Below are 144,179 nucleotides of genomic sequence, written 5' to 3'. Positions count from 1 at the left end.
GGGACATTGGAGCAGGAAGAGGGAGATGGTTTGGGAGTGGAGGAAGAGGGAGTGGTGGTAGGAGGTGTCCGTCTGCTGTGTTTGGGTGCAGGTGCATGTGCTGGATCATGTTGTGAGGTGGATGGCTGTTGGGTGTCTGAGTGCTTACATTTGTGTACTTTGGGAAGAGGGGGAAAAGACATAGTGGGAGAGGACACAGAGGACATGTTCACGAATGTGGGGGTCGTGACTACCAGTGAGGGGTGTGTTCTGATAGGTGTGCTGGTGATGGTGGTAATGGATGAGGAAGTGGTGCATGTAGGTGTGTGTGTAAACGCAACTGGGAGGGAGGTGGAGGACGAGGAGGAGGGGGACACAGTGGAGGCCCTGGATGTTGGTATGTCTGATTCTGGATGCTGTTTGTGTGAGTGCCTGTGGGATGTAGTGTGGTGCTTGTGTTTGCCATGTCCACTCTTGTGTGTTGCCCTAGGTGCCTGCTCATCTGCCTGTGTGCTTCGGATAGGTTGGGGTTGTGGGAAATGGGATTGGGTGGAGGAAGTTGGAGGGGGGAGGGTGGAAACAGGGACAATGGCTGCAATCAGTGAGGAGGCCAGAGCCTGGATTGATCTCCGTTTGGCCGCCAAACCATTGTGAATGCCCTCCAGAAATGCATTGGACTGTTGTTTTGGGCTGCCAGCCCCTGGATGGCATTCACAATGGTTGACAGAGATGGATCGCAGGAGGTCAATAGCCTCCTCACTCAGGGCAGCAGGGCTAACTGAGGCAGGGTCTGAGGTGCCTGGGGCGAAGGAGATGCCTACACTCCTGGGTGTGCGGGCACGGGCAACTCGCTGAGGAGTTGCTGGGAGGGCGGTGCTGGTACGGGGGTGGCGGTTTTACCTGTAGCTGGGAAGGGCACAGATGTGTCCACCACCACCAGGGAGCTTCCATCGGAGGAGGAATCCGTGTCCAAACTGTCCCCTCCAGTCTCCGCCGTGGTGCTCCCCTCACCCTCCATCCCACTGGTGCCCTAACCATATGTGGATTCGGCCTCCTGGGTCCTGTGGGATGCAGCTCCCTCCATCGCCGGTGCCTCTGTTCCTCCGCCAGATGATGCTAATGCACATAAGGACAGGTTGACAAAACAAAAATGGGGGGAGAGACAAACAATACATATGGTCAATGGTGCCAAAAACACCACTGTTGGCGTACACAACACACTCACACACAGGGAACAGCCCTACGCATTAGGCAATGAACTACCAGTCACAATGCTAGTCACCAGCCCATGGATAGGGACATCTAACATAAATTCCAGCACCTGAGACCCACAGACCCCTGCCCAGTAGTGGATGCCTACTAGTTTGATTGGAGGACTTTCACACCAGAATCCTGCACAACACGCGACCTACTCTGCAATGCCAGGCCTGGCATAGGGGCACCCACAGGGCCCACACACCCACCCGGATACCACCCCACCAGGCATCAGTTGTAAATTAGGGCACTGTACTCACCCCCTTGTGGCTGCTGTGATGCCCCCAGTTGCCCATCTAGCTCTGGATAGGCCAATGCCAGTATGCGGGCAATCAGGGGGTTCAGGGTTCGACGGGCACCCCTTCCTCATTGGGAGGCCATCCCCAGATGCGCCTCCGCCGTCTTCCATGCCCAGCATCTCAGGTCCTCCCACCGTTTCCGACAGTGGGTGCTCCACCTGTCGAAGACCCCCAGGGTCCGTATGTCCTTGGTGATGGCACACCATATACCCTTCTTTTGATGGGCGCTGACCTGCAGGGAAATAGACACAGGGAAAGGTATTAGTCTGACCGTCCTGCCTGTTTCACTCATGGCCCACCATTTCCCCTTCCCATCCTCATTAGCACTGACATGGCCCACCATACATGCTCTATGCTGCCCAGGGTCCATCCACCAACCCCCCCTACATGAGGCCTTCACACACAGCACTCCATGCACTCAAGCCCCATGCATCGTACTCACAGTGTACTGTTCGTCTGGAGGCCCATACAGCAGTCGGTTTTGGGGTAGGACCCCATCCACCAGTCGCTCCAACTCTGCCGAGGTGAAGGCAGGGGCCCTTTTCCCAGTAACACGAGCCACGGTCGGTTCCAGACACAGGTCACAGCGGCACCTGCAGTGTAGGTCCTCTCCTGTTGAAGGTCAGGTAGCAAGTGAGTGCACAGATAGAAAATGGCGGTCATGTCTGCGGCGGTGCGTACTGTCACCGCCGGCGTACATCACCATTGGCCACTGGACGCCACAGGGCTCAATGATAACCAATGAGGAGTTGCATGGCTGTTCTCGAACGCCTCCCGCAACGGCATGCAGCGTCAGCGGAATTACCTGATTTCCACCTGTCCCTCCATACAGGACAGGTGGACCCCATTTCAGGGGGGTGCAGGCCATGGATCCTAACTGCGTCACATTACGCAAATGTACTATTTGGACATCTCCAACAAAATAATGTTACAATCTCAATATATATTGAACTCTTGTGGTTGGAATGTAGTGATAATGACCAGCTGCTCACTCTTTTGCCCCATAGATTGCAACCGCTATGGATGAATAGGAGATGGAGACATCCCCCAGTGTACAGACCCCTGGTAGACTTGGCAACAATGGGGGACAGGCACATTATCCTCACCTACAGACTTGACAGGGCCATAATCACATAGCTGTGTGCCCAATTGGAGCCTGACCTAATATCTGCTATCCTTCACCCCACCAGTTCCCCCCTCTTGTGCAAGACCTATCAGTGCTCCATTTCCTGGCAAGTGGCTCTTTCCAAGTGACAGTGGGCTAGGCAGCAGGAATGTCACAGCCAATGTTCTCAATAGTGCTGACCAGAGTGTTGTCTGCCCTGATTAAACACATGTGCCGCTACATCATTTTCCCCCAGGTGGAGGATTTGGCCACAGTGAAAGCTGACTTCTATGAAATGGGACATATCCCCAACATCATTGGGGCAATATTAAAACACATATTGCATTTGTCCCCCCTGACAAAATGAACAGGGGGGACAAAATGAACAGGTGTTCAGAAATCGAAAGAGTTTTCACTCCATGAATGTCCAGATGGTGTGCCTGGCGGAACAGTACATCTCCCACGTCAATGCAAAGTATCCTGGATCTGTGCATGATGCCTTTATTCTGAGGATTAGCAGCATCCCTAATGTGACGGCCAAACTCCAGAGGCACAGGGTGTGGCTAATAGGTGAACCCTGGCTCCCACCCAGTGGATGTTGGTGTATGGGTATGGTGTGGACTCAAAGGGTGAGTGAGTGTCTAACACTTGTCCCTCGATATTTGCAGGTGACTCTGGGTACGCCAACATCTCATGGCTACTGACCCCTGTGAGGAATGCCAGAACAAGGGCAGAGGAACGTTACAATGAGGTACGTAGGCAAACACGTAGGATTATAGAGGATTATAGAGAGGACCTTCAGCCTCCTGAAGGCCAGGTATCGTTGCCTCCATCTAACAGGTGGATCCCTGTGCCCCCCACCCATGAAAGTCTGCCAGATCACCGTGGCATGCTGTATGTTACACAACCTTGCCTTGCGTCGCCAGGTGCCTTTTCTGCAGGAGGAGGAGGCTGGAGATGGCCGTGTGGAAGAAGTGGATCCTGTGGACAGTGAAGATGAGGAGGCAGAGGATGAGGACAACAGAAGTGCAATTATACATCAATACTTCCAATGACACACAGGTAAGACAGTGTTAATACACATATAATTGACATTTTGATGTGTGACATTGTCACTGGCAGGCTGTGTATTCCTACTTCTATGCCCACTCACTGTACCCTTTGGCATCTCTTTTTGCAGATGTTGGTGCCCCACTATTGTTCCTGGTGTGTTCAGTGTAGCCAACTACAGGTCTTTCCAATGTAAACATTACTCTACAGTTGAATTGCAATGTTTGAACCTGGTTAAACAAATACATTTTGAAAACATTTGACATACACCATAATTGTATTTTATCAAAGTGTGTTTATTGTAGTGCTCTGAAGAAGAGGGGGTAGTGGCATGGGCTGGGGGTGATGATGGAGAAAAGTCCAGGTTAGAGTCCAGTCTATTTGTATCACAGGTGATTTGTCCAAGGGGGCATAGGAAGGGGAGCAATGGCAGTTCAAAGTGGATAGAGTGACAAAGTGGGAAACAAGGATGACTATCATCTCCTCGCGGGGTCTTGGCAATAGTCTCTGGCTTCTGCCTGGATCGCAGGGAACATTTGTGGGGTGATAGTCCTTCTGTAGGGGGAGGGGTGCTGGTGGCCTGTTGGTCCTGTGGTGGGGACTCCTGTCCACTAGTGGCAGCGGAGATGGAGGGCTGTTCAGTGGTTTGGCTAGTACCAGGGGCCCGGTGGTGTGCCCCTGCCTCCCTCATACTGTTGGCCATGTCTGCCAGCACCCCAGCAAAGGAGACAAGGGTGGTGTTGATGGCCTTCAAGTCCTTCCTGATCGCCAGGTACTGTCCCTCCTGCAGCCGCATGTTCTCCTGCAAATTGTCCAGAATCTGGCCCAGAATATCCTGGGAATGTTGATATGCTCCCAGGATCACAGTGAATGCCTCCTGGAGGGTTGGTTCCCTGGATCTGTCCTACCCCTGTCGCACAGCAGTCCTGCCAGCTTCTCTCTTGTCCTGTGCCTCTGTGCCTTGAACAGTGTGCCCACTGCCACTAACCGCAGATCCCTGATTGTTCTGTGTTTGTGGGGTGGCCTGGGGTCCCTGTAGTGGTGGACACACTGCTGATTGACGTGTCCTGGGGACAGAGGTATGGGCCCGCTGGGTGGGTGCTGTGGTGGTGTTTCCTGAAGGGGGGAGGCTCTGTGGTGGTGTGAGAGTGTGCCTGGGAAACTGACTGTCCGGAGGTCCCAGATGGGCCAGGTTGGTCATCCAGATCCAGGCGACCAGAGCTGCTGTCATCACTGTGGACCTCTTCTGTGGGGGGACTGGATGTTTCTGGCACCTCTTCGCCAGTGACATTGGCTGGGTTACCTGTGGGGATGTAAATGTAGTGTTATTGTTTCTGTGTGTGACATATTGTGCATAGGTGTGTTGCCCTCTTTGGTTGGATTTGCCCTGGCAGCTTTTCCTTGTGTGAGTTGTTATTTGGTGGGCTAGATGATTCTCTCTAGTGTGCATGCTGTGGTGATAGGTGTCCATGCAGGTCTGTGAGGGGTGTCCATGCATTGGTGTTGCATGCAGGGCTTGGCATTGGGATGAGTGGGTTGTGATAGTGGGGTATGTGGGAGGTGGTGGAGTGATGAGATTGAGGGTGGGGTTAGTGATGGCATGGAGGTAGGGGGGTGGTAGCAATAGGGAATTGACTTACCAGAGTACAGTCCTCCTGCTACTCCTGCCAGGCCCTCAGGATGCATGATTGCCAAGACTTGCTCCTCCCATGTTGTTAGTTGTGAGGGAGGAGGTGGGGGTCTACCACCAGTCCTCTGTACAGCGAGTTGATGTCTTGCTGCTATGGAACGTACCTTCCCCAGTAGGTTGTTCCACCTCTTCCTGATGTCATCCCTTGTTCTGGGGTGCTGTCCCACGGCATTGACCCTGTCCACCATCCTCTGCCATAGCTCCATCTTCCTAGCAATGGATATCTGCTGCACCTGTGATCCAAACAGCTGTGGCTCTTCCCAGATGATTTCCTCCACCATGAACCTTAGCTCCTCCTCAGAGAACCTGGGGTGTCATTGTGGTGTTATGAGTGTGGTGTGAGTGGTGTGGGTGAGGGTGTGTAGGGTGATGTGTTGGGGTATCTGTTATGAGGTGCGTGGGTGGTGTGTAGATGATGGTGGTATGTGGCTCTGGTTGTGTGGGTGCTCATGCTGTCTCCCTCTCTGTTGTTAATGGTTTGTAGTGGTAAAGGGTTGTGAGTAATCTGGGTGTGTGTTTTATAGTGGTGTGGGTGTGTGGGTGTGGTGTGCGTATAGGTGTCAGTTGTGTGTAGTTTGATTTTTCCAATATGGTGCTGTTTTGTTTGTGTGTGTGTATTTTGAGTGCGGCGGTATGTACCACCAATGGTTTACCGCCATTGAATGTGCGCTGTGGTGATTCGTGGGTCATAATGCTGTGGGCGTTGTTCTGTTAGCGTAACAGTGTGGGTTTGGATACCATCAGTTTATCACTGTCCTTTGGGCTGGCGGACTTCTGTGTGTGGCTGCATAGTGATGGATTGGTATGTGTGTGTCATAATATGGTTGGCGGATGTCCGCGGCGGCGGTGGTATGTTGGTGGCAGTCGGCATGGCAGTAAGTGGGATTTACCGGCAAAATGTTGTACTCATATTCCCAACACTTCTATTAGCATGCACAAACAGATACACACCTTTTAGGAGAGTTTAAAAGGTTACCTTTGATACACAGTGGCCCTGATCTAAGCCCAATGTCATCTGTGCATGGCTGGGGGAAGCCTTCGGACCTTCGGTTATGAAAATATTTGAATTATTTACTGCAGTTTTTCTAACTGGGGTGTCACGTAGCTGTTAGACTAATATTGATCATCATCCAACGCACTTTCAAAAATGAAGATACTGTCAAAACTTTTACAATTGATAAATTGATATATATTTAAGGATGCCGAGAAAACCAAGAGCAAGGAGATAAAAATTAGACTGTTAATTATTTTATTGTTGTAAGATGGATTGGAAGGGGCGGTGGTTGTGAAAACCAAGGGGGTCATTACAACCCTGGCGGACGGTGTTAAAGCTGCGGAAATTCCGCAAACAGGCCGGCGGGTCAAAAAAGGGAATTATGACCGTGGAGGAAACCGCCAACATAGACAGCTACTTTAACACTCCGACCACCACGGCGGTACAGACAAGCAGCACGCGGTCACCGCCAACAGACAGGCGGAAGACAATGTACCGCTCACAGTATTACAACCCGCCAATCTGCCACCTTTTCTGGGGTGGATTCACTGTGGATAAAAACACGGCGGAAACAGCTTTTGCAATGGGAAAATGCTCACCTTAACACACGCCACGAGGAAGGAGGCCACCATGGAGCCCGAACTCCAAATACTCCCTGCGCTTGTCTGCCTGCTCTTCTACGACGAACATCAGCAACGTAGGCGCCGAAGACAACGGTGAGTACTGTACCTACGACATGGGGGAGGCAAAAGTCAGGGGGGCACACACGCAACACCCCCACCCCCAACCCGACCCTCACCCACTACAACACACACACCAATGCATTTCCAAACAGCACAGTAATAACCCACAACCCCCCCGGAAGAATGCAAAGACAAAAGGAAATCAGTCCAAACATTGTAATGTATTAAAATAGAGTAAACAAATATATACAGATACATATAAATCATACATCATGAGTAGTACTGCAGGTTTGCACATATCAATGTCTGTGGACCACTGGGCCCAAAATGCATGGGCGAGGCCCACACTAGATACCTGTCCACAAACGAAGAGAACGCTGCAGGGGCATCAGATAGAAATACAACAGGCACCTCAGGGGGAAGGGAAGGGGGTGGCACCTCAGCTGGATGACAGCACCACGCCAGATCCACGACGGGCTCCATGCCCATTTATGTATCCTGGGGAGTGCAAAGCCACAGTCTCTCAAGTCTCTCCAGTGCGTGGGTTGCTCACTGCTTTATCCTGGGGAGTGCAAAGCCACAGTCTCTCAAGTCTCTCCAGTGGGTGGTTTGCCCACTGCTTTATCCTGGGGAGTACAAAGTCACAGTCTCTCAAGCCTCTCCAGTGGGTGGTTTGCCCACTGCTTTATCCTGTCAAGTGAAAAGCCACAGTCTCTCAAGTCTCTCCAGTGGGTGGTTTGCCCACTGATCAATCCTGGGGAGTGCACAGCCACAGTCTCTCAAGTCTCTCCAGTGGGTGGTTTGCCCACTGCTTTATCCTGGGGAGTGCAAAGCCACAGTCTCTCAAGTCTCTCCAGTGGGTGGTTTGCCCACTGCTTTATCCTGGGGAGTGCAAAGCCACAGTCTCTCAAATCTCTCCAGTGGGTGGTTTGCCCACTGATCAATCCTGGGGAGTGCAAAGCCACAGTCTCTCAAGTCTCTCCAGTGGGTGGTTTGCCCACTGCTTTATCCTGGGGAGTGCAAAGCCACAGTCTCTCAAGTCTCTCCAGTGGGTGGTTTGCCCACTGCTTTATCCTGGGGAGTGCAAAGCCACAGTCTCACAAGTCTCTACAGTGGGTGGTTTACCCACTGTACCATCCTGGGGAGTGCAAAGCCACAGTCTCACAAGTGGATGCAGGTCACCACTGGTTATGGAGGGGGACTGGTGCCCAGAGTGCTTCATCCTGTAAAGGACAGACAGAGTGAATGCAGGTGTCCACTGGTTCTGGAGGCGGACTGGTGCCCAGAGTGCATCACGCTCCCCGTGACGGTCCCAGTTCCGTCACTGTCCCAGCTGCACATGGGCTAACGATACTTGATTTGGCGGTCTTTGCCCTGTTCAGCGGTCTTCACCATGGCGGTGCTTTGCCCTGTTCAGCGGTGCTTGCCTTTGCTGTCTCTGGCCTGTTCAGCAGTGCTTTGCCCTGTTCAGCAGGCTTCACCATGGCAGTGCTTTGCCCTGTTCAGCGGTGCTTGCCTTTGCTGTCTCTGGCCTGTTCAGCGGTGCTTTGCCCTGTTCAGTGGTCTTCACCATGGCGGTCTTTGCCCTGTTCAGTGGTGCTTTGCCATGGCGGTCTCTGGCCTGTTCAGCGGTGCTTTGCCATGGCGGTCTCTGGCCTGTTAAGCGGTGCTTTTCCCTGTTCAGCGGTCTTCACCATGGCGGTGCTTTGCCCTGTTCAGCGGTGCTTTGCCATGGCAGTCTCTGGCCTGTTTAACGGTGCTTTGCCCTGTTCAGCGGTCTTCACCATGGCAGTGCTTTGCCCTGTTCAGCGGTGCTTGCCTTTGCTGTCTCTGACCTGTTCAGCGGCGTGTGGCATTACGGTCCCTCAGTGCCCAGCGGGGCTGTGGCTGCCGGGGCCCTCCAGGTCACTGACTCTGGCGGTGGTCTCCGGACCAGTGACGATACTGCTGCCCTCCAGGGCACTGACTCTGGCGGTGGTCTCCAGACCAGTGACGATACTGCTGCCCTCCAGGGCACTGACTCTGGCTGTGGTCTCCGGACCAGTGACGACAGTGCTGGCGGTGGCGTCCCGGCCGTCGGGGAGGATGGCGGCCTTCTCCGCCGTGCTGCTCTTATCAGACTTTGGAGACTTCTTCTTCCCCTTCACCACCTTGGTAGGCGTCACAGCTGACTCGGCACTCCCCCCGGGACCCTTGTGAGCTGTTTTGCCTGCAGGAGTCTTCACCCTTTCCCATCGGCCACTTTCCAACTTAAGGTGCTTAACAGGGGGTGGACTGGCTGTGCTTTGGCTCCGTGTCACACTGGCTGTACTGATGGCCGGTGCACTCCACATGCACCACTGGTACAGGACTTTTTTTGGCTGAGGTGCTACTACGGGATCTATGAATTAGAGAGGTGGGGGTGGTGGTAAAGATGTCAACGTTGCTGAGGAAGCGTTTCTGACGAACACTGGGATGGGTAGCTGGAGGGGGTCTGGGAGTGGAGGAAGAGAAGGTGGTTGTAGGAGGTGTTACTTTAGGTGATTTGGGTGCAGGTGCAGGTACTAGAGGCTGTCATGAGGTGGATAGATGTTGGGTGTGTGGGTGCCCGCGTTTGTGTACTTTGGGAGGGGGCGTCACAGACACACTGGGAGTGGACACAGGGGACGTGTAAATGGTAGTGGGGGTGGTGAGTGCAGGTGAGCGGGGTGTAGTGCTGGGTGTTCTGGTGCGAGTCTTAGTGCCTGTAGATGTAGTGCATGCAGGTGAGAGTGTAGACGACACTGGGAGGGAGGAGGGAAATGATGAGGAGGGGGACACAGTGGAGGCAGTGGATGTTGCTGTGTCTGTATGTGGGTGATGCTTGTGTGAGTGCCTGTGGGTTGTGTGGTGCTTATGTTTGCCTGAGCTACTTTTGGGTGTTGAGGTGTGTGCATGCATGTCTAATGGTGTGCTTGGGATAGGCTGGGGTACAGGGGATTGGGTCTGGGTGGAGGAAGTTGGAGGGGGGAGGCTAGACACAGGGACAATGGCTGCCATCAGTGCTGAGGCCAGATATTGCAGGGTTCGATGAAGGGCAGCCTGACCAGAATGAATGCCCTCCAGGAATGCATAACCGTGTTGCAACTCCCTTTCTACACCCTGGATGGCATTCACAATGGTAGACTGCCCAACAGTGAGTGACCTGAGGAGGTCAATGGCCTCCTCACTGAGGGCAGCAGGGGTGACATGGGCAGGGGCTGAGGTGCCTGGGGCGAAGGTGATGCCCACCCTCCTGGGTGAGCGGGCACGGAGCGAAGGCTGAGGGGCTGCTGGGACGGCGGTGCTGGTAGGGGGGTGGCGGCTGTACCTGTAGAAGTGGGGGCACAGATGGTGCCACTACCACAAGGGAGCTCCCATCGGCGGACGAGTCCGTGTCACTGTTTGGTGATCCGGTGACCGACGTGAAGCTCCCTTTGCCCTCTGTCCCACTGGTGTATTCAGAGTCTGTGGTGTGGCCCTCCATGGCGATGTGGGATGCAGCTCCCTCGTGCTCTGGTGCCACTGTACCTCTGCCTGATGATGCTGATGCACAAAAGAAAAGGGAGAGCACAAAAAGGGGGGGGGGACAGAAGAAAGACAGGTTGAGTGCATGGCTTACTGTTGGCGGACAATACAGACACAGCAGCCCCCTGCACTACGCCGTGCTCATGGCCTCTACAGATGCAATTCCTGGGATCTGGCCTACATGTCTATGGTGGACATCTGCACACATAGATGACACAGGGGCATTAATACCTGTACTTGGCACTCTACAGAGGTGGGGTGCCACATGGCCTGCTTTACGGAGGGGCCTAGCCTACGTAACTTGCCCTGGCCTGGGGAAACCCACAGCCCACCTCACCCACCCAGACCCCTCCACTGCGCGCAAAGTCCGCTGAATGATGTTGTACTCACCCCCTTGTGTCTGCTGTGATGCTCTCAAGCGCCCATCCAACTCAGGGTAGGCCACCGCCAGGATCCGGAACATCAGGGGGGTCATGGTGCGACGGGCACCCCTCCCACGTTGGGAGGCCATCCCCAGCTGAGCCTCCGCCGTCTTCTTGCTCCAGCGGCGAATGTACTCCCATCTTTTATGGCAGTGGGTGCCCCGTCTCTGGTGGACCCCCCGGGTCCGGATGTCCTAGGTGATGGCACACCAAATGTCCTTCTTCTGGTGGGCGCTGACCTACATGACATGTACAGGGGAAGAAGAGAAGTCATTACCAACTGCACCGTCAATGTGAGTGGCCCCCATCCCTACCCTTGCCATGTGGCACATGCATTCACAGTCCTTCATGGTCGCTGAACTCTGCCTCCTTCCTACTGACATCCAGCCCTCTCCACTCAGCATAGCCCATACAATGTGCTCCCTGTGTACTTACCTGTTGGTCTGGAGAACCGTAGAGTAGCATGTACTGGGGGAGGACCCCATCGACTAGCTTCTCCAAGTCCTGAGCAGTGAAGGCAGGGGCCCTTTCTCCAGACGCAGCAGCCATTGTCTCTTCCAGACCGAGGTCACAGCAGCACTTGCAGTGTAGGTCCTCTCCTGTCGAAGATCAGGTATCAAGTGATTGAACAGATAGAAAATGGCAGTCACGTCCGCGGCGGTGACGTCCGCGGTGGTGCATATCATCACCGCCGGCGCACTTCATCATTGGCTCCTGGGACCCATAGGGTCCAATGTTAACCAATGCAGCATTGCTCCGCGGTCTACGACCTCCTACCACGATGGTGTACAACGCCAGCGCAGTTACCTCACATCCCATTGTCCCACTTTACACGTCAGCCAGCTGCCATTTCAGGGGCCCACATGGCTTCATTTACTACTGCGTCACACATACCTAGGCCTACACTTCACACACATACAGGAAGAGTTATGTATTTGGTGTCGTCTTCGGTGTAGCTGTGGGTACATACCTGGGAATTTGTTGACTCTGTGATCGCTGTTGTCCTTCTTAGGCACCGCCAGCTGGGACATTTGAGGAGATGGTGGAATCCTCCGGTGTACAGACCGCTGGTGGACCTGTTAACAATGGAGGAGCGACATTTGATCATCACCTACAGGTTTGACCGTGCCACAATCCAGGAACTGTGTACCCAGTTGGAGCCAGACCTGATGTCACCAATCCGCCATCCCACAGGAATACCCCCTGAAGTGCAGGTGCTATCAGTGCTCCATTTCCTTGCAAGTGGATAATTTCAAACAACAGTGGCCATGGCATCAGGGATGTCCCAGCCTATGTTTTCCAACGTGTTGTCCAGATTGTTGTCTGCCCTGCTGAAACACGTAAGAAGCTACATCGTTTTCCCTCAGGTGGAGGATTTGGCTACTGTTAAAGGTGACTTCAATGCCCTGGGACATATCCCCAACATCATAGGTGCTATTGATGGCACCCATGTAGCTCTGTCCCCCCCCCCCCCACAGGAGTGAACAGGTGTACAGGAACCAGAAGAGTTATCATTCGATGAATGTACAGATTGTATGTTTGTCAGACCAGTACATCTTGCAGGTAAATGCTATGTTCCCTGACTCAGTGCATGACACCTACATCCTGCGGAATAGCATCATCCCGTATGTGATGGGTCAACTCCAGAGGCACCGTGTGTGGCTATTAGGGGACTCTGGTTACCCCAACCTGTCCTGGCTATTGACTCCAGTGAGGAATCCCAGGACCAGGGCAGAGGAACGCTACAATGAGGCCCATGGGAGGACTAGGAGGGTGATCGAACGCACCTTCGGCCTCCTGAAGGCCAGGTTCAGGTGCCTCCATATGACAGGTGGTTCCCTATTCTACTTACCAAGGAAGGTGTGCCAGATCATCATTGCCTGCTCAATGCTTCACAATCTTGCTTTGCGACGCCAGGTGCCTTTTCTGCAGGAGGATGGTCCAGATGACAGTGTTGTGGCAGCTGTGGAGCCTGTGGAGCCTGTGGACAATGATGAGGAGGAAGCTGAGGAAGAAGACATAGACAACAGGGAGTCAGTCATACAGCAATATTTCCAGTGACACACAGGTGAGAACAATTTTTTTACTATTACATTCACTTTCACAATTCTACCTCTATGCTGTCTGTCAATTATGAGCAGTATTTGTTAACTGAGTTGTACATTTCCATTACGGTTTCACAGGTGTGGTTACCAACGTGTGTCATCTGCTTGCATCCTTCATGGACATGTGATGTGTGACATAGGTATGTTGGCATTACATTAGAAAACGCATTTTGTCACTGTCATTGCTAATACACATTTTCAAAATCACAGACTGACTCCAGATTGTTTTGTGGTTCAAGGGTGTTTATTGAAGAGCTAATTATTGGAGGGGGTGGCAAAATGGTGAGGGGTGATGGTGGAGGAATGTCCATGGCAGAGTCCAGTCTATTAGTCTCACAGGTTCTTTGCCCATATGGGCATGGGAAGTGGAGCTGGGGCAGTTCCAATGTGGAGAGGGTAACAAAGTGGGACAGTGGGAGGACAATCAGGGTGGTCTCATTTCCTGGCGGGGTTCTTGCCATCTTGCTATGTCCTGTTCCTGGATCTCAGGGACCGCTTGCGGGGTGGTTCTCCGTCTGCAGGGGGTGGGGTGATGGTGTGGTGGTCCTATGGCGGGCGTCCTGTCCACTAGCGCTGGTGGAGGTGGTGGGCAGTTCATCATCCAGGCTATTGTCAGGGGCCCCTTGGAGTGCCACGGTGTCCCTCAAGGTCTATTGTATGTCCTTCAGTACCCCTACGATGGTGCCCTGAGCTGATGATTCTGAGCTCCTCCCTGAACCCCAAATACTGTTCGTCCTGCAGGTGCTGGGTCTCCTGAAACTTGGCCAGGACCGTAGCCATCGTCTCCTGGGAGTGGTGGTAGGCTCCCATGATGGAGGAGAGGGCCTTGTGGAAGGTGGGTTCCCTTGGCCTGTCCGCCCCCTGTCGCACAGCTGCCCTCCCAGTTCCCCTGTGTTCCTGTGACTCCGTCCCCTGGACCGTGTGCCCACTACCACTGCCCCCAGGTCCCTGTTGTTGTTGGGGTGGTGGGTTACCCTGGGTTCCCTGTAGTGGTGGACACACCGCTGATTTACGTGTCCTGGGGACTGGGGTATGGGCCCGCTGGGTGGGTGCTGTGCTGGTGTTACCAGAGGGGGAAAGGTCTGTGTTGGGCTGTGCCTGTGCAAGGGGAACTGACTGTCCTGAGGCCCACGATGGTCCGGGCTGGTCATCTTGATCCAGTTGGCCAGAGCTGCTGTCGTCACTGTGGGCCTCTTCTGTGGGTGGAGTGGAGATGTCTGGACCCTCCTGTGTGGTGACGTTACGTAGTGGTCCTGCAGGGGTATAAGAGCATGATTATTGCATGTGTGTGTGTCATGGTGTGCAATGGGTGGGTGTGCGTGTACCCCAGTGCAAGCATTCCTGTGTGGGGGCTTGTATGATGATGGTTGGGGGGATGTTATGGGTATGTGCAGTGAGCATGCTTTAGTGCTGGGTGTCAATGCTTAGTTGTGTCATGCAGGGCTTGGTGTTGGGATGAGTGGTTTGTGTTATTAGTACATTAGTGAGGAGTTGTAGTGATAGGGGAGGGGGTGGGGGTGGGGGGGTGTGATAGCATGCAGGTAGGGTGGGGGATATGATAGTTAAGATTTGACCAGTGTCCATTCCTCCACCGACTCCTCCGAGGCTCTCTGGATGCATGATGGTCAAGACCTGCTCCTCCCATGATGTTAGTTGTGGGGGAGGAGGTGGGGGTCCGCCGCCAGTCCGCTGAATCGCGATGTTGTGCCTGGAGACCACTGAACGCACCTTCCCCCGTAGGTCGTTCCACCTCTTCGGATGTCCTCCCGATTTCTTGGATGCTGTCCCACAGCGTTGACCCTGTCGACGATTCTCCCCCATAGCTCCATCTTCCTGGCTATGGAGGTATGCTGCACCTGTGCTCCAAATGGCTGTGGCTCTACCCGTAGGATTTCCTCCATCATGACCCTGAGCTCCTCCTCGGAAATCCTGGGGTGTCTTTGGCGTGACATGGGGTGGTGTAGGTGATGTATGGGGTGGTGTATGTGTTGATGAGTGTGGTGATGTGTGGTGGTGTGGGGTGTTTTGAACGTGGATGTTGTATGGGTGATGGTGTTGTGTGCCTCTGTGTGGTGGTGTTGTCTATTGCTGTAGTGTCTCTCTGGCCTTGGTCTCTAATTTTTGGTCGTCGGGGTTTGTGGGTGATGTGGGTGTGTGTTTCATATAGTATTGATTGTGTGGGAGTGGTGTTTGCATGTGTATCAGGTGTGTGTATTTTGAAATGTCCAATGTGGTGGTGTTTTGGAGATGTGTGTGTATTTTGAGCGCGGCAGTGTGTACCGCCAATGGAATACCGCGGTTGACAGACCACTGCGTGGATTCGTGGGTCGTAATAGCATGGGTGTGTTTCTGTTGGCGTGACGGTGGAGGTTTTGTTTTCGCCAGTTTATCACTGACCTTTGGTGTGGCGGACTTGTGTGGGTGTCTGAATTTCGGCGGATTCCGAGATGTGGGTCATAATAGCTGTGGCGGAATTCCGCAGCCGCAGCGGTGTATTGGCGGTCTTCTGCACGGCGGTAAGCGCCTTTTACCGCCAATGTTGTAATGACCCCCCAAGTCTTATTTATATTATACTCATATATTCCTATGCATTACAGTATTGTCATTTACATTTATGACCAACAATGTGCCAATGTTTGTAATCACTAATAGATTTAATTTTGCAGTGGTTTGGAACATCCAGTAGATTTGAACATGCTTTCTAATTTTTATGGTTCCCATAGATGTAAAAGCCATGTCATTCAAGGTGGTATATTTACACATTTTGAAGAAGCGCAGCCTTGCTTTCAAATCTGGCAAGTGGAAGTGGAACTTTAGGAGAATAATGGGCCTAGTATTGTATTTATGAATGATATCTTCTCCTCAAGGATGACCTGTGCTTCCTTGGAATGAAGATCATGCCATCCTTCCACCTGCTCATTAGATACATTTTCACTGAGAGTAACATGTTTCTATAACCTGGTGAATTTATATAGACTTGCACTGTGGAAAAAACAAATATAAATTGTTCTAAACATCCACGTATTTTAGCTTTATGTTCCAACTTACCTTTTCAAATGAGAGCCCTGGCCAGTTTAAATGACTTTGATTCTTTTTCTGTGGTGCAAGCTATTTTGTGTTAAATACTAATTGGACTTTAGGTTTTATTACAACATGTTTTGTAATATTTGTAGCAAGAACAAATTGCCACCAAGCACGGACAAATTAGGTGACCAAAATCCATTTTGTGATCTCCAGATAATTACAAAGAGTAAATACAATTCAAGTGCTTTCTACTCATGAATTATAGCCACCTAACACAACTGGATTGGCGTAGACTACAGGCAACAGGAAAAGACAAAGACTCACGATTTCATTTACTGCCTGTTAGGTTGATTTATGTGTCCAGATTAGAAATGACTTTTTCCCACGGTTGCTTAGAGATGGGTAGTAACAAGACAAAAAATTGGCAGAAGCTCTGTCTTTACACCTATTGATTCTCCTACTTGAATTATAGCACTGAGGAATGTTGTTTTCCTGTCAGTGGAATCACCATTGCATGGACCTTACTCCACTGAAAAAGGCATCTGAAGAGCTATCCTATATACAGTGTCTCATTGTTGTCAATTCGGTCTAGGAACACAATGTCAGTAATGGCAGTCCAGGACAGAAAAGGTTCACAAATGTACCCCACACCCTAATAGAAAACTTCTAGTGCATGGGAGACATTAGTTTTTTTATAGAAAGACCACCTCACAGACTTTGAGTTCTGTCTTCAGAAAAAATGAAGGTGAGTGTAGGTCCTCCATTCTATGTCTTTTCAATGATCTATGCAAAATAATCTTCATTCGATGTGTAAGTCCTGATACTCCTTTATATCTTATGATATGAGCCACCTATCTATCATTATAATTGTCAAGCACCTGCAATACCTTTGTGCCTGGTTGCATTGTGAAGCTAGGATGGGTGGAAGTCAAAGCATAATTCTTTTAAGGGGGCATGGCCCCTCAGTATGCCCAAACAGTAAAACTGTGCTCTATATGTGCTTTATTTCCCAAATACTGCTTGTACTACTAAATAATAACCCCCAGAATAATGTGGTGCAAGGTTATCAAGGATTGAGTATTGAGTTCTATGTGAAGGAATATGCAATTTTTTTAAGGTACATATGAAAACACACTAAATCAACTTTTAATCCTAGCAATCAGGTGTCATTTAAAGTCGGAAGGTATTAAGTTGTAAAGGAGGCTGACTTGCAACTTAGTCTATTGTCTAAATTGTTCAAGCGTTGTGCAATGCAAAGCTTATCAAGTTCTGGAAAAAACGAATGAGCTGGCCTCAGTCTAGATCCCTCCCTCTCATATTTCTTACCTCAGGTGGTGGAAGTCCAGCCTCCAAACTCAAAATGTATTTGCGGGATGATGTCCTACCTGACACATTCTGCCCAGAAGGATAAACCTTACATCACGTAGATTTAGGAAAATTAGTCTGCTTCATAAAGTGCAAAGTTTCCGAATTCTGACCAACTTTGTAAGTGAAGTTTTAGTTTAACTCACCACTAATTTATAATAATTTGGAGCACATCCATCAAGAACATTTTGGAAAGCTAGTAGAGAACAGTGTGTTTTAAACACTTTAGGGATGTAACAATGCAGAAAACTAAATAGAATATAAATGTCATTTTACAGGACAAGTTGGGAAGGTTCCCCACTGAATTTCACTATAAGGTTGTGAACAATGATGGATAGCTCCAGTACATTTCTTCAAACGCATCAGTCAAACTGTCAGGAATTGAAGCAGACTCTGAGTTACAGTCAGGTTGTGTGGAAGGCGTTGTACAAACAGGGACCTTTGTTAGTCATCAATCAGCAAGACTTGTAAGCATGGTAAGGTATAGGTGATTGAGTAAGCCCAGGATGAGTCCATTTGAGACCAGTGACCTGGCTGAGGACACTTGATCCATCCCCAGTTAGAGGAGCTATAGGTGGGCAGGCAGGACTACTTTCTCTAAGGATCTGAGTGGTGGTTTCATGGTTTGCATCTAGGATGCTGATCTCCAATAACATCTCTATTTTATGCTACTTTCATTGTACCTCCCACTTGGATTCTACAATCATCCAGTTGCAGAATTATGGACCCCCAAGGTGGCACCCTCTAAGGAGCTATACATTGACTGGATGAGCATACCCATTTCTGAGTGGTGAAAGTAGAAAAACCAGAAGACTGCAATGTGTACTAGAAATGGTAATTGTTTGCAGACGGATTGTTAAAAATTACTACAGGTGCAGATAAAAGTCTAGCTTCATGTTATGAAACAGTAAAGAGACTGCCATATTTAAATGTACACTAGAAAGCCAAATTACGTCCTTAGTCAAACTTGGACTTCTCAGTAAGTAGGCTGTACATTTCAGCGGTTGTACCAGCAAATGTAGGCATGGCTGATATACTTTAAAAGAAAGGGCATCAGCACATCTCAACAGGAGCACATAGTAACAAGTAACAAGGGGGTGACAATGTTAAGCAATTTGCAGTAAGAATCACATAACAATAATTAAATGATATCAGGATTTAAAGATCACTATGCAAGACAATTTTGGAATCTTACACTAAGATTCCTTATAGAAAATAAAGTGCAAAATTGTGCTTTGAAATCACATTGGACCAGGTGGAATGAGCAAAACTTCATAAGATATAAATTCCACTTAAAATCTCCAATCACCATTTCACTATGTGAATCTATTTCTCATTTCCTCTCTTAGGTTCTTACTTTCTCTATTCTCTCCCAAACTCCAAACATCTGCCCTACTTCTTCTCTCTCACAGTTTTCACGACTATCTCTTTCTGTTTGTGGCTACATCTATCTTCCCCTCCCTGTCTCTAATGTTCTCTTGGTTTTTTCTATTTACTCTCCTTTCTTCCTCCCAATCTGTCCTTTTCTGGAACTTCTTCTCTCTATCTTTTCTTCTGCTTTCTTTGCACTTGTCAATATTTTTTTATTCTCTCTCTCTCCAGCCCTCTTCCCCATTGAACACGTGTGGCACCTGAAATTATCTCTTGGCTTTGCATCACCATTAGCAGCACCTTCCACCTTTCCTTGACCACTGTGATTTTTGTTCTTCATCAGTCCGAGAAGCCTACTATCCTGGGGGCCTCCTGTAACTGCAGTAACCCTCTCTGATCATGGAAAAAAAGGTTAGTGCAACATGGCCATCATATCACAGCAGCTTGTTGTCAATTCCTGTTTGACAAGACATCAAGCTGCATGGATTTGGCATTTTATACTGCTTTAGGGCATACAACAACCCTGTTGACATCAACCACACTATGTTCACAGTGCAATGGACTTAAACAGGTCATCTAAAGTGCTGGAAAGGAAAATGTTTCTGGTAAAAACACCAGAAACACTTTCTAATCCATAATCAAAGTCAGCTTGTGGATAAATGCTTTCCATCAGTTAGATTGTTTGTTTAGCTGTATTATGCAGCACACTATGTGCACTGATGTTACACAGAAAAAAAAGTGAAAACAGACCTTGCTTGTGGAAGTTGTGGGAATCCACAAGTGTCCTACTACACAACATTCCTATACTTCTCCTGATACAAAAAGTACCTCATTGCGTGAAAGGAAAGGCTCCCTACAGCCCCTAAGACACAAGGAAATATCAAGCCATTGCCTTGAAAATTGACTAGTTCAGCAATGTGAGTAGCTGTGGTAGTTAGGCCAAGGCTCGGTCGGCACCCAGGGAAAACTGCCAGGCCTAGACATTTCTGAAAAAAGTACTTCAGGTAGTCTGGGATAGTGCCACTTGCGTGGATCCAAATACCTTTTCTTTCCCAGAATGCCCTGCAAAAAACAAACTTTGGCTAAATCACAGATGATCCTAATATTTCTGTGAAGAAAATTTCCAGACTCCATAAGGATCCATAAAATTCCTGCCACCGAGCGTTCCCACACTTCTCCTAATAAAAATTCTACCCCCAAATGGTCACCAAATATTATGCATTTAGCACACACTAATCATGTAGGATCTCATAATAGCAATGTGTTTGCTTGGACCATAAATCAGATAAAGATAAAGCAGAATTTCAAAGGAGTCAAAGCATTTCAAAAGCAGATTCATACTGCACAGACCTTAAACTACAATATACAAAAATCAGAAGATGTTAGCTGATATTCTGAAGAGATGTCAAGAGTGATCAAATATAAAGCAAATGCTTTCAGCCTCAAATGCCCTGATTATGGCTTCCACAATATCTGGTTCAAGAAGATGAATCATCAGTATGTTGACTCTGGTAGGCTCATCTAGATAATATACCATGCTTTTAAAGACAGTCTGTTATGTTAGCTCTTTGTGACAAGGCAGGCTATATTGGGTCATTTTAGATGTGTACTACTGATAGTTAGGTATTTGCAGCCCTCTGCGGTAGGCACATTTGTGTATTAAACTATCTGGCTCTTACAACAAATAATGATCTGCAGAGTGGATACATTATCTCTCTAGGCTAAGTTGCACATTAGGCCAGGGTAGGCTGAAACAATGTCAGTCAAATTTAGGTTGTACCTAGGGGTTGGTGGTGAACTCCCCTCCCCTCGTGGAGTTTGCAGAGTTTTTTCCACTCAGAGCTCTGAAAAACTAAGCAGAGTGGAGTTTTTCCTTGTTCGGGCTTGCTAACTATAAGTTGGTGAGCGGGAGTAAGGAAAATCTTACTACAGACCACCTCTCAGCAAGATATCTCAACGCGGGTCGCAGATGTCGCCACTGCTCATGTTGAGAAACTTTAGATTTGTGTTAAGAAAGCTGCTGCTCGAGTAGAAAATCCAGTGCTGATACCACCTTTCAAATCAGCTCATCACTCGCAACGCTGTTGTGTCCCAAAAGGATCCATTATATCCCCTCTATTACTCAACATCTGCCTGGCCTCCTTACCCAACCTGATTAAATAATTCAACCTCACCTATTACAACTATGCAGATGACACCCAAATCATTTTTTTAAATGGATGGTCTGGAGGACCTCTACAATTTAAAATTTGATGACTGCTTTCGGGACCTAAACACATGGATGATGAATAGCCACGGAAACTTAAATAACGAAAAGGTAGCGATTATGACCTGTTGACAATGACAAAAGTACCGGTCTACTGCCGTATGACCTAAGAAACATGAGGACCCTCCAACAATACCAAGAGAAGTCAAAAACCATAGGGGGTCCATGGACTCAGACCTATATTTTATATCACATGTTAACAATTTAAAACAGAGTGCCTTCTATACAACGAAAGCATTATGTTGCATCCTCCCATATCTTGGATGCCAACATAAAGTGCTAGCCATCCTCACACTTGTAATCTCCAACCTTGACAATGCCAACAGTCTATACTATGGCACACCTGCATTCATCATATGCAAAATCAACTCACCCAAAGTGCTGCTGCAAGATTTCTTCTCAGCTTTCACCCAAGAGAACATGTCGTTCTAGTTTTACATTCACTCCATTGGCTACCTACACGTAGAATGGCAATGTTCAAGGCATTTTGCATTGTTCACAGAGTCTCTGAGGAAACAGTCAGCTGTACCTACTGTTAAGTTTCAGCAATAGAAAACAAATCCTGACACTGTGCTCCAGGCTTGCACCACTTACCATACCACCTTACCATAAGAAATCTGTAGGAGGCACTGCTTTCTGACTTCATTTGCCTTCCAAACTCCCACACCTCTATACTTTGCCAGCTGCAGTGGCGTAACGAAACTTGAGGTGCCTCCCCTGTACAGTACATGGAGGAGCCTCCCTCCAGACTAACTCAGGAGCACTCAGGCCAGAGTATTGTGCTGAGGGGTCCCCTTGGTGCTTGGGCCACACTGCACTGTGGGGGCTGTGGGGACCTTTGCTATGCCACTGGCCAGATGCCTTGGAATTTTTGGGGGGCATAGATTATTATAGGCTGGACCAGCCCTCAAATGCCCCCCAATAGCCACGGCCCTGAGTCAAAGTGAAAATGCTTCACCACAATGCAAATATTACAATAGACCTTACACCTTTGATCACATAATCCTTAGCTGACCACCTTCCTACAGTTAATTACAGAAACTGGCCTTCCTTACGAGTTTGGCTGGAGGAAAAGGCTGCCTAGCAAATTCCAGCGGTCAGGTCAGTGCTGTGACATTCCTGCGGTCCCTATTATGAGTTTCCCACTGGCCCAGCGGCAAACAGCCCACAACATTGACGCCGGCTCATAATCGAGCTGTCGGCAATGTTGCGGTGCGTATGGTGCAACAGCACCCATCGCTCTTTTCACTGTCTGCCAAGCAGACAGTGAAAAGCGAGACAGGGCTGTCCATGGGGCCCCCTGCACCCCATCTGCACCATCTTTTACATGGTGGTGCAACCGCCATGTAAAAGCTAACGGAGAGGGGAGTCATAATCCCCAGGGTGGTGCTGCATGCAGCGCTGCCCTGGCGGATTAGGACCGGTAGCACCGCCAGTCCCTCCAGTGGAGGGAAACTAGCAGTGCTTGCGGTCCGACTGTGGCCGAACCACCACAGTCATAATGTGGCGGTCTGACTGCAACCAAAGTGGTTGAACCACCGCTTTGGCGGCTGTCAGACTGCCACTGCGAGTCTAGCAGTCCTAGGACATCCAGACTCATAATGAGGGCCACTGTCTCTATTACTGACCTTTTCTAACCACATATCATTCTTTTCTAGTGTCTGGGTCTAATAAGTTCAATGGAAGCAAACCGAGACGATGCATTCAGAACTGGAAGCAGTGGCCTTAATCACCTGGAGGGAAGTGGTCACAATACATAGCCCTGGCACCTCAGTTCATGTGACTTCAATTAAATTTATTTATTTATCCAGTTTTCATGATACCTTCTTGGGCATATTACATATTAAAATAAAAAAAAAACCCTAAACTCTGAAAAGGCTGGGGAGAAAAGTTGTTAAATGAACGGTTTGCGGGACCTCTAAGATTAGGAAACAGTGCATTAAATCATTAAATTGACTAAAGGGTAGCAAGCGTGAAGAAAGGGGTGTCAACGATTACAAACAGTACTTTATTTAATGTAATGCTCAATTAACTTTTCAGTTTCAAAGCATGGAAAGGGCTATGTTGTAGTGCTCAGGTATCTGGAAACGTTTTTTCAAGCCAGCCACGCAGCCCATGTTCTAATCCCGGTCCCCCTACTTGAGCAATTTACATTATATGATCTCGAAAAAAATCACCTGTGAAATTATAAAGTGCTATGAAACAGACTGTACTCTAGTTATAAATGATGTGTACAGTTGCACTATTTATATTATAATCAACCACAGAGCTGAGTGCATGCAGATTTGTATGTCTGCTTAAAACATGCTTTAAAAAACAAGCATTTGCAATGCAATGAGTCTCGAGTTGGAGCTATTAGCATTGTAAATTCCCAACTGGGCTTTTCTTGCCACATAAATTGAAAATGAAAAGTAAAACAGTTTACATAAGCAAGCCTATTCAAAGCGCCATGCCAGCCATGAGCGCGAAGGAAAGGCACAAAAAGAAAAATAAATACGATCACAGTCAAATGTATCGGCAATCATGCAATTATCCATGTAACAGGGGCAGTCTGCAAGGCAGTAATAAAACCACCCCAAGGAGGGAAAAATGTAAAGCATTTACCAATGATAACAAAGGATTTTTGAAAGGCAAGCCTACGAACGAGTGAAAGTGATGGGCGTGCGGTGGGCAAAGTTGAAATCCCACAATACTTACAACATGTCAAAGCGCATGCACGCTCAACCTAAAAAAACATTGCAGCACAGCAGGGTAGACAAGAACAGCCACTTGGGGAAATCAGTACATTATACAAGGGGGCTAGACACGATTTATGGCTTAAGAAAACGTTCCCTACAATGTAGCCTACGCTATAAATGACTGCTTCCCATCCCATCACAACTGTGCATGTAATCCTTTCAGTTCCAGTTTTACACAGCAGAGGATGTCAGGAATAATTCACCATTGTTGTGCATTCACACACTTAGGGGCATATTTATACTCCGTTTGCGCCGGAATTGCGTCGTTTTTTTTGACGCAATTCCAACGCAAAACTAACTCCATATTTATACTTTGGCGTTAGACGCGTCTAGCGCCAAAGTCCATGGAGTTTGCGTCATTTTTTAGCGTGGACACCTACTTTGCGTTAATGATATGCAAGGTAGGCGTTCACGTCTAAAAAATTGACTCCGAGGCATGTGCGCCGTATTTACACTCCCGGGCAAAATTCACGCCCGGGAGTGGGCGGGTCAAAAAAAATGACGTACGGCCGCTTTTGCGCCGTTTTTTAGCGCCTGCAAAAGGCAGGCGTTAAGGGACCTGTGGGCTCTGAAGGAGCCCAGAGGTGCCCTCCCATGCCCCCAGGGACACCCCCTGTCACCCTTGCCCACCCCAGGAGGACACCCAAGGCTGGAGGGACCCATCCCAGGGACATTAAGGTAGGTTCAGGTAAGTATATATATATTTTTTTTTTTATGTGGCATAGGGGGGCCTGATTTGTGCCCCCCTACATGCCACTATGCCCAATGGCCATGCCCAGGGGACATAAGTCCCCTGGGCATGGCCATTGGGCAAGGGGGCATGACTCCTGTCTTTGCTAAGACAGGAGTCATTTCTATGGGGGTTGGGAGTCGAAAAAAATGGCGCAAATCGGGTTGAGGTGAAAAATTTGCCTCAACCTGACTTGCCCCATTTTTTAACGCCCAAGCCCCATATCCCCCTATGCCGGCGCTGCCTGGTGTACGTCGTTTTTTTCCACGCACACCAGGCAGCGCCGGCGGCTAACGCCGGCTAACGTCATTGATTAAATACGGCGCCCGCATGGTGCTTCAGAATGGCGTTAGCCGGCGCTAATTTTTTTGACACAAAACTGCGTTAGCGCAGTTTTGCGTCAAAAAGTATAAATATGGCCCTTAGTACCAAACGAAGTCCAGCAGTCTGATGCACAGGCAAAATGCGGGCACTCTTGCAAAGGAAAGCCAATTGCTAAAGCAAGGTGAGATAAACAGAGGCTCCAAAATTAATTTACAACGGCAAGAGACAGGATTTGACAAAGCTGGAATATGCCCTGTGCTTCCATTTTAAAACATGAGCTGGCAAAAAGCATACTGCTATCACATTAGGCTTTAAACACAAAGGCAGTATTAAAGTAATACTAGAGTAAAAACCAAAATGCTGGCATGAAGGGAACTACCTTGTTTGAGGATGTGCTCTTTGTGAAAGAATAAAATGCACTCAATCAGAGTGAAGCTAGCCAGGAGCTGAAGTAGGCTGACCCATTGCTCCGTGCTGTATGTGATAGTGGGCGGAAGCAAAATGTGAATGACACAATACCAGATGGATGGGTTAAGAAAGCTGGCTGTAAGCTTCTTGAAGTAAGCAAATCACACATATAATTATATTAAAATCATAAAGCCTTGGCTAACGCCACCTAATAAGTATTGGCAGAGCCAATAAGTTGGGCATTGGTCACAAGCCTTTTGGTAGTTCTTGTTTTGTTTTTTCATGGTTTTTGTAAGAACCTATTGCCCCCTAATTAATCTAAAGAAAAAAACACTGGCTTAATAAAAAAGCATGTTTCGGTTCAAAAAAGCAGCCATTATCATAGAACTCCATGACACTGAAATGAACAATTTTGTGTGTGCCCCTTGTGAAAAGGCAGCATGCCATAAGTAATAGTGAAATTAGTCATAGTGAATTAGCTGAAGTGGGCTCAGACATTGCCCTTTGATGCATGCTGGAGGGGTTGGAAGAAAGATGTGAATGATGTAACCACAGACTAATGGATGAATTCAGTCTGAAAAGCCCTATAAGTATGTTATGCACATAATTTTAGTGAAATGAAAAGGTCTTGGCTAACACAAACTTCACAAAGCCAATTGATCTGGCATTGGCTACCAGATTCTTGCCTCTGAGAAAGAAGGCAAGAAATCAAGAAAGAAAACAAGCAAGAAACAAGACAAGAAAGAATAAAAAAAGAAAGGGAAGAAGAAAAGAAAGAAAACAGAATGCAAGCAAGAAAGAAAGAATGCAAGAAAAAGAAAAAAGCCAAAAAGGAAAGGAGGAAAGAAGGAACAAGATAAAGAGATGGCTAAGGAGAATGAAAGAGAGAAAGAAATACAGGATTGGTTTGCAAGATTGATTGAGAAAACTGTTTAGCTTATATTCAGAATTCATGTGAGCTGATGTGAAATAGCAGCACTCAGATAAACAAAGCCACTTGTAAAAGAATGTACAACAGCATTAGCAGGAAATGGGATCTTATGAAGCTGGAATGTGCCCTGTGCTCCCATCAAATGCTTATTGCTATCACACCAGGCTCTTAACACTAAAGTAATTAAATGAGGGATAAAGTACCCCCTGCAGTACATTATAAGGATATTGCAAGTCATTGAGGAGTCCCATAACAATATAAAGGCATGATTCTGAACGCCAAGTTCCTTTCTAAGTTAATGGAACTCTGAGGTAACTTGCAAAATACTTATCATGTATGATAGGGGTACTTTATCCCGTATAATATATGGTCACACCACCACCTTTCCCACAAACTACTTAAAACCTTGTTGCGGAGCTCTTTCATATGAAAGAACAAGCATGTTTGCAAACATGAAGAATAAAAATAAAACCTCTAGTGCAAAATTAAACACATCAAAATCCTGTTTGATAATTGTTGCAAACAGATATTAGAAACAGTTCAAAACAAGTCCGTTTTGAAAAGGAAAAAAACACTGCAGCAGCACAGAACATGTAGAAACATGAAGAAATATTATAGCTTTTCTCTATCTAAGGAGTGCAAAAAATAAACATATTCTCTCTGCTCGTCATCATAAGCTATTAAAATAGAGCAGAAGAAAGAAAAGCAACATTACATTTGTTGCTTTAAACGGCTGCTTTAATTATGCTCAGTGACTGACCTGCCTTTCACCTCTTCTGCTGGCTCTGGCAGCAGGCATTGTGACGTCAGAACTCTACTGCAATAGCCTTATAATGGTTGAGTTCCGACATCTTTTCTTTATAATTGGTGATGTGATGCATCACAAGTCATTGATTTAAAAATAAATAGTGGCTGACATATACAGGGATTACAATTCCATGTGTCATAAAATAATTGAAAAACACAGGCACTGATGAGAATTGCCTTGTGTACAGATGTGCTCCTTGTGAAAGAGCAAAATGCAGTCACTTAAAGTGAAGTTCACCAGTGGCTTAGGTTGGCTGACACATTTCTCAATGTTGTATGCTGTTGGGAGGGGCATAATGTGAATGACACAACAACAGATCAAAGGATGAATAGAGGTGGCTGAAAGGCCCTTTAAGTAAGTATATTATAAGTATAATGTTCATAAAATCAAATGTTCTTGGCTAACACCAGAGCTAAAATGGGTCTCTTGAAGAAATATATATGATGTTACATACAATTTTGAGTGTAAAATCTGCTCATTGGAAACTTTAACCATTTTGCCTTTTGGACTAAATCCCTAACCATTTTCCATTTGGAAGAAAACTGTCCCAGCTCTTATCATTGTTCCTCGTCTCCTGCCATCTACGGTGGTGTGTACTTTGGGTACTTATATAGTTTCTGTTTTTGGACATCCAAATTATACAATTGGTGAACATCTGTTTCCCAAAGTTGAAAATCCAAAAAGATTGCTCTCTTTAATGAACCCTCTGGTACATAGCCCTTTGATCATTGCATCTTTCCGATTGGACTAGTATTTTTAGGGTCGAGCCTACGTCGCATGCCCTTGTGCATGCTTTTCGCTTGCGAGACACTTTAGGAATTAGAAAAGGGCTCGGAGCCCCGTTGACATCACGTCAGTTGTCTTTCATTGGTTCGTGGGCTTGCCTTTTAAAATCTGCTTGCTTTCATTAGTGGAAGGCACACATATGGCATGCCTTTTCCGGTGGTCAGCCCTCCTCGAGCGCAGCGGGCAAGTACTGGAAACATGTGAGGCTCGCTGTTTCCCATCAGGTTTGTGGACTACTTTCTATCTTTTGTTTGCAGTGTGATCTCGCTTGGCAGAAGTCGAGCGCTTTGGATAACATCGACCCTGTTACAGTTCACTCGTAATGAAACCTATCGGCAAAAGTGCAGTTAAAGTTAAAGTTAATTGCACTTTTGCCAATAGCTTTCATTACGAGTGAACTGTAGCAGTTTGATCACGTTGTTTTTTTCTTTTAATTTGGAAAAAAAAATCCAGTTGGGGGTTTACAACTGCTAATAGCTGTAACTCGTTTTTATTGTAATCGAGCACAATGTCCCAGTCTGCACCTGGTGCACTTAAGGGCATGTTGTGGTAAACTGAGACAGCGCCCCCAGCATCTAAGTAACACTTTCATGCAAAACATTTGTATGTCAAATTTGCCCATAGATCTACTTTTTTCCAGGTCTAAATGCTGTCTGCATTTTATGTCCAAAACTACCTTCAAAGGTTTTGTGAAAACTGAACCAGTGTGCTTTGTGGGTGTGCTCAAAACGTTTGCATGGCCGTGGCCTACAAGTGCCACCCTTTTCTTTCAAGTTGGCCCTCCCTTTCCACGTTTCATGAATAAACGTTTGTGCAGCATTGCCACGAATCAGAATGTCTAATATACAATCCGAAATTCCAGTATTTACACATAAAAGCGTTAGAGGTTTGGGCTGTGTGATGTTTCTGCTCCTAGACAGCAGCAACTACAAGAAAAGGAAACGGAGCAAAATAGCACATTTGTACAAGGCACATATTTGTTCCAATAAGCTCTCACTCATAGTTCAGAATGTGCAGAGAAGCATTCTACCTAACCACCAAAAGCCATTGTCTTCCTAGCACACTATAGACTGCTGTGAGCAAACCTTTATACACTCTGATCACACCACAAGCCTTTAACATCCAAACCATAACAATAATCACAAACGATTGAACAGTAATTCTAAATTCATTGGGCAGTTGTCCCAAGATTGTGTTTCTGACACTCCAGAGGACGAGGTCTCCTCATTTCTTATACAACTGCACCAGAAAGAAACCTGTCTCCCAGTGATGATTTCTGTTTTGAAAATTTTATAAGGAAGACATTAAGCTTTTGGTATGCAGTCAAGAACTATTGCCATGGAATCAGACAACGCCCTTTTCCGAATAAATCTGAGTCTGGAAGCTTGAGCTGTTGTGTCATTCCAAGTTAAATTTTAAGAATATAACATGTAGTGTAAGGATTTGCCATGGTTGATTTCGTTCCCACATCCCTTTTCAAGGTCGAGCCTGCGCTAGCATGCGCTTGCGCATATGTATCACTTGCGAGACGCTGTAGTAGTTAGAAAAGTGTTCGGAGCCCCATCCATGTCACGTCAGTGTCTTTCATTGGTTCGTAGGCTTGCCTTTTAAAATCTGCTTGCTTTCATTAGTGGAAGGCATGCATACGTCATGCCTTTTCCAGTGGGTAGCCCTCCTCAAGCGCAGCGACCAAGTACTGAAAACATACGAGGCTCGCTGTTTTCCGTCCGGTTTGTGGACTACTTTTTCTCTTTTTTCGCAGTGCGATCTCACTTGTCAGAAGTTAAGCGCTTTGCATGACATCGACCCTGTTACATAGTTAATTGCACTTTTGCCGGTTACATAGATAATTGCACTGTTGCCGATAGGTTTGAGTTAGGTTGAGATAGGTTATGAGTGAACTGTAGCAGCGCGATCGCACTCTTTTTTTCCATTTAATGGGGCAAGAAAAGTTGGGTTGGGAGTTTTACAACTGCTAATAGCTCTAACTCGGAGAAATGCGAGACCACTTGCATTGCAAATAATTGTTTTCTAACTCGCTGCTCTGGTAAATGTCCTCCACTGTCTTCAGCTAGTGCATAATTCAGGAGGATGGACGATTACAGGACTCTCCAGAAACAAGCCAACAACCCATTTAATAAGGAACCCACACAGGCTGCCAGTTTTGAGCACTATCGTTTTTCAGGCTTTGATTATCTGACATAAAGCGATCTCTCATAATAACACTCTTGACTTTCTCACTCAAATGAAAGCGGCACACTCCTGAACGGTCCTGCTTTCCACCCATCGAGTGCTTACTTCTCCTTCTGCCCTAATCTACAATGTTCTCTCTGCTGTCCTTTGTTGGAATTCCGTTCCTCTCTTCTGGCGTTGCGAATCCCGTCTGTACAGATTAATGAAATCTCTCAAATCTCGCCATTTGAGCCATAGATCCTTTGAGATGTTTTCACGTCTCTATTGAATGCTAAGTTATGTCAGATGGTGCCAAGGAGTTCTGCCTGCGTGTACTCTATATACAAACATAACATGATAATCGTACATAAATCACAACCTTCCAAATGTATCTCGATTTACATTCCTTGTAGAAGGGCCAGCGGAGAGCAGTCCTACTTAACCTTGTACATAAGTCATTGCTCCATCGTTCTTTATTCTGAAGACAAATCTTTTTCTGCGCTTTGTGTTGTATTTTATTCCCGAGCACCTTTGTTATCTGCTAGGCGGTGCCGGCCAAAAGGTAACCTTGTTTTAAAGCATAGGGAGTGGCAAATAAAACCACAAAATATAATAAAAACTAGAAAGAAACCACAACTTGATAGCTGATAAGGGAATGGCAAATAAAGCCACAAAATATAATAAAAACGAGAGAGCAGCCAAACGTTTTGCAAAAATGCAATTTCCATGTAGCCAGCAAAACTGCAATTATCTATGTAACCGGCAAAAGTGCAATTATCTATGTAACAGGGTCGATGTCATGCAACACTCTTGACTACTGCCCAGCGAGATCGCCCTGCGTACGAAATAAATAGAAAAAGTAGCCCAGAAACAATACTGAAAACACAGAGCCATGTATGTTTTCAGTTGTTGGGCGGTGCGCTCGAGGCGGGCTAGACACCGGAAAAGGCATGACGTATGCATGCCTTTCACTAATCAAATCAAGTGAATTTTAAAAGGCAAGCCCGCGAACCGACCAAACTGACGGGCGTGGTTACAAGCCCATAGAGAGATAACAACTGGGACAGAGCGGCACTTTGTGTGCGGAACCCTAAAAAAAACGCATAATGGGCTATTGAAACGAAAAAAGCATACACGTTTTACAGGGCAAAAGGCAAACGTCCTACCACAAACACAGCAAAACACGTGTCCCATATTAGGGGTCCTGGGGATAATTTATGGACTGACATATGAACACACCTGCAAATCAGATAGCACTTCTGAATGGCCCACACGAGCCAACGTTTTTATGGAGTCAAAGTCATTTTTGAAATTGGAGACCTACCTTGCCTTAATGAGATGGAAGGTAGGCGTTCCCGTGCAAAAAAATGACTCTATGGCCTTAATGCCATATTTAGGGGCATATTTATACTCTGTTTGCACCGAATTGGTGTCATTTTTTTTACTCTAATTCGGTGCAAATCTAACTCCATATTTATACTTTGGTGCTAGACCTATCTAGCACCAAGGCCCTGATTTATACTTTTTTGCACCGCATTAATGTCATTTTTTGACACAAAAGTGGCGCAAACTTACAAAATACTGGCCCTTATTTATACTTTTTGCTGCAAAACTGCACAAATTCAGTTTTGCACCAAAAAGTTTTGCACCGGCTTGCACCATTTCTATGCACCAGCCGGGCACCTTTAATTAGATTCAGCATAATGCTCCCATCACATTTTCCTATCCCATTCAGTTGCATGCCAGTGTCTCATGCATGAGTGCCATCCTCTCTAATTTCATGTCAAGTGCAGTCTGTTGGGACAGAAACACAAAAGTGGGTCTTCACCTGACCAGCATAGAGCTCCATAATATGGGTTAGTACTGTATGTGGGAGAAGCATGTGTCCATCATATAAACTAAAGGAAGTATAACCTACCCATGTCTCTTTCCAGAACTACAGTGATCAACTTTAACTTTATTTCTGCTTGCTTGCAAAGAGCAATACTTTGAATTAATTCTGTATGCACTTTGATTTCATTCTATATGATCTTCTGTACAAAATATATACTTTGATAGTTTTGTATGCAAAAATGTAATTCACAAATCATTTCCAGAATTGAATTAATGAATGAGCTAAGCCAGTTGAGGTAACTGACATTTAACTACAACTCTCTGAAAAGGAGGGTCTTCAGGCCCGTTTTAAAAATCTTTTATTTTTTGTCTCCTGTAATTTTATTAGCAAGACATTCCCCAGCTTGGAGAAGTATCTGCAACCGATACATAACAGGCACAGGTTAGCTGACCAAAGTGCCCTGTTTAGAACATTCACTTTGACTCAATCCTAAAAGTAGATGTGACCTTTTTAGGGTCGAAAAAAGTGTTCTGTCCCTGTTGTTATCACTCTACGGGCTTGTAACCATGCCCATGTCCTGCCCATCAGTTTGGTTGGTGTGTGGGCTTGCATTTTACAGTTTGCTTGATTTCATTAGTGAAAGGCATGCATACATCATGCCTTTTCCGCTGTTTAGCCCTCCTCAATCGCACCGGCCAACTACTTAAAATATACATATGAGGCTCCATGTTTAATATATGGTTTCTGGTTTTCTCTTTATTTCTTGGGCAGTGCGATCTCGATGGGCAGTGGTCGAGCACTCTGCATGACATCGACTCCGTTACATGGATAATTGCACTTTTGCCTGTTACATGGATAATTGCACTTTCGCCCATTCCATGGGTAATTGCACGTTTGCCAATACGTTTCCCTGCAAGTGAACTTCTTTTCCTTTTGTATATTTGCTTTGCGCTCATGGCAGCAGTCGGCTCGCTTATGTGAAACTGTTTTACTTTTCATTTTATGTGGCAAGGAAAGTCTGGTTAGGAGTTTGCAAAGCTTACAACTTTAACTTGAGTAAACATTTGCATTGCAAATGCTTCTCATTTACTTGCCCTTATCTTTAGTCTTTCATTCTCCTCTCTCTTCCTTCATTCATATTTCCTCTCCACAATCTGCTGTCTCTGTGCTATTCAGTCAGATGCTTCCTGCTGTAACGTACATACCTAACATTTTGCTATGTGTAGTAGGGTGACTGAAAGGAGAACACTTGGCTGCATGTATGTCACGCCTGTGTTTCTCTCACTTCACATGTGCCCTCATGAACATCTATAAGTTTCTAATCACAGTGACACCAAAACAGCTGTCATTCTGTTTTATTTGCTGACATTTGTCCCGGCACCCGTCTCATGAGTTGCAGAAAAAGTCAAACGTGGCCGGCGTTCATGTGCCCATTTGTCATAAGCTTACATCCGGCTAACGCTCTCGCCTGGGCCCCAGCTGCATTCCCTTTGGGAAGGGCTGAAAGTATTCATGATACAAGTGGATAAGGCCTCCGCTCCTGTCTTACTTTCAGTTAAATGTGGTCAAGTGACCCGGGCCCTACAATAATTTTGCGAAATTGCAAAAAAATTAGGTCACCCAATGGCTGTCCTGAACAAGGTGTTAAAAAATGGTGCATGTTAGAAATGAGGTTTTTTCTTGGCAGTCAGGTTACCCTCTGTCCAAGCAAGAACCCTCACTCTAGTCAGGGTGAGTCACACACAATCCAAAATCAGCCTATGCCCACCCTCTGGTAGCTTGGCACGAGCAGTCAGGCTTAACTTAGAAGGCAATGTGTAAAGCATTTGTGCAATAAATCATACAATACCATAATATAGCACCACAAAAATACACCACACAGTGTTTAGAAAAATATATCATATTTATCTGGGTATTTGCAGGTCAAAACGATCAAAGATGCAATATGAATTTGTAAAGATATCACGGAAAAGTGATATAAAGTGTCTTAAGTCTTTAAAAAGCAAACAAAGCCTCTTTCAAGCACAAAGTACCTGGTTTGGAGTGGAAAATCTCCGCAAAGGGCCGCAGAAGAAGAGATACGTGGAAAAAAGGTGTGTACGTCGATTTCTCCCCAGCACACACGGACTTTCGTTGTTATTTTTCACCCGTGGAAGTCGTGTGTCATTTTCCAGCGCACGGACAGTCTCTTTCTGTGGGTCGCAGGGATTACCAGATGTCCCAGGTCTGTGCGTGGATTCTCCTGCTTGTTTTCCGGCTGTTCGTTGTTCCGCGGGGCTGTGCGTTGAAGTTTCGCTCTCACGGCAGGCGTTGCGTCGATTTCTCCTCTGGAAGTCGGGCGGCATTGTCCTTGCGAGGCTGTGCGTCGAAGTTCCGGTCGTCCCGAAGGCGTCGCGTCGATCAGCGTCGGTGTGCAGCGTTTTTTCTCGCTGCGGAACAAGCTGTGCGTCGAAAAGTTTGGCGCACAAAGCGTCCAAATGAAAAAGAGAAGTCTTTTTTGTCCTGAAACTTCAGGGAACAGGAGGCAAGCTCTATCCAAGCCCTTGGAGAGCACTTTTACAGCCAGACAAGAGTTCAGCAAGGCAGCAGGCCAACAGCAAGGCAGCAGTCCTTTGTAGGAAAGCAGACAGGTGAGCCCTTTGAGTAGCCTGGCAGTTCTTCTTAGCAGGATGTAGTTTCTGGTTCAGGTTTCTTCTCCAGCAAGTGTCTGATGAGGTAGGGCAGAGGCCCTGTTTTATACTAAATTGTGCCTTTGAAGTGGGGATGACTTCAAAGAGTGGCTACGAAATGCACCAGGTCCCCTTTCAGTACAATCCTGTCTGCCAGGGTCCCAGTAGGGGGTGTGACAGTCCTTTGTGTGAGGGCAGGCCCTCCACCCTCCCAGCCCAGGAAGACCCATTCAAAATGCAGATGTATGCAAGTGAGGCTGAGTACCCTGTGTTTGGGGTGTGTCTGAGTGAATGCACAAGGAACTGTCAACTAAACCTAGCCAGATGTGGATTGAAAGGCACAGAAAGATTTAAGTGCAAAGAAATGCTCACTTTCTATAAGTGGCATTTCTAGAATAGTATTATTAAATCCGACTTCACCAGTCAGCAGAATTTTGTATTACCATTCTGGACATACTAAATATGACCTTCCTGCTCCTTTCAGATCAGCAGCTGTCACTTCAACAATGTATGAGGGCAGCCCCAGTGTTAGCCGATGAAGGGAGCAGGCCTCACAGTAGTGTAAAAATGAATTTAGGAGTTTTATACCACCAGGACATATAAACTACACAGGTACATGTCCTGCCTCTTACCCACACAGCACCCTGCTCTAGGGGTTACCTAGGGCACACATTAGGGGTGACTTATATGTAGAAAAAGGGAAGTTTTAGGCTTAGCAAGTACTTTTAAATGCCAAGTCGAAGTGGCAGTGAAACTGCACACACAGGCTTTGCAATGGCAGGCCTGAGACAAGGTTAAGGGGCTACTGAAGTGGGTGGCACAACCAGTGCTGCAGGCCCACTAGTAACATTTAATCTACAGGCCCTAGGCACATATAGTGCACTCTACTAGGGACTTACAAGTAAATTAAATAGCCAATCATGGATAAACCAATCAACAGTACAATTCACACAGAGAGCATATGCACTTTAGCACTAGTTAGCAGTGGTAAAGTGCCCAGAGTTCAAAAGCCAACAACAACAGGTCAGAATAAATAGGAGGAAGGAGGCAAAAAGTTTGGGGATGACCGTGTCAAAAAGCCAGGTCCAACAGTGCACAGCAAGTTTTGCACCATATTTGACCCCTCCTTCCCCCGTGTGTGATTTTTGCATGGGAGGATAAAAAAAAAGCTAGGGCCTTAGAATAATTTTTTTGCATGGGAACGCCTACTTTGCATCTCATTGACACAGAGTAAGTTTCCACGTCCCAAAAATGAATTTAACTCCATAAATTTGGCGCTAGACAGGTCTAGCGTCAAAGTATAAATATGGAGTTAGTTTTGCACCGAATTTGCGTAAAAAAATATGACTCAAATTCGGTGCAAAACAAGTATAAATATGTCCCCAAGTGTATCAGGCTTGTAGGGGGAATTTGTATCTCTCTCGCCAAGAACATTTTTAAAAGAAATAGAGTCACATAATGATTTACAGAACGCACAATTTATATGTAAATGTTTTAAAAAAGAGACTCTGAAAGGGCACACATGACATATTCTAGTAATTTCATGGTGTACCAAGAAAGTCTTACCATCTCTAGGAGCTGGTTCCATTTTTTTCAAAATGTACCATAGGTTCTTCATGGGTGTCCACCTACATCTCAAGAATTACCTCCAGTATACCAAGGCCACCATATTTTCATTGGTGTCCTGTAGGAGGCTGGCCTGGCTTATAGTGGGTACTTGATGGTACTTACACCTTGTGCCAGGTCCAGTTCTCCCTTATTAGTAGATTAGTAGTGTTCTAGCAGCTTAGGCTAATAGAGGTAGCTATAACAGAGAAGCTTAGGTTGAACTAGGAGACATGCAAAGCTCCTATTATACCACTTATATCATATAGCACTATATCATAAGAAACACAATACTCAGAGTTACTAAAAATAAAAGTACTTTATTTTAGTGACAATATGCCAAAAGTATCCCAGAGGATATACTCCCTTAGAAGGCAAGTAAAATACACAAAATATACACACAGGCCAAAATCAGGTAAGTAAGGCCCATATTTATACTTTTTGATGCACAACTGCGCCAATTTTACCGCCGGCTAACGCCATTCCAACGCGCCATGCGGACGCCTTCCTAATAGAATTACATTAGCCGGCGCTGCGGACTGGTGTGCGTCAAAAAAAATGACTGACACCAGGCAGCGCCGGTGAATGGGAAAATGGGGGTTGTCCGTCAAAAAATGGTGCAAGTCAGGTCTGAGGCACAATTCAGGCCTCAAACTGGATTTGCGCCATTTTTTTTTACGCCCAACCTCCATTGACATGACTCCTGTCTTAGCAAAGACAGGAGTCATGCCCCCTTGCCCAATGGCCATGCCCAGGGGACTTATGTCCCCTGGGCATGGTCATTGGGCATAGTGGCATGTAGGGGGCCCAAATCAGGCCCCCCTATGCCACAAACAAAATCGGGAAAAAAAAACTTACCCGAACTTACCTTTACTTTCCTGGGATGGGTCCCTCCATCCTTGGGTGTCCTCCTGGGGTGGGCAAGGGTGGCAGGGGGTGTCCCTGGGGGCAGGGGAGGGCACCTCTGGGCTCCTTCCGAGCCCACAGGTCCCTTAACGCCTGCCCTGACCCAGGCGTTAAAAAACGGCGCACATCAGGCTGTGCGCCGTTTTTTAAGGCCCTCCCCCTCCTGTGCGTCAAAATGACGCCAGAATATAAATAAGGGGCACAGGCCTTAAAGTCATTTTTTGGAAGGGAACGCCTACCTTGCATATAATTAACGCAAGGCTGATTCCCCCTTCCAGAAAATGACGCACATGGTGGAATTTTTACGCCCGCAGGGTCGGACGACAAAGTATAAATATGGGGAAGGGTTTGCGCCGATTGTGCGTCAAAATGTTTGATGCACATTCGGCTCAAACAGAGTATAAATATGCCCCTAAAACACTTAGAAAAGTAGTGCAAACACTGTAGAACACAATAGAATGCAACAGGAGAAAATAGGCCTAGGAGCAACACAAACCACATACTCCCAAAGTGGAATGCAAACCACAAATGAACCCCAGGCCTACTGTAGTGTGTAGAGGGTCGCTGGGAGTGTAAGAAAACACTAAGGGTGTCCAAGATACCCTACCCCAAGACCCTGAAAAGTAGGAGTAAATTTACCCTACTATCCAGGAAGGACAGTAAAGTTGAGATAGTGGATTCTGCAAGGACAACAACTGACTGCAAAGCACTGAAGACAGATTCTTGGACTTGAGGACCTGCAAAGGAAGGGGACCAAGTCCAAGAGTCACGCAAGTGTCCAAGGGGTGCAGGAGCCCACTAAACCCCGGATGAAGGTGCAAAAGGGCTGCCTCCGGGTGGAAGAAGCTGGAGATTCTGCAACAAGGGAAGGTGCCAGGAACTTCTCATTTGGTCAGAAGATGTCCCATGGCATGCTGTAGGATGCAGAGTTGTTTCCATGCAGAAAGACTGCAAACAAGCCTTGCTAGCTACAAGAGTCGCAGTTGAAGATTATGGGTGCTGCCAGGACCCAGGAAGGACCAGGAGGTCGCCCCTTGGAGGAGGAGACAGAGGGGGTGCTCAGCATCATAGACAGCTCACGCAGAAGCAGGCAGCACCTGCAGAAGCACTTAAACAGGCATTCAAGAAATCTGAGCACGGCAGTCAACTTAGCACATCAAAAGAGGCTCCCATGAAGTCAGAGGTCAACTCAGCGAGTTGGGCAATGCAGGACGGAGTGATGGGGACCTGGGATGTGCTGTGCATGAAGGAAGTCTTGCAAGAGTGCACAGAAGCCCTATCAGCTGCAGATCACGCAGTACACAGGATTACTGTCTGGCGTGGGGAGGCAAGGACTTATCTCCACCAAATTTGGACAGAAGGACCACTGGACTGTCGGGCCACTTGGATCCAGCTCCTGTGTTCCAGGGAACACACTCGTCAAGATGAGAGGGGACCCAGAGGACCGGTGATGCAGAAATTTGGTGCTTGCATTGGCAGGAGGAAGATTCCGTTGACCTACAGGAGATTCCTTCTTGGCTTCCAGTGCAGGGTGAAGGCAGACAGCCCTCAGAGCATGCACCACCAGGAAACAGTCGAGAAAGCCGGCAGGATGAGGTGCTACAATGTTGCTGGTAGTCTTCTTGCTACTTTGTTGCAGTTTTGCAGGTGTCCTGGAGCAGTCAGCAGTCGATCCTTGGCAGAAGTTGAAGAGAGAAGTGCAGAGGAACTCTGGTGAGCTCTTGCATTCGTTATCTGAAGAGGAACCCACAGGAGAGACCCTAAATAGCCCTCAGAGGAGGATTGGCTACCTAACCAGGTAAAAGCCTATCAGGAGGGGTCTCTGACATCACCTGCTGGCACTGGCCACTCCAAGGTCTCCATTTTGCCCTCACACCTCTGCATTCAAGATGGAAGAGGTCTGGGACACACTGGAGGAGCTCTGGGCACCACCCCTGGGGTGGTGATGGACAGGGGAGTGGTCACTCCCCTTTCCTTTGTCCAGTTTCATGCCAGAGCAGGGGCTGGGGGCTCCCTGAAGTGGTGTAGACTGGTTTATGCAAGGAGGGCACCAGCTGTGCCCTTCAAAGCATTCCCAGAGGCCAGGATAGGCTACTCCTCTTATGCCCTTAACACCTATTTCCAAAGGGAGAGGGTGTAACACCCTCTCTCAGAGGAAATCCTTTGTTCTGCCTTCCTGGGACTGGGCTGCCCAGACCCCAGGAGGGCAGAAACCTGTCTGAGGGTTGGCAGCAGCGGTAGCTGCAGAGAAAACCCCAGAGAGCTTGTTTGGCAGTACCCGGGGTCCATGCTGGAGCCCCCGGGGTGCATGGGATTGGCACCCCAATACCAGATTTGGCTTGGGGGGTCAGTTCCGCGATCTTAGACATGTTACATGGCCATGTTCGGAGTTACCATTGTGAAGCTACATATAAGTATTGACCTATATGTAGTTCACGCGTGTGTTGGTGTCTCCGCACTCACAAAGTCCGGAGAAATTTCCCTGAACAATGTGGGGGCACCTTGACTAGTGCAAGGGTGTCCTCACACTTAGTAACTTTGCACCTAACCTTCACCAAGTGAGGGTTAGACATATAGGTGACTTATACGTTACTTAAGTGCAGTGTAAAATGACTGTGAAATAACGTGGATGTTATTTCACTCAAGCTGCAGTGCTAGTCCTGTGTAAGAATTGTCTGAGCTCCCTATGGGTGGCAAAAGAAATGCTGCAGCCCATGGGGATCTCCTGGAACCCCAATACCCTGGGTACCTAGGTACCATATACTAGGGAATTATAAGGGTGTTCCAGTGTGCCATTCAGAATTGGTAAAATTAGTCACTAGCCTGCAGTGACAATTTTAAAAGCAGAGAGAGCATAAACAGTGAGATTCTGGTTAGCAGAGTCTCAGTGATACAGTTAGGCACCACACAGGGAACACATATAGGCCACACCTTATGAGCACTGGGGTCCTGGCTACCAGTGACACAGGCAAAAACAAACAAACACACAAGTAAAAATGGGGGTAACATGCCAGGCAAGATGGTACTTTCCCACATGTGTCCCACCCATATGCCTTGTGTGCCCAATGAAACAAATAATTTCATAAAATATGCCAGTGCCGGGCGTTTGTCGTGGATGACTCCCATATGGAAGAAATTACCTCCAGTATGTAAGGTCCAGCATTTCCCATGTTACCAACCCACACACCACAATTCAATCCTCTCCTTTGCCCAGAATTACCTCCATGGTTGTCCAGAATTACCTCCATGGTTGTCCACATGTGTCAAGAATCACTATCTGCCAGGGCCTCCAGTTTTTTATTGGAAAGATCCTCCACTCATATGCTGTAAGTTCTCTCCCATATAAGCCAAGAATTACCTACATTATGCCAGGCCAGGGTCAGAAGCACACTTCCAATCATAACACACAAGCACTGACACACATTCATGGGCTTGCACACACTCAAACTTTCTCACATATGTTTACTCTCAAACACACGGATGCACTCCCCTCAACACACTCACACTCTTGCGTAATTTTTCACATGCACACTCTCATTTGTCAGATCTGTTGTGTTACAAACGTTTGCATCGTGGCTGCATCTGCTATGAAGCTGTTCATGAAGTGTGGCAAACATTTTTCTCTGTACACTATTCAAAACAAATATGATGGTCATTGCATGTTTACATGCATGGTGTGTATGAAAAAGAGATGTGAACAAAATGGCACACTCACATAAAATAAGTGAATTGGATATATATTAGAGCTGAAATAAAAATTTTAAGAAAGTGGAGTCTTATGCAGTGCTGCTGGTTGGGCTTCACTATGTAATACTCTCACAATACCTCAAAGATGGTATTTGGATTCACAATAATAAACCCTTAGCTCAGTCCTTGTAGTGTGTCAAAGAGCAGTCAGGCTTTACCAGAGAAACATGTGTTAAGCATTTCCGAGTACCAACATGGACGATAAGTAATTGACACAACTCAAAAGAAATTATTTTTATATTAATTTTGACCAGTGGTCTCCAATCTTTCTATACTGAGAGCTACATCTGATCAGTGTTAATCATTGTGAGCTACTGAAGGCTAAACAAGTCGCATATTTTTACCAGACACCCCATGACCAGCTTCATTGACTTTAAGGCTAATTTCCATAGAACCAGACACTATAGTTTGAAAAAATACTTTGACTAAGGGCACTATCATAGGGCTGCCATGTGTGTCACTGAGAGCGTGGTCTTTGGGTATGTATTAATGTGTGTTTGCCTGAATGGGATATATGTGTATGGGTGACTGAAGGCCTGTGCCATATGTACTTGTAGCACAGGACATACCGTTTGTCATATGTGGCACCGTTACATCTATAAAACAAACATGCAAACATTTTTTTTAAATAGGAGAAACATTGAAGTGCAGAATTTTTTTTTGCAAAAATGTTCAAAATACAAAAAAAGATTCTGCACTTTAAACTTCTCCCATTTAAAACAGTTGACTTATTTTCAGTTATACATATGGCACAGTGTCTACTGGAAACTGGGAGCAAGTGGTCAGCTGTTTGTAAATGTGACATTTTGAAACAGGAGAACATTAAAATGAGTGTTAACTTAATCATTAAGGTAACATCATTTTAATGTTCTCCCATTTAAAAGTATTCAGAAACATAATTTTGTTCTCCTCATTTAAGAGTTAAATATGTCAGTGATTCAGTTCTTCACCTCTGTGCCCCAACCTCAGTCATAAATCTGACTGAGCACTGCTCATGTTCAGGCCCTGCTATCTGCAGCCTGATGAAAATAAAGTTAAATAAACACAGTCTATATAATCCTTAAAGTACCTCCTAAGACCAAGGCATACAAGATTATTTTTCAATAATTAAAAGAAATCCCTGCAACCTTTAATCTAGCTTCACTAAAACAATAAATCAGAAGAAGAAATCAGTAAAGCAATCAATTTATTGCTTTATGGTTCTGATGGCTTTTTCACTAGAATTTTATTTTACAAAATCTTCTTAGCCACATTATTTGATTTGTTCAATTATTTTACAGACATAAACTATTCTCAAGGTTTCTTCCAAAATGCTGTAATTTACAAAAAAACTAAAATAAAGTAAATGTGTTGTGTTATATACACATTTCAAACTGATTTCTATAGTAGATTATATTTTTTTAATAAAAAGTAAGCATCCATTTGGAATCTGCTTTATCTACATTGTTAGGAAGTGAGCAATCTGGCTTTGTGAAAAGCAGATACTTTTTTAGCATTATTTAGTAAATGTAAATAAATCTTACTTCTATAAGCCCCTTTTATCAGCTTTTACAATAGACGCTAGAAAGGCATTTGTTAGACTAGGCTGGGATTTTATATTTAAATAGATAATGGGTCCTAAAATCATTAACTAAATTTTCTATCCTCTCTTCTGCACCAAAAGTATTTTTTGCTAGTTGACTCTCCTTTAAATCTTAAGATTTACAATGAGAATTATGCTTGGACTGTCCCTTATCACCACTTTAATTTATTGTAGCTTTAGACCCCCTCTTACCTATACTTAAAATACAAAAATATACAGTTTGTATATGAAGTCTTTCACCTTAAAATGTCTGTGTCCACTGATGATAATTTTGTATATTTGAATCCAAGAAACCTCAATAATTACCTTTCTCAAGAAAAGTTTTATTCTCAAAGGTTTCAGGATATACATTATATATAGAAACCATCTTAAATCTTACAACTAAATACATATTGTTTGAAATATCTATTTGATAACACTGGTTTTACTTGAAAATCTAAATAAATCAAATATTTAGGATAATGTTTTTGTGTATCATTAAAAGATACTATTTCATTAAATGTGAATGACGATTTAAAGAAAGTTGGCAATTAGATTAGTAGTTGGCATCCTCTGTACATATTTAGTGGGGTTGATAAGACTCAGACTAAACAAATTATGTTAGTTCCATTAATTCTGATACCTGATCTATTATATCCATCAATATACCTGCTTGTTCTTTTAAGAGAATGTGTGCTTTGGTAATTATTTTTTTCTGGAATAAGAAATATTTGTTTATTTCAATTTCAAGACTTATGTTAAGTAAATCTGAAAGAAATATACAATTTAAAATAAATTCTCATATTGGCTTTTTAATGACCAAACGCCATTTAATTACTTTTGATCGTATGTTGAAAAATATTTATTCTTCATTTCTTCTTTAAAGAATATTAATTGTTCACTCAATAACCTGATATGTCATTGTCAATTTCTAAAAATGTTTGCATGACTTTACAATCAATTATTTCAAAATTTTGAAACGAAAGCAGACTTTCTAAATGTAACTATATCATGCAATAAATACATTGAAAGAAATAACAGAACTTTTTGATTGAGTTTGTGGCGAGATTGTGATATACAGCAGATTCACCAAATTATTAAATGAGGCTATAGTGCCAGTTTCAGAGTTTCAAACTAAATCTAATTTGCCATAATCATCTGGAAAAAATACAACAAATTGTCTGAAATTATTTTTTATACTTACATACATTTGAATGATTCTTAAATGTACATAAAGAAGACAGCCTAAAGCATCTCATCTTTATAAGATGTGTAGAAACGATGTTAATTGTAGATCAAAATAAAAAACAGAACTCTTATGACAGCTAGATTTAAATTCCTGTTGGTCTGTCACACTATAGAATACTGTGTTATTAAATTAAATTAAACTAAATTAAATGTCAGCCCATCCCTTGATTAAGGAAATGTATGCATAACACCATGAATGTTCAACAAAGACATTTACCTAACTTTTACAGGTTTGCAAAGACACACCCACAACAGCAAAAAGATTATCATCTGTATGTGGCAGGAGAGCTCTTAACCTGCTCAGCTTCACTCAAGATGATGCCTTTGATCAACCTCTTTGCTCTTCCCACCTCCTCCAACAACAGCCTTTTATATTATAATGACCACTTTGTCACATAGCATTCTCCCCATCTTCTAAGTTAAAGTTTAACAACATGTCAACGTTGCTGCCACAGTCTTCTCCTTACATAATCACCTGCCCTGCTAATATATTACTTGGAGTGTCAACAACATGTCCTAGCCACACTCATAGTTTCCTATGTACACAATCACCAGCCCTGCTAATATGGGGCCATATTTATACTTTTGGACGCACAACTGCGCCAAAGCTGTTGTGCGTCAAAAATGTTACCGCCGGCTAATGCCATTCCAATGCGCCATGTGGGCGCCTCATTTATGGAATGACGTTAGCCGGCGCTGCGGACTGGTATGCGTAAAAAAAAATGACTCACACCAGGCAGCGCCGGCGTATGGAAAAATGAGGGTTGTGCGTCAAAAAATGGTGCAAGTCAGGTCTGAGGCAAAAATCAGGCCTCAAACCGGACTTGCGCCATTTTTTTTAATGCCCAGCCTCCATTGACATAACTCCAGTCTTAGCAAAGACAGGAGTCATGCCCCCTTGCCCAATGGCCATGCCCAGGGGATGATCAGTGGGCATAGTTACATGTAGGGGGGCCCAAATCAGGCCCCCCTATGCCACTTAAAAAAACGGAAAAAATACTTACCAGAACTTAGCTTTACTACCCTGGGATGGGTCCCTCCATCCTTGGGTGTCCTCGTGGGGTGGGAAAGGGTGGCAGGGGGTGTCCCTGGAGGCAGGGGAGGGCACCTCTGGACTCCTTCTGAGCCCACGGGTCCCTTAACGCCTGCCCTGACCCAGGTGTTAAAAAACGGCGCACAACAGGCTGTGCACCGTTTTTTAAGGCCCACCCCCTCCTGTGCGTCAAAATGACTCTGGGGTATAAATAAGGTGCACAGGCCTTAAAGTCATTTTTTGGAAGGGAACGCCTACCCTGCATATCATTAACGCAAGGCAGGTTCCCCCTTCCAAAAAATGACGCACATGGTGGGATTTTGACGTCCGCGGTGTCGGGCGTCAAAGTATAAATATGGGGCAGGCTTTGCGATGAATGTGCGTCAAATTTTTGGACGCACATTCTGCACAAACAGAATATAAATATGCCCCATGATGTTTTGGTTTAAGTTTAAGTAACATTTCACAATCTCCTCAAATTCACTATTCAAATGAATTTATTTACCCAGCTTTTACCTTCTCTGCATATACTTACATGTACATAAATTTAAATAATTCACTATAGAAACAAACTATGGAAACAAACACATAAATCATTGACGCCGGCTTGTAATCGACCTCCACATACCCACCACACCTACGCACTCCACTATAAAACACACCCCTACACACCCCACAATCCTTTGCAACCAAAATGCCACACACAGCCACAGGCAGTATAGAGAGCAACAAAAAGCAAGAACAGGCACCCATTTACAATTCACTATGCATGCATCACACACTAGCACAGCATATATAGCACACATTTTACTACCACACACAATCCACAATGACCGTCTCCCACTCACATCACAGCACCTACACCTCTCCATTTACCTTTTTCTGCAGCCTTTTTCTTTGAACACTACTACACCGCCTTCACCACCACTACCATGTCCCTACAAAAACACCCACATTTCATGGATGAGGAGTTGAGGGTCGTGCTGGACGAAATTGTCAAGGTAGAGCCACACCTGTTCGGAACACGGGGCCAACAAACATCAATTACCAGGAAAATGGAGTGGTAGCAAAGAATAGTCGATGGGGTGAATTCTTTGGGCTAGCCACAAGGTACGGAGTACATCAGGAAGAGGTGGAATGACCTCAGAGGGAAGGTACGGTCCATGGCATCCAGGCACCAGTTGGCGGTACGCAAGACTGGCGGTGGGCCCCACCTTCTCCCCCTACTTTCACATCTTGGGAGGAGAAAATCTTGGACATACTGCTCTCTGAGGGCCTGACAGGAATACCTGGGGGAGTGGAGTCAGGTCAGTTCTCACAAAATCCATGCCACCCAATTGTCATATCCTGCATGCTCCCTCGCCACCTTTACCCATCCCAATTAGCATACCACCCACTACACCTCTGTCCAAATGTTCCAGTATCTCTCTCTGGCATGCCACATGTCTACTAAACTTACCTGGCTCCACAGTCCTTGGGAATGCCATGTGAAGTACAGGCAACTCCTAGCACTACTACTCCCAGAATGCCATTTCGCACTAATGTGAAAACCTGAACAGTGCACCAAATGTGAGATGTCATGCATGTGAAACTAAATACCAATCTAACCCATCTTGTATGTGCAATTGTGAAACAGTTAATGCCAATGACCCACTCCCACTATCATCACAAGCAAAAAACATAGGAAAGTACCTTCTTTCTTGGCATGGTTACTCCCATTTTCGGGCTGATGTAAGTGTGTTTGACTGGATTCACTCGGATCCTGCTAACAAGGACCACAGTGATAATGCTCTCCCTCGTCTAAATGCGGTTGTTACTTACTGTTAACACAGTATTTCACCCACAATTGGCATACTGGTGCCCCCTTATAAGTCCCTAGTATATGGTACCTAGGTACCCAGGGCATTGGGGTTCCAAGGGATCCCTATGGGCTGCAGCATATATTTTGCCACCCATAGGGAGTCCATGCAAAGGATTCTGCAGGACTGCATTGCAGCCTGCTTGAAAAGGTGCAAGCACCCTTTCACTGCCATTTACACTGCACCAGGTCACTTATACGTTACCACAATAGCAGGCCCTCCAGCCCTGAAGGCAGGGTGCAAAGTAACTGTGCATGAGGGCACCCCTGCACTAGCAGAGGTGCCCCCACGACCTCCAGGACCATTTTCCCAGACTTTGTGAGTGTGGGGATGCCATTTTATGAATGTACTGGACATAGGTCACCACCTATATCCACCTACATAATGGTAACTCCGAACATAGGCATGTTTGGTGTCAAACATGTTGGAATCATACCCCAAGGCTTTTGCAAGCATTGGTAGAATGATTCCATGTACTCTGGGGGCTCATAGAGGACCCCAGTATTGCCATTACAGCCTTCAGAGGTTTCCCAGGCAGCCTCAGCTACTGCCACCTCACAGGCAGGTTTCTGCCCTCCTGTTGCTTGAAAAGCTCAAGCCTAGGAAGGCAGAACAATGGATTTCCTTTGGGAGAGGTGTGTTACATCCTCTCCCTTTGGAAATAGGAGTCACAGGCTTGGGAGGGGTAGCCTCCCTAAGCCACTGGAAATAGTTTGAAGGGCACATTTGGTGCCCTCCTTGCATAAACCAGTCTTCACCAGTTCAGGGACCCCCAGTCCTTGCTCAGGTACAAAACTGAACAAAGGAAATGGGAGTGACCATTCCCTGTCCATCCCCACCCCAGGGATGGTGCTCAGAGCACCTCCAGAGGGTCCCTGGGTTTTGCCATCTTGGATTCCAAGTTGGCAGGGAACTCTGGGAGCACCTGAGTGGCCAGTGTCAGCAGGTGCCGTCAGAGCCCTCCCCTGATAGGTGCTCATCTGGATCGGTGACCACTCCCCCTTTCAAGGCTATTTAGGGTCTCTCTTTTGGGTGGTTCTTCAGATTCGTATTGCAAGACTCCAGTAGGAGTCCTCTGCATCCTCCACGTAGACTTCTCACTGAAGAAACTGCATCTCGACCCTCCAGGAACTCTACAAACTGCAACAAAGAAGCAAGACGACTTCTGCAACATTGTATCTCCAGCTCCTGCAAGCAACTGCAACTGTTTCCCTGTCATGCATCCTCTGAGGACAGCCCATCTTCAGCCTACACCAGAAGAGCAAAGGAATCTCCCTTCAGGTGAAGGAGTCACTACCCTCCTTCAGCAGGCACCATCTGCCGCGACGATCGGCTGTGTGGATCCCCTTTCCTGAAGAGCTGCATGGATACTGCATCACGGGTGGTGGTCTGAAGTGGTTCCAACGGTCCTCACGTCCCACTGTCCAACTTTGGTGGAGCAAGACAGTACACCCGTGCACCGCGTGTTTTGCTGCTGCCAAGGCTTGTTGGCATCCTTCCTCCAAGTCCTTCATGCATCTTGTATCTTTGGCCCCCAGCACTCTATCCTGCGATGCACAGCTTCCTGAGTGGATCTCCAGCGGCGTGGGAGCCTTTGTCATAGTGCTGCGTGGGCCTCTTCTGCAACTTCTTTGTCCCCATGCTGTAAGGCTCCTGTGCACACTGCCTGTTTTTTCATGGGCTCTCTGAGTTGCTGAGAGCCCCCTCTGACTCCCCCTCCTCCGTAGAGTCCACCTGGTCCTTCCTGGTCCCGGGCAGCACCATTTTCTGCTAACCGCAAGCTTTGCATGTGCCAAGGCTTGTTGGTGGACTCCAGCGACACAAACCAGACTCTAATCCTCCATCCTGTGTGGGACATCACTTGCACCCTCCAGGAAACACAACTCCATCTTCTGGAGTGCGGTACTGACTGTTCTTCTTCACCTGTGGTTCTTCTTTTGCATCTTCACCAAGGTTAGCAGGGCTCCTGTGCCCCTGGACTCTTCTGTTATTCTTGGACTTGGTCCCCTTCTTCCACAAGTCCTCAGGTTCAGGAATCCACAGTTGGTGTCTTGCAGTCTCTTCTGGTTCTTGCATAACCCTTCTTTTCATTTCTGGGAAGATTACTGTGATTTACTCCTGCTTTTCTGTGCACTGGGGTGGGATCTAGTACTTACCTTTGGGTTTTCTAGTACTCCCAGCTCCCCTATACACACTACACTTGCCTAGGTGGGAGACCGACGTTTGCATTCCACCTTCTTAGGCTATGGTTTGTGTTCTCCCAGTCCCATTTGCCAATGGCATGGGCACTGCAGGGGCCCCCGTAAGAGGGCCCCACTTTGAATTTCAGTGTCTGCTTAGCAGACACTGAAATTCGCGACGGGTGCTACTGCACCCGTCGCACACCTTTCACTCCGCCGGCTCAATTCGGAGCCGGCTTCCTCGTAGAAGGGTGTTTCCCACTGGGCTGGCGGGCGGCCTTTTGGCGGTCGCCCGCCAGCCCAGTGGGAAACCCAGAATGACCGCCGCGGTCTTTTGACCGCGGGACGGTCTTCTGCCGGTCCCAGCCAGGCCGCCGGCTACCGCCGCCGGCCGGGGTCAGAATGACCCCCTATGTCTGGAGCTGGACCTAGCTCTGAGGTCATGAACTCTAACTATGAGGGTATGACCTTCAAGGAATTCAAGGGGCTTTGTTCAGAGAGGAAGCTAGACATGGGGAAGAATCCAAATAAGAATTTCCTTTTGAGCCTCCTTCTCCAGGATTACCAAGAACATGCTGCTAGCCAGGAGGAAAGGAGGAGGGAGACTCTAACCTCCTTGAGACAGAAGATAATCTTCCAGGTTCTGGGAAGGGTTCTTCCAATGATCTGGTACCTAATAGACCAACTAGTGTACCTGGTAGAGGGAGGGGAAGTATGGCTCCCTTTACACCCAGAGGGCAGGTAGCTATGGTCACAAAGACTAGGGGAAGATCCACCTCTGCCCATACCCATGTCATCTCAGTGTCCGAAGGGTCATACTGCACAACTCCAGGGGATGACGCTATAGATAGAGAGCTCAGAAAGCTGAGACTGGAGGAGGCCAGGCTGAGGCTGCAGCAGCACCAGCTAGCCCTAGAAAGGGACGCTGTGGCAGTGGAGAGGGAAAGACTGGGGTTGGCGTTGGTACCCCATGGTGGTAGCAGCAATAGTTTCAGGGATTATAGAGTCAGGGAGGACTCCATTGATTCCAGAAATTTGCACAAAATTGTCCCCTCATAGAAAGTGGGGGGTGATATCTATAAGTGCTTTTCTGTACCTGAGAGGGGCTGTAAAGTTCAGAGGGTCCCTCAAAGGCAGTGGGCTGCTAGTCTCTGGTTGCCCTTCTCTGACAAGAGGAGGGATAGACTTCTCACTGTCAGAAAAGAGGATGCAGACAACTACAGTATTTAAGAAACAGCTCTGTTAGAAGGTTTTGGTCTCACCACTGAACAATATATGATCAAGTTCAGGGAGACCAGAAAAGAGGCCTCACAGGATTAGGTTGACTTAGTGGGCTGTCTGTTAAAGCTTTAGAAGACTAGTTACATGGCAGCAAAGTGTCTGACTATGAGGGCTTGTATAATCTGTTGCTGAGAGAGCATATTTTGAATAAATGTGTGTATGACCTGTTGCACCAATACTTGGTAGACTCAGATCAGACCTCTACCCAAGAATTGGGAAAGAAGGCGACAAATGGGTCAAAACAAGAGTGAGCAGAAAAGCTCATACAGGGGGTGACAATGACAAGAAGAAGGATGGTAGGTCACAAAGATAAAAACAAAGAGTCTTCATCAGGCCCACAAAACTATTCTGGAGTGGGTCTAAATCCCCTTCTCACAACCATAAGAATAGAAAGCTTTAGTGCTATATTTGTGAGGAAGCAAAGGCCATAGGGCAGGAGACAGCTCTTGCCCTTAGAAAAGCTCCAAACCTCCCACCACAACTACTCTCACTGCTACAACTAGTGCCCCTAGTAATATCAATGGTGGTGGGAAAACTAATACTACAAATAGTCAGTCCAAGGGTGTAGCAGGGCTCACTCTGGGAAATGTTGTGGGGGTTGGTGTAGTTAGGGAACCTACTGAGGCTGTTTTAGTCTCTGATGGTAGCATTGACCTTGCCACCCTTGTTGCTTTTCCCCTTAATATGGATAAGTAGAAGCAACAACCCCTAATAAATGGTGTTCAGGTTGAGGCCTACAGGGATACAGGTGCCAGTGTCATATTGGTGACTGAAAAACTGGTGGCCCCTGAGCAACACCTAATTGGTCATCAGTGCCAAGCGTATGACACCCATAACAACATTGTAAGCCATTGCATGGCAGTTATTGATTTCAACTGGGGAGGGGGTACTGGTTCTGAAATGAAAAAGTTGTAGTGTCCACAGACCTACCTGTAGAGTGTCTACTAGGAAATGATGTGGAGACTTCAGCTTGGACTGAAATGGAGTTGGAGGCCCATGCAGCCATACCGGCCATTCCTGGGCACATCTTTGCTTTGACAAGGGCTCAGGCCAAGAAACAAAGAGAGCAGGTAAACTTGTATCCTAAAATTATGGACTACCCCTCCCTCCACTACTGATTCCCCCTTTGAGGAAGAGGAGTCAACTTCCTGGGACAGAACCTATACCTAAATAACTTCAAGATGACACAGCTGAACTCTTAGGTGCAGGGGGGCCTGCCAGGGAGGAGTTAAGCGTGGCTCAACAGACTTGTCCCACACTTGTGGGTTTGAGACAGCAAGCTGTCAAAGAAGAGGCAGGGATATCAGTGGCACTCACAGGGTGTACTGGGAGAACAATCTCTTGTATTCAGAAGCAAGGGAATCCAAACCTGGTGCCACCAGGTGATTGGCCATCCCTCTGCAATACAGAAAATGTTGGTTGACCTTGGCACATGGTATTCCCCTTGCGGGACATCTGGGGCAAAGCAAGACTTGGTACAGACTGGTCCCTCACTTTCACCGGCCTCACATGCCAGAAGATACCAAGGAGTTTTGTCATTCCTGTGTCACTTGTCAAGCCGGTGGCAAGACAGGTGGTACTCCAAAGCCCCCCTAATCCCACTGCCAGTGGTTGGGGTACCCTTTGAAAGGGTAGGGTTTAATATTGTTGGCCCCCTTGACCCTCCCACAGCTTCTGGAAACAGATTTATTCTGGAGGTGGAGCATGCCACCAGGTATCCAGAAGCCATACCTCTTAGGACCACTACAGCACCTACAGTGGCCAGAGCCCTAATGGGAATCTTTTCCACAGTGGGTTTCTCAAAAGAAGTTGTATCAGACAGAGATAGTAACTTCATGTCTGCATACTTGAAAGCAATGTGGAAAGAGTGTGGTACAACATTTAAATTCACTACACCTTACCACCCCCAGACAAATGGGTTGATTGAGCGTTTTAATAAAACACTCAAATGCATGAAAATGAGCCTCTCTAAAAACTCAGGAGGAAATGGGATGTCCTATTACCATTCCTCCTCTTTGCCTACAGGGAGGTACCCAAAGAGGAGTGGACTACAGCCCCTTTGAACTTCTCTTTGGTCACTCTGAAGCCCCCTAAACAAGATATATTGGATTATGTACTTAGCCTAAGATTCAGAATGGCTGAGTACCTAAAGAAGGCCACTAAGAACCTGCAGGCCAGCCAAGAATTGCAGGAGAAATGGCATGACCAGAAGGCTGTCCTGACAGTGTACCAGGGCAGAAAGTGTGGGTCCTGGACCCTGTGTCACCAAGAGCACTCCAAGACAAATGGAGAGGATCACACATCATAGTGCAGACAAAGGGTGAGGTCACTTCTTTAGTTGAGCTTGGCACTCCAAGAAATCCTCTCAGAGTACTTCATGTGAACCACCTAAAGCCCTACTCTGACAAGGCTGACTTAACTCTGCTCATGGCCACTGATGAGGGACAGGAGGAAGAGAGTTACCCTCTCCCTCATCGCTTCTGCAATATTGCAGCTGATGGCTCAGTAGATGGAGTGGCCCTGGCAGACTACCTTACTGAATCTCAGAACGAAGACTCCAAGAACCTCCTAGGCCAGTTCTCTGAACTGTCTTCTTTGGTGTGAACACACCATTGATAGAGGAGACAGTTTGCCTGTTAAGAGTAAAATCTACAGGCAACCTGATCATATGAGATATTGTATCAAAGAAGAGGTGCAGAAGATGCTTGATCTAGGAGTGAGTGAGCACTCTGACAGCCCCTGGGCTAGCCCAGTGGTGCTAGTACCAAAACCTCACTCACAAAATGGGAAAAAGGAGATTAAGTTCTGTGTACATTACAGAGGGATCAGCACAGTCACTAAGACTGATGCTCACCCTATACCCAGGGCAGATGAGCTGATAGATACACTGGCATCTGCCAAGTATCTAAGCACCTTTGACTTGACTGCATGGTATTGGTAGATCAATCAATCAGGAATTTCTGAAGCGCACTACCCACCCATGAGGGTCTCAAGGTGCTGAGGAGGTGGGGGAGGGGGTTGGTGCTGCTACTGCACGAACAGCCAGGACTTTAGAAGTTTCCCAAAGGTAAGGAGGTCTTTGGTCTGGCGCAGGTGGGTGGGAAGAGTGTTCCACGCTTTGGCGGTGAGGTGCGAGAATGATTTATCATCGATTGTAGTTCTGCAGACAAGTGAGACGGTTGCGAGGGCGAGGGCGGCGGGGTGGAGATGTCGGGTTGGGGTGTAGAAGGAGAGCTGTCTGTTGAGGTATTCTGGTCCGGTGTCGTTCAGTGCCTTGTGAGCTTGGGTGAGGAGTTTGAATGTGATTCTCTTGTTGACTGGGAGCCAGTGCAGGTTTCTCAGGTGGTCTGTGATGTGGCAGTGGTGGGGGATGTCCAGGATGAGGCATGCTGAGGCGTTCTGGATCAGATCAAATTGTTACAGGATGCAAAACCAAAAACGGCATTCAAACTATTGGAGGGCATTATCAATTCACTATTATTTCCATAGGTTTGAAGACTGCACCTGTCACTTTTTAGAGGTTGGTGGATACAGTCCTCCAAGGTCTTGAAGCCTTTAGTGCAGCATATCCAGATGATATAGCTGTCTTTAGTTCCACATGGGATGACCACCTGGTCCACCTATGGAAAATGTTGGAGGCTCTGAAAAAGGCAGGCCTTATTATCAAGGCTTCAAAGTGCCAGATAGGGCAGGGGAAAGTGGGTTATCTGGGACACCTAGATCATTACTGATGTCCCCAGTCTAGAGATCTTTCACTTACATTGGTCACATACCTGTAGGCTTGCAGCTGACCTATGTCAGTCCACAGAGACATTCACATTGGTCTGCAAAGTAGGAACACACTGACAGCTAGGTTTAAGGTAGGTTACATGCAACAAAAAACTTGGCAGCAGTTGAGGCTATAGTTCTACATTTTCACATGTGCCAGACACATATGGTCACACAAATGACACCATTTGACCACTTCCAGTACCCTACAGGATATCCTGATGGGAAAACACAATTTCACCTTGGTGTCCTGATAGTCCGGCTATGTTAGTTACACTCCACATACGCATTACAATTATTACTTGGTTTCAGCCATGTCCACTTCTCATGTCTGCCTGCAATCGCCATCTTCTTTTGACACTGTCTGTGACTTGCCAGGGATGAGGAACCAAACTAGAATTCACCAAATCTGTGATTAACATAAATTAGAGATAGGACGTAGCAGAAAACTTTCCTAAATTTAGACAAGTCATGTTCACAAGAGTGACTTTGCATGCGTATTTACAAAACATGACAATGTAGACCACTCTGTTCTGTACAAAATACAAAATTACAGTCCACATGCACAACTCACTCATTGGAGCTACCTAAAACCTCATAGCTGATGGTAAAAAGGAGGTAACATGCTACCCATCAACCCTAGGTTTCAAAAGAATACATCACATACCTTGAGTCAGTTGAAGTATTGATTCATAAGATCTGCCCTGAAGTCTCCTGCTTCATCTTCATCTGGCTTATCATCACCTGGCAAATCTGAATTTCTTCCCACGGGGTCTGCTGTTGAGTCGTGTCACCAGCAGTGGGATATTGCTGTTCCGCATGATGAAGGAATCATGGACTGATCCTGGATACTTTGCACTGACTTGCAAAATGTACTGCTCTGCCAAACACACAACTAGAACGTTGATTGAGTGGTAATTTTTCCTGTTCCTATATACCTGTTCATTGTCACTGGAGGGGGGTGGACCAAGGCTACATGGGTTCCATCTATGGCTCCAACCACATGTGGAATGTGTCCCATTGCATAACAGCCTTCACATAGGCCAAATCTGCATGTTGGGGAAAGCTGATGTAGGTGTCCTGGTGTTTCAACAATGCTGAAAGTGCATCCTTCAAAACAGACTGAACATGGGCTGAGACATCCTGCAGTTAGGACCCCTGTATTCTGAAAGGATCCAGTGGCCAGGAAGTGTAGCACTGTCATTACTTGAATGATGGGAGGTATGCTATAGGGATTGCGAATGGCAGGCATCAAATCTGGCTCCAACTGATCACAAAGATCCATGATTGTATACCTATTCCAGTGATATGACTGGGTAGTATGTCTCTCCTCCATGGTGTGCATGTCTACTACAGTAGTAAGCGGTACACTGGAGGTTGTCTTCCTCTCCTCATGCCAGAGTAACTGTGAGGAAACATATACATTCTGCACATGACAAGAAAAATGCACACATAATGAACATGTACATGTAAACCGCACACATATCTGCAGTTGAGGTTGATTACAACATCTGACATCTACAGTACAGCATATTGCTATGCATCCTATTACACTCCCATTGGTGCACATCCCCTCAATTATCTAATGTACTACACATGCATTTTTATCTGTGACTGTCAGTGTTTGTTAGTCCAATCGATTTTACAAGTGAAACACATTTTGTAGCACCTATTCTACATTTCCGACACACATGTGGACATTGTATAGCGCATAGGGTCATATAACTCACCTATGTTAACCATATAATATGACAGCATGTGGTGGTGCACATGTGACAGTGTTACGTTGGGTCTGACAGATGAGTAACATGACCAAATAATCCTGTGTTCTGCAATAGATGGAAACTTCATGTGATGCTGTCATCCCAATAAGGAATTTGACATGGCATACTCACTACACTCCCTCTGCTTGTGCGGAGGTGTCTCCATTGTTATGTTTGAACTATACATTGGCAAAGGTGATGTTTTATCAGGGAAGGCATACTACATAGTGAAAAGCATGGTGGTAATAAAACATTAACAGTACAAGACATTTCATTCACGTGTTTTAAATAATTTTGTACCATGTATATGGTATTGAGATGGTAAGTGACAACCCTGCTGACCCCTTAGGCCATTAATTATGTCTATGTTACATAGGGTAGTGTCATACCTATATGGGTACAATATACACTGTTTTGTGCCTAGCTCATGTGTGAATTGGTGCTTCATGCCTTTTGTTATGTTGAAGCCTCTATTTTGCCATTCTAACCTTTTCTAATTGGAGGCTGTTAAGACAGATTTTGTAATGGATCAGCTAATTTCAGCCTGACTTAATAGTGTAGCAGATATTCCATTTGACATGCTCATGCTGATGGAATGGGATATGTTATCAGTTAATTTTCTGGGCTCTAGTTGTACGTGTTCTTCATGGTTAAAATAGAAGAGGGTTGTCTCATTGTTACTTCAGTCCCAGGATGTTAGGTTACACATGTCTGGGCAGATGTAAGTGATGTAGATTTTTTGACATAGTCATGTAGAGGTTTCTATTCAGCATGAATAGTGGAATAGTATGTGGCCTTTATCCAAATGATTAGTGTCCATTGCATTGGAGCTGTTGGTATGCTCCCTGTGCTTGTCTGTAGCTTTATCTGGTGTGCTAAGCAGACCCCTATTGTTGGATATGACTTTGTTGTCAATGAATGATATAAGTGGGTCCAGAAACTTTATCTAAATATTTGTAAATTACTTTTGCTAGATGTTTTACTGTCATGCTATGTAAATGTATGAGCCTCAGTATTTGAGTATGCCATATGTTGTTATTTCATCTGAAGTATTTGACATTGTGAATGTTATGGACAGTCACATGTTAGGTATGTGATTGCAAAGCAACATGCTGTGTTGTAGATGAAGTGAGATGAGTTTACTTTCATGAAACATGATAATGGTGATTAATTGACCAACTGCGGATTAGGGATAGGCTTGCTATTTTGATGTCAGTTAACAGCATTTGCTAAGGATGATTTGTTGATATGCAGTGATGATCTGTAAAGGGAGAGAATTTTGATTTTACCAATTCATCTTGGGCATGAATAGTTTGTGTTCCAGCTGAATTGATTGGATGGTGATGTAGTGGTCAGATGGTTGGCTTATTTTGTGGGTGACACTGTGGTCATATAGGATTGCTGGAAGTATGTAGCTGTGACATGATGTAGGATCTAAATGGTTCCTACCTGTGTTTTTTAAGACATAGATGTGATGTTACTATTGTGTATGATGTAATGTATGTGTATGTTAAGAATGTGATGCCCCCCTTGCTCTCTCCCTCTCTCTCTCTCTCTCTCTCTCTCTCTCTCTCTCTCTCTCTCTCTCTCTCTCTATGTTTCTCTGCATCAGCATTGAAAGGCGTAAAAGGGGCACAGCAAGAGTGGGGAAACTGCTGCCCATGAGACCCAGAGTGCTGATACCACTGACACCGAGGAACCCAGTGGCCGGAGGGAGAGACAGGATCCAGTTCATAATCTTTGGAATCCTCCTCCAGTGGACACTCCCTGGTGTTGGTGGGCCCATCTGGAACCACTCCAGCACCATCTCAGTCCGCCACCCCCCTTTCTACCACACCCTCCCTGTAGCTCCCCACCCAGTTGTCTGTGCCCTCTCACCCAAGAGGGTGGGAGTCTCCTTTGCTGCAGGCACCTCTGTCTCTACCCCTGTCAGCCTTGCTGCCCTCAGTGAGGAGGCTATTGACCTCCTGAGGTCCATCTCTATGGGTCAGTCAATCTTCGTGCATGCCATCCAGGGACTGGCAACTCCAGTCCAACAGAGTAATGCGTTCCTGGAGGACATTCACGATGCACTGGCTGGCCTACAGAGATCGTTTCAGGATCTGGCTCACACTGACGGCAGCCAGTCATCCTTTGTCTCCTGTCCACCTTCCTCTTCCCAATCCCAAACCCTCTTCCCGACCCAGCCAAAGCATACAGACAGACAAGCATGCATCTACCTCAACATCCAAGGGTAGCTCAGACAAACACAAGCACCACAAGACACACCACCGGCATGCACACAAGCAACATCCACTTGCACACGCAGCAACAGTCACAACCTGCACTGACACCCCCACCACCCTCAGCATCACTGACAGCACTCCTGACATGCCTGTAGACACCACACCAACATTCACAGATCCAGCCGCTACACCTATCCTACCCACAGATAGCACCACAGCAGACCCTTAGACATCCACCCCAGTCACCACACCCACAGACACCACAACCACAGACACACCCTCATGCAGCACATCCACCATACCTGCAATCACCACCCCAACAGACACTCACCCCCCACCATGACATCCCCCAGCACAGCCACCCCCCTCTTCCCAAGACACATACATACCCTCACTCACCCACCCAACAGACATCCACCACAAACTAAACTACCTCACACAAACATGCACTCAAGACATCCACAACACCTCAGACAACCACTCCCTCTCCATCCACACCCAAACCCTTTTGCTATGACTGTCCCTATGTGTCTAAAAAAACTTTCCTTTCGGAGTATGCCCTTTTCCCTACTCCTCTCCTGCATGTGATACTCCTAAACGGTCTGTGTCCCTCCCCAAAACTGGCCCTTCCACCTCCAAGACCTCCTCTGCCCCCCCTGCAAGTTCACATGCTCCTCCCCCTGCCAAAAAGTCAACCCCTTCACCTAAAAAGCGAACCTTCCACTAAACGTAGGACTAAGCCCAACCCCCCCAGCCAGATCCCAAGAACCTCCCTCCAAGACCTAAACCCAACTCCCCTTCCATCCCCCTCCCCCACCAGATAACCCTTGAGATGCCTGACTGCCCTATAGATGCCCCTACCTGTGGAGGTTGCATGGCAGTCAGGAGTCACATTCGGGGCACACATATGTGCACTGTGTGCATTGAGACTTTTAATGATGGAATGGCCAATGGCCTTTGTTTTACGAATATTATGGTTCTAATAATGATTTGAAGCAACCAGTTGTAGGTTTCCTGGTTACATCTTTTTCATGCATTTATTTCCCTAGTATGGAGTTGTTTCTGGCTGAGATTAGTTGTGTGTCTGTATGTGTGTGTGTGTTCTGCTTAGACTATGGCCCTCATTCCAACATTGACGGGCGGCGGAGGCCGCCCGTCAATGTTGCGCGTCAGTAATACCGCTCCGCGGTCCAGAGACCGCGGAGGGTATTCCAAGTTTTCCCCTGGGCTGGCGGGCGGCCGCCGAAAGGCCGCCCGCCAGCCCAGGGGAAAACGACCTTCCCACCATGAAGCCGGCTCGTAATCGAGCCGGCGGAGTGGGAAGGTGCGACGGGTGCTACTGCACCCGTCGCGTATTTCACTGTCTGCTATGCAGACAGTGAAATACATTTTGGGGCCCTCTTACGGGGGCCCCTGCAGTGCCCATGCCTTTGGCATGGGCACTGCAGGGGCCCCCAGGGGCCCCGCGACTCCCCCTCCCGCCATCTGGTTCCCGGCGGGAGAACCGCCAGGAACTGGATGGCTGGAGGGGGAGTCGGAATCCCCAAGCCGGCGCAGCAAGCTGTGCCGGCTTGGAGGATTCCTTGGGGGCAGCGGGAAACCGGCGGGAGACCGAAGGTTTCCCTTCTCTGACCGCGGCTAAGCCGCCGCGGTCAGAATGCCCCACGGGGCACCGCCGGCCTGTCGGCGGTGCCACCGCGTCCCGCGGCCCTGGCGGAAGTAATCCGCCAGGGTCGTAATGACCACCTATGTGTGTTGTTTAGGAAGTATGTGAGGTTGTGTGCAGTGCTTTTGTCTGACAATGGTAGGGTATGTGTTGTTTGACGGGCATTTGTGAGCCCAAGAGGTATAGTTGTGTTGGTATTATGTGTTGTTTGTGTTGAGATGTGTTTGTTGGTGTGCTGTGTGGCTTTGTATGCTTTGACTGTGTGCGAATAATGTGCATGAAATGTTAGATACGGTGTTCTTTGTAAATCGATCGGTCAGTAGTATGAATGTGTATTTGTATATATTTTTTGCCTGTTGGTGTTTGTGGCAAATGATTGCAGGTGGTGAGGTTATGTTGTATTTGTGATGTGCTGTGGTGTTGTGTGGTACTATGTGAGTGTGGACCTGTGCAGTGTTTCTGTGTGCACCTGTATGTGTTTGTGACATGTGTATTCGTGTGTGAGTGTTTGGTGGCCCTGGCATGTTTGTTGTGTATATGCGAGTGTGTGTGTCTGTATGTGAGTCTGTGTGTTAGTGTGCAGTTACCTGTGGGTGTCACCCTCGCATTCCCTTCCCGAATGTCAGTTGTGTGAGTGCAAAAATTGACAATATACAACAGTAACAGGTAAGAGTGTGTACTTACTGTTGCTGTCATCATCGTCGTTGCAGATTCTGAAGTCTTTGGGTGAGCAGGAACAGAGAGAAGACGTGTAGTTCTGGTCCCATGGTGGCTCGGGATGAGTATGGCTTCCTGAAGGTGAGTGTCTCCTTTAATGCAGGTGGTTTCCACCTGAGTTTCAGTGGTGGTGCAACCACAGCTGAAAACTTGGTGGTGTGCAACCTCTTAATCGCCCGGCGGAATCATGGTCTCTACCAGCCTGCAGGTGGCAACCGTCGTCTGTGGTGGCCAGACCCCAATGGCGGTGCTGGCGCCGGAGGTGCTTTGGCTGTATTCTGCTGTGAGTACCGCTGTGGTCATAATTTGCCAGTGTTCTCTGCCAGCCTATTGGTGGTATAACTGCCAACATGGTGGTCCTGAGACCACCAAACTCGTAATGACCCCATTATTGTTTGTTATGTTATTTCCTTGATGAAAATACGGAGTATATTGGTCTTCTTTGTTTGGTACTTCACCTTGAAGAAATATTTTTAATCTCAGCAGGTGCATGTGTTTTTATATAAATATTTAAAACGTGGGTTAGAATAAATGACTCCCCTAGATATTGCATTTATCAGACAAACTGCCAGCGTAAGTGAGAAAATGCTAATTTTTAGGAAAGGGCACAGGCTCCCATTTGCACTTGCTTCACCATATTTTTATTTAAAATCAGTGAACGTGTGCACATACACTTGAGCACAAAACACATTAAAAATGAAAACGCATGCACACTGTGCATGCTCAAATTGAACATAACTATCATTGTCAAGATCGCTACAACTACCTGCCAAATATGGAAGGCATCAGGGTAACTCTATTGCAAGCACATACATGTCAATAAGCAGTAAAGGCCCAGTGCTGATGATGGTCTCCCCCTCCCTCCCTCTCCTTTACTTATCTGTGATTCATGATGGCTGGCCACAGCTGATCAACACAGTGGTGGTTGGTGCCTTAACTCATCCGTGCAGATAAGGCAAGTGGGCACTGCTCCGCTTATCATGCTGTGCAGTTGTCTGCTAACCATCTGCTCTCCGACCCCATAAAGTTGCCAGGCTCACTCAGCTCAGCAGTTAGGGGGGTGATGACAACCAGTGCAATACAGCACAATCATAGGTGAGTGGTTCAGCTGAAATTGATGGTGGGTCACAAGCATAACAAGGGCAGAATTGCAGCCAACCAGTTTTATTTGTAAGTCACAAGGGAAGCAAAAGGTGAGCTGCGTAGACACTGTTAAATTGCTTTGCAGTACGGTTCCTTCTCTGAAACGTTTGTCCTGCCTCTGTGCTGTCACACCCTGTTTCACTCCAGCTCAGCCACAAGAATCAGGAGGCAGGCCTAAGACATAATTATCCAATTAGAATCAGTAAAATTGAGTGAACTTGATGGTCTTCATGACAAGCAATCATTCTGACATCGTTAAGGTGATGGTGCACGTTCATCTTGCCTAGACCAAGGTGAGCCAGCCGTAAGACATACCAGGCAGGCACTCTGAATGACAGGTACATTTATTTGTAATAATTATCTGGCTACCCAGGAGAAAAGAAAATCTGAAGCCCTGTGAAGTAGGTGTTGGTGCTGAGCACTGGAATCCAACGGCACAAATTATGCATTGCCTGTCAGGTGACTGGACAGCAGGCTGTTTTGATCTACTTTTTTTTAGATCTCTTAGCAGTTGCTTTTCAACAAACTACAAAGAATTGGGAGAATGCTATGCTTATTTTATTTAAAGCATAGTGGTACAGTATATGTTATAACTATAGGCTTGATCAACCATATATAACCCTTGTCTGTTGCTTATAAGAGAGAATTTATATGGTCTTCTATTACACCTTTCCTCAATAATAGTTCTGAAATTTATATAATGCATCAACCATGTCTTGAACATTTTCCAAAGCCTGAATAAGAAAAAATAAATCTTTTGATTTATCCGTATAAATATTTATATTATCTTTGAAACAACGGTTAAATTTTTCTTCACTCATTGTCTAACAGTAATGTAAATATTGTATTCTAATTATAACCCTCAATGTTTATCATTATATATTGTCATAATAGTGTACACATAATTGTTTTCTTGTTCTCATATTTTGAAGTTAAGAGAAAATAGAATGTTAGCCTTTTTCTCCTTTATCTTTGTTGTATTTTTGTATATATGTACATGGAATTTGTTGGACTTTTTTTTTTGTTTATGCAGGGTTATCCCCAATCTTTTTGCCTCCTGCCTCCTATTTTTTCTGACCTGTTGCTGTTGGTTTTTTAACTCTGAGCACCTTACCACTGCTAACCACTGCAAAAGTGCTTATGCTCGCTGTGTAAATTGTATTGTTGATTGGTTTATCCATGATTGGCATATTTGATTTACTAGTAAGTCCCTAGTAAAGTGCACTGGAGGTGCAAGGGCCTGTAAATCAAATGCTACTAGTGGGCCTGCAGCACTGGTTGTGCCACCCACATAAGTAGCTCTGTAATCATGTCTCAGACCTGCCACTGCAGTGTCTGTGTGTGCAGTTTTAACTGTAACTTCGACTTGGCAAGTGTACCCATTTGCCAGGCCTAAACCTTACCTTTTCTTACATGTCAGACACACCTAAGGTAGGCTCTATGTAGCCCCAAGGGCAGGGCGCAGTGTATGGTTAAGGTAGGACATATAGTAATGTGTTTTACATGTCCTGACAGTGAAATATTGCTAAATTAGTTTTTCACTGTTGCAAGGCCTGTCCCTCTCATAAGTTAACATGGGGGCTACCTTTAAATCTGATTAAAGTGTAGATTCCCTTTGGGAGCGGATGGACATGTGGAGTTTGGGGTCTCTGAGCTCACAATTTAAAAATACATCTTTTAGTAAAGTTGATTTTAAGATTGTATGTTTGAAAATGCCACTTTTAGAAAGTGAGCATTTGCTTGTTTATACCATTTCTGTGACTCTGCCTGTTTGTGGATTCCCTGTCTGGGTCAGTTTGACAGTTGGGCTGGTTGCACATCACTCTAGTCAATGACACAAAGGAAGCTGGGGTATAGTCTGCATTTCCTGATGAGCCATCTGTGCTAGAAGGGAGGGGAGGAGTGGTCACTTACACCTGAAAGGGCTGTGCCTGTCCTCACACAATGCAGTCTCTGACACCCTGGTGGCCTGGCCTGGGCAAGGCAGGATTTCACATTCAAAGGAGACATTACTTTGAAGTAGGCCTACTTCAAAGGAGAAATTGGGTATAAGAAGGGCACTGAAAACAACAGACTTTAGAAACCCTTTTGGAAACAAGAGGAACCTCTGCCTGGAGAAGAGTTTAAGAGCTGATGAAGCTGCCTGTTACTTTGTTTTTTGGAGCTATCCTGAAGTTGCTGTAAGAGGGCAAAGACTGGACTTTGTGTGCCTTCCATCTTGTAAAGAAATCTCCAAGGGATTGATTTAGATCTTGCCTCCTGTTGTTTGAAGTCTCAGGGACAGCAAAGACTTCTCTCTGCCAGCACCTGGAGTCTCTGGAGAGACTCCTACTCCGCCCTGTGGTGCCCATCCAGTTCCTGGGACCCTGAAAGGAGAAGCTGGCAGCCTAAAGACAAGGAAATCCACGCACATAGTGCCGTGCAGGGAAAAGAGCGACATGACTTTGATCTGCGGCTGAAGAAACGACGCGCAGCTGAGGAACGATGCTTGAAGGAAACGCGACCGAAGAATCGACGCACGGAGCAGGAGAAATGAGGCTAGGAGATCACAACCTGTGCTACGGGGTTTTAGGATCCTCGTGTGGCTGGATTTCAGACTCAAGTACTGCTGTGTGTGACCTGAGAGTGCTGACCGGATCAACGCATCGCTCTCCTGCAGAGAGAAGAAACGACGCACCCCGACCCGGCGAAAGGAGAAACGACGCACAGTCCCGCTGGTGAGTGGAATCCACACATCACAAGCCCTTTTTGACATGCACTTGCCCGTGCAGGGTTATTTTTTACACACCCAAGGTACTTTTACACGCTGACAGCGTTAGTGTGTGTTTAAAACTACTTAAAGACTCTTTTTGATTTTTAATTGAGAACTTGACTTGTGTATTGTGGATTTTTGTCGTTTTGGTCTTGTTTTGTTTAGATAAACATTGCCTATTTTTCTAAACTGGTGTTGTGTCATTTTGTAGTGTTTTCATTAAGTTACTGTGGCCCTCAATACGACCCTGGTGGTTGGTGGTAAAGCGGCGGTAAGACTGCAAACACGCCGCGGTCATCCGCCACTTCACCATTCCAACCGCCATGGCGGTGATGACCGCTGGGCTGGAGATTTCGGTCTCCAGCCCGGCGGCCGTCACTGGACTGCCAACGTTATCAGGACCCTGCATACCACCATGGATTTCGGGTGATTATGAACCGCCATGAGATCCATGTCGGTAGGCACTATCAGTGCCAGAGAATTCCTTCCCTGGCAATGATAGGGGTCTCCCCCACCCCCCAGAACCCCCCAATAGTCCTCCTCCCAAACCCGCCACCCCGCCACCCCCAGAGGTGGCACAACCCCCTCCCCACCCTCACCCCAACATGCACATATACACATATACACACCCCTACAACACACCCCCCCAACATGCACACACATGCACCCCTACACACACACATACATCACGACAACACATACCCGCAAACATACAAACAGACATGCACACCGACCGTCCCGCACACATTTCCCATACACACAGCACCCCCGCACGCATACACGCACTCACACACCCCCTCCACACTCTCACACGCATACCCCCTTGCACGCACACAACACACATCACCCCCCCACCCCCTCCCCTAACGGACGATCAACTTACCTTGTCCGTTGGCCCTCCGGGAGGGGACGGGATCCATGCGGGCAGCTCCGCTACCAGCACACCGTCACCAGAACACCGCCACACCGAATCATGGGACGTGATTCTGTGGGCGGTGTTCTGTTGACGTGGCGGTGGAGGTTGAGCAGCCTCCACTTTCCCGCCGACCGCCAGTATGGCTGCTGGCGGCTTTCCATTTGGAAAAGGACAGAGGGCTGCCAGCGGTCATAATACGCGGCACGGAAAACCGCCACCACTAGTGGTCTTCAGCGCAGCAGTACCTCGGCGGTCTTGCAAAAAGACCGCTGAGGTCATAATGAGGGCCTGTGTGTGTTAGTACAAATACTTTACACCTAGCACTCTGAAGTTAAGCCTACTACTCTGCCAGGCTACCAAGGGGGTAAGCAGGGGTTAGCTGAGGGTGATTCTCTTTTACCCTGACTAGAGTGAGGGTCCTTGCTTGAACAGGGGGTAACCTGACTGTCAACCAAAGACCCCATTTCTAATAGCATTTCTAAGCATGAACCTAGCCAAAAGGCAGAGGAGTGCTGTTCAGCGTTTAAGACAAGCATAAGGCCAGTGAATGAGAGAAGAGGAAGCTGGATAGTAAATAGTTAATGCATTGTGGTGTAGTTTTCTTTAACCCCTTCGCTGCCGGGCCTTTCCCCATCCTGTGCCAAACCTTTTTTTGACTATTTGGGGTAGTTCGCGCTTAGGTCCCCATACCTTTTTGTCCACATAAGCTATCCATGCCAAATTTGTGTCCTTTTATCCAGCATCATAGGGATTCTAAAGGTATCCAGAGTTTGAGGGTTACCCTGGAGGAGACCAAGAAATTAGCCAAAATACAGCTAAAATGTGTTTTTTTCAAACAAATGGGAAAAAAAGGGCTGCAGAAGAAAGGTGTGTTTTTCCCTGTAAATGGCATCAACAAAGGGTTTGCAATGCTAAAATCACCATCTTCCCAGCTTTCAGAACAGGAAGACTTGAATCAGAAAACCACAATTTTCAACACAATTTTGTCGTTTTCCTGGGACATACCCCATTTTTACTATTTTTTTTTTGCTTTCAGACTCCTTCCAGTTAGTGACAGAAATGGTTGTAAAACCAATGGTGGATCCCGGACAGCTAAACATTTCTGAAAAGAAGACAACATTCTGAATTCAGCAAGGGGTCATTTAGGCAGATCCTGCAAGGTTTTCTTACAGAAAATAACAGTTGAAATAAAACAATATTGCAATTGAGCTAAAAAAACAGCCATTTCTGTCCATGCTTTCTTCTGTAACTTTTTCTTGCTATGGCAGATTTTTGAAAGTAATTTACTGTTACGTCTGCTGGACTCCTCCAGGGATATATAGGGCTTGTAGGTTCATCAAGAATCCTAGGTACTCAGAGCCAATAAATGAGCTGCGCCTTGCAATGGGTTTTCATTGTATACCTGTTACACAGCAATTTATTTGGTAAAATATAAAGAGTGAAAAAAGTTATCAAGGGAACCTTTGTATTTACGAAATGGGCACAAGATAAGGTGTTGAGAAGCAGTGGTTATTTGCACATCTATGAATTCAGGGGTCCTCATACTAGCATGTGAATTACAGGGAATTTCTCAATTACACTTCTTTCTCACATTTGGAAGGAAAAAATGTAGAAAAAGACAAGGGGCGATGACACTTGTTCTTCTATTCCGTGTTCTCCCAATAAGAATGATACCTCACTTGTGTGGGTGGGCCTAGTGCCCGTGACAGGAAACACCCCCAAAAAACATGGACACATCACATTTTTGAAATCTGACATGTTTTTTGCAAAGTGCCTAGCTGTGGATTTTGGTTTCTAGCTCAGCTGGCACCTAGGGAAATCTAGAAAACCTGGGCATTTCTGAAAACTATACACCTAGGGAAACCAGAATGTGGAAACTTGTGGCACTTTCACCAGGTTCTGTTACCCAGAATCCTTTGCAAACCTTAAAATTTGGCAAAAAAACACCTTTTCTTACATTTCGGTGCTGCAAAGTTCTGGAATCTGAGGGGAGCCACAAACCTCCTTCTACCCAGCATTCTTCCCCATCTCCCAATAAAAATGGTACTTCACTTCCAAAAGGAAATGCCCCAAAATACTACCTGGACACATCAAAATTATCGAATACAAGACTAACTGTTTTTGCAGGTGGGGCACCTGCGTTTTTGCTCCTGGGCTCAGCAGCCATGTAAGGAAACCTACTAAACCTAGACATTTCTGAAAACTAGACACCCAAGGGAGTTCAGGGAGGTGTGACTTGCGTGAATCCCCCAGTGTTTTCTTACCCAGAATCTTCACCAAACCTCAAAATTAGCTAAAAAATCATATTTTCCCCACATTTCTGTGTGGGATCACCCCCGCACAAATTTCCCACCAACCAATGATTCTCTCAGTCTCCCGATTAAAATGATACCTCACTTGTGTAGGTGGGCCAAGTGCCTGTGACAGGAAAGAGCCAAAAACATTTTGAAATTGAGGGGGAGCCAAAGCGGGTCCAAAAGGACAGTTTGAAAAAAAAAATGTTTAGGCTGACAACTGGGCCCAAATTTTTATCTGTATAGATGTAATAATGGTGGGTGGTAGGAATCACCACATTAGTCAGTTCAACCCTTCAATAGAATTAATTCAAATAAACGTTTCTGTATCAGTGAGTCATTTTCTATGAGTGCAAGTAAGCGTTCCAGACAAAGAATGTTCCTGAAGCTTGTCAATACTGGCAAAGTTACATGTAACATTTTCTGAGACTTTTTTTAGTGTGAGAAAAGAAGTAAAATAAAAACAACAAATACATAAAAGAATAATATGATAATTATGTTAGCAATTATAGTTATTTGAGAAAAAGATGTTAGCTCAGTTTGCATTAAAACAATTCTATATGTAGATAAACAGTAAGTAGAAGAGAAGAATAAAGAAACAACAAAGATCTTTGACAGCTTTAAACCCCATCTTTCACTGAATGCCAAGTCACTTGGATTCATTCTGGACACTGATCTCACCCTTCAGAAACATATTGACAAAAAGCACAAAGTCAGCCTGGTACCAGCTCTCTTTTCTGAAGAAAGTCAAACCATTTCTTCTAGAAAGTGACTTCAGAAGAGCTCTTCTAGCTCTCATATTCTCGCATCTGGATGGTGGTAGTGCTCTACACCATGGCTTCCCTGGTTCCACACCAGTGACTAGTAGGGGCATCCTATACACTGCAGCATGTCTCACTCAGGTCCTGAAGAAATATGATCACATCACCCCACCCAGTTGCAACTTCATTAGCTCCCCATTGACAAAGCTATCACAACTAGCACCTTGCAGACAAGCTCACCTTTTCTGGTGGATCTCAGCAGAACCCTAACCAGGACAACATTGGACTCTAGCCGAAGAAGTGTAAGAAAGGAAAATCAAGCTGGCAGGTCTTTTTCTTCTATGCACCTAGGATCTGAATAACATTAAGAGGTCCATCAGGACTGCCTCAAAGCTACTCCAATTTAGAAAAGAGTTAAAGATTCTTCTCTTTAACCCCTCGGGGCAGCGGATGAGCTGGTCTCGCCCTCGGCTATGGCGCTCGTGGGCCAAGGACGAGACCAGCGCCTCCTACACCCGGCCAACAGGGGGAGCGCTAGCGCACCCCGTGGATCACCCACCCACACACCCCCGGTCAGGGATGGCCCTGCCACCCTGACCCCGCCCAGTGATATCTGATGACATCAGCGCGTGATCACGTTCTGACCTCCCGAGAGGTCGTCTCCATTGCACTAGGAGCTCAGCGCAATTGGAAGAGAAACACTTTCATTTCTCTTCCAATTGGGGGGTGGGGGAGATCAGAGAGGCATGAAAGGAAATTAAAAGCTTTTCCTTTCCTTTCATGTCTCTCTGAGCATTTCTGCAGCACCAGGGATTTTTTTTTTATATCAACAATGAAGGGGAGGGGCCCGTTGGGCAACAGTCGCTCCCATAGGGGGCATTTTTTGAAAAGCCTTTGGACTATTTTAATTAGGCTAATCTGCCCCCAAGAGGGACAGAAGCCACTAGACACTAGGGATATTGTTTTTCATTGTTTACAGTTGGGGAGTGACCCCTTAGGCAAGGGTTGCTTCCCTGGGGGCAAATTTATATTAGGCCATTTCTGGGCCATGTCCCTAAAAGGCAGTCCACCCACAGTGGCCTGAAGGCTCTGCACTGACTTTCTATCAGGCAACAGGTCAAATTTAAAGCTTTAATAATCACTATGCAAACAAGCATTTGCAATGCAATCGGTCTCCCGTTTACTTGAGTTAAAGCTATTAGCGTTGTAACCGGACTTTGCTTGCCACAAACTGAAAAGTAAAATAGTTTCACATAAGCGAGCCAACAGGCCAGAGATTAGAAAAGGTGAAATGCCCATTCGGGTCATCACCACCTTTTCTAGATGCTACAACCCTAGGGCATACCACAACACCTGCATTCGACATCAATAGCAGCTTACTTGCAGAGTTTTTGCATCTATTTTCTCACCAGCACCATCACTGTGGTAAATCCAGCAACTGAAGCTCCTGTTAAGCACCACAGATAGCCAAGCACACCTCTGCAGCCGAGACACCCAAGCTAGGTGGGGTTTTTCTGCCTTTTGAATCCTGGCCCAGGGGCCCCACACAAGCTTATCCCCCCAGTGGGCTCCAACAAACTCGACCTGCAAGTGACAGAGTGTCAAAAGTACCATTTTTTAGCACCTGTGGCTACCGCTCTCAGGACCAGGGACAGCCAGGACACCTCTGCACCTGGGCCCAACGAGCCAGGTAAAATTGGTCCTGGGACCCACACAACCTTAATTACAAGGTTTCCCCCACTAATCTCACCCTCCAAGTGGCCGTGTGTCACTAGTGATTTTCCCCATTGACCATAATTGCATAAGTTTGACAGCTTGAACTGTATTAAATTATTTTTCCTTTGAAATTACATAACTCCAGTTATACTTATCTGACTTACTTTGTTTGGGTGTCTAAATCAGGTGTCTCCAAACAGGCCATCTCAAGCTCCCAGTAGCTCCCAGACACCTTCAGAGTAGCTCATAGCATTGAGTTTATTTTGTAAATAAGCACATTGTCATATCTTCTTTTTACAGTTAAGAAAAGACTATATAGAGTTTTATGAAAGTTAGCAAAAGTATTTGAGATGTCAGATTCTTTATAACAAGAGATGACATACTCTTTTCTTGCTTTAATTTGTTTTTTTTAACATTTTCCGAGATCTATTTTATCAATCACAGTATTTACCACAGGACTTTAACTAGAACAAAATAATGTTGTGTAGATCTTTTAATAAATTGAGTGTTAGTTTTTATTAATTTATCTAAATGTTTAGAATTGGAATTATGGTAACAGTGCTCTAACTTTGCCTTTTTATTCATAAAGTCATTTTATTGTTTTCCACCAGTTTCCTAGAGGAAAAATGTGTAATATAATCTCTAGTCGAAACCTTAAATGAATCCTTTATCATTTGAGTGGATGAATTATTTAGCGTCTGTGAAGTTGAGATACTTCACAAGTGTATTATTAAATCTCCTTCTATCCCTCTCCTTGAACATTGGATTAAATTCCAAATTAACGCTAACCAAAGTATAAACTGATATTGAGGTAGCACTTTCTTTGAGTGAGAAAAATATAGTCCATTCCTGATTGAGAACTGTGCACTGGGGAGAAGAGGGAATATTCTTTAGCATCTGGGAAACAAAGTCTCGAAGCATGAATTATGGATCTTTGAGAGATGGCAGATTTAAGTTGTTTTTTAAATTTGTTTGGAATGTGTCTGGCTGTAGAATTACTTCTACAAATGGATATATTATTTGATTGCAATCATATAATCATTTGGTTAACCCAAAAGATTCTATGTAAAATCATTACAGAAATTATTATGTTTGTTTTGACTTGTTAACCATAAATGTTAAAGGTAATAATGTATTGATATTTACATTAACATACATTTTCCCTTCTTCATCTCTGTGTTGCTAATTAATTGTTATGTATAAATGCAGACTCACAACCCCATTTTTCTTATTAACAGCAGATGCTTACAAGATAATTCCAACCTAAGACTGGTTTACTTTTATAGCTGCATTTTCAAATAGATGTGTTTCCTGTAATAAAGCAACTTGTGTCTTACATTTAGCTTAGTATGAGGGACGTTTGTCTTTTAATGGTAGGATCAAGCTGTTTCACATTCCAAGAAACTATTCTAAAGTCCACACAAAACAATAAATGTTAGGTGTATATATGTTTTCACACATCGGAATAACACTGAAAAAATATCAATGTAATGATACAAATTACCCATACATTTAATGAAGATGGAGTTGAAGCATGGACTATGGGCCTAATTATGAGTACGTCAGTCTATGGACCGTCTACCCATGGTGGTGGTCGCACCACTACAACCTTGGCGGTTTGACCGTCACATTATGATGCTGGTGGTCAGACTGCCAGCACACCGCTATCACCGCTAGGATCAGAGATCCCGACAGGCTGATGGTATTGCAAGTTGTGGTCAGCCACGGCGGCGCCGAGTTCAGCATCATGACTTTCCTTGCCGCTGGCCTTTCATTGTGAGGACCCTGCTCATAGGCCAGTGGAAAGACAGGGATTGGTCCACAAGGGGGCCCTTGCACTGTCCATGTCAATTGCATGGGCATTGCAGGGGCCTCCCTGTCAGCACCCTCGGAATGAGCACTGTCTGCCATTCCGAGGGTACTGGGGGCCTGGTCTGTGCAAATGCATAGGCATAGGCTCTCCCTGAGTGCCGAGTCCAATGCTGCTGCACTGTTGCTGCCGGCCAGCCCGATAGAAACATCATGGTACGTTGGTGGGGAGACCACTAGCTTGGAGGATGCCCCCCACCGCTGTATTGGCAGTCTAACGGTCGGACCACCAAAAACCTAATCAGCCCCTATTTCACAAAGGAAGAGAAAGTGAAAAAGAGAGAAGTGCAACATAAGAAAGACAATATAAAATGAAACCAAGAGAAAAGAAAAAACATTCCTATAGTAAACACAAACATTCAATCAATCAAATATTTGTAGAGCGCGGCATATCACCCGTGAGAGTATCCAGGTGCTTGGAGCAGGTCTCAATTGAAGAGCCTTGAAGAATTATGGAACCACACAATGAAATGACACATCTTCCACCGTGCAAGGACAGGTGATTGCATACAATAGGATGAGAGAAAATTGCAAGATATGTTTTAATAGAAACCTAGAGAAAAGGAATGTACAAAACTTGACCTATTCAGTACAGACACCAAAACAACAAAAGACAGCATATTCATAACAGTATTTCTTAAGTAAAGTTTAGAAGTTTCCATGACTTTCACAGCACAATTTTCCAAGAATCTTTGTAACTGACCCAGATCTTCATACATAGATGTTCTATTTTTTAAGTTACTCTGAAGAGACATAGATACAAGTCTTACCGTTATTGTTCTTGCTTACTGTGCACCTCTAAAACAATTGTATGTCTCCTTGCAGTTGCTTTTATTTTTTCGACCATTAAGACTTTATGCAAATCAGCATAATCAAAAAAACTAAATATTGACTCTTATGGGTTAGGAAGATGATGACACAAAGTTAGGTTTATAGCTACTTCTGCAAGACCATGGGGTAATCACATTAGTTGTTTCTGACATGTTCAAAACTTAAGGAACAAGAGACTGGAACATTAAAATGGGATCATCCCCTTTAATTCCTTCTGGTAATCCATAAATCCTTAAGTTGTTCCTCTGATTTTCAAAATCTTCTGTATATTTTTGAGAGTAGATACCTCCTTTTGTAGTGAGTCCATTATAACTGCTTAGTCTTGTAAGTTGCTGACACATTGTCCTATCGCAGTTACTCTCTTATCAATGTAAGACAATTTATCATCTACGTTTTGGAGTCTTTCATTTGTTTCGTCCTTATAAGGTTCAAGTGCTGTTAGTTCCATGGAATAAATCCATGGAAATAGAGGGAGAAGATGTGGGTGGATATGTAACGTCCTTTTTTGGTCTTTCATTGGTTGAAAAATTGGTGTATGTATAGGTTTTATAACTTGCATTCTTTGAAGTAGAAGTTTGCGGTAGCACTGAGGGAGAAACATCTTGCTCAACCTCTATGTTATTTTCATCCTGTTGCAAATGGGGTCTTTTGTTGGTATACACCCTTCTCCAGGTAGGGACCACCATCCTAGTCAGAGTAAGTCACAGTAAATCCAAACTATCCTGTGCCCACCCTCTGGTAGCTTGGAACTGAGCAGTCAGGCTTAATGGCCATAGTTGACTATGAATAGCTGCTTATAAGAAACAGCTGAAAGAAATTCTCACTGAAAATTATCTGACTAATGGGTAAGTAGTCAACAGTCATTAAGTAAGATTGGATATTTAAGGGTCAGTTAGTCATTCCGACAAAATGACTAAAGGAAGAATTCTTCATTTTATTTACCGTCATAAAGAATAGCAGTCATGATGATGACCCATTTTTGATTTGCGCTTATGTGCTGGGTCGAAACATCGCCAGACATAATTTGATGTGGATTCATGTGGAGATAAATAGTGACTTTGAACACCTGGATTGAAGAGGTCTTCTTGAAGATCACTAATAGTTTTAACCACACCTCTGTACATATTGTATGTAACACTCCGGCACTTTATATATCACATTATTCACTTTCACTGCGCCAGCACTATAGGAGCACCTAAAAGATATGAATTAATTAAAAAAAACATATTTAAGTCAAACGTTTTTTCCAATGATTGCTTGAATTAATGCAGTGGAAGTCAAAGCATACACTTCTACTTTCTAAAAGTGGCATTTCTAAAATATAAAATATAAACTCCAACCTCACCAATAAGCAGGATTTTCTGTTACCATTCTGACCATACTAAATATGACCTGGTTACCCCTTTCAGACCACAATCTACCACTGAAAAATTATATGAAGGCAATATGAATGCTAGCCTGTGAAAGGAGCAGGCCTCACAGTAGTGGAACATGAAGTTTAGCCGTTTTTCACTACCAGGGCATATAAAAGACATACATACATGTCCTGCCTTTTACCTACATAGCACTCTGCCCTATGGGTTATCTAGGGCCTTCCTTATGGGTGACTTATATGTAGAAAATGGTGGGTTTAAGGCTTGGCAAGTACTTTTAAATGCCAAGTTGAAGTGGCAGTGAAACTCACACATGGCAGGCCTGAGACATGGTTAAGGGGCTACTTATGTGGGTAATGCAATCATTGCTGCAGGCCCATTAGTAGATTTTAATTTACAGGCCCTAGACACATATAATGCACTTTACCAGGGACTTATAATTAAATCAAATATGCCATTTGGGAATGAACCAATGTTACCATGTTTAAGGGAAAGAGCATATGCACTATAGCACTGGTTAGCAGTGGTAAAGTGTGCAGAGTCCTAAAACCAGGAAAAACAGTGCCAGAAAAGTGGAGGGAGGCAGGCACAAGGTTGGGGGATGACCACCCTAAGGCTGTCAGGTCTGACATGTATCCCACCCCAGCTGAAAGTGGGGAGAGCTATGCAAACCTCTGGGAGCTCTCATTGATATGGCAGAAGAATCTGGAGAGACCATCAGCATTGGCATGGTCAATCCCAGGGCGATGCTCCACTGTAAAGTCCATCCCCTGTAAGGAAATGGACCACCTCAAGAGTTTAGGATTTTCACCCCTCATCGGCATGAGCCATTTGAGGGGCTTGTGGTCTGTCTGAACCCGGAAGTGAGTCCCAAACATGTATGGTCTCAGCTTCTTCAGTGCCCAGACCACAGCAAATGCTTCTCTTTCAATGGCACTCCACCTCTGTTCCAGTGATAATAGCCTTCTGCTAATAAAGGCTACTGGTTGGTCTAGGCCCTCCTAATCCAGCTGTGCTAGAACCGCCCCTATGCCATGCTCTGAAGTGCCTGTTTGCACAATGAACTCCTTGGAGTAGTCAGAGGCACTGAGCACAGGTGCCGTGCATGTGGCTTTCTTTAGGGAGTCAAATTCTTTCTGACAAGCCACTGTTTAGGTTGCTTTTGGGAGGTAGTTTGGTTGAGGGGGCCACTTTGGTGCCATAACCCTTTAGAAACCTACAGACGTATCCAGTGAGGGCTAGAAAGGCTCTCACTTCTGATTGGGTTCTAGGTGGTTGCCAGGCCGTGATTGTTTCAATCTTGGCCTGGAGGGGCTGCACCCTGCCACCACTTAGTAGGTGTCCCAAGAACAACACAGAGCACTGCCCAATCTGGTACTTACTGGCCTTGATTGTCAGGCCTGCTTGTTGAAGTATCTGGAGCACCTCTTGGAGGTGGGGCAGGTGATCCTTCCAGCTGGAACTGTAGAAGGCAATGTCATCTGGTGGGGGTGCAGAGTGTATCCCTACCAGCTAGGACCCCATTAACCAACTGTTGGAAGTTAGTGGGGGCATTTTTCAAACCAAAGTGCATCACTCTGAACTGGTAGTGTCCCTCCGGAGTGGAAAAAGTGGATCTACGTTTGGTCCCCTCAGTCAAGGCGATCTGCCAGTACCCTGACGTGTGTTCCAAAATACTGAGGAATTTGGCAGCGCTAGCCTGTCTATGAACTCATCAGCTGGGGAAATGGGGTAAGCGTCAGTTTTAGTGATGGAATTCAGACCCCGGTAGTTCACGCAGAACCTACATTCTGGCTTGGCATGAAGTGCAGCAGCCTTTGGTACTAGCAGCACAGGGCTGGACCAGGGACTGTTGGATTTCTCTATTAACCCAAGAGCCAGTATCTTGGCAAAGTCCTCCTTGATGCTGACCTTCACCTTGCCCGACAATCTGCACATTTTATTCTTTACAGGGGCACTGTCTCACGTGTCAATGTCATGGATGTCAGGAATCCCCAAGGTGCCTCCTGCGTTATCTGTCAGCATCCCCAGAGATTAGGGTTAAATCATATCTCTGTTCTTGGTTAAACCTTCATGTTTTTAAGTAAACATAATGTGCTGTGTTACACAATTGGTTTTATCAATGCTTGTTTTACCAATGCTTGTTTGCTAATGTGAGCAGGTGTAGACATGTGCTTCTAATTGGATTTGGTGACTCATCCACATGTGGAAAATCAACTGCTTTCCTGATTGGCTATTAATAGCAGAGTGAAGCATGCCTCCCTGCTTGGCTTTGTTTTGCTTCCTGATCTCAGCATCTGATTTGGCAGTCCAGCCCCTGCTGTCATCCTCGTATTCAGGACTTTTGAGGCAATCCTTTTCTTCGTTCCTGTACCAGCTGACACTAGTCATTCCTCCAGCACTCCGGAAAAGACTGCAGCTAAGTGACTAGTATTCTCCAGGGAGTTTGTTCTTTGAGTGCCACGCTTTCCTAGAACATCTGGTGTATTTCAGACTTCGTATTTTGGCAGAGTGCTTATCTTAAAGAGACAAATGCATTTCTGAACATTCTACATTATTATTGTAGTTACTTGCCTAAATGTGTTTTTAGGAAATCTGCTTGAGCTCAAGTACTACAAAAAGTTACAGTGCAATTTTAAAAGAGCATTTACGTGTCTTTTCTTTCTCTAATAGCGTAACTATTGGATTTAAATTGTGTCATTCATGCCTGTGTTTCAGGTTTGAGGAAGTTGCTTTTGAAGGGTTTTTCACACACACAGTGAAACCAAATCAAACTGTGCCACCCTAACTATTTAAACCCAGAGTGGACATTTGTATTTTTTGGATTGTTTTTGGTCCTTTTAGTTTAACCCTATGCATACAGGAAAGTTATACATGATATAATTAATGCCTTTGTTTGTCTTTCTTGTGCATGATAAGTGCAACCACAGTTCTAATTGTAGTGTGCAACAGTGAATCTCTGTGAAGCCAGCCCTTGTGTTGCAGTACTTATTGTTATGGTACTCAAAGTTTGGGTTTTTGGTAATGCAGTGTTAGTAATTGTGCCAACAGTTATTATTCTCCAAGAAAAGTGCTGGAGCATCCCGGTGTTCTTCTACCGCTCCCGTGCCGATATCAGAAAGAGAGATTCATTTTCAAGGAATTTGAGCGCACTAACTCTACTATCACTCTGTCAACAATGATTGCCCCCCCTGGCATATAGGGTGCCTGGCTCGACCGGCAAGACGTGGCAGTGTTTTGTCTCTTTCTCTTCCACTCCCCCTTTCCTTTTGGGACACCTGCCGGGGTTTCTGTGTCCACCAGGAAGTGCCAAGAGGTGTTCAAGGAGGTCGGGGCATACCATCGCCCCTGCAGACATCCTGCTTTTCAGGTGAGTGGCCCTGTCTCAACAATGCACACACAAGTGTGTGTGTCCAGGGGTGAGACAAAACAGGGAGGAGTACTGCTCTAGTAGCTGGTAGCAGTCCCCTCGCTGGTCCAGGGAGTCAGAGAAGTTGACATCCTCCACTGACCCATCACCTTCTTGGGGAGAAAGGAGGTCGGGTAGAGGGACACTCTCCTCCTCTATACCCTCATCTGTCACCAGAAGCATGTTGATTTCAGTCCTCTCAAAATGAGGCTTTAGTCTATTCACATGGAGCACCCTTAGGGGGTGCCTAGGGGACTGGAGGTCCACTAAGCAAGTGTCCACCCCTTTACGCTCCTTGATCTCAAATCTGGAAAGCTCTAGCCTCTACTGGCTCCATCACCCAAACTTTGCGTCCAGGCTGAAACTCCACCAGGTTGGTCTTCTGGTCATACCAGGGTTTCATAACCTCTTGACTTGGCTCAAGGTTGTTCTTGGCCTTATTCCAGAAGGGTTGCATCTGGTTGCGGAGGGCCAACATGTAGCTGACCACATCCTCGGGTGTTTCTTGGGAGCTTTCTCCCACTCTTCCTTGACAATGCATAAGGAGTCCCCTGAGAGGGTACCCATAGAGAAGTTCAAGGGGACTGAACCCCACCCCCTTCTAGGGCACCTCTCTATAAGCAAGGTGAAGGCATGGCAAGAGGACGTCCCACTTACGTCTCATGGCCTCAGTGATGCCTCTGATCATGCCTTTCAGGGTCTTGTTGAATCTGTCCCAAGACCATTGGATTGAGGATGATAGGGTGTGGTGAACATGTAGGTCACCCCACATGGATCCACATGAACTTCATGTATGCAGCCATGAGGTTTGTGGCTCTGCCAGACACAATCTCCTTTGGGAATCCCACACAGGTAAAGATCCCCATTAGATATCTGGTCATCACTGGTGCAGTCACCGTCCTCAGTGCTGGTGGCATGCTCCACCAAAACCAGGATAAACCTATTGCCTAGGGCAGTTTTGGGATCCAATGGACCAATGCCGTTGATGCCCACCCTTTCAAAGGGGGTGCCAATGACCGGGAGTGGGATCGGGGGGGCTTGAACCTTTTTCCCTGCCTTCCCACTGGCCTGGCAGGTAGGACAGGACCTACAGAATGTATCTGAGGCCATCAACATTTGGGCCAACAGAAGAGGGTGACAAGCCTGCCAAATGTCTTGTCTTGCCCTAAATGTCAAGGCAGGGGGATTCTTGAGCCAGGCCCAGTAAAAAGGCCTGGCAACACTGGGGGGCCACCAGCACACGTGCTGCCCCAGCCTCCGGTACCTTAGACTCACTGTAAAGGAGATTATTCTCCCAATAGATAAGGTGATCACCAGAGGCTTCACCTGCTGCTTGGGCTGAGGCCTGTTACCTCAAGCCCTCATGATTGGGAGACTCTTTCTGGACCTTGCAGAATTCTTCCCTGATTGGCCCACCCTCAACTAGCCAGCCAGCAAGCTCAGGTAGGTCACCTAAAGCTGCAATATTCTCCCTAGTTGGCTTAAGGGCCTCCTCCTCAGGGACCTCGTCAACCTCAGCGGGAACTACTGGGACCAGTTTCCGGCACCCCTTGCCCCTCTCCTTGGTCGCTGACTGGGCCATTCTTCTAGGCTCCAGACACCCTTGACTCCCCTCCCTGGCAACCATGGACCTTGTGGTCATGCAGACCCACTCAGGTAATCCTAACATCTCCAAGTAATACTTTAGCTCTACCTCCCTCCAGGTAGTGTGCTCAAAGTCATCGCCTAACAGACAATCTACAGGCATGGCAGGACTCACAGCTACTTTCAGCGTACCAGAGATGCCGACCACTCAAAGGGAACCAGAGCTACTGGTAGGTGGCTCTCAGGATTGTTACACATTCCTTGGTGGAATGTGTTCAGTAGGACCTGCTCTGCTGACATCTGCTGACACCTGCTGACCCCTGACAGTAGTCATGCTGGCTCCTGTGTGACGCAGAGCCTCCTCCCATTGCCTGTTAATGGTGACCCATTGCCTATACTTGGAAGTACTAACAGGCATGTGGGCTTTTGGTGCCATTTCTGCCTCCTCCAGGGACATTAGGGTTATGTCTATCAGTTCCCCAAAACTAACTGAGACTACCTCCTCCCTGAGCGACTAGCCAACCCAGGTGTCTGCCATCCAGTGGGGGGTTGTGCCCTCTTTGGACATTTGGAGTCACCCTTAGAGTGCTTTCTATGCATTGGGGTGCAAACCTCCCTGTCTTACTGTCAAAGAAACCTTTCCTTTTAGACTCAGACTGAGACCGGTTACCACTATTCCCTTCAGAATTATTTGGGGGGGCTTTTGAAAACTCCTTATTTTTAAGTTTTTCTCCCCCTTCTTTCTTCTGTTGAGGGCCCTGACCACTTTTGTGGGTGTCCCCCCCAGATACCTTTTTGGACATTCTGGTGGTAGCCCAGAAGTCCACCTCCTTAGCAAGCTTCCTGAGATCAGTCAGCTTAATGTCAACTAGGTGCTGGTGCAACTCTGTAAAGCAACTACTGAGCATATGCTCTCTCAGGATCAAATTGTACAAACCCATGCAAGTATTTACTTTACTGCCCCGCACCCACCCATTCACTGCCTTACTAGAAAAAGTAGAAAAAATGTACCCAGGTTTGGTTGGGGAGCTCAGTACAGTCCCTGAATCTTCGGCAATACTTTTCAGGGTCATTCCAAATTTGGCAGTCAAAATGGCTTGTGCATACTTATTCAGATCCCCAACCTCTAGTGTAAGAAGTGTGTCCCTCCCAAGTATTGGCATGTGTTTCCACAACCCGCCCCCATGTTCGTTAGGACCCCATGAGCCCTTAGTGCAACTTCATATGCAGTAAATCACTTAGGGGCATATTTATACTCCGTTTGCGCCGAATGTGCGTCAAAAAATTTGACGCACAATCAGCGCAAACGTTGCCCCATATTTAAACCCTGACGCCCGAGCCCGCGGACGATAAAAATCCGCAGTGTGCGTCATTTTCTGGATGCGGCAACCCGCCCTGCGTTAATGATATGCAGGGTAGGCGTTCCCGTCCAAAAAATTACACACACGGCCGTGCGTCGTATTTATGCTTCCGGGCAAAAATGACTCTCGGCCGGGAGGTGGAGCAAAAAAATGACGCAAAGCCCGATGTGCGTCAAAATTTAACGCCTGGGTCAGGGCAGGCGTTAAAATGGGGCAAACACACCTGTATTTAATCAGAACACACAGAACAAACAACAGAGCAGCAGAGCAGCAACAGGGATCATGGAGGTGATTTTTATCCAGCGTGCACGTAGACGCAGAGCCCTGCAGCAACAACAGCAGCTACAACAACAACAGCAGGGACCCCAAAGGCAGCGCAGAAGGCAGGAGAGGATATTCCTCCCAAGAACAACCCTGCATGGCCTCAGGGAACACAACGTCATACAGAGGTACCGGTTGAACTAGCAGGCCATTCAGCAGCTGCTGAGAAACATTGAACAGCAGTTGGCCCCCACTTTAGTGACACCCTGCACCATCCCAACAGAAACAAAGCTGCTTGCCGTACTTCACCTGCTGGCAAGTGGCTCGTTTAAAAAAACTGGTGCCCTGGTTGGCGGAATATCACAACAATCATTCTCTGCATTTCTGCCAAAAGTACTGGATGCCATCATTCGACTGACACCCCTCCACATCTGCTTCCCTAACATACTGCAGAAGCAGCAGGAAACTAAACAGAGGTTCTACGCCATCAGTGGCTTCCCACATGTCCTTGGTGCAATCTACTGCACACACGTACGCCTTGTGCCACCTGCTGCAACAGAACACCTCTACCGCAACAGGAAGCACACACATTCCATCAACGTGCAGGCCATAGTCGATCACCAGGGATTGATCACCAACATCGTGGCTAAATATCCTGGGAGTGTCCATGACTCCTTCATCTTCCGTCACAGCACCATCAACCAACACTTCCAGGATGGACGGTATGGCAATGGAATACTTGTTGGTAAGTACAGAAACCTACTTATATACACACTGCACAGCAACCCTCTAGGACACACAACACATACACCACTACAGCAACATGTGAACAGGAACACACTGAGGTCCTGACATCACTAGCCATGTTTCTTAACTCACCATTGAACCTGTCACACATTGGAATTTACTGTACAGCTTAATGTGAAGACATTAATGAGTGTGGTTGCCTAAATGTCACCTTGCAAATTGTAAGTGTCACAATAACCTGTACATTAATACATTGCATAAGTCTAAAGGTATGGGATGTCCAGGGTACTTTCATATGAATGTGTTAACAACACTTTCAATTTTAACTCTGCATGGAACTATCATGTCACCCCCAGTGAAGACACACGGACACCTGTATCACAAGTCACAATGCTAGGGAGGACACACTCTATTGCAATTCCCAAAACATACTGCTGACAAACGGTTAGCTGATAAAAACTTGCTCTGCCAAGGAAAAAACACAAAGCAAAAGTTATAGCCTACAAGTATAGGTTGTCACATTAGTACACAAAAGAGTCACAGACAACACAAGGCTACTACTGCCATTAAAGGTCTTTACAAGAGTGTCTGCTACATCTACATGATCCCATTCTGTGTTTTTCTTTCAGCTGATCATGGGTATGGCATCCAGCCGTGGCTAATGACACCATTTGGTAACCCGACTACTGCTGCAGAGCGGGCATACAATGACGCCCATAAGAGGACACGCAGCATTGTCGAGCGGACCTTTGGGATCCTAAAGTCAAGGTTCCGCTGCCTTGACATCACTGGCGATAGCCTACTATATTCCCCAGAGATGGTCTGTAGGATCATACTCACTTGTGCCATATTGCACAACATTTGTGTAAAAAGGAACATTCCCCTCCTGGAACCAGACCCATACATGCCTGAAGACGACGAAAAGGAGGATGCTGGCCTGCAACAGGAGGGGGAACAACCAAACACGGCTGCTGGAGTGCGTAGGCGCCAACAGATTGTAAATAATTTATTTTCATAATTTTTTCAATCACCACTTAATGCACAATTGTAAATAAACACAGATAACTAACACCACATCATGGTTTGGCCTATTCATTTCTGCCCACCTTTAGTTTGAAATTGCTGAAGAAGAATGTCGTCTCATTGAGCAATAATGACATAACACTCATCACACAAAAAATATACACCACAAATGTAATGGCCACCATACAATGGTCAAATACACACACCATGTAAATGACAGACATCCTGTACAGTTCACCTTTGAAGGGCAATAGCTGAGGACCACACATATGACTCACATACATGTAGGAAACATGGATCATCGCAGCAGATGGCACACAACTAAAACACCATCACTCAACTAGGGGAAAACAGGCCTCATACATCAGCCAGTTCACATGCTAATGCTTCAGGAACAGGAAAGTAGTACTAGACTCTTGCCAACAGTAATTCCAACTACTTACTATCATTGCAATGACTATCTGTTACTAGAGTTACACATAAGCAGAACATACACAGCACAAGTGCTACACCTATGACAAGCATCCAGCACATCACATCCCATCTACATGTCAGCCCTTTTCTAAAAACAATACACACACTTGCAGCTGCTCACACCCCACCTGTCTGAAGAGGTCCCTGGAATGCCGATTTGTGTACACTCAGATTCCCTCATCAACACACACACACTCAAAAGAGCCATCCAGTGTGCCACACCCTTTACTATGCCAACCATTGTCATACTACCATCTCACTGCATGGAACCCAGCTCATATAATACACTGCCTTGGAGTTTATAAGGCCTGGTATCACCTGTAGATTGATTCTTCTGTGAAAGGTACTGTAGGCTATTTATCAGCTAATCCCATCTGACAGGACTAGTGAGACACAGATGGAGGCCACACCTGTGATCCCCTCCATGCACACCACCCAAATGTACATGCCCTGTCCCTGCAGATGCCTCCTACTGCATACATGTTTGAATGTGAGCCATTACATCATTAAGCTTTGACACTAATGTTGCCGTGTAACACTTTATCAGGGTTCATGTGTCACCTTCAAAGCAACACAGGACATACACAGTGTGACATCTCAACTGTCTAATGCACCCTCTGACCAGTCCTAGTCAGAACACGTGATCATGTAATTACTGAAAGAGCGTGCACCTGATTGACCCAGCATCCTGTCAGCCTGACTGGCACCTGTCCGTGGGTCACTCTACAGATACCTGGGGTCCACCTATGGACCACACATGCTGTCCAATACCTTTTGTACCTCAGACAATCATTTGTCATTAGCCTCATCAATGTATACTCAAATAGATAGTAGTGCATCATCTGACTGTCATTTGCATCAGATTTGTGACAGTACCCATGAATAGGCAAATCTTGGCCCTTCCGTTGTCTGACCTTCATTATTGCCTAAACTTTAAAGTGTGACAGTGGACCAGGACCATAGTGTATGATGGTGTAAATGGCCTCCATCAAAGCCAGCAACCTCAGATAATGTCCATGAAAAGTCAACACATATGAGGACCCTGACTGTTCAAAACGCTGAGTAACATTTTTTTTCAAATGCTAAAGATGAGTTGTGTGTTGAATACCAGCCATTTACGTCTGCACAGAGGCTATGATGTTTCATGATACATTACCATCCACAGAGGCCAACAGGAGTACAAATGTGGCAATGACACATGCCTGATCCAGACACCAGAGACATTCTCTCACTCAGCACAAAAATGTAGCTCATGTGAAAGTCTCGTTACACGTGTTCAGTGACAGGGTGGGACCATCCATGTGTAGGTGACCATGTCCTCAATGGCTTCTTTCCATTTTTGCTACAAACAATGCCCAATTGGAACAAGATTAGCTGCCACTAACTCATGAGGAGACCTGGAAGTTACAGTGACAACATACACCCAGACAGTTGATAGTGGATCTACATTGGACCACACATATAAACATGTGCCATCCAATCAACCAAATATTTGCAAGCAGCCGATCACAGTAGTGTCCCAGTTGGAACCTAGCAGGAAGAATGAAACGTGCCACAAAACCAGGTAATGCATAAAGGGCCACATACATCAACAACCTATTTGTCATCAGCACATGAGGAACGCCAAGATTTAGCAAAAAATTTCAATGCAAAATGGTATGTCAGATTGCTCCAAATAATCAATAGGGCAAACGTCAAATGGGCAAATGGGATTATTGAATGGCAAACAGTGAATCATACCCTATGGCCTTCCATGAGCCTGCTGCTGCAGGTTTAGCATTACTGAATAAATGAAACCCTTGGATAAATTAGCAAATCTGGAAGGGCAAACCCTAGGGTGCTGGGGGCCTAAGTCCACCTCTACCGCCCCCCAAATATACATGAAATATGCACATGTGAAGTACACACATGCATAAGGCGCATGTGTGGCCTACATGTCAAAAGTAAAACACATATAAGATACACAAATTCATAATTAGGACATGGTTACCCCCATAAAAAGTGTAAGTGACAATTGCACTACCTGTTTGGACTATAGATAATTGGATTACCGTGATAAATGTGGACACATTGTTGCTAAGGAATACATCCTGGTATCCCATTCATCATTTGAAATTAGCCATCAGCAATTACCCAAAATATGTGTACAAATATGGGTAATAACCATTTTGAGCAATCATTACTATTACGCTGTGAATGCCTTCTATACATCCTATAAGGGACATGTATCATAGCTAACCCCAAATGTGTATCACTTAGCACCGTTTGGTCATGACAACATTCCTTTCACAATTTGACAAAATAAAGACATATTTGTCAAAATGCGTCATATTTCCACGCATACAGCTTGGGCATCATAAATTTTGACGCACAGGAGTGCACATAATGCAGAGTCAAAAAATATCCTTTTAAAATTAATATATTAATAAGCACCATTACATGGCCACCATATTTTCTATGATGCGTCATATTTCCACGCATACAGCTTGGGCGTCATAATTTTTTGACGTACAGGAGTGCACATCATGCAGAGTCAAAAAATATCCTTTTAAAATTAATATATTAATAAGCAGCATTACATGGCCACCATATTTTCTATGATGCGTCATATTTCCACGCATACAGCTTGGGCGTCATAATTTTTTGACGTACAGGAGTGCACATCATGCAGAGACAAAAAATATCCTTTTAAAATTAATATATTAATAAGCAGCATTACATGGCCACCATATTTTCTATGATGCGTCATATTTCCACGCAAACAGCTTGGGCGTCATAATTTTTTGACGTACAGGAGTGCACATAATGCAGTCAAAATTAATTTTCATATCTGGTCATCATATTTGCCAGCGGCTTAAATTTCAACTATAGAACTGTAAAATAAGCCGCACACAAATATAATGGAACAATGTCAAAAAAAAAATTGTCTCTGCATTATGTGCACTGTTATGCGTCAAAAAATATGACGCACAATCTGTATGCGTGAAAATATGACGCAAAATGGAAAAATGAAAACGGCGGCCATTTTATGCAGGATGTGATGTAATAGGATATCCTGTTTACAGATTCTGTACTGTGGGTGTACTTTCACTTTCACTTTGCAGTCTCAGATTATTCTAGACTGTGTGGCTGTGTGGAAAGTGTTGTCCTGTGTTTTAGTGCTTTTGTGTCCAGTGTACCTTCTCTATTGTGCTTTTGTGATCATTGTCTTGTTGTTTAATACTGTCTGAGTCTTTTTTGTATACTTTTGTCAAGTCCAGTGTTTCTTTTATTGTCTGTGGGAGTCTGTCCTGGGTAGTGTAAATTTGGGGTTAGTTGGGCTCTTATTCTTAAGTTTCCTTTTTTTTTTTCACTACTCTACCTTTCCCCATTTCCCCTTTTTCCTTTTTGTCCAACTTTTTTTACCTTTGTAAGTGCAGAGATGTCAGGTAGGCCAAGGCTTGCCAGGATGGGTGAGGAGGAATTGGGGGCATTTATATGGCTTGTTTGCCATTTCCTCCCACTCATGCTGGAGGCTGGGGGCCGTGTGATACAGGGGTATCACACGGAGGCGCGTAAAGTCCGGTGGGGGAAGGTGCGCCATCACTTGGTCCGTGTCTACGGTAGCCTGAGGAATGACCATCAACTCAAGCACCGCTGGGCTGATCTGATATCTAGGGAGCAGGATCTGGTGGACCACCTGGGAATCAGGATTGGTGGCCATGTTGGTGAGTACAAATCAATTACATGTGAATAATTGAAAGCTGTGTGGGGACATGTGATGATTGTTACCCAATCTGCTAGATAAGTAGCTGACTGTGTGTAATGCTAGGGAAACCTACTGGGTAATTGTTGCACAATGTGTAGGAAGACAAATGCTAGCAGTCAGATAGCTCATGTTTCCTACACATACCGGATGCCTGTAGCTGTAGTGTTGCCTTTGTGTCAGACAAGCAACACGTTAATGCCTCTATTTGAACTCTACAGGTCATAATAGCCAGTGAAAAATGGATGTTGAAACATCATACCTACATATGTAGACGCCATAGCTAGACAGAAATTTGTAAACCCAATATGATGCTATATATGAGTGGTGCCTTCACGTCAATTGGAGTTAGCTATGTTGTCCACACATTTGTCACATGTGTGTCTGGTTGGTGTGTGTTGAAAATGACCACATAGGCTGTTTGAGTTTGAGGGGTCATGCAGTCCTCAAGTAACCAGCTTTTGGATGTCTCTCTGGGATGCACATGATGAGATGAATGCACCCCGATATTGTTGGGGCATACTAATGGAGGTGTATCTTTGACACCACATGGCTGTCCTGGCCACTGCATGTGTGTAGTAGGGTGTGTAACTGTAGCAGGAGACTCATCCAATGTAAATGTTGATTAAGAATTCTTCCATGCAGTATGAGCATGTGTGAAAGTGTTTCATTACGCATGTCATATTCTCACATTGTCTTTGTAAGTGCAATTGTTTGTCAGTACACGGAGTCTGAGTATATTCTTCCTTCCATGCTTTACAGGTGGACCTGCACCGTACACCGTGGGAGAGGTGGTTCATTTTGAGGACCCCAACACCTACAGTGAGTGTGGCATGAGTGCTATTTTTATTGTTTGCCAGTGATGCATGATGGACTACTGTGTGTTCAACAGAATTCAAGGTTTGATGGGCTGCCCATTCATTGGTATTGTTGCATTAGTGGGATTTCAAATATCACTTCAGTTTCAATAGACCAATGCTTATCCATCTCTCAGATTTAGGGGCTGTAGGTCATTCCAGTCGGCCCGCTATGGGGAATGGGATGAGTCATGTGGAATACACTGGTTAATGTAAGAGTTGCTCTGGGACTTGGCTTGGACTGAGTCTGCATTTCAGACTGACATTCTCCCAGATAGCTTCTGCAAAAGGCTTGTCTTAAATATGCAGCTTCCCTAGTTGAGGATGGACTGAGTACACTGTAGGTTGGATCTTCCGGGGGCATGTACTTCCACAAGTTGAACTAGGAGTGTGTGGGACTAGAGTGCAATGGCCTAGGTGTTCATTCTACTCATGATCATGGGTGTTCTTGCTCCTCTGTGTGTGTGTTAAAATATGCCTCACTGGTAGTATGTGATGTTGGCCTAAGTCAGTGCATTTTGACATGTGTGGACCTTGGATAGGACAAGGTTTGGCTGACTCCAATTTGTTGCTAGCCCTTCATTGGTGTTGTGTGTGGAGGCAAATACTTGTTGAGCTTTCTATACACTCCTGGGTGTGCACTGAATCTGGGATTGTTGGTTGTTCTTCCCACCCCACCCTCAAAGACTGCCATGTGATTGGGAATAGGGTACCTAGGACTGTAGCAACCAGTATGTTAGACATACTTGTGACCTTTTGCAACTTTGTTTAGAACCTAGTGTACACATTCGGTTATGGCACATGAGTTCAATATTTGCAAAAAACATTTACAAAGGGCATTGATTGAGGGTTGTGATAGTTATCACATAGAGTGACATATGTAGTGAAGTCAGTATGCGGAAGAGGTTCAGCCATAATGTCAGCTGCATTACCCATTATTTGGATGAGAAGTTTAGGCTGATGTCACCCATCATGTTGAGACATGGATATGCTAGGTGTGAGATGCCCTTTTGTATGCAGGCTTCACATGTACTTCCTCTGAGACTTTCAATCAACTATGTTGTGAAAATCGCTGTAACAAATACAGTACAAGTAATGTGCAATTGACCCATTGTGCTATTCCACCCAATGCATTTCCTATGGTAAATAGTTGCCATATCTCTTCACAGCTGCAAACATGAGTGCCGCACAGAGACATCAGTTCGAAAGGCGTGCAATGAGATACCGGCACATCCTGCAGGTGCAGTCGGGGTTCAGGAGGATGGCCCGAAAATACCAAGCCGATCAGGCCTCCGGGGCATGGTGGGCCTCACCACAGGGGGGCCCTACATTGCCCACAACAGCCACCACCACCACATCCACCAGGTCTCGCCAAGTGGCCCCAGCAACGGCAGGGACAGTTGACCCTGCCTCGTCAGCACGACCTGGACCCAGCAATTTCCAAGCTGCAGGACAGTCCAGTGGGCAAACAATTACTGCCACACCGTGCACCTCGGCCAGCACACAGACTGCAGCAGCCCCTCCTATTGACCCAGTGGCATTCCTGGCATTAAACCGGAAAATGGACAAATTTATTTCAAAGGTGGACAAGCTAAGCCAGGATGTGGCATATTTTAAGAAAAGGGTTCGGTCCATCAGGCGGACCCTACGGAGGGCCAACCTCTAAGACTTTATTGCATTTTTTACATTTACCCCTCCCCTCTCTCCTCTTTCCTTTTTGTACTGATAGTTGGGTTTTGGGGATTAGTGTTAGGTTAGTGTAGGTTGTTAGCTTAGTTAGTGTTAGGGAGGAGGGTGGGGGGGTCCTTATTCTTTCTATTTTTCATTTTTGTGTGGGTGGGTGGGTGGTGGTCAATGTTGGGATTCCTGTTTGTTTATTAAAAAAAATTTAAAAAAACAATTCTAAAAATAAAAATAACAAATTACAAAAAAATATATGATTGTTTAGGATAGTATAATATGCGTGTAGGTTAGTATGTGTTGTCCTGCATGTGTCCTGTCTCATAATGGTGGGTGAGGGGTTGATGTTTAGATCGATTCGTTATATGTGTAGAGTAAGTTTAGCTTAGGTTAGTTAGGGACAGTTGTGGGTTAGGAGTAGTCAGGTTAGATTAGTGTAGGTATGACTTTTCCCTTAGTTGCCTCTGGTGTGAATACATAGGAATAAACATATAGTTAACCCTTTGCATTATGCGTTAACTGCTACTTGATCATGGCCTTGACATCAGTGTAGGTGAATGTTTTTCTATGACATTTGTGTCCTATGCTACACACCACAGACCATGGAGCTTTAACATGGCAGCTACCCGTGTGCTAACTTGGTAAGTATCCACCATTTGGTAGACCCACCATTGGTAGTTTACATCGATCACCAAGGATTTGTGTTGATGAGTAGGTATTCTACATCACAAAGTGTGCTTCCAGACTTGGTATTGCGGGTAATTTATTAGGTCGGACTGCAGTGTGATGTTCAGGGAGATCTTTCTGGATGAGGTGTTGTTAACACTCTTGTCTTGTTGCCTTCATTGCTGACATAGATCATGTGTGTAAAAATTCTGCATGACTTCCCTTCATGGAAGTATACTCAGAAAGGGTGATTGATGCAGTGTTTAGTTGTGTTTGCTTAGATTATGCTGCATAATTTCATGTTTTAGTATTGCATGGTGCCTACATTTATCAGCCACCATTAGTTGACTTGAATTGCTATAGATGGAGCATTATTCTGTCCAACACAGCATGATTGTGTGTGGTTTGTCCCTTCGTCAGTTATTCTCCTCAGGATGGTCAGGCTATGATGCAATCCTGGCCACTGCACAGATGTATCAGACTACATGATGTCAGGACAGTTGTATTGACAAACTACATGGTTGTCACACAGGCACTTTAGAGTTATCTACTGCACAGTTTATGTGTCAAATAACACAGAGACATATTAGGTGTGCAAGTGCTATTTATTGATAGGTGCTGTAGTGCAAAATGTCCATTGTCCATGTCCGTTCTGGTGCATTCTTACATGGTGATCCTACAGAAGGGGTGTGGATGATGCTCCTGACATGCTGAGGTGATGTAACAGACAGTGCAGAGGGACAGGATTTGCCAAATAGTAGGAGAGAGACATTCACTGGCAATGGTGACAAGTCATACAGTGGTTAGCAGAACAGCCATTGAGTGTAGTTGTAGTGAGACTGGCATTCGACAAAACGTAGGACCTTGGTCAAAGTAGGCCATGGTGCAGGGACTAGTGCTTCCGGGTACTCTTCCGTGAGAATGTGATCTGTTCCATGTCTTCTTCTTCTGATGTGTGTGTTGCCTGGTTTGTCCTTGTTGTTGTTGGTTGTGAAGGGGCAACACACACCTCAGTGTTAGAAGACGTGGAGTCAGACATCCCGGGGGCTGCTCCCTGTGAAGTTCTTAAGGGCAGTACTGCTGCAAGGAGGGCCTGCTGGTTTTTGAGAATAGCAGCCACATCACGATGGTAGGCAGCCAGGTCAGCCCTGAGGGAGTCATGATTGCATTTGTGCATGCAGTGGAAAGTTTGGGGTGAGAGGTGTTGTGGCAACTCCCTTACTGCAGTGGTGAATTCCTTTATGGTTTCTTGGAGTCCTTGCAGTATGGATGTTAGGACTTGCATAGCTGCTGCCTGATCTGCAGATGACAACATGCACGAGCGCACCCCCTCAAGGCTGGCTGCCATATTTTGCATCCCCACCCGCATCTCATTGGCCAGCTCCCGCTGTACGCCAACTACAGTTCTTTCAAAGCTGGTGCCAGTGTCGTCCGAGTCCTCAGCTGTATTGGAGCTGGCAGGTCTTAGAATTGGGGTGGTGGGTGGTTCTTCTGTGATGGCTGCTTGTTCTGTGCTCCTCCTTGTGACTGAAGGTGGGGTCTGGAGGGTTTCAAGGACCTTTTGGATGGTCTCCTGGGAAATGTTTATGGGCTCGTCATCCATGTCATCAGGGAAATCAGGGACAGGCATTTCGGCAGGAAATCCATGTTCCTCTGCAATGAAACAGGGTACAATTAGTGTGTCTGTGTTGTGACAGTTTTGACGTAACATGCAAGCCTTTTGATGACTTTACTTTGTGATCTTGTTTGGTATTGGTATCTGCTGTCCTTCATATGGGCATTGTTATAGGCCTATGGCCCACCTGTGTGTCACATGTATGATATAGAGTTATCAGACTTGTCTGCCTAATCGCCTCTAGGTGTTGCTTTGTACCAAATAGGGAATAGCCATCTTTTTGTCCTACTCGACCCTCCGTGTATATCTATTCCTATGGTGAGACCTTTCACTGGCTGTGGGTGTTGTGATTGCCCTGGCAGCACACTTGCCTCTCAGGACCTGCCCCAAAATCTGTTTTTTCACATTGACCTAATTGTAATTGTTATGTGGCATATCCTATGCATAGCAATGTTACGATGTGATATGGATGTAGACATTGTTGATGTTTCCAGCTGATGTTGGGTAATGTGTGTTTAATTGGATTGCCCTGTTTATCGTATCAATATCCTATTTGGTCCTCTGACTGTGCTGGTGTGTGTCAGTGACCAGTTGCATGTGTCCCCTCCTCAATGTTGTTGTCTGAGAAGTATGACATTAGTGATGTTGCCTTGTTAGCCAGGCACGTGAGGGACCCTGACGTATGCAGCATGTGTGTGTCCTTAGTGCTGTGTGGCTCCTATTGCTATTTACTTTGGCTGATGTATGTGTCAACTATGGGCATTGACATTTGAGTGTACTGATGCCTTTGTCTTATTTCTGGAGATTGTTGCAGATGTCATCCTCACCCCCTAATTTGGGTATGTATGTTCCATGGGGAGGTTACTACCATCGGCTACTATAGCTGCACAGAGATCAGAGGTGTTAGTGTCAACTGTTGTTGCAGTTACATTGCAGTTGTTGTTTTGGCTACTGGATTACTGATAGGGACCTAGTTGATGTAGGATCTATTTTGACTGACGAGTGCCAGGATGTAAGTTTGACGTAGTGGCCTTCCCACCTGTCGAGGCTTTCCCTTAGCTCCATTGTTGTCATGACAGAATGCCCCCATGGGACTGTTGTTGGTGTTGTGTTATGTCGTGCCCCAGCTTCTGTCTGTGCTGGGCATGCCCCCCTGCCGTGCCCCTTTACCCATGCCACTCCATATATATGCTGACTTACATGCATTGTGTAGTAGAGATTCCCCACCCCGGTTGCAGTTATCATTATTGCATTATAATTCCCCATGCGACTTACCCTGCATGTGCGTTGTCTCGTGGTAGTCTGCGCTGTCCTGTCCTTGAATCCCTGTGACGATCTCCTCAGGGATAACGGCTGCGACCATCTCCTCCATGTGGTCCAGGGCCTCCTGGTGTGCTGGACTCCCACCTCCAGTCTGCAGTGCTGCCTTCCTGTTCCTGCCCATTTTTTCCTTTGTCCTACGTTTGCAGTCATGCCAGCGTTTCTTACACTCGGTGGCTGTCCTGCGTACTTCAGCCACACTGTTGATCTTGTCAACAATTTGAGGCCATATGGCCTCTCTCCTGCTGATTGGTAACTTAGAGGTGATGAACAGTTGGTGCTGGTGTTCCGTCACCTCTTTAACCAGGATTTCCTGCTCCTCTGCATTGAAGCAACACTTTCTTTTATTTCTATATATGTCTTGGTTCCTGTATGGATCATCCTGGCTGGTTCCTGGTCTGCTGTCATCTTCCTGGGGTCTGTTGTGGCATCTGGGATCCATTTTGGCTCTCCTCTGCTGAAAGGGCAGTGTTTGCAGGTGAATTTGACGATATTGCGTCCAAAATAAACGGCGCTTTCCGGGTTGAGCTGTCGTAAATCGACCCACAGTCATTTGCGTCGCGTTAACGTTGTTTTCCTTTACGACTTGACGCCGCTGTGTGCGTCAAAAAATAATGACTCCCACCTGTTGGTTGCGCCGCCGTGCATCAAAGTATAAATTTGACGCCCGCACGGCGCATCGAAATGGCGTTAGCCGGCGGTAATTTTTTTGACGCAAAACTGCGCCGGCGCAGCTTTGCGTCAAAAAGTATAAATATGGCCCTGAATGTCATCTCCCACCACATAACGTGGCACCACATCCTTGGGTATACAAACCTTTTTGTCTCCAGCAGGTCCTGTATGTATGCTGCCACCATCACTGCTGGACCCAGACTGCCTAGACTTGAGCTCCAGCTCTTTCAGACTCAGTTCATGAGTCAAGATCAGTTTTGTTTCTGCAAAGTCCCTTTCAGCCTTCCTTCTCCTCTCCTCTGCCTCTATTTTCAATCTTGCCAACTTTAGTTGAAATTCTCTTTCCTCCCTCCTTTTCTCTATGGTTGGCAATGATGGGAGACACTGCTTCCAGGTCTCACAGTAGGAACAAAATCAGGGGTGTCACCCCCCCAACTACTGCTGGTGAAAACTCTGGAGGGCCGTCCACTTGCTCTCCCAACTCAACATGCTCTTGGGAGCAAGCTTCTGCCCAGGCCCTCAGCGCCTTTTGGTACTCCTCCTTCTTGGAGGCTCCACGGGTAGGTACCCCCATCCCTTTGCAGAAGCCCTTCAGATGGTTGACAGTATATGTATCCAGCTTGGCTAGGTCAATCTCTCCAGCTCCACTTGCGGACCCAGCCAGAGACATGTTGTATAGGATTTATATTAGAAAATGTCAAACAGGAAAATGTGTAACGAAAGGAAACAAAAAAAAATGATCTCTGACTGTGGGTGTGTAGTGTACACGTAGCTTTTGTATGGCACTGTACAAACACAAGCCCTATCCTCACTGCTGATCACCAATGTTAGAAATGGGGTCTCTAGTTGGCAGAGGTATGCACCCTTGTCCAAGTAGGGACCACCATCCTATTCATGGTAAGTCACACACAATCTAAATTATCATGTGCCCACCCTCTGGTAGCTTAGCACCAATGAGCAGTCAGGCTTAACTTAGAAGGTAATGTGTGAAGAATTTGTGCAATAAATCATACAGTAAAACAATGAAAACACCACAAAAATACACCACACAGGTGTAGAAAAATAGATAATATTTATATGAATAAAATAAGGTAAAAACGAAAAAGATCCAACAATTGCAAGTTGAAATATCACTTTTAAAAAGTTTAAAAGAGTCTTAATCCTTGGAAATAAACAGTTGTCTCTTTGTTACACACAGTACCTGTGTGCGTCAAAAATAATGACACATGGAGACCGCAGAGGATGAGATGAGTGAAAAATACGGTGGCGTGCCGAATTTCCCAATGCTGCACAGACACTGCGTCGTTTCTTTCCACGCTGCAACGGGTTTGTGTCATTTTTTGGTGTGCAGACTTGATTTCTACTGCAATGCAGGGTATTTTAACACCCTGGGACGATGCAGGGAAAAATCCTCGATGCACTGGAAGAAGGCATGGGTGCTGCGTCGATCTGGTAGGCAATGTGTCCAATTATCTATCACAAGGCAGCCACTGTGACGAATTTCCACTCTGGAAGTTGAGCTGCGTCGTTTCGGTCGGCTGTGCAGCGTTCTTCAGTCACAATGCAGGCTCTGCATCGATTTCAGCAGGCAGGGCATTGATTTCTAACGTACAAGGAGTTTCCTAAAGAGATTAAGGGGGTCATTCCGAGTTTGCCGGGCGGCGGTTGCCGCCCGCCAAACTTCCCCCGCCGAAAGACCGCGGGGCCATTTCGACTTTCCCGCTGGGCCGGCGGGCGCCAAAAGAGCGCCCGCCGGCCCAGCGGGAAAGGCCCTGCAACATTGAAGCCGGCTCCGAATGGAGCCGGCGGTGTTGCAGGGGTGCGACGGGTGCAATTGCACCCGTCGCGATTTTCACTGTCTGCAGAGCAGACAGTGAAAATCCTGCTGGGGCCCTGTTAGGGGGCCCCTGCACTGCCCATGCCAGTGGCATGGGCAGTGCAGGGGCGCCACGACACCCATTCCCGCCATCCTGTTTCTGGCGGTGAAAACCGCCAGAAACAGGCTGGCGGGAAGGGGTCGGAATCCCCATGGCATGGAGGATACTCCCAGCCGGGGGAAATCCGGCGGGAAACCGCCGGACCCGGCTGGGCGACCACGGCTGTAGCAAAAGAAGCACCGCCAGCCTGTTGGCGGTGCTTCTGTGGTCGTCGACAGGGTCAGAATGACCCCCTAAGTCTTTTTGGCCCTGAGACTTCAGAAAACAGGAGACAAGCTCAATCCAAGCCCTTGGAGAGCACTTTTGGGAAGGGCAGAGTCCTTCCCAGAAAAGCCAGAGGCCAGAAGGGCAGCAGGGCATAAGTAGGGCAGCAGTCCCTCTCAGCAAAGCAGTCCAGATGAGTCCTTTGGGCAGCCAGGCAGTTCCTCTTGACAGGGTGCAGGGGTAGGTCCAGAAAGGTCTGAGTTGGTGAGGTCAGAAACCAAGTTTATATTTTTAAAAAATGCCTCTGAAGTGGGGGAGACTTTAAAGAGTGGTTTTGAAGTGCACACGTTCCCCTTTCAGTACAGTCCTGTCTGCCAGAGTCCCAATTGGGGATTTGCCAGTCAATTGTGTGAGGGCATGCCACTAGCCTTTGAAATGTAAGTGTCAGGCCCTCCATCCTTCCAGTCCAGGAAGACCAACTCAATGAGCAGATTACTGCAGGTGTGACTGGGTGTCATGTGTTTGTGGTTGTCTAGGTGAAATGCACAAGGGAGCTGTCAACTAGCCCAGCCCAGACGTTGATTGAAGACATTCTGTAAGGCACAGATGGTTTTTAGGTGCAGAGAAATGTTCACTTTCAAAAAGTGGCATTTCTAAAATAGTAATATCAAATCCAACCTCACCAATAAGCAGGATTTTCTGTTACCATTCTGACCATACTAAATGTGACCTTGTTACTCCTTTCAGATCAGAATCTACCACTCAAAAAGTATATGAGGGCAGTCCTAATGCAACCATACGAAAGGAGCAGGCCTCACAGTAGTGGAAAACTAATATTAGGAGTTTTTCAAAACCAAGACATATAAAACACATATGTTCATGTCCTGCCTTTTACTTACATAGCACCCTGCCCTGTGGGTTATCTAGGCCCTACCTTAGGGGTGACTTATTAGTATAAAAAAGGGAGTTTAAGGCTTGGCAAGTACTTTTGAATGCCAAGTTGAAGTGGCAGTAAAACTGCACACACAGGCCCTACAATGCAGACCTGAGACATGGTTAAGGGGCTATTTATGTGGGTGGCACAATCAGTGCTGCAGGCCCACGCTTGGCTTTTAATTTACAGGCCCTGGGCACATGTAGTACACCTTACTAGGCACTGATAAGTAAATCAAATATGTCAATTGGGAGTGAACCAATGTTACCAGGTGTAAAGGAGAGAGCATATACATTTTAGCACTGGTTAGCAGTGATAAAGCGTACAGAGTCCTAAAACCAGCAAAAACAGTGTCAGAAAAGTGGAGGGAGGCAGGCAAAAAGTTTGGGGATGACCACCCTAAGGCTCTCAGGTCTAACGCATCCCAATGCAGAGTATATTGACAAATCAGCTTTCAAATTGTGCAATACACAATGGGGCATATTTATTTAAGCCCCTTGTGCCTCTTTGCACTACTCTAACGCCATTTCTTTTTATGCTAAGGAGGCCCCCACTGTGCGCCATTTTACAAAGTGGCACAATGCATGCATTGAGCCACTTTGTAACCCCTTTTGCCACATTATACCTGCGCCATGTATAATGTATGTAAGGTGGCGTTCCCAATCAGGGAAGCCCAAAAAAGTCTCAGTGAAAGTTACGAGATTTCACTGCGCCATTTGTTTGTCATTTTTAATGCCTGCTCAGGGCAGGCATTAAAGTGATGCTCCCAAGATAACCTATGGGCCTCCCTGTGCTTTGCTGGACTTGTGCCCTAATTTATGGCGCTAATCCAACAAAGTGCCACAATAGTGTCATTTACTATGGTGCTATTGTGCTAATGTGTGCCATGGTACACTGTATAGCAAATACAGCGCTATCATTGTGACGTAAGGAAAGCGCAGGGTGACGCAAGAAAAGTGGTGCATCAGACCTGATGCGCCACTTTTTTGTAAATATGTCCCTATGTGTCCTTTAAAATGTGTGCTATTTAGTTTAAGTTTTCTTGTCTGTCCCATAAACAGAGTAGGAGATTTCAAATGAAGAGTATCAGTATCATAGGGAAGGAAATATTGTTTCAGTGGCAGCTACAAAAAATCCCTTTTTGTCTTCAAAGATATTACAAAAATCACTGACTATCAATTATATTCTAGGGAACTGCTACACGTGTATAATCCTGATCAACACCTGGGCTTCGAAGCAACTAGATGTTATCACATATTGGGAGGAACTGTATAATACAATAAGTTAAACTTTATATGGGCCAGCGCTCGTATTAAAGTTTGGTTTAAGGCTCTAAAATGATAAGCAGACTAAGGAGAAATCTATATGAGAAGAAAGCATGCCCTGACTAATGAATGAAATTATTGAAGTTTTTGTGAAGTACGGTAATGCTCAAAGGCGTCTTGCTGCTAACACTGACTTAGATGCACAGTAAACCATAAGAAATTAATTAAATACTTTAAATAAAATTTAAATAACATTAGTTACATAAAAAAGACTGGTGTCTAAACTCTACTGACTGATAGAATTTGTTCAGTTAATGCCGCTCATTTGTGGCAAAGCTTCCGGAACTGTCACTGAGCTTCACACCATGGCATCCATCTCCTTTTGGAGCCGAACTATGGCCCCTTTGTGATCACGCCCTTGAAATTGTCAAAGATTTGCCGCTGTCATCTTAACAAGATGGCAAAGGACCCCACGAAAGCACCTAAAAGTTTTGTGATGTATGGTGAAATATATACATGCTGTGAAGAAAGAAGAAAGAAAAAAGAAAAAAGTTAGCAAGTGCATTGACGTGCTCTGTTTCTTCACAAGTGAAAACATACATATGTTACTGTATGCGAGAAAATATGCACATCCTTTCTTGGATTACAGGTAGAAAACTGTAACTGATACAGGCTTTCAGGCATACCCTGGACATATTTTGACAATTTCAATTATTTGGAAATCCTGCTCACTTGGGAGTTTGGAAATATGCTTGTTAGAATCTGTCCCTTTATGTCAATTGAGGTAGCTCTTATATGAGAATGGACACCAGTCTATATCACAAGAAACTCAGAAGACTTTTTAACTTTAAGTTTAGAGGACCTTATTCAGTTAGTTACTATTTATGTTACTTATCCAGACATTGAGTGGATGAATGATGGCACAGTAGCACTCACTTACACAATAGGGGATTGATGGTTTTATTTTAATGAACCTAACCACAAACTGATAACTCTACAGTATCTAAATGTGAGCCAGCAGAACTAATGAGAAAATAAATAAATTGCTAAGGTGGGGCATGGCCTAGAATCTGGGACCATGGGGGGTTTGTGAACTCTGCACCCGCTCAAATCCGGTGCTGAACTCTGGGGAAGTCCCTGGGATGCTGCCAACCATCGGGTGGGCCAGTGGAGCAGGACTTGTGGTGAGCCCACCTGTCTGGAACGGGCCGTGAGGAGAGGAGGCCCCTACCAGACTCACCCAACCCCCGCCCCCCACCAGACCTCTCCACTCCACTCAACAACCACTTGCCACCGTACCCCGCATACGAAAGACCTCACCTGGTGGAAGATCCTTCGCCTTCCTCATGGCAAAGAGCTGGAACACCCTGCCCTGGCACCTCAGGCAGTCAACATCACTGTATCAGTTCAGGAAGGACCTTAAAACCTGAAGCTCGGAGGAAAAACACCCTCAGCACCTTGAACTCTTACAGGTGAGTAGCTGCACTTTATAAACTCTGTTTAAAAAAAAAAAACAATATGTGGTCATCGCAGTCCCTGATTACCATGTGAGGATGCTGCTGCACTGGGCTGATGACCCTCAACGGGGCCCTGGTCTTGGCCTGAGGAGTGAGATGGCCAGAGGAAAGAGCTGGGACTGAGCATATGGCGCCTATGTGCCACCAGGGTATGCGTGCGGCATACCCACACATCACAGAAGAAGCCTTGCTCAGGCTGGGAGACAGGGTGGTGACACTCCTGGTTGGCTGTGAGAGGAGGAAGCCTGAGCAGGTCCAAAGCAGCCTGCAGACTCCAATAAAAAACTTGCTGCGAGGTCCTGGAGGCTGGTACGGAGGACGTATTGACCGCCGGACTGGTCGAAGCTGATTAAATGACCACCATGCACCAACAGGGGAGTGTGAGAGGTGTGCTTGTGCTGTGGCCACAAGGCTGTAATGGTTCCCAACATAAAATCTGAGGCTACGACGGAGGCCATAACCTGGGTTTCCTCCCCGGCCAGAGAGGGAGGGAGGGGTCTGCCCATTAAAGGGCTCTGGACTGCCTGCTGGTGGTGGCGAGTTCAGAGCCTCTGGGGGGCTGGCCTGGGTTCTTTTTGATTTATCTTCTCCTGAGAACGCTGCCTTGATACACTGACCCCCGAGTGATTTGAGTTGGTAATTGAGGGGGTGGTGGCGGCAAGCTTGTGAGTGTGACAATGGACATGTGTCAGGAGGCACTGTGGCCGGGTCATCCATTTTCCCAGGTTGTGGAGGTCCCGCTCCTGAACCGAGCCTGTGTGTTTGCCCCTGAACAGAGACTATACAGGGCTACCTAGCCGCTGTACACATCCCGAGAGGGAAAGTGAGTGGGGCAGCTAAAGGTTGAAGATTACTGGGCATCCGCTACATAGACCCCTGAATGAGTAACAAGTACAGACAGGGAATGAAACAGCAGAGCTGACAAGGCCCACTGCTCTCTGAACAAAATTTGTGAAGGGTTGGCCCTGGGGAAACCTGGACCCGGATCGTGTTCCTTGGACTCGGAGTCTGGACTTTCATGAGTGGTGAGGCCCGTCCCCTTTGAGGCCTCTGGGTGAGGGTGGTTTGCACCTGTGGTGTGGCTGGGGCTCCGTACGACAATTTTTAACTCTACCTGCAGGGGGATAGAGAAATATGCCAAACCAATACAAGCAATAAAATCCAAACAACACCTAAACTGTGCACCTGTGTGATGCGACGAAAGACCCTAACAGTGAGTGAGGGGTGCCGACGGACTTGGCCCGAACACTTGTGGACTTGATGACGGCAATACAGGGCTCACAGGAAGAATTGGTCACCAAAGTAGAATCAGTGGTGATTGAGGTCAATCTCCTATAGATGAACATGCGGAAGGTGGTGAACCAGGTTGCCACTGCTGAGGAAAATGTGATGGGCTTAAAGCGGGTGGTACTTGATCTAAGGAATTCTGTGTCAAAGTTACAAAAATTAACAACCTGACTGAGTGAGAGGAAGAAAGACTCTTAAAGCCGGCCCCAGATAAACAATCTGTGTTTTATTGGGTTCCTGGAGAAGGTGGAGGGCTAATCGGCAGAACTGTTCTTAAAGGACTGGATTGCCAACACACTCCACCCCAAAAGATTATCGAAATTCTTCACAATAGAGTGTGCCCACCCAGGCCCTCTTTGCACACCTTTTTTTGGGACCATGACGCAATTATGCAGAATGTCCAGGTGCAGAGACGAGGGGAACCTATGCCCATCTCCCAGGACTACACAAAGAAGGTACAGGACCAATTAAACATTTTACTATTTGTTAAGAAGCACATGAGGGACCTTTCCCTAAAATATAGCCTGATGTACCAGGGAAATTGTACACATTGCATGGAGGGAGGATGCTGTTCTTTTTCACCTTAGAGGAAGCAAGCACCTGCTTAGACACTCTGGCAGGGGTCCCGTGGTAGGGTGCTTCGGAAAGAGGCCTGACAATGCCAAGCAAACAGAGGCAATCGGGCCGATTGCACAATCAGAGTGGGCGTACAAATAATATGGATGATTCATGGAAGACTGGGTGTATCGTGTTCTGCCCTGACGGCACCCTCATGGACACGGAGGTGGTGGTGGACTCCAGAGAATCGTTCCAGAGGGGGAGAAGTGATCCTGGGACAGGAGCCAAAGCACAGATGTTGGGCCATCCTAGTCTGTGATTGATTTGCTGTGAGAACTGATTCTAATATACAGACAACAGACTTGGGGAGCAGTCGCTGCTGCCATACTTGCCATGTTGTAAGCATGGACAGGTGTCATTTAATTAAGGATGCCCAGGTGGTGAGTAGAGTGCTTGAATTTGTTACTGGATAATGTGTAAGGCAATCTCCAAGATGTGCACTTTAAATATGATCTCTGAACATACTGATATGCTGATAGTTACTATGTGGTGCTGGTGTTTAACTCTTCTTCTGCTGGGTGAGTGGCATGTGGTAGGTAGGCTCTGTAGGGCCTGGTGTGGGAATGTACTCAGTGTGATGGGACAAAGTGGGTGACTTGACAAAACGTATGACATGAACTGTTAGAGGTCTGGGTTTACTTGGAAAAGCAACGCAGGCTGTATGCCTGCATGAAGAGATATAGGCCCCCCCCTTAGCCTTCCGGCAGGAAACACATATCTGGGGGGACTGCGCACATAGTCAGAGGAAGAGATGGTTGAAACAGTTGTACATCACTTCCTACTCTGGACATGCATGGGGAGCAACTGTCATGACCCCCTCATGCACCCTCTGTGCAGTGGATCTGGTGCATAAGGCTCACATGTTGTATTTCCCCTGTGGCACTCCATGGCCTCTGGCGACACCAGAATAAACCCCCTGAGGCCTGAAGTACTGGGTTTTTCAGAACCCAGTGGTGCCAGGGAACACACCCTAAGACTTCGAGTCCATCCTGTTTCAGACTACAGAAACACAGAGTCTTCTTGGTGAAGTCAAAGATCTTGTTTATTGGCTGCAGCCAGTAACAGGTATCCTAGAAGTACAACACGGTGTATATTCTCAGGAGACTGCTCTCCTTGCAAAGCTAACCTTCTCTTTTTATACAAAATATTATGCTTTAGGCAAACATCCCTTATTTTACAGTTGACCATTCACATATTTTCACTACAAAGAAATAGCAGGGTTATGATGACAAGCCCATATTTCAGTTTGTCCAGCCCTCAATCAATTACCCGGCAAGGTTCAGTACTTTCATCAGATATCGACGGACCCCCAATATAAACAGGCACCTCCTCCTTGTAAAGTAAGTCATAAAGAAAGAAACAGGCACAGGTGCGTGTAAGATTAGGCATGGTTTGTGTGTGATGAAAGGTTTTATGATGTGTTGTGCCTTGATACTAATCTCATTCGGCCACTGGGAAAGAAACTGGCCGAACAGGTTTGGCTTCAGGCAGTGGAGTCAGCTTGCCCAGGTCACAGAGGAGTCAGCAAAGAGGTACGTGTCCTTCAGACTCGTTTTCGGCATTAGTCATTGGCCTATGTGAGGGCAATCACAAAATGGCTGTCGTTTAAATGGAACCCGAGGGTTCAGGACGGAAACTCTGATATTCGGGTGATTTCGTCACCCGAATATGAATACAATGCTTGTGCATACTATTCTAATCATTCTCGGTCTGCTGATACCAAAATCGTTGTGATACGGCGATGTTTATAACACGGGTCCAGAATTTTCAGTACCACAGACCCTCCTTTTGCCCTTACATAGGCAATAACCTATACTTATGCTAATCTGAGTCCAGGTCTATATTCATAAAGTCGTTGAGATGTTGCTGTAGCATCATCCTATTACCTAGCTCGTCTTTTGATACAGGTTTCCTTACACACGATGTAGCACAGAGGCCACATATTGCAGGAGCACACTGTACACACAGACAGGACAGGAAAAGAATGGCTAAGATCATCCCAATGACTACCAGAGTCTTCCATCCCCAGGCGGATATCAGCTCCCAGAACCACCCCATCAATGACCAATCTCCTTTATCCACGTGAATAGATTCGGAGATCTTATGCAGTTTGGAAATGGCCTGGTAGACTGTTGGAGCGTTATCTGGGATGAAAACACAGCAACTTGATTGGATCACTTTACATACCCCACCTCGGTCTGCAAGTATGATGTCTAATGCAACTCTGTTCTGAAGAGTCATAAGGCGATCCGACTGGAGCTCAGCAGTCAAATTACTAAGGGCACCGGCGGTTTCAACTACCGTGGATTCAACCACCCTTGTCAATTGCCTTATGTTCCTTCTGTTAACCATAGGACCCCAAAACGGCAGAAAACCCTTTACGAAATCTCCAAATTCTTGTCCTGTAGTGTCTTCTTTACTTATGACACCTCTAACTATCCTTGTCTTATGGTAATCTGCTGCGGCCGTGTAGGTGGGAGGTAACAGGAACGAAACAAAACATGTGCCTGAGAAGTCAGGGGGCAACCATGTATAGGCTCTATTATGGCAGATGAAATAGGTACCCTTAGCTGCTAAGAATGAAGGAGAAGTCTGAGACGCAAAAACATATGTTTCAGTGCAGATACTTTTCCCTAACTGAGCTCTGGGATTCTTGCCATTACCTTGCAGACATAGGTGACCCTGATGGGGTACAATCCAAATCGGGGAGGATCTCTTTGCTCGCTGGTTCCCACTCAGAGTAACTCCATATCCTGTTATGTTCCATCCAATATATGCTAGTGTCTCATCTCTCGGGATAGTCTCATAGGAAATATCTTCCCTAATCATATCTACTATACCCTTAGCTAGAGCACTATTCTTAGGATTATCTTTCACAGAACGTAGGGGGTTGGCTTCATACGCGTATATGAACACCGTTCTATATGCCCACACAGAACCATTATGGCTGAAAGGCAGGACCAGATAAGGGATACCTTTATCAGTAGTATGAGGCATAAGACCACACACCCAACAGTTAGTTGTGTTCACTACTAATTGGTGTTGGTGTAAAAGCTGAATGAATGAATTGTTGACAAATTCTAATCTTCTGGCAGACTCGTGTTCAGGCAGGGGGTGAAAAGAATGCGAGGAAACAGTAGAAGGAGGTATGGGCTGTGTAATGGGTGCAAATGTCACTTGAAAAGAGAATAAAACATATCCTATTAAAAACGTCATTACACTAAGCAACATGAAAATACATAATATCAAAAATCGTTTCTTTGTCATTATTATACACATTCTGGCTTTAAAGTCCATCTGTCTGGCAGGTCTCTCATTCTTGAAAAACTCCATCCTCTCTAATTGCTGCTCGCGGTGGTAGGGTGTTCTATGCTAGGGAATGCTTCTGTCAGTCCAGGGCAACTCCCTTAGACCGACCAGAACTGTCGACCTAACGTCTTCAGCTGCACTCCAAAGACTTGGGCAACCACGACCCTACAGCTGAACCCGGATGGCGGTTCGAAAAGAAAAAAAACAAAAATAAGAAAGTTTCTCAGATGAGAGAGCCGCACTTTAAAAAAAAATAGCAAAGGAACGGGAAAAAAATTATTTGTCGTTAGTTCTTGGTCTCAAATTATAACGGCTTTTTCCAGGTACTGTCTGGTTCTGGAACAAGAGTTCAGGCTCTGTAGTGTTCAATCGAATTGACGGTGGCACAGCTTCTTGCAAATTATTGTCACTTTCTCGTTCAGAAATTGTTCCTTTTACACGTGCATCGCTAAATGGCAAAAAACGAGGCACAGTCTCAGTCTCAGAGTCAGCGATCCCTCCTGGACCCACCGGTCGTACGGTAGAGGAAAAGGGACCCTCTTGCAGTGTACGCCGTGGATCCAGTTCTTTTTCCCTTCCACTCGAACAGCTGATCTTGTTGAGAGAAGGACGAGGTGGGGGCCAGTCCAACGGGGCTGGTCATTCTTTGTCCGCTGGAAGTTCTTGACCAGCACCCATGATCCAGGATCGATAAGATGTCCTGGAGCTTCAGAGACCTGAGGCAGAGTATCGTGAACTTGTTGGTGTAGAACACGCAATTTAGCCGTCAATTCATACAAATAATCAAGCAGTACAGGGTGTTCGGTCTCACTGAATTTTGTTGGTCTTGGCACTCCCCATATGTTGGCCGGGCGGCCAAACACAATTTCATAGGGACTAAGTCCCCCACGCGAATGCACAGTCATTCTTGTTGATAGGAGTGCTAAAGGCAGAGCTTCAGGCCATTTAAGACCAGAGCTCGCTTGTATCTTTGCCAACTTCAGTTTTAGCGTGCCATTATAGCACTCTACTAGTCCAGCTGATTGGGGGTGATTTGCAGCGTGGAATTTTTGCTGGATACCTAGCCCCTCACATACTTTTTTCATCACTCGACCCACAAATTCACTCCCATTATCACTCCAGAACATTCTCGGCATTCCAAACCTAGGGAAGAATTCTTTGGCAAGGGCTTTAGCTGTGGATAAGGCAGTGTTGTCTTTTAAGGGATATGCTTCTACCCATCTTGAAAAAGCACAAACAACAACGAGTACGTATTTCAGATTGTTGCACCTTTCCATGTGGATGAAATCTAGCTGCAAAACCTCGAACGGATACGATGGAGGCGCAAAATGACCAGCTGGAGTTGGGGTTCCCCTACCAGGATTGTATTTCAGACACACCATGCAATTCTTGACCACATTCTCTGCACATTTAGGAATTCCAGCATTTTGCCATACTGGAGCCAACAACTTACAAATCCCTTTCACACTGATATGGGCCATTCCATGAACCATTGTCACCACTGCAAGCACATACGCATCGGGTAACAACCATCGCTGATGTTCTGACAAGTCAACCCAACAACCATTTTCATCCCAATTTACCCGTACTTTCTTTCCACACATTCAACTCTTTCTCTGAAGCTTCAGCTTGAAGAGACTTCACACCGTCTATCGTATCTTCACACATTCCAACGTCACCAACCCATCTTGCGGGCCTGCAACATACATTCGATTCAACACATCTTTTGCTGTTTCTTTTGCGATTTCGTCAGCAAATGCATTGCTACGACCGACATCATCAGTAACCTTCTTGTGTTCACTGCATTTCACAATCGCAACTTGTAATGGCAAGGTCAGTGACTCAAGAAGCTCATTCACCAACTGACCATGTTGAATTTTAGCTCCATGCGAAGTCAGGAACCCACGTTCTTTCCACAATCGTCCAAAACTATGGGCCACACCAAACGCATACTGGCTGTCGGTATATATGGTCACTTTCATTCCTTTCGATAACACACACGCTCTCGTAAGTGCAATCAGCTCTGCTGCTTGAGCTGAATTATGTGGTATACGTGCAGCTTCAACAATCGTATGCAAAGTTGTGACAGCGTATGCTGCAGTCGTATCACCATTCGGAAGCTTGAAGCATGAACCATCCACCCATAAGGTACCATCACACTTTACAAGAGGAGTATCTTTAAGATCTACTCTCCCTTTCGTTTCTTCTTCTGTCCTAAGAAAACAATCATGTTGTTCAACATCATCTGTCTCTACTGAAATCGGCAATAATGTGGCTGGATTCAACGTATTGCACCTCTTTATGTGCACATGACTCGCTAACAGTGTCAACTCGTAACCTGACAATCGAGCACTAGTTAAATGCTGTGTCTTGGTCCTGTTTAACAACGTGTCCACTGCATGTGGAACCATCACAATCAACATATTATTCATCACTAACCCAGCAGACTGTCGAATAGAAACAGCTGCTGACGCTGTGGCTCTCAAGCAACTCGGCAATGCTTTAGCTACCGGATGCAAAGTCGACGAAAAATATGCGCATGGGCGCTGCTTGTCTCCAAAAGACTGTGTCAGCACTGACAATGCACAACCCTCTTTCTCATGGACATACAGTGTAAAGGGCTTACTGTAGTCGGGGAAACCCAACACAGGAGCCGAACACAATGCATTACGCAATTCGGAAAAACTTTTCTGACAATCTTCAGACCACGGAACGGGGTTCGGTGTATCTTTATAGGTCAATGCTACCAAAGGTTTGGCCAGCAAAGAAAAATTCGGTATCCATTGTCTGCAGTATGATGTAATGCCCAAGAAAGCACGTACTTCTCTCTGTGTCCTTGGCACACTCAATTTTGCAATTGCCTGAATTCTTTCTGAGGTCAGTTTCCTTCCCTCCTTCGATAAGAGATGACCTAAGTAGGTCACTTCTTGTCGACAATATTGCAGTTTTGAAAGGGACACTTTGTGATGTAAATAAGACAAATGACTCAACAACGACAAGGTGGCTTCTTTACAAATTTCTTAAGTATCTGTAGCGACTAGCAAATCATCGACGTACTGAATAAGGGTAGCGCCGTCAGGTAAAACAATTGCATCAAGCTGTGTTTTTAAAGCCTGACTATATATTGATGGACTTTCACAGTAGCCTTGAGGAGCGCGTTTGAAGCGGAAACTTCGGCCTCCTAAACTGAAGCCAAAAATATCCCTGCTCTCCTCGGCAATCGGGATGCTGAAGAAAGCATTCTTTAAGTCAATCACCGAGAACCAGGTGGCGGAAGCTGGAATCATAGTCAATAGGGCAGTGATATCAGGAACAACTGGAAACTGTGGCACAACTATTTTATTTACCTCTCTAAGATCTATCACGAACCTGTAAACAGGTGGCTTAGAGGGGTCAGTATGTTTCAAAACAGGCAGAACAGGACTATTACAAACGTTGCCTCTTGTCTCTTCAATTACATCTTTTTCAATTAAATCATAAATGATCGCTAGCAATGCCTTTTCACCTTCACTAGAGATCTTGTATTGTTGAATGCGTGGAAATTTAACATTGGCTTTCAATGTCACAACATAAGGCGGTATTTCCAAAAGACCCACATCATTAGGACCAGTAGCCCAAATGATATCAGGAAGAAACGGCAATTCGGTCGGAAGTTTATCCTTCGACAAATACATTGGAGAGACCATTTTCCTACCCAGTGTAAGTTGTACTCCCGAAGGAGAACAATATAATGTCGCATACAATCTTTTCAACAAATCCAATCCTAACAAGTTTTCACCACAACCTGTCGTCAGAATAAGGGGTGCTTCCAATTCACAAGGTCCAACAGAAAGGGATATAGGACTAGAAATCGGGTTCCTAACCGGGGCGCCAGAAAAACCTACTGAAACATTCATCTCGCCAAACAAAGGTGCGCCAGGGAGTTTTGAGTGCATAATAGAACTCTTTGTAGCACCAGTATCCAACAGAAAAGGCTCCGACACACCTGATGTAATCACCTTAACATAAGGTCCATTCTGATCTACTGGAACTAAAAAAACTCCCTCTCTTCGTCTATGGCTGTCCTAGCAATTATTACCTTCCAGATTCTCATCTTCTGCATAGTAGTCGTCAGCATAGTACTGAGCCGTCCTACCAGACGCGTTATGTTGCTGGTCAAAACTATTCATTGAGTTTTGAGATGGAAAGGAACGCGTGTTCTTGGGGAAACTTCCACGTCCTCTACCTCTAGGAGCTTGTTGAACACCTCGACCTCTTGCGCCAGAAGCACCATTCGTACGCTGTAACAAAATAGGACAACTATACTTGAAATGACCCTCTTCTTTACAATATGAACACTGATTGGGACCTACAGGACCACGTGGTTGAGAAAACTCGAACCTTTGCAAGTTTCTCTGGAACTGTTGAGGTTGCTGATAGTTACTCTGACCACCACGTGGCGGATACGCCTGTTGTAAAGGAACCTTCGTCTTTAATTCTTTAGTTTTCTTGTCTGCTCTATCCTTCTCATCTTTATCCCTATTTTTGTAGTACTGTGCAGTAGCCAATATTTGTGCTGAAGAGGAAACGGCCCAAGAACTCTCTGAATCCTTCAATTTCTTACACAGCTCGGCAAGCAAATTGTGCACAAACTTGTCGACGAACAACCGTTGACCACCTTCTGTATTAATATCTTGACCACTGTGGTCGATAAACATTTCCTCAAACCTGGTGGAGAAATCATACACTGTTTCATCTTTCTTCTGCTTACACGCAGACAATTTATCCCAATTCACACGCATCGCAGGCATTAAAGTCTTCATGTAAGTAATGATCCTAGCAGGCAGTTCTGCTACCAAAGGCTCAGGCTTGGCACCACCAACTTGTCTCTCATTTGCAGCACTAATATTAGCCCATGAGTCACCTAACTCTTGCACATGATCTGTATGGCGAATCAATCCCCACAAAGGCTGTGGAACAACATTCCCAAATAACATGTCTATGTCGGCTAAATTCATAATGCATGAGTCTGCAGTCTGTGATGATTCCTTATAATACCCTGCAGGGTTTTTACGGGGATCAGGCAAAGTCTGCTTAAGGGCTAAAACTTCAGCTCGCTTCCACGGAACATGTACCCAAACTCGCTGAAAATGAGCTGGGACAGCATCAATTTGATTAGCAACATCAGCCGCAACGGCGGACTTCCATACCGGAGGGACTTCTCTCATTGGGTACTGTCGCACCTTTTTTTTAACAGAGGAGTCATGTTCGAACAATGACTGAGAAGGATCCTTATTCCTAAAGGACAACAACGTCGCAACTGCTTTCTCAACATCGGAACCCACAATCGTGCCCTTTTCAAACTCAAACCGTACACGGCACAAATCAGGCGGATTTGTTTCCAAATCATTATCCTCCAATTCCTCACAAAGGAAAGCACACATTTTCTCAAAAACGTATCTTTGTTTCGGTGCTTCCCATTGATGGAAGACATCCATAACAGACTTTACATCGTATCTTAAAGTGTAAACAACCCATTTACGCGCCATACGGTCAAACATTTCTCTCTCTCGAGAATTAGGCAGTTGACTACGCGACTGCTTACGCTCCGAATCTGGGGTCACACCAGACGACCCAAAGAGAGGAAATATAAGGCTGGCAACAGTATCTGTCATTCTCTGTCGGACAGAAGGAGAAGTTGATGAAAGAACAGGAGGAAAAACAGAGGGAGGCAAGGCAGACGCAGAGGCAGACGCAGAGGCAGTATCAGGAAGAACACCAGAAGAGGCAGTCGATGTAGTACATAAAGTCGTAGGAGGTACAGATGGAGCAGGTAGCGAAGTCGGCGGCCCTTGAAGGGGCTGCGCCATAGTAGTAGGAGCCAACTGAAGAGGAGCTGGCGGCTGTGGAAGAACCTGAGGCACAATAACCGGAGGTTGCACAGCTAAAGGTTGCGGGGGTGCTGTAGCATTCTGCGCATATGGGGGTGGCGAACTCAACAAGTGTGACATTAAAGGATCTTTCTCAAGTTCTTTTGCTGCATCTTGCTGAAGAAGCGGAAAAACTGGATAACATTTATCGGTCACCATTTTACGTTGCCTGTGCAACTGCTCATTCATCTGTTCTTCTTCATCATCTTTAAACTGCATGGCAGCTTGCTTTATCGAGATACCCTCTTCTCTCTTATTTCTCTTTGCTAATTTAATTTCCTTCTGTTTGGCTTCCTTACGCCATAGGTGGAAAGAGTCAAAACATCGCCGGCCGGGCTTTCTTCTTAAAAAGTTTAACCTCCAGATTATCCAGAATCTCTGTGTCAAAACTACCATATTGGGGCCATTTTAAAACACCATCTTTCCTGTTGTATCGGATCCATACTTCATTATATGTGAGGGGGCCTATGCCATGTTTCACATATAGTTCATAGGTTGGAGTTCCAATCGGAGGAACCGGACACGGAATCCCTATTATAACCAAGACAAAACAAATTTCCATGTCTGCTAAGACCAGGCATCTTCGCTCTCCAGTCTAGCGTCAAACTTCAAAGGATTATCGAATACGATAGTCTCGTGAATACACGAATCCCTTGGCTTTGGTACTTGCAAGTTCCAAATCAAAGATCCCAAGGGGATACCAAACTAAGAACCAAACTAAGGACTGGGAGACGCTCCACTTATACTTAACTGAGGTATCGATGACGTCACCAGAAGACTCATTTATCGTTTCGCTCTACCAAATCATCAAGGGTCCAAAACAGGGCGATAGTCAGGGCAGCAGTCCTTCGTAGCTGTCGGGAAGCGGGGAACCTCGCAGCAAAGACTTTCGGACCACGTCGACATACAGGGGTCGATGAAGTGGCGGCCTCCCTCCAGAATTTTCACACGAACCTCTGGCTTGGACCGGTACCGCTGAAATAGCCCCATGTTGGGCGCCAACTGAAGTACTGGGTTTTTCAGAACCCAGTGGTGCCAGGGAACACACCCTAAGACTTCGAGTCCTTCCTGTTTCAGACTACAGAAACACAGAGTCTTCTTGGTGAAGTCAAAGATCTTGTTTATTGGATGCAGCCAGTAACAGGTATCCTAGAAGTACAACACGGTGTATATTCTCAGGAGACTGCTCTCCTTGCAAAGCTAACCTTCTCTTTTTATACAAAATATTATGCTTTAGGCAAACATCCCTTATTTTACAGTTGACCATTCACATATTTTCACTACAAAGAAATAGCAGGGTTATGATGACAAGCCCATATTTCAGTTTGTCCAGCCCTCAATCAATTACCCGGCAAGGCTCAGTACTTTCATCAGATATCGACGGACCCCCAATATAAACAGGCACCTCCTCCTTGTAAAGTAAGTCATAAAGAAAGAAACAGGGACAGGTGTGTGTAAGATTAGGCATGGTTTGTGTGTGATGAAAGGTTTTATGATGTGTTGTGCCTTGATACTAATCTCATTCGGCCACTGGGAAAGAAACTGGCCGAACAGGTTTGGCTTCAGGCAGTGGAGTCAGCTTGCCCAGGTCACAGAGGAGTCAGCAAAGATGTACGTGTCCTTCAGACTCGTTTTCGGCATTAGTCATTGGCCTATGTGAGGGCAATCACAAAATGGCTGTCGTTTAAATGGAACCCGAGGGTTCAGGACGGAAACTCTGATATTCGGGTGATTTCGTCACCCGAATATGAATACAATGCTTGTGCATACTATTCTAATCATTCTCGGTCTGCTGATACCAAAATCGTTGTGATACGACGATGTTTATAACACGAGTGCAGAATTTTCAGTACCACAGGCCCCATGGTCCCACTATACTTAACTCATTAGCTGGTCCCTTCCCAGAGCACATCAAACCATTAGAACGTTCTGGTACTGTTGTTCAGTTAGGTTTTTTGATTCACACTATGTTAATTGCAGCTAGTCTAATCTGTTCCTGCTGAGGACATTGGTTGGGATCCCGGCCACAGAGTTGACAGAAGTGGGGCTCTCCTGGAAGACTGTCAATGTTAGATACTTGTGGATTAAGGCGGCCCACAAAGAACAGTCATCTTTAAACCTTAATGTCAGCAGGGTGATGGAGGGGTTGAAGGCCTTGATCTGGTTCTGGAGGACCCTCCCCCTGTCCTTGATGGGTACAATTGCTCTAGTAAAAATGGTTGTGCTCCCCCGCTGTGTGTACACCTTGCAAGGCACTTTCTATGAGATGCCCTGACATTATTTTGCTGAAATAGACTACCTCATCATAGATCTTATATAGGCACATAGGTGGAAGTGGTTTGGGATGGCCACATTCAAGAGGACTTGGCAAATGTGGTTCTAGAGCTTCCTCATTTGGAGTTCTACTACATGGTGGCGCATATGCAACATGGCGTCCACTGGATGGACCCCAATGACAATTGGAAGAAAGGGCTGCTGCGTGGCTCCTATGGTAAGGTGTTGCTGCCCATCTTACTGATTGGGGGTCGAGGGTGCCTTCTGGGACACCATATATTATATGCCAGATTTGTAGTATTTGGGAGATGGCAGTTATGAGAGTGCTCCACCGAGGCTTTTACACACTGCATATGTCACTATGGTGCCTGTAGCCATTCCTCAAGATAGCTGGGGCTATGTCAGTACAAAAATGGAAAGATGGGGGTTGCAACACATTAGGCAATCTGTAGCCGGCAAGTTTGGCACAAGAGAGGAGACTATTGCGTCCTTTGCACTGGGGGGGGGGGCAGCCATTGTCAACAATACATAAATATATCTGCCAATGTGTGCAAGGTATGGCCGTGCTTCCCAGAGGAGCTGACACATTCCAATAGAGAGTGAAGACTCTCCTGGTCATGTGGGAGGGGCAACGATTGATCTCCAATGTTTATCGAGCACTGCAGGCTGATCTCCTCACGATGCCTCTCCAAATATACGAGAATTGGGAAGAAGTGGTTGTGGTGCCCATACTGGCTAAAGACTGGGAAGGAGTGCATGAAGAGGTGAAGACGGTTAGCTCTAATGCCCCGTTTAAATTGATTCAATACAATTGTATACATCAGGCATATCTATCCCCAAAAAACACTGCACACTATTTACAGTACCCCTGTGGCATGCTGCACCCAATGTAGGGAACCCAAGCCATGAAGGAATTAGTTGTCTAGTCACCTGACAAATATTAAATTACTCCTCCCATGTAGGAAAGCTTTAAAGACCTGGCTTTTCATCCTTTTGCGTACTGTTGGGTGTGAATCTGCTGATGGACCGGCACTTTTGAGACTACAGTGCCTAGACATCTTTGGGCATTTATTGTGCTTTACAAATCTCTTTAAAAAAATCAAATCAAGGCAAACTTTCTGCACATAGGTGGTCATTACAACCCTGGCGGTCGGTGTTAAAGCGGCGGTAAGACCGCCAACAGGCCGGCGCTAAAAAATTGCAATTACGACCGTGGCGGAAACCGCCAACAAAGACAGCCACTTTGACACTCCGACCGCCACGGTGGTACAAACAGCGCGGCGGTCACCGCCAACAGATAGGCGGGAGACAATGTACCGCCCACACTATTATGACAGGCCAATCCGCCACCTTTTCCGGGGCGGATTCACCGCAGATAAAAACACGTCGGAAACAGGAATCCTGAAGGGAAAACGTCCACCTCTACACCCCCCACGAGGAACGAGGACACCATGGACCCGGAAATCCAAATTCTACCTTCAATAGTCTTCCTGCTCCTCTACCAGGAGCACAAACGCCGGCGGCGAAGACCAAGGTGAGTACTGCACTTACAACACAGGGGAGGCAAAAAACAGGGACACACACACGCAATAACCCCACCCCCACCCTCACCCACTACAACACACACACTAATGCATATCAATACATTACAGTTACACCCCCCAAGCCCCCTGGAAGAATGCAAAGACAATAGAAAATTAGTGTAACCATTGTAATATATTAAAATCAAGTAGGCAGAAATATATATATATATACACCATGTACAAAATATATACCAAACATAGTAGTCCAGGTAGTGCACTAAGAAAGTCCGTGGAACACTGGGACCACACGGTATGGGCGAGGCCCACACAAGATCCCCGACCATGATGGAGAGAACACTGCGGGGGCATAAGAGAGCAACTAAACAGGCACCTCAGGGGGAGGGAAAGGGGGGGCACCTCAGCCGCTTGAGTGCACGACGCCAAATCAACGAGAGGGCCACATGCCCACTGTTCAATCCTGGGGAGTGCAAAGCCACAGTCTCTAAAGTCTCACAATTGGGTGGGTTGCCCACTCTTCAATCCTGGGGAGTGCAAAGCCACAGTCTCACAAGTCTCACAAGTGGGTAGGTTGTCCACTCTTCAATCCTGGGGAGTGCAAAGCCACAGTCTCACAAGTCTTTACAGTGGGTAGATTGCCCACTGTTCAATCCTGGGGAGTGCAAAGCCACAGTCTCACAAGTCTCACAAGTGGGTGGGTTGCCCACTGTTCAATCCGGGGGAGTGCAAAGCCACAGTCTCACAAGTCTCTACAGTGGGTGGGTTGCCCACTGTTCAATCCTGGGGAGTGCAAACCCACAGTCTCACAAGTCTCTACAGTGGGTGGTTTGCCCACTGCTTTATCCTGGGGAGAGCAAAGCCACAGTCCCTCAAGTGGATAACAGTCTCCACTGGTTCTGGAGGGGGCATGGTGACCAAAGTGCTTCATCCTGCTAAGGACAGAGGTAGTGGATGACAGTCTCCACTGGTTCTGGAGGGGGCATGGTGCCCAGAGTGCTTCATCCTGCTAAGGACAGAGGTACTGGATGACAGTCTCCACTGGTTCTGGAGGGGGCATGGTGCCCAGAGTGCTTCATCCTGCTAAGGAGAGAGGTAGTGGATGACAGTCTCCACAGGTTCTGGAGGGGGCATGGTGCCCAGAGTGCTTCATCCTGCTAAGGACAGAGGTAGTGGATGACAGTCTCCACTGGTTCTGGAGGGGGCATGGTGCCCAGAGTGCTTCACCCTGCTAAGGACAGAGGTAGTGGATGACAGTCTCCACTGGTTCTGGAGGGGGCATGGTGCTCAGAGTGCATCATTCACCCGTGACGGACTCAGTTGCGTCAGTGCCCCTGCCGCTCATGGGCTAGCGGTGCTTGAGACGGCGGTGCCCTGTTCAGCGGTGCTTGAGATGGTGGTGCCCTGTGCAGCGGTGCTTGAGACGGTGGCACCCTGTTCAGCGGTGCTTGAGATGGCGGTGCCCTGTTCAGCGGTGCTTGAGACGGCGGTGCCCTGTGCAGCGGTGCTTGAGACGGCGGTGCCCTGTGCAGCGGTGCTTGAGACGGCGGTGCCCTGTTCAGCGGTGCTTGAGACAGCGGTGCCCTGTTCAGCGGTGCTTGAGATGGCGGTGCCCTGTTCAGCGGTGCTTGAGATGGCGGTCTCCACTGCAGGGTCTCAGCTGCTGGCGGTCCTTCATGGCCCAGCGGGGCTTTTGCTGGCAGTCCTTCATGGCCCAGCGTGACTTTTTCTGGCGGTCCTTCATGGCCCAGCGGCGCTTTTGCTGGCGGTCTTTCATGGCCCGGCGGGGCTGGTGCTGGCAGTGGCCTCCTGGGCAGCTGGGCTGATGCTGGCGGTGGCCTCTTGCGCAGCTGGGCTGATGCTGGCGGTGGCCTCCTGGCCAGGTGGGCTGGTGCTGGCCTCCTGGGCAGCTGGGCTGATGCTGGCCGTGGCCTCCTGGGCAGGTGGGCTGGTGCTGGCGGTGGCCTGCTGGGCAGCTGGGCTGATGCTGGCGGTGGCCTCCTGGGCAGCTGGGCTGATGCTGGCAGTGGTCTCCTGGGCATCAGTGGTCTTCTCCGCCGTGCTTCTCTTCCCAGACTTTCCGGGTTTCTTGTGGCCCTTCCCCACCTTGGAAGGTGTCACAGCTGACTCCACACTCCCAACGGGACCCCTGGGAGCAGCTTTGGTGGCTGGAGTCTTCCCCCTCTCCCGTCGGGCACTGGCCAACTTCTGATGCTTCACAGGTTTGAGACTGTCTGTGCTGCGGCTCCGTGCCACACTGGTGGCCGGTGCACTCCAGATTCCAGTGACTACAGGCACCACTGGTCCCGGAGATGTTGTGGCTGAGGTGCTAGTTTGGGACATATGAGATGGACGGGATGGGGGAGGTGTGGGAAAGAGGTCAAGGGTTGACAGGAAAAGTTTTTTAGACACACTGGGACGGGTAGCTGGAGGGGGTTTGGGAGTGGAGGAAGAGGTGGTGGTTGTAGGAGGTGCACGTTTGGTGACTTTGGGTGAAGGTGCATGTGCTGGAGGCTGTTGTGAGTTGGAAGACTGTTGGGTGGGTGTGTGCCTGCGTTTGTGTATCTTGGGAAGGGGCGTCAAAGACACACTGGGAGAGGACACAGGGGATGTGTGAATGGTAGTGGGGGTGGTGACTGCACGTGAGCGGGGTGTGGTGGTGGGTGTGCTGGAGAGGGACATAGTGGCTGTAGAGGTAGTGCATGCAGGTGTGAGTGTAGACGAGACTGTGAGGGTGGAGGCAGATGAGGAGGAGGGGGACACAGTGGAGGCAGTGGATGTTGGTGTGTCGCATGTGTGTGATGCTTGCGTGAGTGCCTGTGGGATGTGTGGTGCTTATGTTTGCCTGAGCTTCTCTTGGGTGTTGAGGTGAGTGCATGTTGGTCTGTAGGTGTGCTTGAGATAGGCTGAGGTACAGGCGATTACGTCCGGGTGGAGGAAGTTGTAGGGGAGAGGCTAGAGATGGGGACAATGGCTGCCATCAGTGCTGAGGCCAGAGTCTGAAAAACTCGCTGAAGGGCTGCCTGACCAGAATGAATGCCCTCCAGGAATTCATTGGTTTGTTGCAACTGCCTCTCTACACCCTGGATGGCATTCAAAATGGTAGACTGCCCAACAGTGAGGGGCCTGAGGAGGTCAATGGCCTCCTCACTGAGGGCAGCAGGGGTGACTAGGGCAGGGCCTGAGGTGCCTGGGGCGAAGGTGATGCCCACCCTCATGGGTGAGCGGGCACGGGGCAAAGGCTGAGGGGCTGCTGGGAGGGTGGTGCTGGTAGGGGGGTGGCGGCTGTACCTGCAGATGCGGGGGCACAGATGTTGCCGCCACCACAAAGGAGCTCCCATCAGAGGACGAGTCTGTGTCGCTGGTGTCAGCTCCTGTCCCCGCCATGGAGCTCCCCTCGCCCTCCGTCCCACTGGTGAATTCAGACTCTGTAGTGTCGCCCTCAAGGGCCATGTGGGATGCAGTTTCCTCGTGCTCCGGTGCCACTGCTTCTCTGCCTGATGATGCTAATGCACACAAGAACAGGGAGACCACAAAAAGGGGGGGATGACAGAAGAAAGACATGTTGAGTGCATGCATTACCGCTACCATTGGCGGACATGACAGACACAGAAGCCTCCTGCACTACGCCGCGCTCTTGGGCTCCACTGTTCAATTCCTGGGAAATGGCCTACAAGGCTATGGACGACATCTGCACACATAGATGACACAGGGGCATGACTAGGTATACTTGGCACTCTACAGAGGTGGGCTGGGTTGCCACATGGCCTGCCTTACGGAGGGACCTTGCCTACTAAACTCGCCCTGGCCTAGGGAAACCCACAGCCCACCTCCCCCACCCAGACACCTCCACTGTGCGCAAAGTCACCAGAATGAGAGTAAACTCACCCCCTTGTGGCTGCTGTGATGCCCTCAAGTGCCCCTCCAACTCTGGGTAGGCCACCGCCAGGATCCTGAACATCAGGGGGGGTCATGGTGCGACGAGCACCCCTCCCACGTTGGGAGGCCATCCCCAGCTGGGCCTCCGCCGTCTTCTTGCTCCAGCGGCGAATGTCCTCCCATCTCTTACGGCAGTGGGTGCTCCGTCTGTGGTAGACCCCCAGGGTCCGGACGTCCTTGGCGATGGCACGCCAAATATCTTTTTTCTGGTGGGCGCTGACCTACATGAAATGTACAGGGGAAAAAGAGAAGTTATAACCAACTTCACCGTCAAAGTGATTGCCCCTGATCCCTACCCTTGCCATGTGGCACATGAATTCACCGTCTTTCATGCACGTAGCACTCTCCCCCCTTCCTTCTTACATCCAGCCCTCTCCACACAGGCATAGCCCATACAACATGCTCCCTGTGTACTTACCTGTTTGTCTGGAGGACCGCAGAGTAGCGTGTACTCGGGGAAGACCCCATCCACGAGCTTCTCCAACTCCTCTGATGTGAAGGCAGAGGCCCTTTCCCAAGACACTCGAGCCATTGTCTCTTCCAGACCGAGGTCACAGCAGCACTTGCAGTGTAGGTCCTCTCCTGTCGAAGATCAGGTATCGAGTGATTGAACAGATACAAAAGGCCGGTCACGTCCGCGGTGGTGCATACCGTCACCGCCGGCGTACATCGTCATTGGCTCCTGCGACCCATAGGGTCCAATGTTAACCAATGCAGCATTGCGCCGCGGTCTTCGACCGCCTACCGCGACGGTGTTCAACTCCAGCGCAGTTACCTCACATCCCATTGTCCCACTTTACAGGTCAGGCAGCCGCCATTTCAGGGGCCCACATGGCTTCATTTCCAACTGCATCACACATACCTAGGCCTAGACTCAACACACATACAGGCCACCTTTTGAGTATGATTGGTGTTCTGGGTAAACTGTGGGTACGTACCTCTGAGTTGTTAGACTCTGTGCTCGATGCTGTCCTTCATAGTCACCGTCCGCTGGGACATGTGAGGAGATGGCGGCATCCTCCGGTGTACCGACCCCTGGTGGACCTGTCGACAATGGAGGAGCGACATTTGATTATCACATACAGGCTTGACCGTGCCACAATACAGGAACTGTGTACCCAGTTGGAGCCAGACCTGATGTCAGCAATCGGCCATCCCACAGGAATCCCCCCTCAAGTGCAGGTGCTGTCAGTGCTCCATTTCCTTGCAAGTGGGTCATTTCAAACAACAGTGGCCATAGCATCAGGGATGTCCCAGCCTATGTTTTCCAACGTATTGCCCAGAGTGTTGTCTGCCCTTCTGAAACACATGCAGAGCTACATCGTTTTCCCTCAGGTGGAGGATTTGCCTACAGTGAAAGGGGATTTCTATTCCCTGGGACACATCCCCAACATCATAGGTGCCATTGATGGGACCCAAGTGGCTTTGGTCCCCCCCCACTGGAGTGAACAGGTGTACAGAAACCGGAAGAGTTATCATTCTATGAATGTACAGATGGTATGTTTGGCAGACCAGTACATCTCCCATGTGAATGCCAAATTCCCTGGCTCAGTGCATGACGCCTACATCCTGCGGAATAGCGGCATCCCTTATGTGATGGGTCAGCTCCAGAGGCACTGTGTGTGGCTATTAGGTGAGCATCTGGAGGCAAGTCAGTGGGAATGGTTGTCTGGGTCTGGGGATACCCCTCCAGGTTAGTGTGTGTCTAACAGTTGTCCCTCACCATTTGCAGGTGACTCTGGTTACCACAAACTGTCCTGCCTACTGACCCCAGTGAGGAATCCCAGGACAAGGGCAGAGGAAGGCTACAATGAGGCCCATGGGTGAACTAGGAGGGTGATCGAGCCGACCTTCGGCCTCCTGAAGGCCAGGTTCAGGTGCCTCCATATGACAGGTGGATCCCTCTTCTACTCACCAAAGAAGGTGTGCCAGATCATCGTGGCCTGCTGTATGCTTCATAACTTGGCTTTGTGACGACAGGTGCCTTTTCTGCAGGAGGATGGCCCAGATGGCGGTGTTGTTGCAGCTGTGGAGCCTGTGGACAGTGAAGACGAGGAACCAGAGGAAGAAGACATGAACAACAGGGACTCATTGATCCAGCAATATTTCCGGTGAGACACAGGTAAGAGTAACAGATGTGGGTCCCACTGTGTGACATCTGCTTAGATTCCTCATGGACTAGAGCTGAGTTACATAGGTATGTTGATATTACAATTGAAAGAGCATTTTGTCACCGTAATTGCTAATACACTATTTCGAAATCACAGACAGACTCCAGATTGTTTTGTGCTTTAAGTGTGTTTATTTCAGTGCTCAATATTGGAGGGGGTAATGAAATGGTGAGGGGTGATGGCGGAGGAATGTCCATGGCAGAGTTCAGTCTATTAGTCTCATAGGTGCATTGCCCAAATGGGCATAGGTAGTGGAGCTGGGGCAGTTAAAGTATGGACAGGGTGACAAAGTGGGACAGTAGGATGACAATCAGGATGGTCTCATTTCTTGGCGGGGGTCTTGGCATCGTGCTCTGTCTTTGTTCTTTGTCCTGGGGTGGGGTGGTCCTGTGGCGGGGCGCCCTGTCCACTAGCACCGGCGGAGGTGGTGGGCAGTTCATCGTCCACGCTAGTGTCAGGGGCTCCTTTAAGTGCCACAGTGTGCCTCTTGGTGTTGAGTACTTCCTTTACCACCCCTACGATGGTGCCCAGGGTGGAGCTGATGGTTCTGAGTTCCTCCCTGAAGCCCATATACTGTTCCTCCTGCATGCGCTGGGTCTCCTGAAACTTGGCCAGTACCGTTGCCATCGTCTCCTGGGAGTGGTGGTATGCTCCCATGATGGAGGAGAGTGGTTTCCCTTGGCCTGTCCACCCCCTGTCGCACAGCAGCCCTCCCAGTTCCCCTGTGTTCCTGGGCCTCCGTCCCCTGGACTGTGTGCCCACTACCACTGCCCCCAGGTCCCTGTTGTTTTTGGGGTGGTGGGTTATCCTGGGTTCCCTGTAGTGGTGGACACACTGCTGCTTGACGTGTCCTGGGGACGGAGGTATGGGCCCGCTGGGTGGGTGCTGTGCTGGTGTTTCCAGAGGGGGGAAGGTCTGTGGTGGCCTGTCACTGGGTGAGGGGAACCGACTGTCCCGAGGTCCCCGATGGGCCGGGCTGGTCATCTAGATCCAGTTGGACAGAGCTGCTGTCATCACTGTGGGCCTCTTCTGTTAGTGATGTTGACTCTCCTGTGCGGTGACGTTGGGTAGGGATCTTGCAGGGGTATAAATGGATGGTTATTACATCTGTGTGTGTCATGGTGTGCAATGGGTGGGTGACCGTGTACCCCAGTGCTTGCATTCCTGTGTGGGACCTTGTGTGATGATGGTTTACGGGGTTGTATTGGTATGTGCAGTGGGTATGCTTTAGTGATGGGTGTCCATGCTTTGTTGTTGCATGCAGGGCTTGGTGTTGGGATGGGTGATTTGTGATGTTGGGACATATGTGAGGAGTTGGGGTGCTGGGGGTGAGGGTGAGGGTGGGGGTATGTGATAGCATGCAGGTAGGGTGGGGGATGTAATATTGAAAATTTGTCTTACCAGAGTCCATTCCCCCAGCTACTCCTGCGAGGCCCTCAGGATGCAGAATCGCCAAGACCTGCTCCTCCCATGTTGTTAGTTGTGGGGGAGCAGGGGGGGGTCCGCCGCCAGTCCTCTGAACCGCCAGGTGGTGTTTCGAGACCACGGAACACACCCCGTAGGTCGTTCCACCTCTTCTTGATGTCCTCCCAATTTCTTGGGTGCTGTCCCACTGCGTTGACCCTGTCCACTATTCTTCGTCATAGCTCCATCTTCCTTGCAATTGAGGTGTGCTGCACCTGTGCTCCGAATAGCTGTGGCTCTACCCGGACGATTTCCTCCACCATGACCCTGAGCTCCTCCTCCGAGAACCTGGGGTGTCTTTGCCGTGGCATGGGGTGGTGTAGGTGATGTGTGGGGTGGAGTGTGTGTGGTGATAAGTGTGCTGATATGTAATGGTGTGTTGTGTGAGGTGCGTGGAAGTTCTGTGGATGATGGTGTTGTGTGCCTGTGGATGCTGTTGTTCTTGCTGGTGCTCTCTCTCCGGCCTTCTTTCAGAATTTTTTGTCGTGGGGGTTTGTGGGTGATGTGGGTGTGTGTTTTATATTGTAATGGGTGTGTGGGAGTGGTATGTGTATGTGTAGCAGGTGTGTGTATTTCGAATTGTCCAATGTGGCTGTGTTTTGTAGATGTGTGTGTATTTTGAGCGCGGCAGTGTGTACCGCCGCGTGGATTCGTGTGTCGTGATAGGGTGGGCGTATTTCTGTTGGCGTGACGGTGGAGGTTTTGTTTTCGCCAGTTTATCACTGACCTTTGGTGTGGCGGACTTGTGTGGGTGTCTGAATTTTGGCGGATTCCGTGCTGTGGGTCATAATAGCTGTGGCGGAATTCCGCGGCGGTGTGTTGGCGGTCTTCTGCAAGCCGGTAAGCGGCTTTTACCGCCAATGTTGTAATGACTACCATAGTCTGGCATTGTCCTTTGCTGGCACCCTACTGGTGGGAGGTACTAGAACAACTCATTGGGGCCCCTGGATCGTCAGTCAAGCCCACACAGGCAGGTTCTGCTGGGCCTGTTCCCATCCCCTGAAAACAAAAAAACTTAGCCGGAAATGTATACTAGCTGGCCTAATCTTGGGGAAACGTGCATAGCTATAAAGTGGTTGTCAGGGAGTTCCCAAGATAAGGGGACTGGCTTAGAGAACGTTTGAGTGGCAGTGGCGGAGGAGGTCCACATGAAACATGTCAGAAGAGATGAAAAGGTTGAGGACGACCACCATAAGGAGTACAGCAGCAAATCAAACCAACTGAACACATCTTGCAATCAAGGACAGCCTTGGAAAGCAAATCAAAACTGAAGGCCAGTTCTCCAGACATTGGCATTCTTTTCACACCCTATTTTTAAAATTGCTTCTCATTGATTTTTCACCGTTAATGTTTATTTCTCTGGAAGCTGTTCATTAGAAATACTGTTGGCCAACAAAGTATGAAGCTGAGGCACTTCTAGACCATTGTAATATAGTTGAATGTCAGTGTCCATTTAAGGTTGTCTACATGGAGGTTGTGAAGATGCAGAATAAGCCTGTCACTTCCTGGAATGATACGCGTACCTCAGAGCTGCGAAGGAGGCATGCATGCACTACCCTCCTCTCTGTAACTAAGTGAATGTGGTACCTATATTACTGTTTTGCTGTAGCTTTGAATCTGTGAGGTTCCAAGGCCCCGATCCGGAAACCTGTTGTTCTCAGACCTTTCATCTATGTTGTGACCTGCACTGGTAGGGTAGGAAGGAATATGTGTCTTCCAATATGTGGGGTCATTACAACATTGGCGGTAAAAGGCGCTTACCACCATGCAGAAGACCGCCAACATACCGCCGCGGCCGCGGAATTCCGCCACAGCTATTATGACCCACATCTCGGAATACGCCGAAATTCAGACACCCACACAAGTCCGCCACACCAAAGGTCAGTGATAAACTGGCGAAAACAAATCCTCCACCGTCACGCCAACAGAAACACGCCCATGCTATTACGACCCACGAATCCACACAGCGGTCTTTCAACTGCGGTATTCCATTGGCAGTACACACCGCCGCGCTCAAAATACACACACATCTCCAAAACACCGCCACATTGGTCAATTCCAATTACACACACCTGATGCACATACAAACACCACTCCCACACACCCATTACAATATAAAACACACACCCACATCACACACAAACTCCTACGACCAAAACATTTTGACGAAGGCCAGAGAGAGCGAGCACAGCAATAGACAACCCCACCACACAGAGGCACACAACACCATCACCCACACAACATCCACGCACAAAACACCACACACCATCACACATCACCACACTCATCACCACATACACCACCCCACGAATCACCTACACCACCCAATGGCACGCCAAAGACACCCCAGGTTCTCGGAGGAGGAGCTCAGGGTCATGGTGGAGGAAATCGTACGGGTAGAGCCACAGCTATTTGGATCACAGGTGCAGTACACCTCCATAGCTAGGAAGATGGAGCTATGGCGAAGGATAGTCGGCAGGGTCAACGCAGTGGGACAACACCCAAGAAATCGGGAGGACATTAGGAAGAGGTGGAATGACTTACGGGGGAAGGTGCGTTCCGTGGTCTCCAGGCACAACATCGCGGTTCAGCGGACTGGTGGCGGACCCCCACCTCCTCCCCCACAACTAACAACATGGGAGGAGCAAGTCTTGACCATCATGCATCCTGAGGGCCTCGGAGGAGTCGGTGGAGGAATGGACACTGGTAAGTCAAATCTTAACTATCATATCCCCCACCCTACCTGCATGCTATCACACACCCCCACCCTCGCCCCATCCCCTGTCACTCCAACTCCTCACTAATGTACTAATAACACAAACCACCCATCCCAACACCAAGCCCTGCATGACACAACAAAGCATGGACACCCATCACTAAAGCATGCCCACTGCACATACCCATAGCAACCCCTAACCATCATCACACAAGCCCCCACACAGGAATGCTAGCACTGGGGTACACGCTCACCCACCCATTGCACACCATGACACACACAGATGCAATAATCATGCTTTTATACCCCTGAAGGACCACTACCTAACGTCACCAGACAGGAGGGTCCAGACATCTCCACCCCACCCACAGAAGAGGCCCACAGTGATGACAGCAGCTCTGGCCAACTGGATCAAGATGACCAGCCCTGACTATCGTGGGCCTCGGGACAGTCGGTTCCGCTCGCACAGGCACAGCCCAACACTGACCTTCCACCCTCTGGAAACACCAGTACAGCACCCACCCAGCTGGCCCATACCTCCGTACCCAGGACACGTCAATCAGTTGTGTGTCCACCACTACAGGGAACCCAGGTTAACCCACCACCCCAACAACAACAGGGACCTGGGGACAGTGGTAGTGGGCACACGGTCCAGGGGACGTACGCACAGGAACACAGGGGAACTGGGAGGGCTGCTGTGCGACAGGTGGCGGACAGGCCAAGGGAACCCACTCTCCACGAGGCCCTCTCCTCCATCATGGGAGCATACCACCACTCCCAGGAGATGATCGCTACGGTCCTGGCCAAGTTTCAGGAGACCCAGCGCCTGCAGGAGGAACAGTATTTGGGCTTCAGGGAGGAACTCAGAACCATCAGCTCCGCCCTGTGCACCATCGTAGGGGTGCTGAAGGACATACAGAACACCATGAGGGACACCGTGGCACTCCAAGTGGCCCCTGACACTAGCCTGGACGATGAACTGCCCACCACCTCTGCCGGCGCTAGTGGACAGGACGCCCCGCCACAGGACCACCACACCAGCACCCCACCCCCTGCAGACAGAGAACCACCCCGCAAGCGGTCCCTGAGATCCAGGAACAGGACAGAGCACGATGGCAAGACCCCGCCAAGAAATGAGATCACCCTGATTGTCATCCCACTGTCCCACTTTGTAACCCTGTCCAGATTGGAACTGTCCCAGCTCCACTTCCTATGCCCATATGGGCAGTGCACCTGTGAGACTAATAGACTGGACTCTGCCATGGACATTCCCCCACCATCACCACTCACCATTTTACCACCCCCTCCCATATTTAGCACTTCAATAAACACCCTTGAACCACAAAACAATCTGGAGTCAGTCTGTGTTTTCGAAAATGTGTATTAGCTATAACAATGACAAAATCCGTTCACAATAGTAATGTCAACATACCTATGTCACACATCACAAGTCCATGAAGGATGCAAGCAGATACACGTTGGTAACCACACCTGTGAAACCGTAATGGAGATGTACAACTCAGTTACCAAATACTGGTTGAAATTGATAGACAGGATAGAGGTAGAAGTGTGAAAGTAAAAGTAGTAGTAAAGAAAGTGTTCTCACCTGTGTGTCACTGAAAATATTGCTGTATGACTGAGTTCCTGTTGTCAATGTCTTCTTCCTCTGCTTCCTCCTCATCACTGTCCACAGGCTCCACAGGCTCCACAGGCTCCACAGGCTCCACAGGCTCCACAGCTGCCACAAGACCATCATCTGGACCATCCTCCTGCAGAAAAGGCACCTGGCGTCGCAAAGCAAGATTGTCAAGCATAGAGCAGGCGATGATGATCTGGCACACCTTCCTTGGTGAGTAGAATAGGGAACCACCTGTCATATGGAGGCACCTGAACCTGGCCTTCAGGAGGACAAAGGTGCGTTCAATCACCCTCCTAGTCCGCCCATGGGCCTCATTGTAGCGTTCCTCTGCCCTGGTCCTGGGATTCCTCACTGGGGTCAGTAGCCATGACAGGTTGGGGTAACCAGAGTCCCCTAATAGCCACACACGGTGCCTCTGGAGTTGACCCATCACATAAGGGATGCTGCTATTCCACAGGATGTAGGCGTCATGCACAGAGGCAGGGAACATAGCATTTACCTGCGAGATGTACTGGTCTGCCAAACATACCATCTGTACATTCATCGAATGATAACTCTTCCGGTTCCTGTACACCTGTTCACTCCTTGGGGGGGACCAGAGCTACATGGGTCCCATCAATGGCACCTATGATGTTAGGGATATGTTCCAGGGCATAGAAGTCACCTTTAACTGTAGGCAAATCCTCCACCTGAGGGAAAACGATGTAGCTCCTCATGTATTTCAACAGGGCAGACAACACTCTGGACAACACGTTGGAAAACATAGGCTGGGACATCCCTGATGCCATGGCCACTGTTGTTTGAAATGACCCACTTGCCAGGAAATGGAGCACTGATAGCACCTGCACTTGAGGGGGGATTCCTGTGGGATGGCGGATTGGTGACATCAGGTCTGGCTCCTACTGGGTACACAGTTCCTGGATTGTGGCACGGTCAAACCTGTAGGTGATGATTAAATGTCACTCCTCCATTGTCAACAGGTCCACCAGCGGTCAGTACACCGGAGGATTCCGCCATCTCCTCACGTGTCCCAGCGGACGGTGCCTAGGAAGGACAAAAGCGACAATAGAGTCAAGCAATTCAGAGGTATGTACCCACAGCAACCCAGAACACGAAACAAATTCCAAAAAGTTGTATGTATGTGTGTTGAGTCTAGGCCACTGTATGTGTGACGCAGTTGAAAATGAAGCCATGTGGGCCCCTGAAATGGCGGCTGCCTGACCTCTAAACTGGGACAATGGGATGTGAGGTAACTGCGCTGGCGTTGTACACCATTGCGGTAGGCAGTCGGAGACCGGGGCGCAATGCTGCATTGGTTAACATTGGACCCTATGGGTCCCAGGAGCCAATGAGGAAGTGCACCGGCGGTGATGATACGCACCGCTGCGGACGTCACCGCCGCGGACGTCACCGCCATTTTCTATCTGTGCAATCACTCGATACCTGATCTTCGACAGCAGAAGACCTACACTGCAAGTGCTGCTGTGACCTTGGTCTGGAAGAGACAATGGCACGTGCGTCTGGGGAAACGGCCCCTGCCTTCACTGCACAGGAGTTGGAGAAGCTTGTGGACGGGGTCCTCCCCCAGTACACGCTACTCTACGGTCCTCCAGACCAACAGGTGAGTACACAGGGTGCAAGTTGTATGGGCTATGCCTGGGTGGAGAGGGCTGGATGTAAGAAGGAAGGGGGCAGAGTTCTGCGACCATGAATGAGTGTGAATGCATGTGCCACATGGCAAGGGCAGGGATGTGGGCCACACACTTCGACGGTGCAGTTGGGAATGACTTCTCTTCTTCCCCTGTGCATGTCATGTAGGTCAGCGCCCACCAGAAGAAGGATATTTGGCGTGCCATCGCCAAGGACGTCTGGACCCTGGGGGTCCACCAGAGACGGAGCACCCACTGCCGTAAAAGATGGTAGGACATTCGCCGTTGGAGCAAGAAGACGGCGGAGGCTCAGCTGGGGATGGCCTCCCAACGTGGGAGGGGTGCCCGTCGCACCATGACCCCCTTGATGTTCCGGATCCTGGCGGAGGCCTACCCTGAGTTGGATGGGTGCATGAGGGCATCACAGCAGACACAAAGGGGTGAGTACACTCTCATTCTGCTGACTTTGCGCACAGTGGAGGGGTCTGGGTGGGGGAGGAGGGCTGTGGGTTTCCCTAGGCCAGGGCGAGTTCCGTAGGCTAGGCCCCTACGTAATGCAGGCCATGTGGCACTCCACCCCACCTCTGTAGAGTGCCAAGTACAGGTATACATGCCCCTGTGTCATCTATGTGTGCAGATGTCCACCATAGCCATGTAGGCCATATCCCAGGAACTGCATTTGTAGAGGCCAAGAGAGCGGCGTAGTGCAGGGGGCTGCTTTGTCTGTATTGTCCACCAACGGTAGCAGTAAGCCATGCACTCAACCTGTCTTTCTTCTGTTTCCCGCCCCCTTTTTGTGGTCTCCCTGTTCTTTTGTGCATCAGCATCATCAGGCGAAGGTGCAGTGGCACCGGAGAACGAGGGGGCTGCATCCCACATGGCCATGGAGGGCCACACCACGGACTCTGAGTACACCAGTGGTACGGAGGGCGGGGAGAGCTCACGGCGGTCACCGCATCAGCAAACAGCGACACGGACTCGTCCTCTGATGGGAGCTCCCTTGTGGTGGCGGCACAATCTGTGCCCCCCACTTCAACAGGTTTAGCCGCCACCCCCCCCCCCTACCAGCACCGCCCTCCCAGCAGCCCCTCAGCCTTCGCCCCGTGCCCGCTCACCCAGGAGGGTGGGCATCACCTTTGCCCCAGGCACCTCAGCCCCTGCCCCAGTCACCCCTGCTGCCCTCAGTGAGGAGGCCATTGACCTCCTCAGGTCACTCACTGTTGGGCAGTCTACCATTGTGAATGCCATCCAGGGTGTAGAGAGGGAGTTGCAACACACTAACGCATTCCTGGAGGGCATTCATTCTGGTCAGGCTGCCCATCATCGAACCCTGCAATCTCTGGCCTAAGCACTGATGGCAGCCATTGTCCCTGTGTCTAGCCTCCTCCCTCCAACTTCCTCCACCCAGACCCAATCCCCTGTACCTCAACCTATCCCAAGCACACCATCAGACCCGCCTGCACACACCTAAACACACAAGGGCAGCTCAGGCAAACATAGGCACCACACATCCCACAGGCACTCACACAAGCATCACCCACATACAGACACAGCAACATCCACTGCCTCCACTGTGTCCCCCTCGTCGTCGTCTCCCTCCTCCCTCCCAGTCTCATCTACACTCTCACCTGCATGCACTACCACCACAGCCCCTAGGACTCGCACCAGAACACCCACCACCACACCCCGCTCACCTGCACTCACCACCCCCACTACCATTTACACGTCCCCTGTGTCCTCTCCAAGTGTGTCTGTGACGCCCCCTCCCAAAGTACACAAACACGGCCACACACACACCCAACATGCATCCACCTCATGATAGCCTCCAGAACATGCACCTGAACCCAAATCACCAAAAGTTACACCTCCTACAACCACCTCCTCTTCCTCCACTACCAGACCCCCTCTAGCTACCCGTCCCAGTGTTCGTCAGAAACTTTTCCTGAGCAACGTTGACCTCTCCCCCCCCCCCTCCAATTCATAGGTCCCGTAGTAGAACCTCAGCCAAAAAAAGTCCGGTACCAGTGGTGCCTGTTAGAGCACTGCTGAACTGGGCCAATGCCGCCATGGCAAGCACCGCTGAACAGGTAAAGCACCGCTGAACAGGGCAAGCACCGCTGAACTGGGCCAAGACCGCCATGGCAAGCACCGCTGAACAGGTCAAGCACCGCTGAACAGGGAAAGCACCACCAACTCAGGCATCGCTAGCCCATGTGCGGCAGGGGCAGTGACGGAACTGGGACCGTCACGGGGAGAGTGATGCACTCTGGGCAACTATCCCCCTCGAGAACCAGTGGAGACAGGCATCCACTACCTCAGTCCTTAACAGGATGAAGCACTCTGGGCACCAGTTCCCCTCCAGAACCAGTGGAGACATGCATCCACTCCGTCTGTCCTTCACAGGATGAAGCACTCTGGGCACCAGTCCCCCTCCAGAACCAGTGGAGACTGTTATCCACTTGAGAGACTGTGGCTTTGCACTCCCCAGGATGGTACAGTGGGCAAAGCACCCACTGCAAAGACTTGTGAGACTGTGGCTTTGCACTCCCCAGGATGGTACAGTGGGCAAAGCACCCACTGTAGAGACTTGTGAGACTGTGGCTTTGCACTCCCCAGGATGGTACAGTGGGCAAACCACCCACTGTAGAGATGTGTGAGACTGTGGCTTTGCACTCCCCAGGATGGTACAGTGGGCAAACCACCCACTGAAAAGACTTGTGAGACTGTGGCTTTGCACTCCCCAGGATGGTACAGTGGGCAAACCACCCACTGTGGAGACTTGTGAGACTGTGGCTTTGCACTCCCCAGGATGGTACAGTGGGCAAACCACCCACTGTAGAGACGTGTGAGACTGTGGCTTTGTACTCCCCAGGATGGTACAGTGGGCAAACCACCCACTGAAAAGACTTGTGAGACTGTGGCTATGCACTCCCCAGGATGGTACAGTGGGCAAACCACCCACTGTAGAGACTTGTGAGACTGTGGCTTTGCACTCCCCAGGATGGTAAAGTGGGCAAACCACCCAATGTAGAGACGTGTGAGACTGCGGCTTTGCACTCCCCTGGATGGTACAGTGGGCAAACCACCCACTGAAAAGACTTGTGAGACTGTGGCTTTGCACTCCCCAGGATGGTACAGTGGGCAAACCACCCACTGAAAAGACTTGTGAGACTGTGGCTTTGCACTCCCCAGGATGGTACAGTGGGCAAACCACCCACTGTAGAGACTTGTGAGACTGTGGCTTTGCACTCCCCAGGATGGTACAGTGGGCAAACCACCCACTGTAGAGACTTGTGAGACTGTGGCTTTGCACTCCCCAGGATGGTACAGTGGGCAAACCACCCACTGTAGAGACGTGTGAGACTGTGGCTTTGTACTCCCCAGGATGGTACAGTGGGCAAACCACCCACTGAAAAGACTTGTGAGACTGTGGCTATGCACTCCCCAGGATGGTACAGTGGGCAAACCACCCACTGTAGAGACTTGTGAGACTGTGGCTTTGCACTCCCCAGGATGGTACAGTGGGCAAACCACCCACTGAAAAGACTTGTGAGACTGTGGCTTTGCACTCCCCAGGATGGTACAGTGGGCAAACCACCCACTGTAGAGACTTGAGAAACGGTGGCTTTGCACTCCCCAGGATACATCAATGGGCATGGAGCCCCGTCGTGGATCTGGCATAGTGCTGTCATCCGGCTGAGGTGCCCCCCCCCTTCCCTTCGCCCTGAGGTGCCTGTTGTATTTCTATCTGATGCCCCTGCAGTGTTCTCTCCATTTCAGGACAGGTATCGCGTGTGGGCCTCGCCCATGCATTTTGGGCCCAGTGGTCCACGGACATTGGATGGTGCATACCTGCACTACTGATCGTGATGTTTATTTTTGGCATTTGTATATATTTCTGTATATATTGGCTTACTGTTTTGTGCTACATTACAATGGTTGTACTCAATTCCTTTTGTCTTTGCATTCTTCCGGGGGGGTTGGGGGTTGTTACTGTGATGTTTTGAAATGCATTGGTGTGTGTGTTGTAGTGGGTGAGGGTGGGGGTGGGGGTGTTTTGCTTGTGTGTGTCGGTGACTTTTGCCTCCCCCCTCCCCTATGTCGTAGGTGCAGTACTCACCGTTGTCTTCGGTGTTGCCATTGCTGATGTTCGTAGAGGAGCAGGAACACAATCGCAGGGAGTATGTGGAGTTCCGGCTCCATGGTGCCCTTCTTCCTAGTAAAGTTTGTTCAGGTGAGCGTTTTCCCATTGGAATGGCTGTTTCCGCCGTGTTTTTATCCACGGTGAATCCACCCCGGAAAAGGTGGCGGATTGGCCTGTTGTAATACTGTGGGCGGTACTTTGTGTTCCGCCTGTTGTAATACTGTTGGCAGTGACCGCCGCTCTGTTTGTCTGTACCGCCGTGGCGGTCGGAGTGTTAAAGTGGCTGTCTTTGTTGGCGGTTTCCGCCACGGTCATAATTCCCTTTTTTTTACCGCCGGCCTGTTTGCGGTATTACCGCCGCTTTAACACCGTCCGCCAGGGTTGTAATGACCCCCATAGTCTTTCCCGCTTGTCCCATTCCAGGCCTACACTGTTGGATTCATATTGTCACCTTTTTCAGTTCATTTTGTGTGGAGTGTGGGATAATTATAAGCTGATTAAAGACAAAACAGATGCCAAGCAACAGCATCTTACCTTTGAGGCTAGAAGACAATCATGGTAAACTGTAGCATCCTCTGATCAGCTGTTGGAGAATGAGGGAAGTGTACCTACTCCTACTGAAATAATTAAAACTCTCCTGTCAGAGATGAGAACAAGTCTCACAACCATTGATTACAAACTGGATTCCTCAATCAGGCACATAGATGAGATAAAAGGCCCTATGAACAAGCAACACACATGACTAACTAAGTCAGAGCCGCGACTAGCGGATGTAGAGGAAGCCCATACCAAAGGAGGCCAAAATCCTAGAAAAATGTAAACTAGTGGTGTGCAAAACACAGTTAAAGAACAACGACTAGGAAGCTAGGCCCTGGAGGATTAACAAACGCATCCTTGGCATCCCTGAATCCACAGCCATAGGGCGCCCCGAGGAATACATTGAGAAATTACTCCTCACCTTGTTTGGTCCCAGGAGCACCACCCAGACCAATTATTGTTAAGTTCTTAAACTACAGAGACGGAGTTTAAGTACGCTGCTTGGCTTGAGAGGCAAAGAGGTCTGACATGAGGGAATGCACTTTACTTTATTCCCTGATTTTACACAAACTGTACAAGATGCTTGTAGGAAGTTTCTGCCTGTAAAATAGAAACTGCAGGAGTGTGGCATACCTTACGCGATGCTTTATCCCGCTAAATTGCATTTCTCCTGACAGGGATGGCCGAAGGACTTCACTAAGTCTGCTGCAGCATTGTCCTTCTTACAGAAAAACCCTCCATCACAGAGGTCATCCCGATCTCATGACAACGATACTGATGGATCACCTCTAGATGAGGTGGAATGACGGCTCCTGTTTGTTGCATGATTCCCTCTGTGATAACTTTGCCTTAATTGGTATCTTCATACTAGCTCTATTTATTTGTGTATCTTGATATGCTTGATGTTATCATAGAACTGCTTAGATTCTACTGACTGATTTATTCGATTGACTTGTCCTGAATAATATCTGTATTTTGCTGTTGACTGCAACTGGTTCTATCAGATATTAACATGTTTACCTAGTTTTAGGCCATGCTTTGTATCATGAGATATGGTTTTAGTTATTGACTGTTGTTTTCTATTAGACCTGAGGGCAGATTTATGGAAAGTGGCGCTGCACCAAGTGCAGCACCATTTTCCCAGCACCCCTTAGCACCCCTCTACCGCCACCATGTGTGCACCGTATTTAAAATATGGCGCACCATGGCGCAGTGTAGGGGGCAATGGTGTAATTTCACATGACGCTATTTATGTATTCTGCAGGAGTAGCACCAAAATATTGGCGCTACTCCTGCAGAATACACAGCACGACTGTGGCACAATGTGGCGCTAGGGGACTATAAATATCCCCCTTGATTGCTTACAATGTTTGAGGGTACTACTGGGTGTGAGAAACTGGGGCTGATTGCAGAGGCCCCATAACTTTTTGCCCCCATTTTCCACTTTATGCTGGTGTTTTCCTGACTCTGATGGTGCCCTGGGTACTGCTAACCAGTCCCAGGGCCTGTGCTCTGTGTAAAATGGATATGCAAATTAGGCTAATTATAATTGGCTAAGTTAACCTACCTATAAGTCCCTAGTATATGGTAGGGCATGTAGGTTTAGGGACCACAGCATAGGTGGTGCACACCTAGGTGCATTGCTGAGGTGCCCAGTGTCATTTTAAAAGCAAGCCTGCCTTGCTGGCTGCTTTTAAATTAAAGTTATATGCAAATTCGACTTTGGAATTAAAGGTACTTCCAAAGTCTTAAACTACCTTATTTTTACATATAAGTCACCCCTAAGGTGTGCCCTATGTGCCCCTAGGGCTGGGTGCCATGTAACTATAAGCAGGGACTTTATAAAAGTAGATTTATAAGCCCTGGTGAGGTAAAAACAGCCAAATTCGTTTTTCCCTCATTGAAGTAAATGGCCTTCATAGGCTAGAATGGGCAGACTTTATTTAAAATTTTAAAGTCTCCTTAAATGTTACATACCAAGAATTTGGTATCAAATTGATTGTTATAATAAATCCCACAACTTCCAGTTGTTGGATTTAATATAACTAGTGCAGGTAAAAAGTTTAGACTTTACCTAAAAAGTTGCCAATTTCAGCTCTGCATTGTTTTTGCTGCTGTGCTCTGATTGGCCAGCCTGCAGCAGCTTCTGCCAGGCTACTTTAATGAGGTGTGAAGTGGCCTGGCTTCACACAAAGGAATGTGCTTGGGGGAGAGAATCTCCCCTCAGCAGATGGTGAGGCAGGAAGGGGGAGGGCTGCCAAACTGGTCTTCAAAGGCAGAGAAGGACATCTGGAGCACCCAACAACACCCCCACATCCTGCAACCCCAGACAGCTAGGTGCCCCCTTGATTAGATTAGGAGAGGGCAGGAGAGGGGTGTGTTTATGATTTTTAGCCACACCAGTGGGTGGGCTCAGCCAGATCTCTCCTCCAAAAATCAGATTCATCCATTTTGGATTTTTAGAGACTGTTGCCTTCTGGGATGGATTTTTGCCACACTTCCCAGGAAGTGGTCATCACAGGGGGACGACCCTGTCCCTGATTGGAGAACCAGGGCCCCCCTGCTTTTCACCCAGGAGCAAGGATAAAACTGGCAGACCTGCACCCACGCCTCAGATCCCCTCCAGAATTCAACAAGAAAGGAACTAAAGAAGAAGAAGGACTGCCCTGCTGGACCCCTGGCCTGCACCTGGACCCTGCACTCAGAAAGACTGCACCAGCTGCACACTTGGGCTTCACCACAAGAAGGACTTTGCCTGGCTTCCACTGGTTCAAGGAGGGACTCCCTGTTTGCTACAGGTGAAAAATTGCTATCCAGAGTCCCCTGCACCAACTCCTGAAAAAGAGACCAGCTGACCACTGTCCAGTGGCCAAAAAGGAGTTTGCGCCAGGTGTATTCTGGGAGTTGAAGTCCGCACTTCCCAAGGACCATCACAGAACTTCTGGACCCTTGGGGTGAGCTGTGGACCCCAAAAGAACCTTAAAAGGACATCTGGGTGAAGCCCCAGAAGTTTGGAAAAGATTGGAGAATTTTTGAAAAAAAGCTCCATAAAGTGACCGACCCGACGCGGAAATTCTAGCCGGCTTGCCTCAACCGCGACCCGGCCTGACTTCGTGGTTCGTCCCGGTAAAGAAAAACATCCAAAAAAGAGACTAAGTCCGAACGTAAAAAGTTGACCGGGACCTTCCAGCCATCGTATCCGAGAAGGGCTCCACGGACGTCGGATCAAGATCCAGGTTTACCCCGGTCGAAGGATTTTCATCTCGAAAAAACGACTAAGTCCGAAGGTAAAAATCACCACCGAGGAAACCGACTTCGCGTATCCGGACAAGGGCTCCAGGAGGTCGGATCCAACTGGCAGGTTCGTCCCGAGGAAGAAAAACATCAAAAAAGAGACTAAGTCAGAAGGTAACTTTTTAACCGAGGCCTCCCGCGACTTGTAGCCGAGCAGGGCTCCATCGCGGTCGACCTGAAAGTTTGACTTTGCCCCGGTCCTGGTGCAACCAGATGACCCGATTGGCGCTTTTTGTTTCTAAGCGCTAGAAAATAATAATACTTTAAAAATTCATATCTCCGGTTCCCCTGAACCGATTTTAATCGTTTTTGTGTCATTTTAAAGATAAAAATATAAGCTATTTTTATAAATTGGTTTTGGATTTTTAAACTGTTTCCTGTGTTTTATTTAATTACTGTTTTGTGATATTTGAATGCTTTACACTTTGTCTCCTAAGTTAAGCCTTGACGCTCGATGCCAAGCTACCAAGGGTAGAGCTGGGATTAATTTACTGAGACCTAACTGTACTTATGTGGAGGTTTGTGGCTTGTTGCTAGGTGTAGGTACCTACCTGCCCTACCAATAACCCATTTTCCAACACTGGGAAATTGGGTCCTGGTGTGGGAGAGCTGGGTGATGGGGATGGGAGATTTTAAATATATTAATAGACTTATGCAAGACAGTACGCATTATTTTTACTGGTCCAGACCTTTTGAATTCACATGACACATACACTTGACAGGTGCGGTCATCAGATGAGATTTGTCACTTGTAAGGTCTGAGGTATTGTGCTTACCTAAATCACCAAAAGGTAGATATAATTTTTTGCAGGAGACACACATTACTGGGCAGGGAGCTGAAGTTATTCTTGTCATGGGACCATTATCATTACTTTGCTTCTTACTCATCTTATTCTAGAGGGGTTGCCATCATTATCAGACAATAGGTACCTTTTCAACACCTCACAACCCTGGTAGACCCCGAGGGTCGATATCTGTTAGTGCAGGGGCTACTCTGTTACACACATGTTATGTTAATAGACACTTGTGGTCCTAATGTAGATAGTAGAACTTACTTTTTCCCATCTGTGTTCAAGCACTGCTTATCGATTGACCCACATACATTTTCTGGGTGGGGTGGGGGGGACCACAACTTGGTCCTGGACATTGACTTGGACTGCTCAGACCGCTATGAGCGAGGTTTTACTAGGGCTTGAGCAGCCCTTCTAGACGCCATAGCTGTAGAAGGCTGTCTTTCTAGATAGTGAACAAAAATGACTTGCACTGTGCAGAGAGTCCTGGCAACCCCACCTTAGCATCCAAAGGCAAAAACAGACAACCCAATGCTCTATTTTTGTGGTAGTGTGAGCAAGCAGTTATGCTTATTTAGGAGTCATGCTAGCCATTTCTTGTACTCAGAGTATCAAGACACACCCAAAAGAATACCTCAAGTCCAATTTACAAAAATAATCATTACAAGGTAGGCAGTTTTTCAATTAAAATTAAAAATACTTCTTGTTTAAAAAATCGACAGTGCAATGTTAAGAATCTTCAATGGTATCCTATGGGAGGAAAGCAAGAATTCAGTTTTGCAGGTAATAAATGACTTACAAATCCAGTCTTCGGGTTTTTAGGTCAAAACCAGGCAAGGTTGAAATCATCACCAAGAGTGCACCACAGCGGCACAGGGGTGGCCTGGTGCAGAGATCGAATATGGAGTTGGGTGCCCAATGTTAACCAATGGAGACTGTGAGTGCACGAAGATGCACTGCCCACAGGTGAGTACAGACAGCATCAGAGGTTGGTCTCAAGGAGTTGAGGTAAGCAATTGGGGGGGCACATAGCAGCATTAAACTTACACCCTCAGCGGCATGAGGTGGCCAAGTGCAGGGTGCCAACACAGCATCCGGAATCCAGTGGTATCCAATGGAGGAGATCGGTTTCAGAAATAGGCTGGAGACTCTGGACAGGAGGCCAGGTGAAGACAACCCACAGCTCCCCAGGTAAGTAAAGATGCCAGGGGTCATAGGGACACTGGGTGCAGAGGTGTCTTTTGGCATCGGAAACAGCTTACCAGGAAGGTTGCAGTCAGGGGAAGTCTTTGGATTGAGGCTGCAGGCATCGCTGCAAAGTCCAACAGGGGTCAGCCCACGGTGGTCTCTTGCTCAGAAGTGCTGGGGAAATTTCACAGGACCAGTGTGCCACTTGGACTGGGGTGTTGGGTGCAGAGGTGGTTCCAAAGGTGGCTTCGAGATTCTTCAGGCAGACGTAATGTTGGTTCCTTTTGGACAGGTGCACTGTCCAGGTGAGATCTCAGTCTTTATTGAAGGAACGCAGTCCTCCCAAGGCTTTGGAGGTTGCTGGGCTGCAGGACAAGTCATCTTTTGGTGTAGGTTCTTTGAAGGCTGCAGACAGGCCTGTAGGGCTGGGACCAAGGCAGTTGGTGTCTGCAGTCTTCTCTGCTGGTGCGAATTTGATGGTGTCTGGCTCTTCTTAGGGCATAAGGAATCTAAAGTTCTGGTCAGGGGATGCCACCTAAATACTGAATTTACCAATGGGCTACCTAGCTACCTACCTTAGGGTGGCTACACCCACTATGCAAAAACAAAATTAAATGATAGACGGAGTGTTGAAACTTTTCAAACAATCACCCCCAGTCACAGACCTGGGTTTAATCCATAGCAATTTTGCTCACCACCTCACCCTAGTTTGGACCCAGCCAAATGCAAATCAGCCTTGACCTTGCTCCCCATGGGAGGGGGATACAACCGTGACCCGAAGTGGCTATTCTTTCTTCCATCCAAGATGGAGGAAAATGAAATGGAGGGGTCACCTTGCCTGCCACACCTAAGGAGTGGTGCTGGCTGAGGGGGGGGGGGGGCACTCCTACTATTATTTCTAGATTTCCCACCTAAAGTGTGGGCTGAATTGAGGGTTGCCTTCTGCTGGTAGCAGCAGAGACTGGGATCCCATTTCAAAGGCAGTATAACCTTCGAAGCTCCTCGCCTGAGCAGAGTGCCTGGCTGGGGGAGGAGGTGTGCCACTTCTGCTCTGCCCAGGCAAGGCTTTGTCTTCTAGCCCTAAACAGCATACGCTCTCATTCCGTGGGTCCAGAATCCTGTCTGGTGGTGGAAGGCTGGCTATGACCAGTCAGCAACAAGGCCAGAGCTGTAAGGTTTGCAGGGGGCACTTCTAAGGTGCCCTCTGGGTACATTTCATAATAAATCCAACACTGGCACAAGTGATGATTTATTGTGCTGAGTTGTTTAATACCAAACAATGAAGTGTTTAAAGAAGCCATCATGTAGTTGGGAAACTCGTAGTGACCAGTATCCAGCACATGAACTTACTATGACTTCCCTGTACACTTAGGGCTAAATTTACAAGAAAATTTTGCATCGGTCCAGATGCTTCACTTTTCTTGTGCGCCCCTACCGCCACCTAAAGACACATAGTTGCACTGTATTTACAATATGGTGCAGCACGGAACATGTTAGGACAATAGCTTCAACATTTTTGACGCTATTGTGTCGTTTGGTTGCACTCGTATTAAAAAGTTTGACGCGAGTGCAACAAAGTGAAAGGAGGCCCATAGATTACAATGGGTGTGTCAATTTAAAGCCTGCATTTAGCAGACATTAAAAATGATGCCAAAAATGACACCGTGAAACCTTGTAGATTTCACAGCGCCATTTTTGTGGGCCTGTTAATGCCAGTACGCTCCTCTTGCATACATTATGGCTGATGCAGGCATAATGTGACGCAATTGGTCGCAAAGTGGTGCAATGCATACATTGCGCCACTTTGTTAATGTTAATATGGTGTGTGAAAATTGCCTTCTTGTGCCACATTAATGTAAAAGAAACTACTCTAATGCAGTGTTAGGGGACATGGCACCCAGGCTGAGTGCCATTTTGTGTCTACAATACTGGGGACAGCTTCTCATGCAGCCTCCTATGGCAGTCTGCATAAGAATGGTGTGGGGCCTCTCAGAGTGGTACAATTAAAGCTACAGCTCTGGGGGGGGGGCTCTCCAGTACCACTGGTGCAGTCACTGTTCTCAGAGGGATTGCCTATGGATAGCGGGTGGCATGGTCCACCAAAACCAGGATAAACCTGTTGCCCATGGCAGTTTTGGGGTCCAAGGGACCAATGACATCGATGCCCACCCTTTCAAAGGGGGTGCCAATGACGAGGAGAGGAATCAGGGGGGCCTTAAGCCTTTTCCACCGTCTTCCCACTAGCCTGGCAGGTGGGGCAGGCTACCCGCCTTCTAGGCCAATGGAAGGTAGTGACAAGCCTTGCAAAGGTCTTGGCTTGGCCCAAGTGTCCTGCCAGGGGGATGTCATGAGCCATACCCAGTAGGAAGGCCCGGTAACACTGGGGGAGCACCAGCACACATGCTACCCTAATGGCCAGAACCTTAGGCTCACTGTAAAGGAGATCATTCTCCCAGTAGATATGGTGATTGCCCGAAGCTTCACCAGCTGCTTGGGCTGTGGTCTGTTGCCTCAGACCCTCAAGGGTGGGGCATTCTTTCTGCGCCTTGCAGAATTCTTCCCTGATTGGCCCACCCTCTAAATGCCAGCCAGCAAGTTCAGGCAGGTTGTCCAGGTCAGAAATATCCTCTCCGGTTGGCTCAGGGGCCTCCTCTTCTGGGACCCCATCCACCACCGTGGGAATATCTGAGGCGGGTTTCCAGCGCCTCTTGCCCTTCCTCTGTGCAGCTGTCTGGGCCATTGTTCCAGGCTCCAGATGCCCTTGACTCCCTTCTGGGGCAGCCATGGACCTTGTGGTCATGCAGACCCACTCGGGCAAACTTAAAATCTCCAGGTGGGATCTGAGCTCTACCTCTTTCCAGGCAGTATGCTCAAGATCATTGCCTAACAAACAATCTGCAGGCATGGCAGGACTCACAGCTACTTTTAGAGTACCAGAGCCCCGCCCCCCACTCAAAGGGAACAAGAACCACCGGTAGGTGACTCTCGCGATTGTCAGTGACTATGACCTGGTGGAATGTATTAGGGACTATCTGCTCTGCTGACACCAGCTCTTGACAGTAGTCATACTGGCTCCTGTGTCACACAGAGCCTCCACCCTTTGCCCATCAATGGTGACCAGCTGCCTAAACTTGGAAGTACTGGCAGGCATGTGGGCTTTTGACACCATGTCCTTATCTCCCAGGGATACTAGGGACACCTCTATCTGCCCCCCAAAGCTACCTGGGACTGTTTCCCCCACAAGTGCTACATTACCCAACCCAGGTGTCTGCCCTCCAGTGGTGGGCTGTGTTCTCTTGGAACACTGGGAGTCGCCGTTAGAGTGTCCATGCTGGTAGCACTCTAAGCATTTGGGGATGAACTTCCCTATCTTCTTATCGAAGTACCCTTATTTCTTACCAAATTTAGATGAGGAATGGTTACCCCCCCTTTGGGAATTGTTTTGGGGGCCTTTTGAGAGTTCCTTATCTTAAAGTTTTTCTTCCCCGTCTTTCTTCTGTTAGGAACCCTGACCACCTTTGTGGGTGTCCCCCCAGATACCTTTCTGGACACTCTGGTGCTAACCCAGATGTCCGCCTCCTCAGCAAGCTTCCTGGGATCAGTCAGCTTACTGTCTACTAAGTGGTGGCGCAACTCTGTAAAACAAATACTGAGCATATGCTCTCTCAGAATCGAATAATATAATCCTTTGTAACCATTTACTTTGCTGCCCCGCACCCATCCATTCAGTGTCTTACTGGAGAAATCAAAACAGTCTACCCAAGTCTGTGTGGAAGCTTTGGTGCTCTCCCTAAACCTCTGATGGTAACTTGCTCGGGTCAGCCCAAACTTGGCCAGTAAAGTGATCATGTGGATCTAGTGTAAGGAGTCTGTCCCTCCCAACTACTGGTACATAAAACCATAAAGCCGCCCCCATTGCTCCTCAAAGGTCCCATGAGCCCTTAGTTCAACTTCATAGACAGCCAACCACTTATCATTGTCATCTTCCACCACATAACTTGGCACCACATTCTTGGGTATACAAACCTTTTTCCCCCCAACAGGTCCTGCATGTATGCTGCCACCATCACTGCTGGACTCAGACTGTCTTGCCTTGATCTCTAGCTCCTTGAGACTCAGTTCATGAGCCAACAAAAGTTTATTTTCAGCCAAGGCTCTCTCAGCTGCTATTGCTTCTCTCTCTGCAATCCTCTCCTCTTGTTGAGCTTCAATTTTTAACCTTGCCATTTGCAATTGGAATTCTCTCTCCTCTCTCCTTTCCTCTGCAGTCAGGCCCTGATCAGAGACACTGCTCCCTGGTTTGGCAGGGGTCACAATCACAGTGGTAACATCATCCACTAATGGCACAGAATCCTCTGAGGGGCCATCCTCCGGACCCTCCTCCTCAACATTCTCAACAGAATGGACGTCTGCCCAAGCCCTCAGTGCCATTTGGTATTCCTCCTTTCTGGAGGCCTTTTGGGTAGGTACTCCTATATCCTTGCAGAACCCCTTCAACTGTTTAACAGTGTAGGTCTCCAGCATGGCTAGATCAACATCTTCATCTCCTGCTTGAGACCCAGCCAGAGACATGATGAATGAGGATTGTAGTTAAAAAATGTCAGGTAGAAAACAAAATTACAGAAAAAGATAAAAAATCAAGTTGACCTTCAACTGTGGGTAGGTAGTGAACACTTAGCTACTGTATGTCACTGCACAAATACAAGTCCTATCCTCACCGCTGATCACCAATTTTAGAAATGGGGTCTTTGGTTGACAGTCAGGTTACCCCCTGTCCAACAAGGACCCTCACTCTAGTCAGGGTAAGTCACACACAATCCAAATTATCCTGTGCCCACCCTCTGGTAGCTTGGCACTCAGCAGTCAGGCTTAACTTAGAAGGCAATGTGTAAAGTATCTGTACAATAACTCATGCAATAACACAGTATAGAACCACAAACATACACCACACAGTATTTAGAAAAATATATAATATTTATCTGGTAAAATGCAAACTATTAAGATGCAATAAGTATATATTGAAAATATCACTCTAAAAATGTACCTAAAAATGATATAAAATGTCTTTAGTCTTTTAAAAGCAGGTTCAGCGTGCTTTAAAAGCAGGTTCAGCGTGTGGTAAATTTGTCACTGCAATGCAGGCTGTGCGTTGCTTCTGGCAGGCTGTGCGTCGATTTTCACCACACAAGGAGTCCTTCCTGTAGAGATGAAGTCTTTTTGGTCCTGAGACTTCAGGGAACAGGAGGCAAGCTCTATCCAAGCCCTTGGAGAGCACTTCTCACCACAGCCAGAGAGCAGCAAGGCAGCAGGGCAACAGCAAGGCAGCAGTCCTTCACAGAAAGCAGTCAGGCGAGTCCTTTGGGCAGCCAGGAATTTCTTCTTGGCAGGATGCAGGTTTTAGTTGGTAGGGGCAGAGGCCCTGTTTAAATACCCAAATGTGCCTTTGAAGTGGGGCACGCTTCAAAGAGTGGCTTAAAAGTGCACCAGGTCCCTTTTCAGTTCAATCCTGTCTGCCAGGATCCCAGTAGGGGGTGTGGCAGTCCTTTGTGTGAGGGCAGGCTACTGTTCTTTGACATGTAAGTGTCAGGCTCTCCACCCTCCCAGCCCAGGAAGACCCATTCAAAATGCAGATGTATGTAAGTGAGGCTGATCATCTTGTGTTTGGGGTTTGTCTGAGTGAATGCACAATGGAGCTGTAAACTGAACCCAGCCAGACGTGGATTGTAAGGCACAGAAGGATTTAAGTGCAGAGAAATGCTCACTTTCTAAAAGTGGCATTTCTAAAATAGCAATATTGAATCCAACTTCACCAGTCAGCAGGATTTTGTATCACCATTCTGGCCATACTAAATATGGCCTTCCTACTCCTTTCAGATCAGCAGCTACCACTCAAGCAGTATATGAGGGTAGCCCCAATGTTAGCCTATGAAGGAAGCAGGCCTCACAGCATTGTAAAAACTAATTTAGGAATTTTACACTACCAGGACATGTACACTACACAGGTACATGTCCTGCCTTTTGCCTACACAGCACCCTGCCCTATGGGTTACCTAGGGCACACCTTAGGGGTGACCTATATGTAGAAAAAGGGGAGTTTTAGGCTTGGCAAGTACTTTTAAATTCCAAGTTGAATTGGTGGTGAAACTGCACACACAGGCCTTACAATGGCAGGCCTGAGACAAGGTTAAGGAGCTACTTAAGTGTGTCGCACAATCAGTGCTGCAGGCCCACTAGTAGTATTTAATGTACAGGCCCTGGGCACATATAGTGCACTTTACTAGGGACTTATAAGTAAGTTAAACAATCCAGTTGGGTATGATCCAATGTTATGTTTAAAGGGAGAGAGCATATGCATTTTAGCGCTGGTTAGAAGTGGTAAAGTGCACAGAATCTTAAAAGCCAGCAAAAAACGTATGTAAAAAATGGAGGGAGGCAGGCAAAAAGTTAGGGGTGAGCACAGGCTGTTAGGTCTAACACCAGACTATACAATGCAGTGATGAACTGTATGGTTATGGATTCCCCTAGAGCTTGCCTGGCGTGGGAGAGTGACTTGGGGGAAGAACTACCAGAAGACACATGGAAATTTTGTTGTCAACAAAGGATATATCCCCAATGGTAGATAACAATTAATTCATTATAAGTACCTGTACAGGTGTACCTCTCTCTAGTAGATCTCACCCATTATTATCACACAG

Source organism: Pleurodeles waltl, chromosome 3_1 (assembly GCF_031143425.1).
Source record: "Pleurodeles waltl isolate 20211129_DDA chromosome 3_1, aPleWal1.hap1.20221129, whole genome shotgun sequence".
NCBI lineage: Eukaryota > Metazoa > Chordata > Amphibia > Caudata > Salamandridae > Pleurodeles > Pleurodeles waltl.
This window is presented reverse-complemented; position numbering follows the sequence as displayed.